General features: G+C 44.2%; 4 protein-coding genes across 5 annotated transcripts; 2 read left to right on the top strand and 2 right to left on the bottom strand.

Annotated features, from left to right (window-relative positions):
• The first annotated feature begins 12,220 nt into the window (after positions 1 to 12,220).
• TSPAN10 (tetraspanin 10) lies at positions 12,221 to 17,966 on the top strand. The gene is made up of 2 exons (XM_030206873.1): positions 12,221 to 12,777; positions 17,644 to 17,966. The coding sequence occupies exons 1-2, from the start codon at positions 12,221 to 12,223 to the stop codon at positions 17,948 to 17,950; spliced, it is 864 nt and encodes a 287-aa protein (XP_030062733.1). The 3' UTR covers positions 17,951 to 17,966.
• A 6,986-nt stretch (positions 17,967 to 24,952) lies between these two features.
• PDE6G (phosphodiesterase 6G) lies at positions 24,953 to 41,584 on the bottom strand. Of its 2 annotated transcripts, none has more exons than XM_030208562.1 (4): positions 41,498 to 41,584; positions 28,036 to 28,277; positions 26,294 to 26,334; positions 24,953 to 25,238 (listed from the first exon to the last, which is right to left on the bottom strand). In XM_030208562.1, the coding sequence occupies exons 2-4, from the start codon at positions 28,179 to 28,181 to the stop codon at positions 25,162 to 25,164; spliced, it is 264 nt and encodes an 87-aa protein (XP_030064422.1). In that variant the 5' UTR covers positions 28,182 to 28,277; positions 41,498 to 41,584; the 3' UTR covers positions 24,953 to 25,161. The 2 variants fall into 2 exon arrangements, with proteins under 2 accessions (XP_030064422.1, XP_030064421.1); XM_030208561.1 differs by lacking the exon at positions 41,498 to 41,584 and adding an exon at positions 40,850 to 40,933.
• Positions 40,725 to 44,394, bottom strand: OXLD1 (oxidoreductase like domain containing 1). Its single transcript, XM_030208560.1, has 2 exons — positions 44,301 to 44,394; positions 40,725 to 41,599 (listed from the first exon to the last, which is right to left on the bottom strand). Exons 1-2 carry the CDS (start codon positions 44,361 to 44,363, stop codon positions 41,138 to 41,140), a joined length of 525 nt encoding a protein of 174 aa, XP_030064420.1. The 5' UTR covers positions 44,364 to 44,394; the 3' UTR covers positions 40,725 to 41,137.
• A 170-nt stretch (positions 44,395 to 44,564) lies between these two features.
• On the top strand, positions 44,565 to 65,164 carry CCDC137 (coiled-coil domain containing 137). The gene is made up of 6 exons (XM_030208559.1): positions 44,565 to 44,632; positions 50,627 to 50,754; positions 53,209 to 53,425; positions 56,820 to 56,902; positions 61,136 to 61,215; positions 64,501 to 65,164. The coding sequence occupies exons 1-6, from the start codon at positions 44,571 to 44,573 to the stop codon at positions 64,708 to 64,710; spliced, it is 780 nt and encodes a 259-aa protein (XP_030064419.1). The 5' UTR covers positions 44,565 to 44,570; the 3' UTR covers positions 64,711 to 65,164.
• Positions 65,165 to 103,568: the final 38,404 nt, after the last annotated feature.

The following is a 103,568-nucleotide window of genomic DNA, read 5'->3' as shown; positions in this document are numbered from 1 at the left end:
GGACATCGGATTTTAAGGTGATCCAGGATCTTTACAGTAAGCAACTAGCCACCGGCATTCAGATAAGTGCAGATTGCTGGTAAAATGGAGAAATGCATAGACTGTGTTACTCAAAAAGGTGTGAGACCCTCATTCCTGCATACACAGGAAATAGGAGTAATAAAGTACTGGACTTAATACACAGTGACTTATGTGGACCGTTTAATATCCCATCATTGGGAAATAACAGATTTGTGCTAATATTCTTGGATGATTTCTCTAGATATTGTGTGGCCTATTTGCTGAAAGAGAAAAGTCAAGTCACAGACATGCTGAAGAAATACGTAGCCATGGTGAGCAATAAATTTGAAAGAAAACCAAAGGTTCTTCAGACCGACCAATGGTGGTGAGTTCACTTCACAAAGCATGCGCACATTTCTAGAACAAGAAGGCATTCAGCATATCACAACAGTAGCTTATACACCAGAACAAAATTCTGTTGCAGAGAGAAATTTAGGTCACTTGTGGAAATGACCAGATGTATGCTGTCAGATAGCAATCTCCCTAAAAGACTATGGGGGGAAGCCATTCTCACAGCAGTGTACCTACAAAACAGAATGCCACTAAAGGCGCTGAGCGCACACCACATGAGACATGGCATGGATAGGAAGCCAAACCTGTCACACATAAGAACATTTGGAAGTACAGCATATGCTCATGTACCAAAGCAAAGAAGGCATAAGCTGGATTCCCAACAGAAAGGGGCATTTTAGTTGGCTATGCTCCAGGACACAAAGGATATAGAATTTTGAATCTGAAAACTGGCATTGTTGGCATAAGACATGTTACATATTTTGATGAAAACAAAAGGGTTGATAAAGGCTGGATTATCCCAGATGAGCCTTATCATCCAGAATATGAAACTAGAACCATAATAGACATGCCAGTGTATATAAATGCCATACCAAGGCAGATGTCTGAAAGCAACTCACCTGTATCTAACGAGGTACAGGCAGAGGAAACAGACACAGAAAGGATCATTGAAGAAGACAGTACAGTTGGAGAAGGGGAATCAATTGGAGAAGAACTCTCAGATTTAGAGGATGCGGAAAGGTCAGACCAACCTGTTGTCAGACGCTCATCCAGGGAAAACAAAGGTGTTCCACCCCCAAGACTGTCTTACCTAACAAAGTCAGCAGAAGCTCAAGAGCCCTTAACATTGGGATGAGATTGAGAAAAATGCCAGCAGAAGAAGCTGCTGAATGGCATAAAGCTGCACAAGAGAAATTGGATGCATTGGATAAAAATAATACTTGGATTCTTACAAAATGTACCTCCTGGCAAGAAAGCTATAGGATGCAAATGGGTATTCAAGTTAAAAGGAATGCACAAGGAAAAGTGGAAAGGTATAAAGCCAGATTAGTCGCAAAGGGATATCTTCAAAATATGGAGAAGATTTTGATGAAGTGTTTGCACCTGTAGTGAAACACACGACCAATAAGAACACTTCTGAGCATTGCAGTCTCAAAAGGCATGCAAGTCAACCACGTTGATGTGAAAACAGCGTTCTTCATGGAGATATAACTGAAGACTTGTAATAGAACAGCCAAACAGGTTTCATAAATACAAACAAAGACGCTAGTGTGTAAATTAAACCAAGGTTCTTTATGGATTAAAGCAAAGTGCAAATGTTGGAATGATAAATTGCATGAAATATTGACAAATTTAGGATTTAAGCAAGGTGAAGCAGATAAATGCTTGTACACTAGGTGCACAAATGGACAATATGCATACATTTAGCTTTTGTTGATGATCTGCTCATTGCAAGCAAAAGTGAGCAAGAGAGTACAAGGACATTGTAAAGTGTTTTAACCTCATGTGAGATATAAAGAATGGGTTAATGTGTCATACTCTCTTGGTATAGAAATGAGAAACAAAATGATGGTTCTTCTCTTCTAAGCCAGAAGCAGAAATAAAGGAGCTATTGAAAGTTTAGGTAGCAAGATGCCCCAAGTTGTAAGCACTCCATGATCAATGATTTTCTGAAGGATGAAACAGTAAGAGAACCTTTACCAGATCACATCCAATATAGATCAGCCATAGGTAAGCTTTTATATCTAGCACCACATACTACTACTACTACTTAACATTTCTAGAGCGCTACTAGGGTTACGCATACAGGGCTGATATAGCAAATGCAGTAGGAATTTGAGCAGAAGGGTCAGCCTCACCTACCAAATCAGATTGGACTGCAGGTTAAAAGGATGGTAAGGTATTTAAAGGGTTACCATTGATTGTAAATTAAAGATTTCAGCCCAATAGTAATCCAAAACTAATATGTTACTGTGATTCAGATTGGGCAGGGGATCATTCTAATTTATAAATCCACAAGTGGATATGGGTTTATGTATGGAAATGTACAAATTTCATGGGCCCAGTCATAAACAAAGTATTGTGAGTTTGTCTTCTACAGAAGCTGAATAATGTGGCCGTATCGGAAGCGTGCAGAGAACTGATGTGGATTGAAAAACTTATGCTGGATTTGGTATAGCTGAACAGAGACCAATCCAGATAATGGAAGATAATCAGAGCTGCATCCGACTGGTCACAGAATGACAAGGTTCAGTCACGCACCAAGCACATCGCAACGAAATACCACAACGTGCGAGAGTTGGTGAAGAAGGGGTCATCAGTCTACACTATTGTCACACCAGTGAGATGACAGCTGACATCATGACCAAAACCGTTACCCAGAGAACATTTTGTGAATTTGCGTATAAAGCTTGGACTTTGTATGAATAAATAATTGCATGACAGTTATGCATGAGAAGGGGTTGTTGGAATGTAATTGTATTTTTACATGCATTGCCTGTCACCTATTATTTCTCTGTGATTACTCTGTGACCTCTGATGTGAATTACTTAGAGAGGTTCACACAGCTATGTAACTTCCTGTGGGGGATAGATGCAGCACATGAGCACATGGAGCACATGGAGCTCATGATCTCTCCTAACCTGAGAGGATCTATGGTGGTGTGAGCATCCATTACCATCTAGCACATGGAAGGAGCTGATAATACAAAATGTATAGTAATATGTATATATATAGCCTGTCTGATTATAATCTAACTACAAACTGTGAGTAAACAGATGTTTTGTTACTTCAACTTTAAGTGACTCAGCAGTGAATTATTCAGGGGTGAATGAGAGAGAGATGAAGAAAGAAATTAACATTTCTAAAGCTGAAGCTGTGTGTACTAAAATCTGCTAATTATTTACTACAAATAATCCAACAGGTTCAAATCCCACTGCTGCTCCTTGTGACCTTGGACAAGTCACTTAACCCTCCCGTTGCCTCAGGTACAAACTTAGATTGGGAGCCCTCCTGGGACAGAGAAATATCCAGAATACCTGACTCTAACTCACCTTCTACTACTGAAAAAGGTGTGAGTAAAATCTACATAAATAAATAAAATAAAGCTTTAAGGCCAACAGATGGTTTCATAATCCTTCAGTTAAGCTTCTGAGAATTTTCCTCCTTTATTATATCCCCTTATCCAGTATCCCTATTTGGTCATTGTATTGATGTCCTGGGCTGGAGGTCATGTACCAGGGCTTTTTCTGGGTCCATCAGTAAGTTTTATCACTTAACTAAAGGCCATCATTCCTTTCCCTAAAGGGCTGTGAATGCAATCTCTGTAACAGAAAAAAGGAGTGAGGTGGTAAAAGATGAGGAAACCACGTTTGTAAATACAAGTCTTTATTGCTTATGAATACCACACATACACACATACAAAATGGAATAAAACCTTGCATTTTTTTAATAGAAAAGGGAGCTGACTGTGCACACAAAACATATAGAAGTTTAATTTTGGGAAAACAGCCTGGAATGTAGTTCCAACACTTGTCTTCGGACTCCAGAGCCAAAGCAGCAGGAGTGTTCAGCTCTACCCCCTTCCTTCTAAGCACCTTGTAAGGTAGAGAAATGAAGAAGGTGAGCTTGGATTAGAGAAGAAAACAGCCATTCTGTTCTCTAATTCAACCCCTCTTCTCCTGTTGCTACCCTAACTCCTGTTTTACAGACAGGGCCAGCATGAGGGTTCATCACAGAAACTTGCAAGGAGGCCCCAAAGCTTGCAAGCAAGCTGTGATGCCTTCAGTTTGGGGCAGATGTGGAGGCCCTTCTGGCATGGGGGCCCAGGGCAAGTGCTTACAAGGATCAGGATGGGAGGAGGTGATCCTGACCTGGATGATTGGTATTTCTGCTCATAAGTTTCAAACTTGTGCTAGCTAGTTCAATCCCTTTTTTGTGAGTGATACCAAGGACTTAATTTCTGGTAGAACAACCTGGAATAGTGTTGCACCATCTTTTTCTGCAAGCCCTGAGGAGGCTGTACAGAGCTGGCAGTCTAAATCAGTTTTAGCTGCCCTTCAAAACAGAGCAGAACTGGTGGTATAAATCAATTTCTGCTCCGTTTGTGGAAATGAAGCTGAACTGCCTATGGGAATAGATCATTTTTAGTTTCATAGCTCTCAGAGGAAGCAGAGCAGGAAGCGTGGGAGCCTGCTTATCTTTAGATGGAATTGTCCACAAAGTCATTTTTTATTATTTTTTACGTGCTTTTCTAACCCACTTAATTCTAGGTGGGCTAAAATATTTTAAATAGAGAAAAAAAGAAAACATCTAAATTTTCCCATGATTTTCCCAAACAGTTGAGAAAGCCAGAAGGAAGAATGAGCAAGTTGGAAGAGTCAAGGAGTAGATGCCTGTCAGGCCCACTGCATCTTTTGCCTTTGGTGATCAGAGTGGGATAGAGGAACATGAGTGAAGGAACCAAAGGGAAGGAAAAAAGAATGGGAAGTGAGGGGGTTTAGCAAATGAGTGAGTGAGGGGGTCGAAGGGGCGACCATGAGTTGTGTGGGGGGGGGGGGGGGGGAGGCGGCAGGAGAGTGAAGGGATTGAAGAGGTGACTATGGGTTATGTGGGAGAGAGGAGGGAGTGACAGGATATGAGGGGGCAGGAGAGTGAAGGGATTGAAGGAGTGGCTATAGGTTAGGGAAAGTGAGGGGATCAGAAGGAAATAAGAATGGGTGCAGTGGAGAATGGAAGGGTGGAGGAATTAGTGATCATCATGGGAGCTTGGGATAGAGCACCTGGATCACATAGCAAAGAAAAGGGGCCTGATTTGCTGTACCCTCCTCTTCTTCCTGCTTCGTGCTCAGTCTCCACCAATGTTCAGCTCCCAGCCATCCTTCACCCACATGTCCCTGAGAATAAGGAGAAGGATGTGTGTGAAGAGTTTGCATGTGTAAGACAGTGTGTATGTGGACTTTTATGGAGAATAGCAGCTCATGCCTGGCCCTGGTCTACTTTAGGTTTCCTTTTACAAAGCCATGCTAGCGGCTGCCCATGTGGTAATGCTGACACAGCCCATTCAAAGTGGTTGGGCTGTGTCGGCATTGCTGCATGGCTTTGTAAAAAGGGGGAGGGTTAGTTAGTTATTCATTTATTTAAAATATTTATAAACCACACTATCTTACAATTCTAGGCAGTATACAATAGGTATGAACCTAACCTCTTCATACAGCTCATACCCACCCCCTTCTTATCTTATCTTGGGGGACTTATTACCTGCCTAATCCCTTAATAAGGTTCAAAGCGGGGTAACAAAAAAAATGTAACCATCGCTAAAATGAAGAGAAAAACCCATTACAAAAATTTAGGAAATAATTATGATTTCACCAACTTTCAAAGCCAACAATAACATATAGAAGAGCAGATCTCATTAGGCAAGTCATTCTAGAGTTTCGTTGATAAATACAAGTAGAGGAGTGTGGTAGCCGTGTTAGTCCACTCTTAAGGTTATCAATAGAAATCAAACAAAATAAAACATGGAAAAGAAAATAAGTTGATACCTTTTTTATTGGACATAACTTAATACATTTCTTGATTAGCTTTCGAAGGTTGCCGATCTGACAAAGAAGGGCAACCTTCGAAAGCTAATCAAGAAATGTATTAAGTTATGTCCAATAAAAAAGGTATCATCTTATTTTCTTTTCCATGTTTTATTTTGTTTGATTTCTGTTGATAAATACAAAAATACATAAATGAATTTGTTACTAATAATTTATATTTAACCTTTTTAACAGAGGGGAATCCCCAAAGCAGATAATTACACTTGTGGCTTTCTATTAATAAACCCAACAAATTAATCAACGGAGCCAATCTATTGGGACAATGGCCTTCTAAGATTTGGAAAATCAGACACACCACCTTAAAATGTATTCGGGACTGCACTGGGAGCCAGTGCATTTCTCTAAGGGAGTCTTTTATCGAGGTGCACTAGCGTTTTTAGCTTGCGCTAAAATTCAGCTGGCGCTAAACGCTGAGGCACCCCTAGGAATATAATGGGTGACTCAGCATTTAGAACCAGCTAATTTTTTAGAGCATCTTAGTAAAAGACCTCCTAAACAGAGGACAGATGTGGTCAAACTTCGACTTACAATAGATCAACCTTACAGCCATATTCTGAATACATTGGATCCTATGTACTCATTTAGCAGAAATATGTAAATAAAGAGAATTGCAATAGTCAATTACTGATAAAATTGACTGCTGGACAATGATTTTATAATGATCAGGGTAAACCTTAGGTTCAGGGCACAGTGGGAAATGCTTTGGATCACTCTTCCGGCCAAGGCACGAAGTTTACTGTTGAATTTTTGAGTCTTCCCCGGTACCCCATGGGCCCGGTCAATAAGTAGAGTGACTGTTGATGGCGGTATGGATGGTACAATACCCACTGATAGACGGGGCATGCAGTATATAATGAGAGACACCATTGCATCTGATACTGACCTCTGAGAGAACCGAATAACAAATTCAGTTGACCTTGTAATGGAGCAAAGGGGGGGGGGAAGGGTAGAGGGAGGGACGGGTAGGGTAGGGTGGTAGGGAAGGGCACACCCCAGGGTTAACATAGTTAAATAACTCACACAAATCGAAGCCGAATAAAAGAGTTTATTCTGGAATAATTTAGCCAGATGACTGTCAATTGCTGTTCTTGTTATATTTGCAATACTGGGATGCGATAAGACATAGGGAATACCAAGGTACCCAGAAGGGAAAGGAAGGGGAGAAAATACAAATATCATATTGTAACTTGATATGTTGACTAAGCCTGCTGGTTGACAATTTCTTGTATATATTTTTCTCGACAAAGAACTGTTTATTTGTCTGTCACAACTAATAAAAATGATTTAAACAAACAAAAAAAATGATCAGGGTAAAAACATGAACGCACTAGGCATAATTGCTTAAGTTTGAAAAAAAGCTTTCCAGACCAAATTGTTAACCTTAGGCTCCATCATCAATGAAGAGTCCAAAATCATTACCCCTGTTCCACAATTCCCCCTTCTGTTTGTCTAAAAATCAAGCCCTGAACATATATCCAAGCCAGCCCAGTGGCTCCTACTGTCATGCGGCTGGACTAGATTTGCTAGGGATTATTAAAAGAAGGATGTAAAATAAGACCAAAAATATTATAATGCCTTTGAATCATTCTATGGTGCGACCGCATCTTGAATATTGTGCTCGATTCTGGTCGCCATATCTCAAAAAAGATATAGCGGAATTAGAAAAGAGTCAAAGAAGAGCAACCAAAATGACAGAGGGGATGGAACTGCTCCAGTATGAGGGAAAGGCTAAAGAGGTTAGGGCTCTTCAGCTTGGAAAAGAGATGGCTGAGGTTGGGATATGATTGAGGTCTACAAAATCCTGAGTGGACTGGAATGGGTAGAGGTGAAACGGCTTTTCTCCCATTCAACAAGTACAAAGACTAGGGGGCACTCAATTTAATTGCATGGAAATACTTTTAAAACAAATAGGAAATATTTTGTCATTCAAAGAATAGTTAAGCTCTGGAGCTCATTGCCAGAGGATGCGGTAACGGCAGTTAGTGTATCTGGGTTTAAAAAAGGTTTGGATAAGTTCCTGGAGGAAAAGTCCATAGCCTGTTATTGAGATGGTCACGGGGGAAGCCACTGCTTGCCCTGGGATTGGTAGCGTGGAATGGTGCTACTAATTGTGTTTCAGCCAAGTACTTGTGACCTGGATTGGCTACTGCTGGAAGCAGGATACTGGACTGGATAGACCATCGGTCCGACCCAGTATTGTTGTTCTTATATTCTTATGATCTCTGAGACTTGCTCCTGGTTCTTTGGTTGAGGATACTGTGCAAGTAGCATTCAGGGCATCCAAAGGGATGGAGTCTGAGCCCTGATTCAAGAGTAAACCCTACCACCCAGACTCAGGAGCGCATATCCTAGGTTCTGGAGTCACACCATGTGACTCCCTGCTGAAGACTGTGTCTACAATGGCTGGACTAAACAGGAAGTGGTGGTGGTGGTGATGATGGTGGTGGGGGAGATCTAAGGTAGCTGTGAATGAGAGCTTATTATAGCCCTAATACAGATTGGTTCCAATTGCATACTGGAAGCCCAAAGAAGCAGCAATAACGTGTGTCTGTCAAGAATAAAGACCGTGTTCTTGCATGTGAATGACAGAGCAGTAGAAAAAGGATGGAGAGATAGGTACCTGAACGTAACTCACTTTGAGCTACTCCAGAAAAAGGTGTGAGCAAAATCCAAACAAAGAAATAAAGACGGAAGGAAGGAAGGAAGGAAGGAAGGAAGGAAGGAAGGAAGGAAAGAAAGAAAGAAAGAAAGAAAGAAAGAAAGAAAGAAAGAAAGAAAGAAAGAAGGAAGGAAGGAAGGAAGGAAAGAAAGAAAGAAAGAAAGAAAGAAGGAAAGGAAGGAAAGAAAGAAAGAAAGAAAGAAAGAAAGAAAGAAAGAAAGAAAGGAAGGAAGGAAGGAAGGAAAGAAAGAAAGAAAGAAAGAAAGAAAGAAAGAAAGAAAGAAAGAAAGAAGGAAGGAAGGAAGGAAAGAAAGAAAGAAAGAAAGAAAGAAAGAAGGAAGGAAGAAAGAAGGAAGGAAAGAAAGAAAGAAAGAAAGAAAGAAAGAAAGAAAGAAAGAAAGAAAGAAAGAAAGAAAGAAAGAAAGCACTTCAGCCTTTCTATCAAAGTGTAAGGCATGTTTCAGTCCGCTTGCAAACTGCAAGCATAGGATCATAATGTCTGAGGTAAAAGCCGAAATCCTGGCTGTTCCTGGGCATTTCTAGTAAAGCCAAAACGGTCCGTTACTAAGTAGAGTATGAATCTGTTTCAGTGGAATGTGATGGTCCACAGAAAGGAATTCGAGAGCTCACATGACAACATTATGACTGGGAGAAACTCAGGGCAAGAATGAGCTTTTTATCTGTGGGTTTGTCGAGAGTAAGAGGAAGGGGTTTATTCAGTTTTCCTGGAATAAATTGTAATAGCTAAAATGGTCGATACATAAAGAAAATGCGAACTAATCGGTGTCTTTCTTCTCCGGAGATGGAACCGGATGAGGCCAGGTCTCTGCTGCCCAAGGTATAAACTCCAGACAGACTGGGACAGGCAGGAGATTTTAGGAAGTCTTTTCCCTTTCAAGAAATGTTTTCATTTCGTTTATTTACTTCCGTTATTTGTTGCTCTTCTCTTTGACTTTATTAGATGACTGACTTGTTTGTTTATTTATTTATTTATTGCATTTGTATCCCACATTTTCCCACCTATTTGCAGGCTCAATGTGGCTTACAGAGATCTGTTATGGCATCGCTATTCCAGGATATCAGATGCAATTGGTGATGCAAAGAGATTAAGGATAGGAAAGAAGATCTAAGAAAATAGATATAGAAAAATGACTTTCAGAACTGGGGTGGATTGGTGAGGTGGGATAGTTAAGCTACGGGTCCATTTGGCTCTAATGATTCCTTAAAGACTCTTTAAAAACAGCCGGAACTGGGAGTTAGGGACGGATGGGGTAAATAATTTACCTTTTCTTCTGAATCTATGCTTATGTTTATTCACGTCTTTTTTTTATACAGTGTAATAGGGCTGTGGTAGAAGGAAATGTTGAAGTCGAATCTGTAAACTGCTGCACTTCTTGATTTTCATTTTAGGATGTGTTCTGAGAATTCCAAACGAGAGTTATCCTGGAAAGGGAAGCCTACTTAGAAGGCAGCTAAATTCACTGCAGTCGGGGGTGGCTTTTAGATCAAGATTATGACCCCAGACCCCTGCTGGTTGGGACCGAGGCCGGGGGCTGTAGGGGGCCATAGGATCCCTGAACTCCAGGATGTAATTTGCACACTCTAGTGATCTAATGTCACTATTTTTTTTTTTAATTGCAAGTCATAAATGGCTTGAAGACACATCTCTTCAACAAAGCCTACAAAATGAACCCTTAACGACACAAATCACCACCCAACTCATTCAAGTATCAAAATGCAACTCCCGATCTAACACCTACTTCTCTAATTCCTCATATATCTTCTGCTTATACTAATTGTATACAAGATCCTGTCATGACTATGTCATAACTACACTCTGTAAGCCACATTGAGCCTGCAAATAGGTGGGATAATGTGGGATACAAATGCCCCACTCTACATGGTAAACCTAGTGGACCTACCGCCCAGAAACGCCAAGAGATCAGCCCGCAAATTCCTCAATTTGAACTTCCCCAGCTGTAAAGGACTCAAATATAAGCAGGCATATGCCACTACCTTCTCATACAGAAGTACACAGCTATGGAACGCACTACCCACAGCCCTGAAAACCATAGACAATCTAACTAACTTTCGCAAATCCTTGAAGACACATCTCTTCAACAAAGCCTACAAAATGAACCCTTAACGACACAAATCACCACCCAACTCATTCAAGTATCAAAATGCAACTCCTACACCACCCTATCTAACACCTACTTCTTTAATTCCTCATATATCTTCTGAATACTACCGATTGTATCTTAGATCCTGTCATGACTATGTCATAACAACACTCTGTAAGCCACATTGAGCCTGCAAATAGGTGGGATAATGTGGGATACAAATGCCCCACTCTACATGGTAAACCTAGTGGACCTACCGCCCAGAAACGCCAAAAGATCAGCCCGCAAATTCCTCAATTTGAACTTCCCCAGCTGTAAAGGACTCAAATATAAGCAGGCATATGCCACTACCTTCTCATACAGAAGTACACAGCTATGGAACGCACTACCCACAGCCCTGAAAACCATAGACAATCTAACTAACTTTCGCAAATCCTTGAAGACACATCTCTTCAACAAAGCCTACAAAATGAACCCTTAACGACACAAATCACCACCCAACTCATTCAAGTATCAAAATGCAACTCCTACACCACCCTATCTAACACCTACTTCTCTAATTCCTCATATATCTTCTGCTTATACTAATTGTATACAAGATCCTGTCATGACTATGTCATAACTACACTCTGTAAGCCACATTGAGCCTGCAAATAGGTGGGATAATGTGGGATACAAATGCCCCACTCTACATGGTAAACCTAGTGGACCTACCGCCCAGAAACGCCAAAAGATCAGCCCGCAAATTCCTCAATTTGAACTTCCCCAGCTGTAAAGGACTCAAATATAAGCAGGCATACGCCACTACCTTCTCATACAGAAGTACACAGCTATGGAACGCACTACCCACAGCCCTGAAAACCATAGACAATCTAACTAACTTTCGCAAATCCTTGAAGACACATCTCTTCAACAAAGCCTACAAAATGAACCCTTAACGACACAAATCACCACCCAACTCATTCAAGTATCAAAATGCAACTCCTACACCACCCTATCTAACACCTACTTCTCTAATTCCTCGTATATCTTCTGCTTATACTAATTGTATACAAGATCCTGTCATGACTATGTCATAACTACACTCTGTAAGCCACATTGAGCCTGCAAATAGGTGGGATAATGTGGGGTACAAATGTAATTAATAATAATAATAATAATAATAATAATAATAATAAATAGCGTTTCATCTGTCAATTACTAGCTCCGAACTTGAATGAGTTAGAAAATGAGTTTAGACTATCCTGCAGTTTCAAAGTTGTGCAGACAGAGGAAACGTGAGAAATCTCTTGCCGATTCCTCGCTTCTTTTTTCTTCATAAATAATTCTCAGCTGTGACTTTTGCTCCTTGTGTTTTTTTGTATGATCAGGGCGCTACTAGAGTGGAAGAGCTGGGACTTTTCAGTTCGGGGTCCAAGGTTTCACCTGGAGATTCAGGCCAAAGCCCCCGGGCTGCTCTCTTGCCTCGGGCCTGCGGTGCTGAAATGGACAGCGCCTCCATTGGCAAAGCAACCAAAGCGCGGAAGACACAGAAACGGAACCTTTCAACTAATCACCAAAACTATCGTCGGATTGTCGGTTTAAACTGCTGCATTAAGTATGTCTTATTCTTTTCTAATTTCTTGTTCACTGTCATGGGACTCTTGCTCTTAGGCGTTGGGGTTTGGGGTCTCATAGACAAGGAATCTCTGATCTCTGAGAAGATAGGTCACCTGGGCACTGATCCAATGCTGATCTTTGTACTTATCGGTCTTACAACTGGCACTGTGGCCTTTTCAGGCTGTATCGGGGCTCTCAGAGGAAATGCTTGCCTCCTGAAATTTTTCGCAATATCAGTTATTACCCTTATGATCCTAGAGGTTATAACCGGAATAATATTGTATACCATGAAAAATCAGATTAAGGATTTTCTAGAAGACACTCTTCTGGTGGCTGTCAAATTGTATCAGGAGGACGCCGATCTGAGGTTTATTATAGATGAAATCCAGCAGGGTGCAGAATGTTGTGGAGTAAAGTCGTATGAAGACTGGAAAATAAATTTGTAAGTACAACCCCCCCCCCCTTTTTTTTCATTCTAACATCATGGCAAAGCAGGGAAATGCCCTTTAACAGTTTGGATTTTAGTGGAATGTTTGACCTTAATGTTGTCTTAGGTGCAGCAAAGTCTTCTGTGTTCAGATTTACAGAAAAGGAAGCATTCGTAATTTGCATTGAACTTTTATACTTCAGGTTTTGTAATTATAGAAGCTTTAAAAGTACATATGTTGATCCTGGCAAAATGATGTTCCTGGGTCCTTTATCATTATTTCTAACTTACAAAAACCCATAAGGGGACCCAAATTGCCAACTGCACCTTAATTTTTCTGTTGCAAAATTATCGGATTGCCAAGGTAGATTAAACTCAGGACTGCAGAAAAATTATGTCAGCAAATTCTAGTGTACCCTGGCTATGTTATGATGATACCTGAAAACTGAATTTGCCATTCTTAATGACATTTTATTAGAATCCTGTCCTCTTCTTGTTACACAAAATGTCTGTCTGTCTTTGACCTTGTTTTAACTCCTAAACCAGGCTTAGTGCTATCAGGAAATGTATCCTTCTCCAGTGTTACTGATCTCACTGTTGATTACAACAGGTTTGGGGTTCACTGTGCATGGTCCAGAGGAGGTACCAGAACTGAAAAAGACAGTGAGCAAAAGAGTAGCCCAATCCACAGCAAGGATAGAGCTACAGAGGGGTTAGAAGCCGAAGCCACTCCCTCATCTGTGGAAACCCAATGCCATTACACTTGATTTTTGTTTTTTTTTACTATATTACCTTTAAAGGCATACCCTGGTTAGTGTTACATGCCAACATATAAGGGTATCTTATGTTTATGATTATTGGTATTTGATGAATTGCCTTTCTTCAGCGACATAACAAGGTGATGTACAAAACAATTGCCAGGATAATTTGAGTGAAAAGAGCATCATATATGACAGGATAGGATAGGGAAAGAAGGCAGGTAGAGAGAAAGATTAAGATTGTGTAGTCAGTGGATCCTCTGATGGCTATCTGGGGCATGGTGAACTGAGCAGGCCTTTTCAAATAAGTGAGTTTTGAGAAGGACTCTAAATTTAGGATAGGATCACTCCTGTCAAATCATGGAAAAGAGGGAATTCTAGAGTGAGTGGGCAAGCCAGAACTGGGCTTGTTTCAGAGGTGGGAGGCAGAGATGCTTGTCATTTAGGGAGTACAGTAACCTTGGGAGGGGGGGATAAGGGATGATCAGGGAGAATAAGTAGGGAGGGGGGGTATCTGAACAGAGTACTTTGTGCATGAGAGTCAGAATCTTCTATTGGATGCAATAAGGGCTAGTGAGCTAATGATGCTGAATAAGAAGGGAAGTGACGTGATCAAATCTGGAGGCTCAGGCAAAAATGTGAATGGCGGTATTTTGAATGATTTGACAATGTTATAGGCAGTGTTGCAGTAGGCCAGAGTACACAGTGTTACAATAGTCCAAGCATGACAAGATGAAAGCCTAAAGATGAGTCATTTGTGATGGGTCATCTAAATAAGGTCTGAAAGATTTAAACTGGCACAGTGAGCAAAAGGTTGCCTTTTGCTAGTGCTGAGATTTGTGGGATGAATGAAATTTCTTGATTGATAATTACCCTTAGATACTTGAAATGAGTTACCAGAGGAATTTGGGCATTGTGAAGTTGAGGGGATTGGGGTGGAGAGGTAGAAGAACCAGTAATCCAGCATGCAATGGTCTTAGACGGATTCAGAATGAGATGATTTTCAGCAAGCCAGGAGGCTACAGAAGACAATGCTTTTATTCAAGATGTGTAAGTCTGGGTTGATCAGGTCCGTCTCATGTAGTAGGAGAATATCATCTGCATAGTACAAAGCATAAATACCTAAATCTTGAATCAGATTTGTGAGGGAACTGAGAAAGTGTTGTTTTTGGTCGTGAGCCCTTGGACCTAGGCCAAGGCCTAGGGCAGACTGAGCTCATGCTAGTACACAGGCAAAAGGCAAAGAAGCCCAGCATGCTCAGGGAGACCAGAGAGCACCACCAGAAAGGAAAGATAGAACACTCATATGGGCCGCAAGACCGAACAGAAACCCACACGTAACAGAAGCCAAACATATGGGCCGCAGTGCCGAACTGGAACCCAAACAAACAAGAAGGAAGGGGAAAAGGAACAGAGCAAAGTCCCAGAAGGGAATACTAATTAGGCCGCACACACTGCACAAAACACAGTCACCAATGAAAGGTCACAAGACCAAACACACAGGTACTCACAGTAACAACAGCCAGTAAAGGTTAAAGGGAAACCACACAAAGAGGCAGCTCAGGACTGTGCCACACAGCTAAAACAGAAGAGCAGCCCAAACAGGATTCAAGCAACAGATACAGCAAGTAAAAGGTAAAAGGGAAAAAACACAGAGAGGCAGCTCAGGGCTGTGCCACACAGCTCAAACGGAAGAGCAGCACAAACAGAATTCAAACAACAGATACAGCAAGTAAAGGGAAAACGGGAAACCACACAGCTCACAGCTGAGCTACAGCACAAGCTGTCACAAAGAGCAAATACAGAAAGCAAAGGGTTAAAAACTAACCACACAGAGAGAGAACTCACTACCACAGCACAGACAATGGATAATCACAAGGTAAGCTCACAGCTGAGGGAATTAACGCTAGAGAACCCTGTGCAAGCAGAGGTAGGTTTAAATAGGGTCTAACATCTGACATCATCTGCCTGAGACATCAACCCAATCCCTGACATAGCCAATCAGGACTGAGACCCTTCGCTACCATGCTTGCCCCAGTAGGATCATAACAGAAAGATGTTGAATAACAGTGGGGCAAGCACAGATCCTTGGGGAACACCGCAGGGCAATGGGCACCTATTGGAGGAAACGTAAGCATAGAAGATGTCAAATGTGTGAGCCTTGAGAAAGAAGTGAACTATGAGTAAACTACACCCATAATCCCCAGGTTTCTTAGTCTTCAAAGAAGAAAGTCAGGGTTGACAAGGTCAAAAGCAGCAGTTAGCTATAGGGAGACTAGACTGGCAATATTTCCAATATCTAGCTTGGTGTGGAGGTCACTCAGAAGGCCAGTAAGAATGGTTTTGCAGCTATGACTTGGATGAAATCTAGATTGCAGCAGGTGAAAAATATTGCTAGCATCAATATGATTTAAAAAGTTGTCTAAAGATAACTTGTTCTGTGATCTTAGAAGCAAAACATAAGTTAGATGTAGGGCAGTAGTTGGATGCAAGTTCTGAGTTCAGAATTGGTTTCTGGAGAACTGGTCTGACTACTGCATGTTTCCAAGTAGATGGAAATACCCCAGAAGAAAGATTGTTAGAGACCATGATTAGAAGAAAGGGTGTAAGACAATGCCTTGGAGTAGTAACCCATGAGGATGGGATGGGGTCAAGGGAGCAGGTGGTCGATCAGACAGAAGTCACAAGACTGTCCACACTTACACCGTAATGCCTCAGATTCATAAACCAAATGTTTGTCCAGTGGCAATCCTAGGTCAGCTGCCACCCGGGGCGGATCGCCGCTGCGCACCCCCCCCCCCCCCCGGGTGCAGCATGACCCCCCCCTCCCCGGCGCATCAAGCCCCCTCCCCCCCGGTACAATGACACCACCCAGGTGCATTCTTGGCTGCTGGAGGGTGCAGAGAGCAGCCTCGCGCCTGTCGGCTCCACTGGCTCCCTGCTCCCTCTGCCCCAGAACAGGAAGTAACCTATTCCGGGGCAGAGGAAGCAGGGAACCAGCGGAGCTGACAGGCGCGCGGCTGCTCTCTGCACCCTCCAGCAGCGTGCGCCCGGGGCACACCGCCCCCACCACCCCTCCCTTGCTACAACACTGTGTTTGTCATAATCTGGTGTAAGAATTGAAACACTAGCTTTAAGATAAACTTGTCAGTCAGTAGTCAGATCTGTCATTTGAGATATACATTGTTTACCAACCATTCCAATTCATTTCAATTATTAGTATGCATATCCTGCCTATCCAATAAAAAATATGTACAAATAAAGCAATACATTTTATTTTGTTACATTTGTACCCCACGCTTTCCCACTCATGGCAGGCTCAATGCGGCTTACATATTGTATACAGGTATTTGTACCTGGGGCAATGGAGGGTTAAGTGACTTGCCCAGAGTCACAAGGAGCTGCCTGTGCCTGAAGTGGGAATCAAACTCAGTTCCTCAGTTCCCTAGGACCAAAGTCCACCACCCTAACCACTAGGCCACTCCTCCACTGTTGCTACTATTTGAGATTCTACATGGAATGTTGCTATTCCACTAGCAACATTCCATGTAGAAGTCGGCCCTTGCAGATCACCAATGTGGCCGCACAGGCTTCTGCTTCTGTGAGTCTGACGTCCTGCACGTACGTGCAGGACGTCAGACTCAAAGAAACAGAAGCCTGCACAGCCTCCTTCTACATGGAATGTTGCTAGTGGAATAGCAACATTCCATGTAGAATCTCCAATAGTAACTATTTTATTTTTGTTACATTTGTACCCCTTACATATTGTATACAGGTACTTATTTGTACCTGGGGCAATGGAGGGTTAAGTGACTTGCCCAGAGTCACAAGGAGCTGCCTGTGCCTGAAGTGGGAATCAAACTCAGTTCCCCAGGACCAAAGTCCACCACCCTAACCACTAGGCCACTCCTCCACTAATAACAAAATGACAATACAAAGATACACCCTCCCCTTTGCTTGATATACATGAAACCGCAAGTTCTAGCTCTGTGGGTGCAGTGTGTGTGAGTAAACTCCTTTATTGTGTCCAGAGAAGACTATTTTGTACTGAGCTTAGCATTCACCATTGTTTTAAAAAGTTGGCTCCTCACTATGATGCTAATATTCTTGTGCAATGTTTTAGGTATTTCAATTGCACTTCCCTGGGGGTCCAGGCCTGTGGTGTTCCTTCCTCCTGTTGTATCGACCCTCTGGAAAATGGGACCATCCCAAATTCACAGTGTGGCTTTGGAACTCTCACCATGGACACGGTAGTAGCTCAGAACATCGTTTACCTCGATGGGTGTATGCCACAGATAATCAAATGGTTTCGCATGAGCATGGGGCTGGCTAGTTCTTCCATGGCAATTCTTCTGACTGCTGAATTAATTAGTCTTCTGTTTGCAACAAAACTTCTGAAAGACTTTGAACTGATTAAAACTTTGGGGTAAGAAGGTGAAAACTGATGTGCATTTTTAGATTTAATTACATAACATTCCAATCCAAGATCAAAGCAAGTTACAATTGGGTACGGATTGTGTAATCCTGTCCCTTGCCCCTGGGGAGGGGAAAACACTTCAGCTCTAGAGGCTGGAATAAGAGAGACAATCAGACTTAGGTATAGGCGCAACCAGTAAAAATCTTTATTGGTATCTCACTGAGCCAATACAAAATAATTGTTCTCTCTGGAGCAGGTTGTCACACAGAAAACCCAGGCGCAAAGACTTAATAACAAAACTGCTCAGCAAAAACTTTCTTAGCCATCACATATATACTGTTGTAAGTTTCGTTTCTCCTAAATCATGTGATTTCTCCTAAACTAACTTATGATCATATATGGATTTTCCTGTTTCCTTCCATCACACAATATAGTAATATACAAAAATGGCAATTTCCTCTATTCTATCATCCTCTCCTACTTGTGTTCACATGCACACTTTGTGGCAATTGGCTAATTCCTTATCAGTAAAGCGTGCTCACAGCGTGCAAAAACCATGTACCAAGCTAGTATGAAACACCTGCCAGCTTATAATTGAAAAATAAAAATGCCTATATTGCGACCCAAATCGGGAGATAGACGTTTATCTCACAAAAACGAATAAAGCGGTATAATCGAAAGCCACTAGCTTTTCAACTGCACTCCGTCGCGGATGCGGACAAAGTTGATGGGGCGTGTCGAAGGCGTGGTGAAGGCGGAACTGGGGCGTGGTTATCGGGCGATCAGAGATGGGCGCCTTTCGCCGATAATGGAAGAAAATATGCGTTTTTAGCGAGAATTTAGGGCACTTTTCCTGGACCCTGTTTTTCCACGAATAAGGCCCCAAAAAGTGCCCTAAATGACCAGATGACCACTGGAGGGAATCTGGGATGACCTCCCCTGACTCCCCCAGTGGTCACAAACCCCCTCCCACCACAAAATATGCTGTTTCACAACTTTTTATTTTCACCCTCAAATGTCATACCCACCTCCCTGGCAGCAGTATGCAGGTCACTGGAGCAGTTATTATGGGGTGCAGTGGACTTCAGGCAGGTGGACCCAGGCCCATCCCCCCCCACCTGTTACACTTGTGCTGGTAAATGGGAGCCCTCCAAACCGCCCCCCAAACCCACTGTACCCACATGTAGGTGCCCCCCTTCACCCCTTAGGGCTATAGTAATGGTGTAGACTTGTGGGCGGTGGGTTTTGAGGGGGATTTGGGGGGCTCAACACCTAAGGGAAGGGTGCTATGCACCTGGGAGCTCTTTTACCTTTTTTTTTTTGTTTTTGTAAAAGTGCCCCTAGGGTGCCCGGTTGGTGTCCTGGCATGTGAGGGGGACCAGTGCACTACGAATCCTGACCCCTCCCACGAACAAATGCCTTGGATTTATTCGTTTTTGAGCTGGGCGCTTTCATTTTCCATTATCACTGAAAAACAAAAACGCCCAGCTCACAAATTGTCGAATAAAACATGGACGTCTATTTTTTTCGAAAATACGGTTCGGTCCGCCCCTTCACGGACCCGTTCTCGGAGATAAACGCCCATGGAGATAGACGTTTTTGTTCAATTATGCCCCTCCTGGTGTCCTTCTTCTCTGAACACATATTTCCATTGGAACATCTTGGAGTCGCAGGGTCCTCAGTCTCTCATCACCACCAAGGTTTAATCACATTGTATCTGCCATATATGGGCTGCATAACCTCATTTCCTCCCAAGTGTCACCTTGACATGTAACATGTACTTTCCATTTACTGAGAAAGCACTGTAGCTTACATGCAGCTGCAGGAAGAAACTGAAAATATGCTGATAACAGCAAGGCTAGGAAAACCGAGGGCTAGCAGGGCCACATTACAGGCCTAGTATAGGAAGGAATATACAGATGTTATTTCCCTGCCCATGTGGGATTACAATCACTTCTGTAAGGAAGAGTGAAGTACCCTGTTTAAAGGTACAAGGAACATCGATGACAGGTGGGATTTGATCTCTAGCATCCCTAGTTCTAAGCCTGTTGCTCTAATCACTATTCTATTTCTACATTTTTAAGGGTGCTGTTTTCTTTCTACTTAAACCAGCTAACTCTCCCCATGTATATACAGAAATAAATAACTATTATTATTATTATTTGTATAGCACTACCAGACGCACACAGCGCTGAACACCTGATACAAATAACTGTGACTTTTTTCCAATAATGGTATGAATTATTTGTTTTGACATATCCTATTTGTGGAATAAAATATTTTACAAACTGCATGTTCTAATGGAAAAAGTGAATTCAAAATAACATCTTTGCAATGAGGGGAGGGGGATTGACAATTGAATGGTTTAAGGATTTACTTATGCAATACTCTGAGACAGCTGTAATCCATGTGTCTCAACCAGGGGATTAACATATACATAGTAACATAGTAGATGACGGCAGAAAAAGACCTGCACGGTCCATCCAGTCTGCCCAACAAGACAACTCATGCGTGCTACGTTTTGTGTATACCCTACTTTGATTTGTACCTGTGCTCTTCAGGGCACAGACCATATAAGTCTGCCCAGCACTATCCCCGCCTCCCAACCACCAGCCCCGCCTTTCACCACCGGCTCTGGCACAGACCCTATAAGTCTGCCCCACCACCGGCTCTGCCACAGACCGTATAAGTCTGCCCAGCACTATCCCCGCCTCCCAAGCACCTGCCCCTCCTCCTAACCACTGGCTCTGGCACAGACCGTATAAGTCTGCCCAGCCCTATCCCCGCCTCCCAACCACCAGCCCCGCCTCTCACCACCGGCTCTGGCACAGACCCTATAAGTCTGCCCCACCACCGGCTCTGCCACAGACCGTATAAGTCTGCCCAGCACTATCCCCGCCTCCCAAGCACCTGCCCCTCCTCCTAACCACTGGCTCTGGCACAGACCGTATAAGTCTGCCCAGCCCTATCTCCGCCTCCCAACCACCAGCCCCGCCTCCAGATCTTGACTAAGCTCCTGAGGATCCATTCCTTTGGCACAGGATTCCTTTATGCTTATCCCACGCATGTTTGAATTCCGTTACCGTATATTATGGCTGAACTAAAGAAGACAAGGATAAACATGAGGGAGGGGGGGAGAGAAACCAATGGATAGTTGCAAACAAAGGTTTCTGCATCCCAGTCTAAAAAAGGAGTTAGAGAAAGATGATGGTTAATAAAAAGTTAGGACTGGCACACTTCTTGAAGTTTTTTTCTTGTTTGTTTAAAATGCATAGTGCTACTTTTTGAAATTATGTAGCCGCACCTGTTAAAAATTCTAAAGTCCAATTAAACAACAACAACAAAAATCTGAGGAAATTGCTCTATATATAAAACACATGGACAGAGGAAAATAGATGTACGTTTTGCAGCTGTTGAGTTGGCCCTGTGTGGTCAGTGATCTACACTGGTCCCTAGTGTCTTCTGAGAATACCTCACCAGCCTTTATAATACAGAAAACTAGCCACAGTGCCAGTGCCGTAGTGAGGGCGGCGCCACCCGGGGCGGTTTCGCCGCTGCGCACTCCCCCCATGGGGTGCAGCACGGCTACACACCTCCCCTGGGTGCATCCCTCCCGAGTGCATTCTTACCAGTTGCGTGCGTAGGAAAGGAGCTGGGCGGAGGGCCGGTCCGCCCCGAGTGTACGTCGCTGGGAGCTGCGTCGGCTCAGTTGGTTCCCTGCTCTCTCTGCCCCGGAACAGAAGTAGTAACCTGTTCCGGGGCAGAGGGAGCAGGGAACCAGCGGAGCTGACACCCCCAGCTGCGTGCACCCGGGGCGGACCGCCCCTCCTGCCCCCCCTTCCTACGCCACTGTATAGTGCTAACCAAGGAGGCTAGATTGAGAACAGATGGCATTAGCCATCTAGCCCATCATGTGGGCAGAAGGGAGTAGGCGGAGCTTGCCAGCATTTTAGTTCACCAAAAACAATGGCAAACACTATTGAAAACAATAGCAAAAGATTATTAGAAATAACGGACCTGCCTATGCATGGTCCACCTGTAAAAAGTCTAAAGCTGTTCCAGTTGGATAGGCAGTGCCTTAAAAGGTGGAGGATAAAGGATATATATTTTTTTTTACTTATTTGACAGCTTTTTTTTAAATTGAAAGCTTCCCATATCTAGATATATATCATGAAATAAAATTGAATTTCACTAAAATAGCTTAAAACTTATTGTAGCTGGTAGAAATACCAGTTATAAACTCTGTATTTTGTACTAAGTTTTCTACACTGTTCTACACAATTCAGATGGCCAAATCTCAGTGAGGATATCCTGTTCCCTGACAGGTTCATCTAAACTGTTGTTGTAACCTGCCTTAGGAAGCTTGGTGTTATAAAGATGGAGCATATTGTAATTACAAGGAAGTAAAATTAAACTCTCCTTTCACTGGGGCACATGGAATCACATCTTCACCTCATCTGTTTTGTAGAAGTTTACATTTTAGAAACACAAATGGATTATTCTGGTTTGAGAATATTTCAGGGACAAGTGGTTTTATAAGTCAAAATAATAAACATAAAGATTTTGTTTCATGCAGACCTCTCGTTTGTTTAAACAAAAATGGGCTATAAGCCCCTAAAAGGGTCCATTAATTTTCCTATATTTTGTTCTTGTGATGACTTATACTTTGTCAAAACCGCAAAACTCTTATCTTTTCTATCTGGTTGATAATAAAAGGAGCTCATTGTGAACATTATCCACCTTAAAAGGTTGTTTTGTGGCTGTACATGAGGAATTGTGATATTGCATATAGAAGTGTATGTTTGTGTTCCTAGTCATGCATTCAAAGATTATAATCCTTTCAAGAAAGCCAGTTAATTGCTTAACTTATTAGTGGAATATAAGAACATAAGAGTAGCAATATTGGGTCAGACAAATGGAGTGGCCTAGTGGTTAGAGCACCTGTCTTGCAATCCAGAGGTGGCTGGTTCAAATCCCACTGCTGCTCCTTGTGATCTTGGGCAAGTCACTTAACCCTCCATTGCCTCAGGTACAAACTTAGATTGTGAGCCCTCCTGGGACAGAGAAATATCCAGAGTACCTGAATGTAACTCACCTTGAGCTACTACTGAAAAAGGGGTGAGCAGATTCTAAATAAATAAAGATTCTAGAATTCTAAAGAATAACAAGATTCCATGCAGAATTTCAAAGTGTAGCAACATTCCATGTAGAACCCCAAAGAGTAACAAGATTCTTTGGGATGTTGGGATGGAGGAGTGGCCTAGTGGTTAGAGCACCTGTCTTGCAATCCAGAGGTGGCCAGCTCAAATCCCACTGCTGCTCCTTGTGATCTTGGGCAAGTCACTTAACCCTCCATTGCCTCAGGTACAACCTTAGATTGTGAGCCCTCCAGGGATAGAGAAATACCCAGTATGCCTGAATGTAACTTACCTTGAGCTACTACCAAAAAAGGTGTGAGCAAAATCCAAGTAATAAAATAAATGGTCCATCTAATCCAAAACCCAAATTGTGGCAACATTCCACACCACAAATCCCAGGGCAAGCAGTTGCTTTCCCATGTCTGGCTCAAACCTTTTTTAAATCCTAACCGCTGTTACCACATCCTCCAACAAAGAATTCTAGAGTTTAACTATTTGTTGAGTGAAAAAATATTTCCTTCTATTTCTTTTGAAAGTATTTCTATGTAACTTCATTGAGTATCCCCTGGTCTTTGTACTTTGGAATGAGTAAAAAATCGATTTAATTCTATTCATTCTACACCACTCAGGATTTTGTAGACCTCAATCATATCTCCCTTCATCCATCTCTTTTCCAAGCTGAAGAGCCCTAACCTCTTTAGCCTTTCCTCATACGAGAGGAATTCCATCCCCTTTATCATTTTGTTCACTCCACTATATGTTTTTTGAGATACAGCAACCAGAACTGAACACATACTCAAGGTGCGGTCACACCATGGAGCGATACAGAGGCTTTATAGTATTTTCGGTCTTATTCACTATCCCTTTCTTAATAATTCCTAGCATCCTGAGCAGAAGATTTCAGTGTATTATCTACAATTACACCTAGATCTTTTTCTTCAGTTCTGACTCCTAAAGTGGACCCTAGCATCAGGTAACTATGATTCGGATTATTCTTTCCAATGTGCATCACCTTGCATTTGTCCACATTAAATTTCATCTGCCATTTGGATGCCGAGTCTTCCAATTTCCTAAGGTCTTTCTGCAATATTTCACAGTCCACACCACATATATTTTAACAATCTTGAATAATTTTGCGTCATCTGCAAATGTAGTCACCTCACTCGTCGTTCTGATTCCATATCACTTATAAATATGTCAAATAGCACCTGTCCCAGTACTGATACCTGCGGCACTCCAATGTTCACTCTCCTCCATTGAGAGAAATGACCATTTAACCCTACCCTCGGTTTCTGTCCCTGGTTGTGTAGTGATCACTCCTGCTCTTAGGCTGTGGGTTCAAAATGAGTAATGAGACTGTGTAATTGAGGATCAGTAATGAATATTTTGCACGGAATCATTGGCAATCTTGGTTTCTTCAAAAGATTTTAATGGAGGAAAGACTTTCAAGATTCTCAAGTATTGGAATTTCAAGAACTGCATAATATCATCTGGGCGGTAAGACCACACCACACAGGGAACTGTCATCAACTGCGTGATGTGAGGGATTATAGCGAGTGATTGGCGACCCTTTTAAATATTTGGACAAAATGGGAACTGGAAGTAATTTTGAGACATTTTTGAATTGGTTTACTCCACAAGGGGATTACTTTATGAGAATATTTGAACTTTGAGAGAGACACACAGATTCCAGCAAAAGACGTTTAAAGGATGTGATTTTATATATATTTATAATTTATGATTGTGGAAATTGAGATAGTTGTGGTATGTATGTGAATTCTGTTTATATAAATGTGTATGATATGTATAAGGTTTTTAAGATTTAATGAAAGCAAGAATTTAATGTTTTAGAGTCATCAAAATATGTTTTATTGGTATGCATATTCATTAGGGATATCCTGAAACCCTGACTGGATTGCAGCCCTCAAGAACCAGAGATTGAGACTCCTGTTTTAGATCATCTGCTTTTAAAAGACACAACCCAGGTGGGTTTAGTCATGTACAATCTACAAGTCACTGCAAAATAGTCAGCAACACATAGAAAAACAGCTGCATAAGGGCTGGGCATTGGGCTGCTCAACGACTCTTAGATTATGCCATACTGTGCCAGTTCATGGAGCTCCAAGTGGCTGAAGGCTTCCCATGGGCAGATCACTGTGATATCTGAAGGAAAAGGAGAGAATATTATTAAAAACTGTATAACTAGTAACTATTGTCATATACGCAAAGACCATTACCTACCTCAATGGCTTTGGGTCTACAAATTCTTTGACTGAGGGCTTAGGAAATCCATACAGGAAATGCACTTAATCACTCAAGAAAGGACAGGAAACTGTCAAGTAATGGGCTATGAGTGGACCTCACGTCTATCCACCCCAGGTGAAAAGCAGCTACAAGTGAACAACTGAAAAGCACAGAGGAACTGATACTCTTTAGCGGGAGGCTGGTCCTTTTAGATTAATACCAAGGGACTTATATCCATAAAGATTACAAATACTGAGCTACCCACACTAGTTTGAGACACAGTTTGATTATGTGCACTCTCCCAGCCCCAGCAGCTGTTCCCTCTCAAACAGTAAAATATGAACAAGAACAGTGAACCCCTATGGTTGGAAGACAATTAGATCAGAGCTTCCAAACCTCCCCTGGGGACCCCACAGCCAGTCTCGTTTTCAAGATATCCACAATGAATATGCATAAGTTTGCATACACTGGAGGTTCACTATATGAAATTGATCTCATGCATATTCATTGTGGGTATCCTGAAAACCTGACTGGCATGGTGTGTCATGAGGACTGAGCTGAGAATCCCTGGCTCAGCCAGTAGGAACTGTGCCACTCTACTTTGCTGCAGATCTTTCATCAGCTACTAATGCAGGGGTAGGCAACCATGGTCTTCGAGGGCCACAACCCAGTTGGGTTTTCCAGATTTGCAGAATGACAATGCATGACATCTGTTTGCATACAACGGAGGCGGTGCATGCAAATCGATCTCATGCATATTCATTGGGGAAATCCTGAAAAGCTGACTGGATTGCAACCCTCAAAAACCATGGTTGCCCAACCCTGGAATAGAGACTCTTAAAGCCATTAGGATTCGAGGTAACAACTGACATTACAAAACAATTTCAAAAGTATAAGGGTTTCTAGATGTTTTTTTACTTTGAAGTTGTTAGAATTTTTTAAAAACTATGAAACAATAAAAATTCTTATTATACCTGTCCCTAGGCCCTCCATTCCAGGAATGTCATCTCCAAACCTGCAGGAAGACAAGCAGTTACTTGTACATAAGAACATAAGCACCGCCATACTGGGAAAAGACCAAGGGTCCATCAAGCCCAGCATCCTGTCTCCAACAGTGGCCAATCCAGGCCTCAAGAACCCGGAAAAACCCAAAAACAAAACAAAAATTTAAATTACTAATGTTCAATGGACTTTTCCTTCAGGAATCTGTCCAAACCCCCTTTAAACTCAGCAAGGTCAACTGCTGTCACTATATTCTCTGGCAACGAGTTCCAGAGTCTAACTACGCACTGAATAAAGAAAACCTTTCTCCTATTTGTTTTAAGTCTACAAGCTTCATCTTATGTCCCCTGGTTCTATTATTGTTAGAAAGTGTAAACAAACGCTTCACATCTGTCCGCTCTACTCCACTCATTATCTTGTAGACTTCTATCATATCACCCTTCAGCCGCCTCTTCTCCAAGCTGAAGAGCCCTAATCTTCTCAGCCTTTCCTCATAGGAAAGTCCTCCCATCCCTTTTACCATTTTCGTAGCTTCTCTGCATCGTCTCCAATTCCTTTATAGCTTTTCTAACATAGTCTTCCCTGTGTCTTTGTCCTGAAAACAAACATTCCTTAGTGCCCTGCATAAGTTCACATGAACCTTTCTAACCATTGCAAACCTGGTGTAAGGATCTACTTAAGATGCATATAGACAATATACAGTATACAGGCATATCATGCTACTTACTGCATGTCATGTGCTAGTTGTTTTATATAAGTCTCTAGTGAGATTTTCTGAAGTTTATGCTCAATAGGATGAGAACAGATCATTGCTTAAAGTTGCAGACCCTTCCTTTGACTGTTCTATCCCTCCAAACAAGGAAGTCAAAAACCTGCATTTTCCTACTGCTTTTCAGTGTTACAATAGGGTAAACTTGAAGGACCACGGTGGACATTTTCCTCACATTTTGACTTGGCCAGTGCAGTTTAGCAAATGCTACAGGGTCTCAACTGATGGACAGAGAGACAGATGGCCTGACTCACTGCTGTATCATTTTTTGCACCAAATGTTAGGTAGAGCTGTATCGAATAACATATTTTACTATTCAGCCGAATGCGAATAATGAAAAATATTATTTGTCCAAATTTTGAGCTTTAAGATAACAAATAATAAAAGAAGCAATATGAAATCAGAGATCAAGTGTTTATTTCAATAGGATTTAGCACAGTACAGCCCTGGATTATTGATATTCGAATTTAAATCACTATTCGGCTGAATACAAATACTACTACTGCTTATCATTTCTATAGCGCTACTAGATGTATGCAGCGCTGTGTGTTTGGGGCACTATTTATTTTTTATTTATTTTTGTTACATTTGTACCCCGCGCTTTCCCACTCATGGCAGGCTCAATGCGGGACCAAATCAAATTGAATATTCGTTACAGCCCTATTAATAAGTACTAAATAATTCATCATTCTGATTGTTCTCCTCTAATCCTACATGTACTATCTCTTTAAAGAACGTTCAAAAACTGACTATCCCTCTGTAAAGTAGTTACTTGTGGATGATAGTACAGTACACATTGAATTCAAGGATAGAGGAGTTTGATTGCAGAGGGAGTTTGTACTTCCTTGCTTGCCCCCCCCCCCCCCACCCCCCCGAGCAGCCAAGCTGTCTGAAAAGTGAGCGTGTTTGTTCTAGCCTTCCCAACTCCTTGCATTTTACTCTTACCCTTGCACCCCCTTCTTTGGTGGCTTGCTCTTAAACTGTCTGGTCTGTCGTTGTTTGAATTTGGGGGGCCCTTTTCTTGGGGTGGCAGGTCCGCCAGTGACCCTGGTGGCAGGTTTGATTTCAGGCTTGATTGGCTCCAGATTCATGGCAAATCTGCAGTCACGTCCCTCAGTGGCTCGATTCTCTTGGAAGGTGAGTACAGACTTGAAGGATGCTGCCCAAGTCTTTCAAATCTTCACAACCTTGAGGAAGGAGGACAGAAAGACAATACTTAACCATACTAAAAAGAAAAAAAGAAAGTCAGACAAAAGATGAAAAGAAATTTTTATACTTCTTCAAGGGTGAGTGTGCTCTATCTTTCTTCTTCATACATATTCACGGTGTCTTCCAACACCCAAAATGCTTCATGAAAAAGCCTATGACGGATGTGCTGTATTGTTAGAAAAGGATTTTAAATTATCCTTTAATTGCCTGGTTTATTATCAGTTATGTCTTATGGGGGCAATTTTATAAGCCTGTTTTGCATGCAGAAAAGAATGGTATGCATAAAAAGAGGCGCTTATAAAATTGCCCAAGTTATATGTGGGTGAAAAAGAATGTGCATATTTACCTGGAATGAAGCTGAGGCATTCCTGGTGGTGCAGTTGTGACTCACACATGTATTTTACATAATATGCACAGTTGCTTACATCTGACCTGGGGATTTACTAGACAATCTTGGCAACACCCCCCCCCCCCCCCTCCCGATGAGCTCGTACTGAATAGGATCAGGAAGTGCTGTAATCTCCTTACTGCAAGGACACACCAAAGGCAATATTCCCTTATCTCTTGTTTGTCCTGTTTGTCTGTCCTAATTAGATTGTAAGCTCTGTCGAACAGGGACTGTCTCTTCATGTTCAAGTGTACAGCGCTGCATACGTCTAGTAGCGCTAAAGAAATGATAAGTTGTTGTAAGATGTAAGCCATCAGATGTAGCAACTGGTGCGTTCAACAATAATTTTGATGGGTTAACAACATCATTAAATCATCCACTTCCTAACATAAACCAATACTTAAAAAAATATTTCTCTAAAAATATATCCTTTACTGCACAGGTTCTGAAATAGCCAAGAGCCAGGGCGACAGCTCAAAGGTTTATTTAACTTCTGAAATAGTTAGATATCATAATCTTACGTTATACATATCTTTAAGTCTGTGTTATTCACCTATTGTTGCACTACAGTGTTTCTGTAAATATTCTTTTATGCTGCATTTAGGGCCTCTTTCCCTTCCGCTCTGAGTCTGTATTTCGCTCCTATTTGACAACGTCCCTGTTTTCTCTCACAGGCTACTACTACTACTACTACTACTACTATTTAGCATTTCTATAGCACTACAAGGCATACGCAGCGCTGCACAAACATAGAAGAAAGACAGTCCCTGCTCAAAGAGCTATGTAATAAAAGTGAGCCAAGTATAGGACAATCAAGCCATTGTGACATCACTGATGAGGTTGGCTCTTATTGGTGGCCTGAGGCATTATGACATCACAATATTAGCTCTGGTTACAAGAGACTATTACTACTACTATTTATCACTTCTATAGCGCTACAAGGTGTACGCAGCGCTGCACAAACATAGAAGAAAGACAGTCCCTGCTCAAAGAGCTTACAATCTAATAGACAAAAAATAAATAAAGTAAGCAAATCAAATCAATTAATGTGAACGGGAAGGAAGAGAGGAGGGTAGGTGGAGGCGAGTGGTTATGAGTCAAAAGCAATGTTAAAGAGGTGGGCTTTCAATCTAGATTTAAAGGTGGCCAAGGATGGGGCAAGACGTAGGGGCTCAGGAAGTTTATTCCAGGCGTAGGGTGCAGCGAGACAGAAGGCGCGAAGTCTGGAGTTGGCAGTAGTGGAGAAGGGAACAGATAAGAAGGATTTATCCATGGAGCGGAGTGCACGGGAAGGGGTGTAGGGAAGGACGAGTGTGGAGAGATACTGGGGAGCAGCAGAGTGAGTACATTTATAGGTTAGTAAGCTATTGCCTGTCTCTTCATAAATGTACTATATCCATCTAACCTAATTGATAACCAAGGGGATTTTAGTGGTATATAAGTCCTAATTTGAATTAAAGAAGGCCAGCATGAGAAACATGTCTTCAGCAGAAGATCTACAGCATCAGGTAGAACTGATGTGACACATCCATGTTACACCTACAGCAGGGAACAGTGGCTGTGTGGGATAAGAGCAGGATAACGTCTAAAGCTGGAAAGAAATTTATGCAGTTTTCACTTTTCATCCACCAGCCAAGGGGATATGATTTTGGAAACAGAGTTCAGTTCTGGCACATAGTGACAGTCATACAGCTCATGCTGCATTCCTTCTTCATTTTATTTATTAATTTATATTCTGCCCATACCTAGGTGGAGTACAGGTAAAACAATCAAAAAATCATCATAAAAATACATACAACAAATGTATACAAAACTAGACTAAAAAGGCATATTACTGCATAGCCAGAATCAATACTGCTCATTTTGCTTTAATCAGGAAAAGAAGAAATAAACGTCATCAAATACTTCTTAAACTACTTAAAATTCTCAGATACAAAACCTCTTCACAGTGCATCCTTTGCTGAAATATTTGCTACTAACCTTGTCACAGGAGCCACGATGGCTAGCTTCCTTTGTGCCTTTACAGTGACTGCTCTCTGCCTGATGTGCAGAAGGCATGTGATGGCTTACATTAAGGATTTGTTGGTACAGCTGAGCACAAGAGGATTTTTAAAAGCTTATCTGCAGCATGTGTTTATTTTTGTTATTTGTTGCATTTGTATCCCACATTTTCCCACCAATTTGCAGGCTCAATGTGGCTTACATTATGCCATAATAGCGATCGCCATTTCCGGATAGAAAATTACAAGTAGTATTGCATTAAGGCGTATAAATGGTAGAGTACAAAGTGGTGTTGCATTGAAGTTCCTGAATGATACAGTGAGTAATAAGATTATCAACTATAGAATGTTCATTTCCGGCATGAGAAATAAAGTGGTAGTGCGTGGTTGTGTACTTTTCGTTAGTAGCAACGTTCAGATTGTTCTTCTCTCTCAGTCAGTTACTCTGGATCTCAGGTAGGTGAGGACTTGGATGCCAGAGAAAGTAGAAGTAGCCTATCGTACCTTGTTCCCGTAACATCCCTGGCAGTTACATATTTATCTTACACAGAAACTACAGCCCCTTAATTCCACTGTAGGCCCAAAAGCACTCCAGGTTAGAAACAGACAATCACAAAAACACAGAACAATATGAAGGCGATAATTACATTGCATTCTGCCTAATGCTGCTCTGCATTGTACTCCTTCTATTCAGACATAATGAGATGAAGAACCAGATAGACTGAAGAAGACTTTCCAGGCAGAAGAATTTTGGGCACAGTATCACAGAAAAATATGTGCATTAATTAAACCTCCTTATGTTCACTGACGTAGTATCGGATGCTGGGTAGAGCAAACACAGTAAAGTGCTCTTCAGAAAGAACTTTAAAAGTCACATAATTTTTAAGCACTGTCACTCATCAACCAATTCTGAAATGCGAATTTACTGGAGGTTCCTCCTTCTATGCATCGATTAGTAATAAGAAATCACTTTTTGCATGTTCTCATGGCTTGAATCATTGTTTACTGCATACTTGCTATTTTAAAGTTAAGAGAGATCAAACTAGTAGCCTAAAGCCTCAGAAACCTCAATTTTCTGTCCAATTTCAGTGAATTCTTGCTGAAGCTTCTAACGGTGGACTTTACCACTTATATCCAGTCTATGAGTCTCTATAACCCTTGGTGTAGTCTTGCTATACCAGCTAATTTAAAACATCACTGAATCAGATGGTGATGACTCCAGTATTGTGGTTCTTTTGAGATTTGGTTCACTGACAGAGGTTAAAAATAGAATGAAAAGTGAAAAGGTGATACTTTTAACTAACTTGTTAGTCTCCCCAGAAGCTTAGCCGGTGGTGGGAGGCAGGGCGGGTGGTTGGGAGGCGGGGATAGTGCTGGGCAGACTTATACGGTCTGTGCCAGAGCCGGTGGTGGGAGGCAGGGCGGGTGGTTGGGAGGCGGGGATAATACTGGGCAGAATTATATGGTCTGTGCCCTGAAAAAGACAGATACAAATCAAGGTAAGGTATACACAAAAAATGGCACATGTGAGTTTATCTTGTTGGGCAGACTGGATTGACCGTGCAGGTCTTTTTCTGCCGTCATCTACTATGTTACACACACACACACACACACACACACACAAGGAGTAACACAGGCTTCATATACTGCAGCAGGACATGTTTATCCACTCCTACCCTAGCTGAGATAATATTTAATCACCTCTCTGACCTCATGTGCACCTTTCTTTAAATTAGTCACCTTATTATCTAACTCCTCTTACTCTCTTACCTATCTATATGTTCCATCTTTGCTTATACCCTTCACTATCAATTAAAATGTTCTAATATATATTGTGTTGACATTGTAAGTAGTAACTGTAACTACATTACCACTCGACCTCTATTTTGATTGATTTCTTTCTATGCCTGTACGCTTAATTTTATCATGTCAACCTATTCTCTATGTAACACCAATTGTAATTTCTACTCTGGAATAGCGAATGCCATAACGGGACTTTGTAAGCCACATTGAGCCTGCAAATAGGTGGGGAAATGTGGGATACAAATGCAACAAATAATAATAACTATGCCATACTTTGTATAGTTACTTGAATATTTTTACTGTTGTAATTTCCTATTGCTCATGTTTGATCTATTCTTATTGTACACCGCCTTGAGTGAATTCCTTCAAAAAGGCAATAAATAAATCTTAATCAAACATATAAACGGCAAGTGACCGTACTCACTTGCAAATGCGCAGTACAGACTTTCCTCTCTGTCCCGCCCTCGCGTCAAGATGACATCACATCAGAGGGCGGAACAGAGAGGAAAACGGAGTTGAATTGTCGGACGCCGCCGCTGCCGCCTGGAAAGGAACATCGTGCGAAACAACCTCCACCCTCCCCCCCATCCTCAACGCTGCTCCCACCCCCCTCCGTATCGGGCCCCCTGTACTGACCTGACAGACAGCGCCTCTCACCTCCGTGTGGAAGCGCTGCAGGCAGCAGCAGAGCGATCTGCTGCTGCCTGTAGCGCTTTCACACGGAGGTGAGAGATGCTGTCAGGTCAGTGCAGGGGGCCCGGCACAGAGGGGGGAGGGAGCGGCGGCGATGAGGGTAGCTGGACATGGGGGAGAGGCCATGGTTGCTGGACATGGGTGAGAGCAGGGCACAGAGGAGGGTTGCTGGACATGGGGGGATGGGGGGAGACCAAGGGAAAGAGGAGGGTCGCTGGATATGGGGGGGGAGGATCGGTGGACGGGGTGAAGCCAGGGGAGAGAGAAAGGCTGCAATAATCGCCCGTTTTTACGGGCTTAACAGCTAGTAAATAAATAAAATACCTTTTTATTGGACTAACAATACATTTTTGGCTAACCTTTGGAAACCAAAACCTCCTTCCTCAGATCAGGACAGTTCTAACCTCCACAGGCTACTCAAAAAATGTATTGTTAGTACAATGAAAAGGTATCACCTTATTTTCCTTTTCTCATTCTTATTTTCATTTGTTGAGCGTTAAAGTGGACCGACACAGCTACCACACTACTTTTCACAGATGCTGGGAATCACCGGGGTTAACATGACAGAGGAGTATTTCAGGCAGTCAGTGGGTCTTTAGTTCAAAAACCCTGCATCGTACTTTCAACCCAGTGCTCCTTCTCCCAGACCAAGTTAACCAATTTGCTCTCCTGGAAACCAACATGGCTTTTCCTCAACCCCTTAAAGGATCCTCACTCTATTCTCTTCTTTGCTACATCTTATGAACTCTCCAGAGTGTGTCCTCTGCATTTGTCCATCTCTCCACTGTTTCCTCACCCACACACTGCTGGAATCTCTGGTAATCCATGCAGTATGCCTGAGCCTCCAGCAAAATTATAGAAAACATTTCTGAAAGTGCTACAGTAGAGGAGTGTGGTAGCCGTGTTAGTCCACTCTTAAGGTTATCAATAGAAATCAAACAAAATAAAACATGGAAAAGAAAATAAGATGATACCTTTTTTATTGGACATAACTTAATACATTTCTTGATTAGCTTTCGAAGGTTGCCCTTCTTCGTCAGATCGGAAATAAGCAAATGTGCTAGCTGACAGTGTATATAAGTGAAAACATTCAAGCATTACTATGACAGTCTGACAGGGTGGGAGGATGGGGGTGGGTAGGAGGTATGCATGGGGACATCAAAGCATATCATTGATATTCTAACAGGATGGGTGTGGATAGGTGAGGGATCTCCATGCATACCTCCTACCCACCCCCATCCTCCCACCCTGTCAGACTGTCATAGTAATGCTTGAATGTTTTCACTTATATACACTGTCAGCTAGCACATTTGCTTATTTCCGATCTGACGAAGGGCAACCTTCGAAAGCTAATCAAGAAATGTATTATGTCCAATAATACATTTCTATTGATAACCTGAAAGTGCTACAGAAATAACAGTACAGTAAAATGCAAGGGGAACAATAACTTACTATGATATTGAGGCTTTTACTTGGCCATCCACAGAAATAGAGTGAAACCCTCAATCTGCTCTCAGCACCCTACTGTTTTTGATCCTGGGAGAGCCTAAGATTTATCTATCTTCTGTGTAATATGATTACAACTTACCCCCTTCCAGCACTTAATCCTGGAGACAGAGACAAATCATTACTGAGAATCTGAACACGTATATATTTGTGATGGGAGGTTTGAGTAAAGTCAGTATGCAGATTAAAGGGCTTAAGGTCACCTTTCTATTGCTCCATTGCAAATTGTTTCATGAGACCTGTCTTTTGTCCTTTTCTGGCCTCTAAGTTATGACCAATTATGACTACCCTACGCCTGGAATAAACTTCCTGAGCCCCTACGTCTTGCCCCATCCTTGGCCACCTTTAAATCTAGACTGAAAGCCCACCTCTTTAACATTGCTTTTGACTTGTAACCACTCGCCTCCACCTACCCTCCTCTCCTCCTTCCTGTACACATTACTTGATTTGAATTGCTTACTTTAATTTTTGTCTATTAGATTGTAAGCTCTTTGAGCAGGGACTGTCTTTCTTCTATGTTTGTGCAGCGCTGCTTCACTATTAAAACAAATCCCATCCCACTGAAACTGTGAAGAATCTTTTTTTTATTTTTTGAGATAAGGAGCTGTGCATGTCTTTTATTGTGTATATCAGTGATCCCCAAACTTGATCTTGGCTCATGACAGAGATTTGCATGCACTGGTGTATATCCATCAGCCCCTGTTATCAACGGCAACTTTCCATTATACGACACCTTTGATTAAAAAAAAGACCCCATATGTTTAAGAGTTGTGAACATCTCCAGCAGAGAGACCACCCATGCAGTATAGGCTGACACCAAGAGGCAGATGCAGCAACCAAACGTAAAAAAATCTAAATCGTTAAAGTCCCTAACGATTTTAAAATAACGAAAAATGCACCAAAAAAAAAGTCACACATGCTGAGATCGGTATTGAAACGTACAATGTATCAAAGAATCACAATACACATCGTTAATCGGCCCCCAAATCATGCGCAGAGCAGCCAAGCGTTATGTTAGCTGCTCTGCGCATGCCACAAACAGTCAAAACACAGTCAAATCACAAGCACATGGCTCCCAAATCAAAACAAAAATAAAAAAAAAAGGGTCGGGAGGGGGCAAGGGCGCTCATCAGGAGCGTCCTGTACGGACGGCCTTGCCCCCCCCCCCCCCCCCCCCCTAGCTGCTCCCCACTTTCCGCCGCTCCCCCCCCCCCGAAAAAGCAAAATTCTAGCAGCCCCTGCCCCCCTCCCTTCCTCACTACTCTCTCACCTCAGCTCCGCCTCCCGACATCCTCCGCCCTGTGCCCCGCCCCCTTTTGGGGTCGTCGCCGCCATTCCCCTCCTCCATCGGGCCCCCCTCCCTCTTACCGGGCCCGTGCAGCGCCTCTCTCCTCTGTCAGAAGGCGCTGCACGGGCAAGAAGAAAGCTGATGCCTGCCTTCGCCCAGCTTCTGTCGCGCGTCTCTCCTCCTCCTGGGCCCGCCCCTGTCTGACGTCGGTAACCTACATAGGTTACTGACGTCAGACAGGGGCGGGCGCAGCAGGAGAGAGACGCGCGACCGAAGCTGGGCGAAGGCAGGCATCAGCTTTCTTCTTGCCCGTGCAGCGCCTTCGGACAGAGGAGAGAGGCGCTGCACGGGCCCGGTAAGAGGGAGGGGGGCCCGATGGAGGAGGGGAATGGCGGCGGCGACCCCGAGGGGGCGGGGCACAGGGCGGAGGATGTCGGGAGGCGGAGCTGAGGTGAGACAGAGTAGTGAGGAAGGGAGGGGGGCAGGGGCTGCTAGAATTTTGCTTTTTCGGGGTGGGGGAGCGGCGGAAAGTGGGGAGCAGCGGGGGGGGGGGGGGGGGGGCAAGGCCGTCCGTACAGGACGCTCCTGATGAGCGCCCTTGCCCCCTCCCGATCCTTTTTTTATTTTTTTTTTTTTATGTGTTTTCTGACGTCCTTTGGACCAATCACAGCGCTTTTAGCTCTGCTAATGCGCTGGGATTGGCTCAAAGTTTGTTTATTTTTTCACTTAATGATTTTTCCTGGCACAGAGCTGTCCTAACGAGAGGTCCAGAGCTGTCCTAACGAGAGGTCCAGACCTCTCGTTAGATTTCCTGCCTTTTTCCTGCGTAAAGGCAATCGGAAAAGGTTAGTGCATGTCGTTTCAATGGGGTTTTCACACTAATTGCTCATCTCCATTCCGTTTTCGTTAGCTGCTGGCTTCCTCGGTAAAAGCCCTTTGATGCATGCAACGGATCAAATTTTCCTCGTTGGAGAGTCATTAAAGGCTCATTTAGCTTTAGTGCATCTGCCTCCAATTGTACTATCTCGGGGGTGGGGGGGGGGGAGAGGAGAATAGCCTTGCTATTCTATCATTTTTTTTTATTACCTTAGACCAGGTGTTCTCAACCCAGTCCCTAGGACCTACCTAGCCAGTCAGATTTTCAGGATACCCACAATGAATATTCATGAGAGTTTTGCATGCACTGCCTCCACTGCATGCAGATCTCTCTCATGAATATTCATTGTGGTGATTCCAGTTACACTATGTCAGATGTATATCCAGATGAAAAAGGGAATTCTTGCCTAATTACAGACCTGGTAAATGCAAACCAGCAGCTTCACAATCAGCATTGCATGTTTGTGCTGCAAAAGAGTCTGGACTGAGGAGTGGCCTAGTGGTTAGGGTGGTGGACTTTGGTCCTGAGTTCGATTCCCACTTCAGGCACAGGCAGCTCCTTGTGATTCTGGGCAAGTCACTTAACCCTCCATTGCCCCATGTAAGCCGCATTACAAATGTAACAAAAAAAAAATAGCTTCTTGCGATTAAACCAGTTTCAACACCATCATCCCAGTACAGCTTAAATGACTCTCACATCCCCTCCCTAATAGTAATTTCCCTTACCTAATCTTTGTACATTACTTTGTATCTGATATCATGGAATGATTACGTCATAACCAAACTCTGTAAGCCACGTTGAGCCTGCCAATAGGTGGGAAAATGTGGGATACAAATGCAATAAATAAATAAAGTAATAAAACTTCAACAAAGAGGGTTAATTAAATCCAGAAAATACTTTGAAGGTTTTAAGACCAGAATGTCTTTTTCCGCTGGAGATAAAATGTTATGTTACTGCAGTTCCATACGTTATTCTGCAACAAACACTACAGTGCTCACAATGAGCTTCAATACTGTGCACACCGGTATGTGGAAGAATGGCGATTCCGATTCTGCTCCTGGCTTAGCCAGGGACGAAATGCTTTGGAAATCCGGGGGAGGATTCTTGTCCTGTCTTTGGGCCTTTTACTAAGCCACATAATAGGCATATTAGCGTCTTTAACCTTAAAAGCAAACTCTCAATGGACTAGATTCAGTAAATGGAACCCAAACTCGGGTGCCCCAAAAAAATGCATGCTGAGCACTATTCTATACAGCATTCTGAGTTTGGCACCATTTATAGAACAGCGTACAGCACTGGGGTCTGTGGATTTACACCAACTGAACTACTACTACTAATTTCTATAGCACGTGTACTCTCTCTATCCCTAGAGGGCTTACAATCTAAGTTTTTGTACCTGAGGCAATGGAAGGTTAAGTGACTTTCCCAAGGTTATAAGCAGCTGCAGTGGGAATACAACCCAGACTGCAGGGAATCAAAGCCTACTGCACTAACCTTTAGGCTAATGCTCTACTGACATCTGGTAGAAATCTTTGTGTGTAAGTTAGATGCAGATTCCCTGAATTCTATAATACTCCACGCATCTTTAGCGAATGCCCACGCCCCCTTTCAGTTGAACATACATCTTTATAGAACAGTGCTTAGCAAGATGCATACACACAGAAATAATAATCAGTTTTGTGCCCAATTATTGTTAGTTATCGTCTCGTTACTCAATTAAATTGTGCAAGCAAATTTTGCACCATATATAGAATCCGGAGGAAAATGTGAAAGGCTGCCTATGTTGAGCTCCCAGAGCTTAGTATGAACTGCTTGATAACATTAATATCAAAGGTTGCTCTTAATAAGAATTTTCGATAGATCCACAGCCACTGGTTGGTTTGTGTTACTGCTTCTGGGTTTGGACCTATTACAAGGTAGAATAGATGTAAGGTTTCAGTCTTGTGGTCAGTGACACTAAGAGGCAGATGCAGCAACCAAACGTAAAAAAATCTAAATCGTTAAAGTCCCTAACGATTTTAAAATAACGAAACATGCACCAAAAAAAAAAGTCACACATGCTGAGATCGGTATTGAAACGTACAATGTATCAAAGAATCACAATACACATCGTTAATCGGCCCCCAAATCATGCGCAGAGCAGCCAAGCGTTATGTTAGCTGCTCTGCGCATGCCACAAACAGTCAAAACACAGTCAAATCACAAGCACATGGCTCCCAAATCCAAAGGACGTCAGAAAACACATAAAAAAAAGCCCAGTCTTCCATTCTCTAAACAAACAGATTCATCGCAAGCAGCAAAACAGCGGCTTCAAAATCCCGAGGCTTCTCCATTCACAGTGGCAGCATTGTTAAAAGCAGTTCTGAGATCCTCGCACCCCAGTCCCACAGAAGCACAAAACAGACAATTTAAACATTTTAGAGGAGGAAATACCTGCTTTGGGTTCTGGAGAGAAGGGGGTCTTCCTAAATTCACTGCCCAAGTCAAACTGCAAGAAGGCACGATCCGGCTCGTCCAGGTTCTAGCAGAGGAGGCGAAAGGTTGTTTCAGCTCTCCACAGCTCGACCCAGTAAACGGCCTTTCCTCCCCCCCCCCCCCCCCCCCCCAATGAGATTGAGAATGCAATGAGACTGAATGCATTTTAAATCCAAAAAGGCGGGCCCAGGAGGAGAGAGACGCTGCGCCCGCCCCTGTCTGACGTCAGTAACCTACGTAGGTTACCGACGTTAGACAGGGGCGGGCGCAGCAGGAGAAAGACGCGCGAGCGAAGGCAGGCATCATCAGCTTTCTTCTTGCCCGTGCAGCACCTTCGGACAGAGGAGAGAGGCGCTGCACGGGCCCGGTAAGAGGGAGGGGGGCCCGATGGAGGAGGGGAATGGCGGCGACGACCCCAAAAGGGGGCGGGGCACAGGACGAGGATGTCGGGAGGCAGAGCTGAGGTGAGAGAGTAGTGAGGAAGGGAGGGGGGCAGGGGCTACTAGAATTTTGCTTTTTTGGGATGGGGGGAGCGGCGGAAAGTGGGGAGCAGCGGGGGGGGGGGGGGGGGGCAAGGCCGTCCGTACAGGACGCTCCTGATGAGCGCCCTTGCCCCCTCCCGATCCTTTTTTTATTTTTATTTATTTATGTTTTTCTGATGTCCTTTGGACCAATCACAGCGCTTTTAGCTCTGCTAATGCGCTGGGATTGGCTCAAAGCTTGTTTATTTTTTCTCTTAATGATTTTTCCTGGCACAGAGCTGTCCTAACGAGTGGTCCAGACCTCTCGTTAGTTTTCCTGCCTTTTTCCTGCGTAAAGGCAATCGGAAAAGGTTAGTGCATGTCGTTTCAATAGGGTTTTCACACTAATTGCTCATCTCCATTCCGTTTTCGTTAGCTGCTACTGTCGTCGGAAAATAGGCTTAAGTGCATGGAAAGGATAGGAAATTCTTCCCTGAGGGCTCATTTAACGATGAAAAACGTTTAGTGCATCTACCTCTAAGAGTCAAATGTACTAAAGATTTTTTCCCTTCGTGTGGGGTTGGGGGCATGAAGAAACTTAATCCAAGTCAAGTATTGTTACTTAAGTCTGAGAAAACTGGATTGTAAAAACGTGACCATCTCTGGGAAAAAGTGAGTAAAGGAGCAGATCCAAAATGTGGAGAATGACCAGTTTTCCACATCATGGGTCCATAACAGTCTGCAAAAGTTATGTCTGAACTTCTGTAACTTTTTAAATATTTTTTCACAAAAAAGGATGGGGTTTGCTCTAACAGAACTCATTAAAACCTAATTTTTTGTTTCTGGCAAAACCTTTGCCACCTTTTCCCCAGAGATGGTCACAAATGTTCAAAAATACAGTAGCTTATTATTGCATTGCTCCTTTTATAAAACATCAATTCAAATGCCTTTAATTCCAAATCACTCACTGTAACTTCAATACTAGCAAAAAGGCAGAGAAAATAAATAAGTCTACACTCAAATAAATAACCAGTGAAGGTGAACCCTTAGTTCTCCTACCAGTGTTCTGGGAAACTTCAATTGATAACAAGAACCCCATCTCCCTTCAGTGCCCAGCAGCTGCTAAAGCCAAGAACATAAAAGAATCTGACCCAGGAAGAGGTGATGGGGTCTTTGTAAAGCTAGAATTTCAATGGGACTATTAACAAGATCAAAGGCCCCATATGGTGACAGAAAGCAGCTGGTCAGTACTTGAGAGAAGGACAGTTTTTATACTTTAGCATGTTTTCTCCATTGCTTCTTTTACACAATCTCAGTCCCCAGTGATTATCTTCAACTGTAGAACTATCAAGTATCACCAGATTTCATCCTGAGCTTTATCTCCATCTTTATAAATGTCTTGATGTTTTCATCTTGTATGTGCTCTTCCAGGGCTGCTAGTGCTTTCTCGCCCCCATCCTGATAATACTGCAACATATCTTCTGCATACTGGATCCATACACAGTTCTGGCATGCACTCATACAGCAATGAGTTGGGGGAGTAAGGGACGGGGGCGGCAAAGAGGCTGCTTCTGAAGGCATGACTGAATTTGAATGCTTGGCTTCAGAGTCTGACTCCTGTTCTAGCCCTTCATTTCTTTGCTGTGTTCCAGAATCTTCTGCACAGTCTGTGGTATTTTTTGAATTTGCGCAGAGGCTTCTACTTACACCGAAAACGTTACAATAGTAGTAGTTCGATATAGTCACAGAGGAAGGAAGTGGCATTCTCCATGGCGGTCTTCTCCAGGGATATAGCAGTCCCTGAGACACCTGTCAAAAATAGAAATATGTTCTTCAATGTATGAAGAGGTAATTAAGATCTTCAAAGTGGGTACAGGAAAAAGGGGTACGTTCACTGGAGCCAGCTCTGTGGGTGCTACATAGAACCCCCAACATTGAACAAATTATTTGACTATGTCCAGGGAGAATTTCTTTAGGGTTTAGCACCCCCAATCATTTTGAAAAGTTGGCTCCCGTGGATACACTAGTCATATACTGCCAACCATAGGAAGTGGAATGGGGTAGACCACAGGGGCCAGAGCTTTACCTACCAATTCTTTGCCCAACTCAACATTAGCAACCAGGGAGGTAGGGTGCAGAGACAGAGCATGGCTTGTTTGCCCCTCCCAAGCATGTGTTCCTTTCAAAAGTAAATTCTGCAAAATAAATCCAATCTACACGTGGTCAGTGAACTTGGCCATTTATTTTAGAATTGCATAAGGTATTTTGTTAACAAGGTGGGAGACTACCAGAGACATTTCTCTGCTTCAAGTTTCCCCAAAGCTATTAGTCTTAATGATTACATTTATAGGCTGAAACCCACAGATGAGGTAATGAATCAGTTCTATTCATGGACAGCAAAATACAAAGGGCAGGGGGTCTCTGAGTGACAGGCAGGATACAGATGGTTTTCAGAACAGAAAACATCTAATATATAATATTTTCTCAACTATAGATACAATACTAACATCTTATTTAACCTATACTTGCTGTTTTTGCACTTATGAGCTGGAGGAGAAAAACAATTTTCAATAGCAATGCTCAGCACCTTGTATTTTTAGGTTTGTTCTCTTTCTTCTAACCTGGGGCCACTCTTACAATCCCATTCACACACTAATTAGGCCTTTTCATGAGGACAATGGGAAAGCTGGGAGCCGAAAATCCCTCCACACTTCAAGAGAAGGCAATTGCTTAGAATTTGTAGTCTCTCATTCCCTAACCTGACTGACTTTAAACCATTTCTCTCCTTTGTGGGTGTGTTTTTAAATCTAAGTTGTTTCTGTTAACAGCTGGCAACCCATGACCAGGGGCGTAGCCGGACGTCACGGTAGGAGGGGGCCAGAGCCCGAGGATGGGGGCACATTTTGTGTGCCACTCCCACCCCCTTCACCTCCCCTCCTCACAAATACCTTTGTTGGCGGGGGTCCCCAACCCCCGCCAACCAAAGTCTTCTTCAGCACGGTCTCCGGCGCAGCTGCGTTTGCAGCCTGCCCCCTGCTCTTCTTTCTTCTTGCTCCTCCTGTGCACGCTGAGGAGAAGCAAGAAGAGCAGGGGGCAGGCAGCGAATGCGGCTGTGCAGGAGACTGCTGAGCATCAGTGTGCACAGGCGGAGCAAGAAAGAAGAGCAGCTCAGAGCTGGGGGCAGGCTGCGAATGCGGCTGCGCTGGAGACCACTGAGCGTCAGTGTGCACAAGAGGAGCAAGAAGCGCAGGGGGCAGGCAGCGAATGCGGCTGTGCAGGAGACTGTTGAGCATCAGTGTGCACAGGCGGAGCAAGAAAGAAGAGCAGCTCAGAGCTGGGGGCAGGCTGCGAATGCGGCTGCGCTGGAGACCACTGAGCGTCAGTGTGCACAAGAGGAGCAAGAAGCAAGAAGAGCAGGGGGCAGGCAGCGAATGCGGCTGCGCCAAAGACCACTGAGCATCAGTGCGCACAGGCGGAGCAAGAAGAAAGAAGCGCAGGGGCAGGCAGCGAACGCGGCTGCGCTGGAGACCACTGAGCGTCAGTGTGCACAAGAGGAGCAAGAAGCAAGAAGAGCAGGGGGCAGGCAGCGAATGCGGCTGCGCCAGAGACCACTGAGCATCAGTGCGCACAGGCGGAGCAAGAAGAAAGAAGCGCAGGGGCAGGCAGCGAACGCGGCTGCGCCAGAGACCACTGAGCATCAGTGCGCACAGGCGGAGCAAGAAGAAAGAAGCGCAGGGGGGGGCAGCGAACGCGGCTGCGCCAGAGACCACTGAGCATCAGTGCGCACAGGCGGAGCAAGAAGAAAGAAGCGCAGGGGGGGGGGGCAGCGAACGCGGCTGCGCCAGAGACCACTGAGCATCAGTGCGCACAGGCGGAGCAAGAAGAAAGAAGCGCAGGGGTGGGCAGCGAACGCGGCTGCGCCAGAGACCACTGAGCATCAGTGCGCACAGGCGGAGCAAGAAGAAAGAAGCGCAGGGGGGGGCAGCGAACGCGGCTGCGCCAGAGACCACTGAGCATCAGTGCGCACAGGCGGAGCAAGAAGAAAGAAGCGCAGGGGGGGGGGCAGCGAACGCGGCTGCGCCAGAGACCACTGAGCATCAGTGCGCACAGGCGGAGCAAGAAGAAAGAAGCGCAGGGGGGGGCAGCGAACGCGGCTGCGCCAGAGACCACTGAGCATCAGTGCGCACAGGCGGAGCAAGAAGAAAGAAGCGCAGGGGGGGGGGGCAGCGAATGCGGCTGCGCCAGAGACCACTGAGCATCAGTGCGCACAGGCGGAGCAAGAAGAAAGAAGCGCAGGGGCAGGCAGCGAATGCGGCTGCGCCAGAGACCAGTGCTGACGAAGGCTTCGGCTGGCGGGGGTTGGGGACTCCTGCCAGCCAAACCAGGGGCCCAGGCCCCCGTGGCCCCGCCCCTCCCCATAACTGTAATCATTGTGATCCATTCCAGACTTCAAACTGGACACTACAGACAACGACAAAGGAGCTGATGAAAGCCGCACTGAGGAACTTGCCAGGAGACCGAGGGATGCCGTTCCCGTACCCAGGAGCCCCCGCACGGTGCTCGCCATCCACATGCCCAGCAGGCAACATCAGGCCAGCTAGGAAGCGCGCACTTCCGGCGTCATGACGTCATCGCAGGACGAACCAATCATAGGCTTGGCTGGCGTCCTCTCTGTAAGGGGCGCGAGGATTCCCGGCCAATAGCTTGAAGGCACTGGGGCAGGTGGGCGGGCTGAGCTTAGGTCGGAGGTCGCGCGACGAACTTCCTTCCTGTAGTCGTTATGATGGCGGCGAAGGCGGAACGAGGGTGGAAGGTTCGTGAGGCTTTGCGGCAGCCACACAGGTACGTGGTAGTGTTAAGAGGGCTGTGCCCGATACAGACGGTCGGACTCTACCGCCCTGAGCACAGGAAACGCGGCTGAGAAATTATAGGAAGCCCCCATTGGAGCCCAATGCTGGGGGCGGATCCAGGCCCAGTTTCGCCGCTTTGCATGCAGGGAGTTGTAGTTCATCGAGGTTTTGAGGACTATAAATTTATGCAGCCAGCAGACACTGTGGTAAGAACCAGGAGTGGCCTAGTGGTTAGGGTGGTGGACTTTGGTCCTGAGGAACTGAGTTTGATTCCCACTTGCCATGAGTGGGAAAGCACAGGGTACAAATGTAACAAAAATAAAATAGATACTATTTGAGATTCTACATGGAATGTTGCTACTATTGGAGATTCTACATGGAATGTTAAGTACATAAGTACATAAGTAGTGCCATACTGGGAAAGACCAAAGGTCCATCTAGCCCAGCATCCTGTCACCGACAGTGGCCAATCCAGGTCAAGGGCACCTGGCACGCTCCCCAAACGTAAAAACATTCCAGACAAGTTATACCTAAAAATGAGGAATTTTTCCAGTCCATTTAATAGCGGTCTATGGACTTGTCCTTTAGGAATCTATCTAACCCCTTTTTAAACTCCGTCAAGCTAACCGCCCGTACCACGTTCTCCGGCAATGAATTCCAGAGTCTAATTACACGGGTGAAGAAAAATTTTCTCCGATTCGTTTTAAATTTACCACACTGTAGCTTCAACTCATGCCCTCTAGTCCTAGTATTTTTGGATAGCGTGAACAGTCGCTTCACATCCACCCGATCCATTCCACTCATTATTTTATACACTTCTATCATATCTCCCCTCAGCCGTCTCTTCTCCAAGCTGAAAAGCCCTAGCCTTCTCAGCCTCTCTTCATAGGAAAGTCGTCCCATCCCCACTATCATTTTCGTCGCCCTTCGCTGTACCTTTTCCAATTCTACTATACCTTTTTGAGATACGGAGACCAGTACTGAACACAATACTCCAGGTGCGGTCGCACCATGGAGCGATACAACGGCATTATAACATCCGCACACCTGGACTCCATACCCTTCTTAATAACACCCAACATTCTATTCGCTTTCCTAGCCGCAGCAGCACACTGAGCAGAAGGTTTCAGCGTATCATCGACGACGACACCCAGATCCCTTTCTTGATCCGTAACTCCTAACGCGGAACCTTGCAAGACGTAGCTATAATTCGGGTTCCTCTTACCCACATGCATCACTTTGCACTTGTCAACATTGAACTTCATCTGCCACTTGCACGCCCATTCTCCCAGTCTCACAAGGTCCTCCTGTAATCGTTCACATTCCTCCTGCGACTTGACGACCCTGAATAATTTTGTGTCATCGGCGAATTTAATTACCTCACTAGTTATTCCCATCTCTAGGTCATTTATAAATACATTAAAAAGCAACGGACCCAGCACAGACCCCTGCGGGACCCCACTAACTACCCTCCTCCACTGAGAATACTGGCCACGCAATCCTACTCTCTGCTTCCTATCTTTCAACCAGTTCTTAATCCATAATAATACCCTACCTCCGATTCCATGACTCTGCAATTTCTTCAGGAGTCTTTCGTGCGGCACTTTGTCAAACGCCTTCTGAAAATCCAGATATACAATATCAACCGGCTCCCCATTGTCCACATGTTTGCTTACCCCCTCAAAAAAATGCATTAGATTGGTGAGGCAAGACTTCCCTTCACTAAATCCGTGCTGACTTTGTCTCATCAGTCCATGTTTTTGTATATGCTCTGCAATTTTATTCTTAATAATAGCCTCCACCATCTTGCCCGGCACCGACGTCAGACTCACCGGTCTATAATTTCCCAGATCTCCTCTGGAACCTTTCTTAAAAATCGGAGTAACATTGGCTACCCTCCAGTCTTCCGGTATTACACTCGATTTTAGGGACAGATTGCATATTTCTAACAGTAGCTCCGCAAGTTCATTTTTTAGTTCTATTAATACTCTGGGATGAATACCATCAGGTCCCGGTGATTTACTACTCTTCAGCTTGCTGAACTGACCCATTACATCCTCCAAGGTTACAGAGAATTTGTTTAGTTTCTCCGACTCCCCCGCTTCAAATATTCTTTCCGGCACCGGTGTCCCCCCTAAATCCTCCTCGGTGAAGACCGAAGCAAAGAATTCATTTAATTTCTCCGCTACGGCTTTGTCCTCCTTGATCGCCCCTTTAACACCATTTTCGTCCAGCGGCCCAACCGACTCTTTGGCCGGTTTCCTGCTTTTAATGTATCTAAAAAAGTTTTTACTATGTATTTTTGCTTCCAACGCTAATTTCTTCTCAAAGTCCTTTTTTGCCCTCCTTATCTCCGCTTTGCATTTGGCTTGGCATTCCTTATGATCTATCCTGTTACTTTCCACTAGCAACATTCCATGTAGAAGGCTGCGCAGGCTTCTGTTTCTGTGAGCCTGACATCCTGCACATACGTGCAGGAAGTCAGACTCACAGAAGCAGAAGCCTGCGCGGCCACATTGGTGATCTACAAGGGCCGACTTCTACATGGAATGTTGCTAGTGGAATAGCAACATTCCATATAGAATCTATAGAAATCAAACAAAATAAAACATGGAAAAGAAAATAAGATGATACCTTTTTTATTGGACATAACTTAATACATTTCTTGATTAGCTTTCGAAGGTTGCCCTTCTTCGTCAGATCGGAAATAAGCAAATGTGCTAGCTGACAGTGTATATAAGTGAAAACATTCAAGCATTACTATGACAGTAAAATAGATACCATTGGAGATTCTACATGGAATGTTGCTATTCCACTAGCAACATTCCATGTAGAAGGCTGCGCAGGCTTCTGTTTCTGTGAGTCTGACGTCCTGCACGTACGTACATGCAGGACGTCAGACTCACAGAAGCAGAAGTCTGTGCGGCCACAATAGTGAGGGCCGACTTCTACATGGAATGTTGCTAGTGGAATTCCATGTAGAATCTCAAATAGTAGCAACAGTGGAGGAGTGGCCTAGTGGTTAGGGTGGTGGACTTTGGTCCTGGGGAACTGAGTTTGATTCCCACTTCAGGCACAGGCAGCTCCTTGTGACTCTGGGCAAGTCACTTAAGCCTCCATTGCCCCATGTAAGCCGCATTGAGCCTGCCATGAGTGGGAAAGCGTGGGGTACAAATGTAACAAAATAAAAAAAATAAACTTGGGCTGCTTAGCAGAGATCTGGGGAGAACTGTGGATAAAGTTACCCAGTTCCAGGCTGCAGATTTTGGACAGTCCTAGATTTGACCATCCCATCCTGGTGCATTATTGCAAACGGAAGAATTAGACACTACAAATCCAGGGACTGTCATTTTTTGTGTATGGTGTACAGTGCTACGTATGCCTTGTAGCGCTATAGAAATGACAAGTAGTAGTAGATGTAATTTCAAAACCAGGACTGTCCCAAAAATCTTCAACCTGAAACTGAGTAACTTGTCATTTCTGGAAATCGACACAGGATGACACCTCAGTAGGAGAACACTTTAGGGTTCCTAATCCTATCACATTTAAACCATAAAACTATACAGTTTTGTCACACTCTGATCACCTACCATCTCTCCCTATTTCTCACCCTTCCGCCCTTACGTTTCCACCTGAGACTGCCATTGGAATGCTTTTATGTTTCACTTATATATTACGATATTTGCCATCTTTTGCTCACTTCTGACCCTAAGAAGATATTGCCTTACTTACTTTCCAATTCCTATATCCTGCAGATACCTATACAGTTCAAAGTAGGTCACATAGAAGAAACTGGGAACATCCCAGGAAATGCAAATAATACTAGCAGGGAATTAACATAGTGTCATATCTACAAAAAAATAATTAATGATCAATCCAGTAGTCCCAAAATAAAAAGGTTTGAACTTCCTGTCTAAATGACAGATGATCCGTTAGGCATCGCTCCTGGAAGAGAATTCCATATCAAAACCACTCAATACATAAGTGAAGACTTGGCACGTTTAAGAGATTTAATACCTTTTGCAGTAAGAAAACTTAATTTCATCTGATTGCTAAAGCAGTTACGCAAATTGCCATGTGATACTGAGATGCAGGAGCTATCCCATAAAATATTTTAAAGACCATCATACAGATTTTAAATTTCACACCAGCCTCAACCGGGAGCCAATGCAATCGAACAAAGAGGGGAGTCATCCTATCAAACATTTTGGCATCAAAATAAGCTTAACTGCCGTGTTGTGAATAGTTTGTAGTTTCTTAAGCACAGCTTTTGCACAACATATATAAGCACTGTTACTATAATTCAGTCGGGACAACAGAAGTGCCTGACCTATCAAAGTGAACCTAGGCAGATCAAAATATTTCCTGATGGAATGCAATTTCTTCATTAAAAAAAAAAAAAAAAGATCTTTTAACCTAGATGTCTGTCTGATGTTCCATTGATGAGGTTATGTAATTGAACCCCCTAAAATACAAGTTGTGGATTCCAATGAGTAATGGTCCTCGTCTAACTGAAAGGATAAATTGGTCCAAGGATGATTGGCAGCAGCCACCAGTAGAAATTTGGTCTTTTCTCTATTTAGCTTGAGTTATGGTTGAGAGTCCATGTCTCAATGGTATCAGTATAACATGTTAGTTATAGAGTTATAGTTAGTTATAGAGGAATCCTGTGCAGAAGGAATGGATCCTCAGAAGCTTAGCTGAAATTGGGTGGCGGAGCAGTTGGGGGGAAGAGGGGGTGGTGGTTGGGAGGCGAGGATAGGGGAGGGCAGACTTATATGGTCTGTACCAGAGCCGGTGATGGGAGGCGGGACTGGTGGTTGGGAGGCGGGAAATACTGCTGGGCAGACTTATATGGTCTGTGCCCTGAAAAGGACAGGTACAAATTCAAGGTAAGGTATACACATATGAGTTTGTCTTGGGCAGACTGGATGGACCATGCAGGTCTTTTTCTGCCGTCATCTACTATGTTAGTTGATTTTAGTGCCCTTTTTCAAAGCACATAGACTGTGTGATTAAATGAGCCTCCACGTGTCTCAACTCAACCATAACTAACTGGAATCATTACGGTGATATCTGCATATATTAAAGACCTGAAACCTAGGGGCCTTTTTACTAAGGTGCACTAACAGTTAAGACGTCCATAAGAATATAATGGCTTTCTTATTTAGTGTACACTAATCATTAGCACATGCTAAATCCATTAGCACACCTTAGTAAGAGGACCTCTTAGCTTATCCAATTGAAAGCCGAGGGACTGCAGTAGAACATTATTAACATCAGAGAGAGGGGCGCATTCTGTGGAACTTCACAGTTGGATGATTCATTCTTTATTATGACCACCTGCTAGTTAGAAAACCATGAAACCAGGAGAAAACAGCAGCTGTTAAACCAATCTTACTGAGAATGTTCAACAATAGGTCATGATCTACCAGATCGAAAGCAGTGGAAAGATTGAACTGGAGAACTATCATTTGTCGTCCCTGGCTCAATAGCAATTTCCCAAAGGCCATAAGAGAGCATAGGACTGTGTTCCTTATGAAAACCTGACTGTGCTGTATGTAAAATATTAAACTTGTTCAGATATTTCTCTAGCTGAATTTTTACCCAACCCAAGCTAATCAAAAAAATGGATAAAGTTTGTCCAATAAAAAGGAATCATTTTATCTTTATGTTTTGTTTTGCATTATTTCTAAAAACCAAAAAATAACATACTTGCTCTGAAATACATGGAATGCGTACTCCAGCAGACTTTAGTGTTACAAATCACTGATGCAGTGTTTGGCCAGAAGAAAAGCAGGTGACCTTGGATTTGTTTCTTAAATACCACTTTCACGGTTGTAAAAAAAAAAAATCACGCTTGTAACCATTTTTTAAAATCTGATTATCTTCTACTGGCTGATTATCCTTAATTCTTGAATTATATAATAATATGGCTTTTCACAGAAGCTGACCCACAACATTGCTTTTAACATTAATTATCTAGCAAACAGAAAAAGAAGGTGAACTCTAAACCAAAAAACCTGGATGATCAGGAAATCCCTTTCAAAGTGCGAGAAATCATGAAGAGCAGGAAAGAAATGAAGGAACCAAAGAGAAAAAAGAAAAAAGCTGGTAGGTTATATTTCCTTTTTCTGGAAAAATTATGAGATTCTGTCAGGTGTGGAACACAGAGAGATGCTGAGTATCTTTGAAGAGTATTTCCTGTTATATAAGCAAATGCACTATTGTCTTCTAGTAAATCTAGCTCTTAAGCCTCTGGAGACAGGAAAACGTCTGTTGTATCTGAACTGTAACTCATCTTTTTTTTTAATTGTATGAAGTCTTTATTATCGATTAGAATAAATGATACAAAATGCAATGCGAAGGCTATGTATACATAAACATTATCCATAGCACCATCAAGAATGCCAGAAACTACTATTCCAACTTGCAATAAACAGCACATTATAACTTCATTATTTTGTGAACTTTTCAACATTCCCCTGAATCCCCAACTCCCCCCTCCCTACGTATTCCCCCCCCACACTGAAGCCAACCAGCATCCAAGGCCCCAACCTCCACCTCCAATTACACTATGCATGTCTGATAAAAGGTTCCCAAATCGTGTGCCACCTATGTGTCTGATTACGCCGCTCCGCTATGAGCCTCTCCATCTCACAAACATATCTTAGTTTAGAGAGCCATCTCGCTATTGGAGGAGTCTTAGACTGCTGCCAGCAAGAGGCAATTACAATCCTAGCCGCACCTGTTGCATACCGCGTCAATGTCCGCTGATCTTGTGAAAGGCTTGTCTCCTTAGCTGAAAACAGAAAAAAGGCTCAATTCCAAGGGATCGGGCACCCCAGCCACTTTTGCAACCTACTTTGGATTGATTTCCAAAAGGCCCGTATCCTTACACAGGCCCACCATATATGCCCCATGGTGCCTTTGACCCCACAACCCCTCCAACACAATCCTGACGATGCAGGGTATATACGCTGAAGATGCTCAGGTGTCAAGTACCACCTAAACAGTACCTTTATAGCATTTTCCTTAAAGGGTACATTAGTACTATCCGTTCTATCCTCTCCCACTCAGCTTTTGTCATCTCTAAGCCCAGCTCCCTCTGCCAACTCCCTCTGTGAAGTGTGTATCTTGGCATTTGCAGTCGAATGCAGCTATAGAGGCGAGAAATTAGACCCCGGGTCGTTGCTGGTCCTTCACATACTGCTTCCATAGGCAGCTTCTCCCTAGCGACCACCTCCCGAACTGCCCTTGTGGTGAGAAAATGGGATACCTGTTGATAAGCAAATTCGTCCCTCCCCACCACCGGGAATCGGGCCACAGCCTCATTAAAGGACAACAAGGAATCACCCTCAAACAACTGTCCCCATGTTCGTAAGCCCTCCCCATACCATCTAGTGAATGCTCCTTTGTCAGTCCCAGGGTAAAACATTGGGTTGTAGGCTAACATGAACTGGGGAGCCACATAAGCGTCCCAAGTGGTCTCGGGCCTACGAACTGTAACTCATCTTAAACTACCAATGAAAAGGCACAAGATAAATATACGAGAAATATCTGCAATGAGTCTCGGGGGTCCTTTTACTAAGCTGCGCTGAAAAATGGCCTGTGGCAGTGTAGGCGCGTGTTTTAGGCGTGCACAGAATCATTTTTCAGCGCACCTGCAAAAAAAACCGCCTTTTAAAATTTTTTTTGCTGAAAATGGATGTGCGGCAAAGTGAAAAGTGCCGTGCGTCAATTTTGGGTCTGAGACCTTACCGCCAGCCATTCACCTAGCGGTAAAGCCTCACGCAGTAACTGGGCGGTAATGACTTATGTGCGTCAAATGCTACTTGTCAAGCGTCCGAAAATAAAAATTATTTTTTACACGCGCGCCAAAAATGAAATTACCGCAAGAGCCACGCGGTAACTCCATTTTGGTGTGCGTTGGGTGCGTGTAGACGCTTACGCGGCTTAGTAAAAGGGCCCCTAAATTATTTGCAGGTATAGTTGCCCCGATCATTAAATAATTCACAATTCTCTATAATAGAGTGACCTAACTAACGGCTTCATCTCTTGAAGGCAGATTGAGATAATTTTTTCCTGTTATCCCGTCAATTTGTAGGTCTTGATTTCCGTAGGAGAAGCAGGAAAACAGAGTTACCAGTCCTAGAAGATAGAAAGAGGGAGGACTTAATTTAGCCTGAACCTAATGACCTGGTACAATTGAGCGTATCCTCATGCGTAGAAACTATTGAGTGACAAAAGCAGACCTTAATTTGAAGTAGGGCATTTTGCCTTGGTGAATGTACATTTCTAATTTCACTTGTTTAGTTTTATACAGTGTTTTGTTTTGATCTGTTCCCATTTCACTGAAATGTGATTTGTCTCAGGCTTATCTTTAGAAAGACAAATAATCCGGTCCAAAACCCAAAGGAAAACCAAGTAGCAGATAGGAAAGTCATCTAGGAAAGCTGAATCATGACAGCTAAATTATTAGTATTTGGCAGGAGTATTACCTAATATCTTTGTGACTCCAGTGCTGAATGCCCTCTTTTGTAAGTGGGGTTCTTTTGTTTTCTCAAGCGATCAGGAGCAAGCATGGTCCAGGATTCCAAAGCGATATCCCAGTTCCTAAATTTAAGAGGCAAAAGGGGGAATCTGTGGATGGGTACCTGAGTCGAATGGACAGAGCAACACAGCACGTGATGTTCCTTACCAAAAATCAATTAGAGCGGGAACCTGAAAAGGAACGAGTGATGGACAAGAATCTCCAGAAAACCAAATCCCAGAGAAAGAAAGAGTGAGTCTTAGATGTTTTTATTTCAAGACAATGCAAGACAGTTAAATATTCAAAAACCATTCAATACAATAATCATTTTGTCTGAAACATTTTAACATTTCAATCTGTCTCAACCCCCTCCCCTCCTCTCCCTCTCTTCCTAACCCTTCTAAGCAACTTATGAATTCAATATCTTGCTTTTTGTTACAGGAGTAAGAGTGTCCCAAAAGGGGGACCAGGTTTTGAGGCCAAGTTTTTAATTCCTTTTTTCTCTATAGCACATGCTTGAATCATTGCTGATCTCCAATGTGATATACTCGGCTGATCTGTTACCAACCACAATTGCAGAATGACACGTTTTGCCATTAAAACTGTTCTTTTCAGGAATGCCCTGAATCCTGCTGGAGCCGGCCTCTGTATCTCGAATAAATCAAACAGCTGCCTGGCGGTTGGTTGCCGTGTGCAATTCCACATTTGGGATACATGTCTGCTCAACTCAGTCCAGAAAGCGCTAATTGGAGCACAAACCCAATACATGTGCCCCAAATGGGCAGGAGAGTGCATGCATTTTGGACGCTCATCAGACTCTCGCATTGTAGCTTTAAACGCTCTGTGCGGTGATATGTGCAGACGCAGCAAAAATTTATATTGTAACTCCCACCAGGCGGCATTGTCTGTTAAAGTAGATATGGATTTAAGGCAAGACTGAAATGTTCCAGCTCTTTTTATGCATGTATTAAGTAATCGGGTTTATTAACTAGCTTTATGGAGAGGTTCACTCAAGACAGTGTACAGCCGACCTGAACATGCATACCTTGGTGGAAAGGAGAAACAGGGGAGACACGATACAGACATTCAAATATTTGAATGGTATTAATCCGCAAACTAACCCTTTCAAGAGACGGGAAGATGGTAGAACTAGAGGACATGAATTGAGGTTGAAGGGGGGGGGGGGGGCAGACTCAGGACTAATGTCAGGAAGTATTTTTTCATGGAAAGGGTGGTGGATACATAGAATGCTCTCCCGTGGGAGGTGGTGGGATGAAAACGGTAATGGAATTCAAACATGTGTGGGATAAACACAAAGGAATCCTGTTTAGAAGGAATGGATCCACGGAATTGTAGCGGAGATTGGGTGGCAACACCGGTAGTTGGGAAGCGAAACCAGTGCTGGGCAGAGTTCTACAGTCTCCGCTCTTATCGTAACTGATTAGATAAGGATGCTGCCAGTCAACATAGCATTGTGAAGTTTGCTGAGTAAGCTTGGGAAGCACTTATGTAAGGTGGTTGTAGGACTACTTTTAGGGGTTCACTTTGCTTTTTACCCCTATTAGTTTTTTTACCCCTGACGCAGCCTGAGGGCGAAACGTGGCCACGTCGGGTAACTTGTAATAAACCACTTCTTCTGTTACCCTCCTGTTCTATTTTTTTGTCTTTTTTGACCTGAGAGTAGCAAGGACAAATCAAACTCGGGTATAGGTATAAAATATCGAATACCATGTAAAATGAGTTTATCTTGTTGGGCAGACTGGATGGACCATACAGGTCTTTATCTGCCGTCATTTACTATGTTACAACTTGACATAAACAATTTCCATTGTGTTAACAGTGTAACAATAGTAAAATGACCAGATGATAAACATAAAATCCGTGAGGTAAACTTGGCAAGTTAAATCCTAGCAATAGTAATGATATGACACACAGTATAAGAATATCCATATTAAAAACAGCACAATATATAGCAGAAATATGATAAACTAGTAAAAAAGGCCCGTTTCTGACACAAATGAAACGGGCGCTAGCAAGGTTTTCCTCGGAGTGTGTATGTTTGGGAGAGTGTATGTGAGAGTGACTGTTTGAGAGTCAGAGTGAAAGTGTGAGTGTGTGAGAGAGTGAGTCTGGGTGTGAGTGTGTTTGTGAGAGAGTGTGTGTGTGAGAATGAGAGTGTGTGCAAGTGTGTATGTGAGACACAGTGTGAGAGAGAGAGTGTGTGTGTGGGCGAGAGAGAGAGTCTGGGTGTGAGTGTGTTTGTGAGAGAGTGTGTGTGTGAGAATGAGAGTGTGTGCAAGTGTGTATGTGAGACACAGTGTGAGAGAGAGTGTGTGTGTGTGTGTGGCAGAAATATGATAAATGTTGGCAGAATACAAATGATATACCATAAGGGCTTTGTTTATATATATGAAGATAAGTGTTTTGCTTTTTCTACCACTGGATACATTCTAATTCCTGGCTACTCTCATATAAATCAGAGCAATACTGAAGGGTTGTAGGTCATTGTGAGAGTGAATTTTCATCACTGTATGACTTGAACTTTTAATCCTTCGTAAGCACTTGGTTTGTTCTGGCTAGTTGGTTGCACGAGTACTTTTACCGAGGGAAAACTGATGATGGTTTATTGAAGCGAGTAATGAGCAGCATTTTCATTCAGATTTTAAGCTCCAGAGTTCTGGTGGGTTCCATGCACTGAAGGTTCTCCTCAATCTAAGTAGATTATTAACTTTTTTAACTGCTGGGGTAGGGGGGACATATGCAGTTAGCTCTGAGTCTGGGAATATGTCCCCTTCAGAGATCCTGTGCTCTTAATCTTTTCTGCTGCATGCTGCCATCCCACAGTGTTTTAAAGGGAGGAAATCTGGTGCAAGAGCTGGATTCCACATGTATATATTAAACTGGGGCTTCATTATGTGTAGGCATAATTTGGGTCCACCTGTGAAAATTTCAGGTTTGGGGAAAAAACACTTCCCCTTTCAACTCTCCAATCTTAAATCCCTACCTACCTCATGTACTTCGTACCCTCTGTCCACCGAAGGACTATGGCCAGACCAATATAATTCAACCTAACTCGTCTTCATGTGTGGAGGAGTGGCCTAGTGGTTAGGGTGATGGACTCTGGTCCTGGGGAACTGAGGAACTGAGTTTGATTCCCACTTCAGGCACAGGCAGCTCCTTGTGACTCTGAGCAAGTCACTTAACCCTCCATTACCCCAGGTACAAATAAGTACCTGTATATGTAAGCCGCATTGAGCCTGCCATGAGTGGGAAAGTGCGGGGTACAAATGTAACTAAAAAAAAAAAAAAATCCTCTCTTTGTAATTCTCCAACAATGACTCATGTAAACCCAATTGAATCTCCTAAGGCCGTTGCCTATCCTAGTACTTCTGCGAGACACCTCTTATCATCTCTTGCTGTATCTATCGATTTGTTTAACCCCATTCAACAATTTGTTATCCCCACTCGTTACCCTTGTAAGCCACATGGAAACCTACCAGTAGGTGGGAAAATGCGGGATACAGACGGAATAAATAAATACATTTAGTTCATTGTGCAAAGGGAGCAAAGAGTCACCAGCTCTTCATGTTTTGCTGCTCTTAGGAGTTTTATGTGCTCAGCCTTCAATTATTTTGTGTCATTTCAGCTTTGACAGAAAAAAGTTAGATAAATTCTTGAGGAAAAAGGAAGAGAAGAAGGAAATGAGGCTGGAAAAGGAGCTGTTTGAAGGTAAGCTTTACTTGGGCTGTGCCTGGGAATCTTAAATGGATCTAGTCGGGAGCAAGGGGCAAATAGCAGGATATTCCTTTTAAGCCTCCCTGGGTGGAGGGTTTCTGTATCCCAGGGGCCTTTAATAATAGAAAAGGCTTAACATGAATGTTAGTGTTTCTAGAAAACTTTTGCAAGGGAATAAGTATGATCAAATATCACTTCCTTGCTCTGTCTAGTACATAAGTACATAAGTAGTGCCATACTGGGAAAGACCAAAGGTCCATCTAGCCCAGCATCCTGTCACCGACAGTGGCCAATCCAGGTCAAGGGCACCTGGCACGCTCCCCAAACGTAAAAACATTCCAGACAAGTTATACCAAGTCCATTTAATAGCGGTCTATGGACTTGTCCTTTAGGAATCTATCTAACCCCTTTTTAAACTCCGTCAAGCTAACCGCCCGTACCACGTTCTCCGGCAATGAATTCCAGAGTCTAATTACACGTTGGGTGAAGAAAAATTTTCTCCGATTCGTTTTAAATTTACCACACTGTAGCTTCAACTCATGCCCTCTAGTCCTATTATTTTTGGATAGCGTGAACAGTCGCTTCACATCCACCCGATCCATTCCACTCATTATTTTATACACTTCTATCATATCTCCCCTCAGCCGTCTCTTCTCCAAGCTGAAAAGCCCTAGCCTTCTCAGCCTCTCTTCATAGGAAAGTCGTCCCATCCCCACTATCATTTTCGTCGCCCTTCGCTGTACCTTTTCCAATTCTACTATATCTTTTTTGAGATACGGAGACCAGTACTGAACACAATACTCCAGGTGCGGTCGCACCATGGAGCGATACAACGGCATTATAACATCCGCACACCTGGACTCCATACCCTTCCTAATAACACCCAACATTCTATTCGCTTTCCTAGCCGCAGCAGCACACTGAGCAGAAGGTTTCAGCGTATCATCGACGACGACACCCAGATCCCTTTCTTGATCCGTAACTCCTAACGCGGAACCTTGCAAGACGTAGCTATAATTCGGGTTCCTCTTACCCACATGCATCACTTTGCAATTGTCAACATTGAACTTCATCTGCCACTTGCACGCCCATTCTCCCAGTCTCGCAAGGTCCTCCTGTAATCGTTCACATTCCTCCTGCGACTTGATGACCCTGAATAATTTTGTGTCATCGGCGAATTTAATTACCTCACTAGTTATTCCCATCTCTAGGTCATTTATAAATACATTAAAAAGCAACGGACCCAGCACAGACCCCTGCGGGACCCCACTAACTACCCTCCTCCACTGAGAATACTGGCCACGCAATCCTACTCTCTGCTTCCTATCTTTCAACCAGTTCTTAATCCATAATAATACCCTACCTCCGATTCCATGACTCTGCAATTTCTTCAGGAGTCTTTCGTGCGGCACTTTGTCAAACGCCTTCTGAAAATCCAGATATACAATATCAACCGGCTCCCCATTGTCCACATGTTTGCTTACCCCCTCAAAAAAATGCATTAGATTGGTGAGGCAAGACTTCCCTTCACTAAATCCGTGCTGACTTTGTCTCATCAGTCCATGTTTTTGTATATGCTCTGCAATTTTATTCTTAATAATAGCCTCCACCATCTTGCCCGGCACCGACGTCAGACTCACCGGTCTATAATTTCCCGGATCTCCTCTGGAACCCTTCTTAAAAATCGGAGTAACATTGGCTACCCTCCAGTCTTCCGGTACTACACTCGATTTTAGGGACATTGTTCTAATGTTATTCACTTTGGATGCAGAACTTTGATTGTAAGTGAACCTGCCTCCTTTGTTTCTTTTCAGTCTGGAATTTGCAGGTCCTGAAGCAAATGAATAGGAGAGAGGTTGGGTGGGATGTGTGCACACAGCAGGGGGAAACAGGAACAGCTTCACATCATTTTATACATCATTTTATACATGAAAATTTCATCTTTTCAGTCAAGAGCAAACTGTGTACCATAGACGTAAACACATTTCCTTGTTGTCTTAGACTATTTCAGAGAAGCGGGTGTTGTGTCCATTGACCAGCAGGTGGAGATAGAGAGCTCAGAACTGTGGTGTGCTCTATAAGACCGGTACCCAGTTCCCACAATTCAGTATTTTCTATCTCCAGCAGGTCTGATGAAGGTGGGCTCCGCAGCTCCTGATTTTTTTTTTCCCCCAGTGGTGCTCCTGGTCCAGTTGATCATCTGGCTCCCAGTTGAACTTGAGGATTTCCTTGCCTCACGGGGTTTCATACCTAGGTCACTGTTCGTGCCCCCTATTCCTTTTCCCCCGTCTTCTGTTTCTGTCTGGTCTCCATCCCTTCCCTGTTGTGGGATTGGGGGGGGGGGGGGGTAAGAGGGAAGAGGCATTGCAGAGTGGATTTTTGCTCATCTGCCTTCGGGGCTGTGAGAGAGACTGGCCATAAGTGAAGCACTGATCGGGGAGGGGAGGGGCCTGGGGTAAGTGCCAGCAGCATGTGCACAACCTCCCCCCCCCCCCCCCAAAAAAAAAAAAAAAAAACAACAACAACAAAATTGCCTATTCGGTAGTTTGATTGTGGCTGCTTCTTGTTTGAGTCTCAACTGCTTAGTGGCTCCCTCCCAGTGCAGTGTGCTTTGTCCTTCCTTCCTCCCACACATTGGGCCTGTGGAGGTGCCTGCAGAGGTGGTGAAGCACTGTTCGTGCTGTGGGCCATGCCGCTCCCAAGTTCCCAGCCGCTGATTCTCGGTCTCCCTACGATCCCTTTCAGGAAACTGCGGGAACAGCAGCTATTTTGGATTCGTGGGAGAGTGTTGGCAGCAGAGCTCTCCATGCGATCCTCTCAGGAGGCAGAGTCTTTTGTTGCTGCGAGCTGTCAGGCTGAGCCTCAGAGATCCTATTTTTCACCCAAATTTGTTCTATTGATGGGTCAGATTTTTTTTTTTTAATTGAAGCAGAGTCAAGCTGCGTCCCTGCTGCTGCTTCTCTTCTCCCTCCTGATCCTAAGCAGGTTCAGGTGGAATCCCTGGAGTTTAGTGACACTCATTCTACATAGTAACATAGTAGATGACGGCAGATAAAGACCTGAATGGTCCATCCAGTCTGCCCAACAAGATAATCTCATTACATATGGTATGTGATATGTATACCTGGTCTTGATTTATCCTTGCCATTTTCAGGGCATAGACCGTAGAAGTCTGCCCAGCACTGTCCTTGTTCTAAAATTTCTGAAGTTAACGTCGAAGCCCCAACAGCTCCACTCCATCCCTTCCAAATCTATTCAGCCACGGTCTGCCCAGCGCTGACCTTGTTCTCCAGCTTCTGAAGCTGAATCTGTCAAAACACGGTCAGAGCACAGACCATAGAACTCTGCCCAGTAATGGCTTTGTTTCTTGGATCCATTCCTTCTAAACAGGATTCCTTTATGTTTATCCCTCGCTTTTTTTGAATTTCGTTACTGTTTTCATCTCCACCACCTCTCGCAGGAGGGCATTCCAGGTATCTACCACCCTCTCCGTGAAAAAATACTTCCTGACATTATTCCTGAGTCTGCCCCCTTTCAACCTCAATTCATGTCCTCTCGTTCTAGCGCCTTCCCATCTCTGGAAAAGGTTTATTTGCGGATTAATTCCTTTCAAATATTTGAATGTCTACCATATATCATCCCTGTTTCTCCTTTCCTCCAGAATAGACATGTTCGGGTCAGTAAGTCTCTCCTACATCCTGCAGCGCAGTTTCAATACCAATTTTGTCACTTTTCTCTGAACCACTTCAAGTTTTTTTTTTACATCCTTAGTAACATATGGTCTCCAAAACTGAACACACTACTCTAAATGGGTCCTCACCTTTCTTCTACTGGTTATACCTCTCTCTGTGTTGCTGAGTTCCTTTTTTCAGGACTGGTTTCTCTTCGGATGCCTCCAGGATTTGTGAATTATGTTGGATGTGGTGGCATGCTGGGAGAGGATGTCAGATATGTTCTCGCATCTACCTTCTTGTGTGCTACTGCTGGTTACTGGCAAATACTGAATTGCGGGAGCTGGGTACAGGTCTAGAGCACACCACAATTCTGAGTTCTCTATCTCCACCTGCTGGATGATGGACACAACTCCTGCTTCTCTGAAATAGTCTTAAGGACTAAAGGAAAGAAAATTATCAGGCAAGATGTCATTTCTCCTTCTTTCTAGTTAAAAACGAAACAAACCTTGTGACCTGCTGTTTTTATGATTGTGCAACATATATTGTCTTTCAGATCAGGTGAAATTTGGAGAGGTTGCAATGCAACCACCGTCTCTCACAGCCAAACCCAGAAAGAGTGCTGTGAAAGGAAAGGTAATAATGCTCGGATATCAAAAAGCCACCAAGCTTTCAGTCTAATGGCAACTGTCCCACTGCCTTCCCCAACACACACATATCTCTTGTTAATCTGAGAGTTCCTGCTACCAAGCCCTAAACCTGTCCCTGTCATTATCGCCCAAATTCTATAAACTTGTGTGGTCATGTTCATGTGCAGGTATCGAATAATGGCAGTTATGCCCATAACTTAATTGTTAAATTAGTCAGTAATTGGTACTATTTACTAGGTGGTAATTGGCAGTATTTCGCAGTTACAGTGTAACACTTTCTTTAGCCTGCAGCTGCTGGGGGGGCTTTGGATGTGCGGGGGGGGGGGGGGATTGATGGGTCAGGGGCGTCCTCAGCACATGTGCGAGCATTTTCACTAGCCTTTGTCATGGCGTAAGTGCTCGTCGCTAAATTTAGGTGCTAAAATGTGGACGCACTAGGGTTCTGTAAGGATGATACGCACGTAATTGCCGATATAGAATTTGTGCTTAGCGGAAGCGTTTTAACGCTCGAGGCGACCTTTTATAAAATGACCCCCTAACCCCCGGATTCAATAGAGGTCACCCAGAGGTGGGCGCGGATCCCAGATGTGTGCGTAAACTGATCAGTCAAGTGTTAACAATCAGTTGTTGGCGTTAACAAGCACTTAATTGGCAGAAATCAGGAGTTAAGCATGCATCTGACCTAACCCTGTTATATTACATGGGCACCTATATTTCATCACGCGCAGCTGAAAAGGAGGTGTGGCCATGGGTGGGTTGAGGCGTTCCCAGAAATTAGCTTGGTTTGACTGCAGCAGGGGGAGGCCAGTGGCAATGGTGCAACTCAGGCAGCAACGTCTGCTGTCTTGGACTAGAGTCACCCTTTTGCACTATGATGCTGAGGGCATGATGGTGTTGGACATGGAGGCAGGGGGAGGGGGGAGGACACAGCTCGAAACATAGCGCTGAGAGAAGGCTGGGAGCAGGGGGTGAGTGAGGTAGAGCATCTGCCACTGCTGCAAGTGCTGACATGGAATGTTGCTACTATTTGAGATCCTGTTGCTACTATTTGAGATTCTACGTGGAATGTTGCCAGTGGAGGAGTGGCCTAGTGGTTAGTACAGTGGAACATGGAATGTTGCTACTATTTGAGATTCTACATAGAATGTTGCTAGTGGAGGATGGGATTCTACATGGATTGTTGCTACTATTTGAGATTCTACATGGAATGTTGCTACTATTTGAGATTCTGTTGCTACTGTTTGAGATTCTACGTGGAATGTTGCTATTATTTGAGATTCTGTTGCTACTATTTGAGATTCTACATGGAATGTTGCTAGTGGAGGAGTTGTGTAGTGGTTAGTGCAGTGGAACATGGAATGTTGCTACTGTTTGAGATTCTACATAGAATGTTGCTAGTGGAGGATGAGATTCTACATGGATTGTTGCTACTATTTGAGATTCTACATGGAATGTTGCTAGTGGAGGATGAGATTCTACATGGATTGTTGCTAGTGGAGGAGTAGCCTAGTGGTTAGTGCAGTGGAACATGGAATGTTGCTACTATTTGAGATTCTACTTAGAATGTTGCTAGTGGAGGATGAGATTCTACATGGATTGTTGCTAGTGGAGGAGTAGCCTAGTGGTTAGTGCAGTGGAACATGGAATGTTGCTAGTATTTGAGATTCTATATAGAATGTTGCTAGTGGAGGATGAGATTCTACATGGATTGTTGCTACTATTTGAGATTCTATGTGGAATGTTGCTATTATTTGAGATTCTGTTGCTACTATTTGAGATTCTACATGGAATGTTGCTAGTGGAGGAGTAGCCTAGTGGTTAGTGCAGTGGAACATGGAATGTTGCTACTGTTTGAGATTCTACATAGAATGTTGCTAGTGGAGGATGAGATTCTACATGGATTGTTGCTACTATTTGAGATTCTACATGGAATGTTGCTAGTGGAGGATGAGATTCTACATGGATTGTTGCTAGTGGAGGAGTAGCCTAGTGGTTAGTGCAGTGGAACATGGAATGTTGCTACTATTTGAGATTCTACTTAGAATGTTGCTAGTGGAGGATGAGATTCTACATGGATTGTTGCTAGTGGAGGAGTAGCCTAGTGGTTAGTGCAGTGGAACATAGAATGTTGCTACTATTTGAGATCCTGTTGCTACTATTTGAGATTCTACATGGAATGTTGCTAGTGGAGGAGTAGCCTAGTGGTTAGTGCAGTGGAACATGGAATGTTGCTAGTATTTGAGATTCTATATAGAATGTTGCTAGTGGAGGATGAGATTCTACATGGATTGTTGCTACTATTTGAGATTCTACGTGGAATGTTGCTATTATTTGAGATTCTGTTGCTACTATTTGCGATTCTACATGGAATGTTGCTAGTGGAGGAGTAGCCTAGTGGTTAGTGCAGTGGAACATGGAATGTTGCTACTTTTTGAGATTCTACATAGAATGTTGCTAGTGGAGGATGAGATTCTACATGGATTGTTGCTACTATTTGAGATTCTATGTGGAATGTTGCTATTATTTGAGATTCTGTTGCTACTATTTGAGATTCTACATGGAATGTTGCTACTATTGAGATTCTACGTGGAATGTTGCTAGTGGAGGAGTGGCCTAGTGGTTAGTGCAGCAGACTTTGATCACTTAACCCTCCATTGCCCCAGGTACAAATAAGTACCTGTATATAATATGTTAACCACTTTGATTGTAACCACAGAAAGGCGGTATATCAAGTCCCTTCCCCTTTCCTTTATTACCTGGAGAACAGGGAATTTCGAGGGAAGGGCTCAACTTTGTGTCCCTTTCTGTGTCTGTTGAATCATGGTAGCACCCTAATTATTATTGTAAAGGACTTTCAGGACCTAGTTTTCATGAAAAGCTTAATAAAAATATTGATTCTGGCCTGTGGAAGATGATGTATTCTGTCAGCAAGCTGTTCGCTGTTTGGGGAGGCTATGTGGTCAAACCAGGTTGGTGCATTTGGGGTGGTTATGTGAAGGATTGAATCCTGCTTGAAGGGGCATTTTGAGGGGAGGAGTGTGAGTGAAAAGAGTGGTTACCACCTCTGTGTAACGGAGGAGGATCCTGGGTGGGGAGGTTTGGGGAATGCTTATGGAACAGTGGATACAGGTATGATGTGAGATAGGGGTGTGGAGGAGAGCTTTCAGGGACTGAAAAGGGGTTTCCTCCTGTTCTACTGCTTAAGGGTTTATTTGTTTGTCTTATGCTACGATAGTGAATTAATATTTTTGTTCTGTTCTATTTTCTGAAGCCTGGGGAGAAAGAGCTTCTTCTGAAATCCCTGTTAGACCAAAAGAGCCCCTTGCATGTGACGAAGCCACCCACGGTGTCCTTGGCACGACAGAGGATGATGGCGGAAGAGAGAGATCGGGTAATTCAGGCCTATAGAGACTTAAAGAAGCAGAGACATCAAACTTTGCCCCAGGCAGGTCACAGGACTGAGCTGAGCAATATGGACTAACACTCAGGAAAGTGACACAAGGTTCGGTGAATACGTATTTCACTGAAACTTCTTGTATGTTGCGCTGGGTGAGAACTGCCTGCCCACCTCCATGATCTGAAGAAATCAAATGGAGGTGGAGATTTCTGTGAAATAAATGCTCATGGATTGATATATTGCCTTTCTGTGGTACAACCAAACGGTTTACATTTATTATATACAGGATTTCCGCCAGACTCCTTGATCTGTGCAGTGAATAGTTAAACTGCTGAGGGGGGAGAGGGATCCCCCAGTTTTCCTAAGCTCATTTTTTTTTTCTTCTGAGATCTGGCCAGGATTGTTAATGTATGCAAAGCTTCTCATGATGTGCGCTAGTGAATGAAAGTGTGCGTGAACGTGGCTTCCACTGCACTTGCACACTTTCGGATCGCTGTTTCTCTGCAATTGGAATCAAATTAAAAGAGCTTCCAAATTCTGTGTGCACTCTTTTGTGAGTTTAAAAGGTATACTTTTGTAATTTGCATTGGAAATAACAAAAACATTTTTTTTCCAATAAAAATTTAATGTTAAAAAAATAAAAGAGCTTACAAAATATATTCTGTATAATTTGGCTATATAAAAGAAGTCAAACAACCCTCCATTGTAATGCAACACAGCCAGGAATTTACCGAAAGCTGTTTTATAATAAGAAAACAGATTAATGGGCCGGCTTCTGTGGTGTACATTGCCTGGCAGGTTACACGGTCCTGGCTGGGCCTGTCAGCCAAAGGTTGTGCGTATGTTCAGTAAACACGACTGACTTGTTGGAGGAAGAGAGACTGATATTCCTGTAGAAGGAGCTGAAGCTGTGATCAGCGGTTCTTTGGGCCTTAATTTTTGTTTTATTTCAAAATCAGAGATTCGGACCTTCCGCTCCTAGTTCTTTCTGCAAACAAAACTGGGTTGGTCTGAAAAGTTGCAGGTGCATGACCTGAGCCTTATTCCGTGCACCGAAATTAGAATATTTTGTGAAGGAGCAAGCTTTTGTTGCCTGTTGTAAGATTTCTGTTGACTTCACGGTGCTCTCTGGGACTGGCTGGGAGTGTCTTATATTTCATGATTTCCGCTGTTTCTGTTTGTACATATTTCATGCAACAGTCGAGGCTCCAGTGCAGCGTGACAAGTAGCCAATGGCAACCATACACTCTTGTTTAATCAACAATTTTCAGGTAGAGGTGGCCTCAATTTCTGCTGCTTTGATTTACTGCGAAGTTTGTCACTTTTTTTTTCAGACTTTGCTGTTGCATTCTACAGATATTGGGTCACATTTGCCTTGTTAGTTCTGAGGGAAGCTTTCTATTGTGCTATTGCACCAATTAAAAAAAAAAGTGTGAGGCCATCAGCTAGTGCGATTACAAAGATCCTTTCACATCTCAGCTCTGGAAACACATGGTATAACATTTTTATTGGTCATAAAGAACCTGCAACAATTTTCTTCAGATGTAGGTATAATACTAGCATTCTTACACTGTAGTAACTCGATCAAGCGGCAGGTATTGGAAGAGCCTGTTTTGGGCTTTGTGATTTTCTCAAAAAAATGTACAATAAATTGCATAATTGATGACATGTTTTCATGCAAAAGAAAATATTTGTGCAACACAAGAGCAGTTGGCTCACCTCTCTGATGCCTCTTAGCTTCATTCTTTTAATCCGCCCAAGGCCTCTAAAAGTTAACTTGCACTTTTGCAGAAAGGATTTCTTTTTTTTAATTGTGGAAGATTTTCTCACACTTTTATAATTTAGTGATTGCAGAAGAGAGGGCAAATGTCCAATCAATCAAGAAGCAAGGAAAAAAGTGATTGGCCCAGGCAGAAATAGGTGAGCCACAACTGTGTTAAAATGGAACCCGACATGGCTTGTGTTTTGTCGGGAGGGGGGGGGGGGGGGTCTATAGTGCATATAAAACATATACAAATCAACTTTAATTTGCCTTATAAAATGAATCATCAAATAGTGGGAGAGTTAGACAAAAATAAAGCAAAGCAGAAAATGTTCTCTTAATACACACTTAAAATATAAATAGTAAAAGAAAGCAGTTGTTCACAGCTTAACCCTTAACACAGGGTCAATAACAGGAATAAATGATTTCCGTATAAATAAGTGTCAGCACCTCTGTAAAGTAAGTCTCTATTTACCAAGTCATATCCACGGCAGGATAGACTCAAAAGAGAGCCAAAATATAGGTGCTAGGACGATGCTCACTAAGTCTGCATTCCATAGTGTCCCACAGATCAATCCAGAGACTTATGTCCCTCTGCCAGCAGGTGGAGACAGAACTTCTGAGGTGCAGCCACCTAAACACCAGTATTGTATTCTCTCTAGCAGGTGGAGGGTCATATTCTGCAGCTCTGCATTAACCCATTAGTGCCCAGTGTTCCCATATTTGTTCCCACATATGGGTTAATAGGCTCCTGGCCAGTCCCCCGGGCAAAATTGAGCACTTCTTGGTGTTGAGGTCTCACTGCGTGGTGAGAAGGGTACACCTGGTGGTGAAAGGGATCTATACATCGTGCGTTTCCTAACGCAAGCATCAGCTGTACTTCGGGATTTGAGACTCGCCACACGGCAACTCCGCCGAGCGAGACTCCTGATGCAGGCCTAACGGCCGAAACACAACGGTTGTGTCGAGTCTTTTCTCATCAATAAACAAGCATTTTTAAGATTCATCTCTCCAGGTTTTGTTTGTCCGTGGTCAAACATCCCACTCTCTTCTATACTCGGGACTAATGGAAAGAAAATGATCAGGTAAGACCTAATTTTACCTTCTGTAACAGCAATGTAGTAGATCTCTCAGTACAGCTACATTCGCTCAGTCCAAATTATATTCACGTGAAATGACCACAATCTTTTTGATGAAACACGTTAACATGTATCTGCCGTGAGGATGTTAGCTGGAATAATCTTTATATGGACTGCAGGACCAGCTGAAGGTAAGTTGTCATTATTTTTCTTTTTTACGACTTTTACAGGAAAAAAACCCCAAAGGAATAGGGTATCGGATGGTACTTCCAACACAAGACCAAGACACATGAAGTTCAGTGTATAGAGAATCTCTAAAACTTGACATGGCCCTCTGTTCTGCTTTGTTTTGTCAAGATGTTGATTAATTTTCTTTGGCAAATTGATGTTGATTTTTTTATATGCTTTATCTGTGTTTTCTTTGCAGTATAGACCACTGATGCAGGCACAGTTGTGAAACATAGGCTGTGTTGGGTCCCATCTTAATCAAGTCGCTGTGGTTCACCAGCTTCGGTCTGGGTCTGTCTCCTTTTTCTTTGCTTCTTACACTGTTCTTAAGTAGAGGAGTGTGGTAGCCGTGTTAGTCCACTCTTAAGGTTATCAATAGAAATCAAACAAAATAAAACATGGAAAAGAAAATAAGATGATACCTTTTTTATTGGACATAACTTAATACATTTCTTGATTAGCTTTCGAAGGTCGCCCTTCTTCCTCAGATTGGAAATAAGCAAATGTGCTAGCTGACAGTGTATATAAGTGAAAACATTTAAGCATTACTATGACAGTCTGACAGGGTGGGAGGAGGGGGGTGGGTAGGAAGTATGTATGGGGACATCAAAGCATATCATTGATATTCTAACAGGATGGGTGTGGATAGGTGAGGGGTGGGGTGATCAACAGAGACATACAGCTTTATGGTTTTTAATGGGCTAGGAACCCCAGATCTTTGTTAAGTCCTTTCTGTTGGGTGTTAAAATATTCAATCATTCTGACTTCAAAGGTCTTACGTTCTTGTATGGTTTTAAAGTTACCTTTCAGTATTCTCACTGTGAAATCACTGGTACAGTGTCCTGGTTCTGTGAAGTGCTGTCCCACTGTTCTTGTAATTGAGTTATTATACCAGCAGGTGGCAGTCTGTGCATAGTAGCTGGCAGCTGATTACCAAGTCTGATTATAACCCGGTGGAGGAAACAGTTCACGGATTGAAAAAGGGAGCCTTCTGGTGCTATCATGGTGACATTTTAAGGATTTGGTGATCTGTTTTCTTTTTCACTTTAAGTACCAAAAGCCTTGTTACAGTAACTAAGCCTTTACAGTTAGGGATAGGGATGAAAAAAAAAAGAACATTATAGGTATCCCCCAAACTGTCCTGACCCCCACGACTGCCCAGGGAATTGCCTGCTGGAGTGGGTCAAAGCGAAGCTTGTTTTATCCTATCTGTAAGTCACACAAAAATGGTATATGAGATGGTGATAGGTTACCGTACTTTCTGATGCATATTTCATAAAAACAAAAGAATAGCCATACTGGGTCAGACCAATGGCCCATCTAGCCCAGTATCCTGTTTCCAACAGTGGCCAGTCCAGGTCACAAGTACCTGGCAGAAACCCAAAGAGTAGCAACATTCCATGCTACTAATCCCAGGGAAAGCAGTGACTTCCCCATGTTTATCTCACAATAGCAGGCTATGGACCTTTCCTCCAGGACCTTGTCCAAACCTTTTTTTTAAACCCAGATATGCTAACCACTGTTACCACATCGTCCAGCAACGAGTTCCAGAGCTTAACTATTTGTTGAGTGAAAAAATATTTCCTCCTATTTGTTTTAAAAGTATTTCCATGTAATTTAATTTAGTGTCTCCTGGTCTGTGTACTTTTTGAAAGAGTGAAAAATCGATTCCCTTTTACCCATTCTACACCACTCTGGATTTTGTAGACCTCAATCATATCCCCCCTCAGCCATCTCTTTTCCAAGCTGAAGAGCCCTAACCTTTTTAGCCTTTGCTCATATAAGAGGAGTTCCATCCACTTTATCACTTTGGTCCAGGGGCGTGCAGCAGGCATGCGCTGAAAACTGAACATGCGCAGGTGCCAGTATCGTGGAGAGTAGCGTTTTCGTTACCATCAAGGGGGAAGTCTTCAGCTGGTAGAGCTTGGGATCTCCACCAGCTACCGCTAAACGTGTGCTACTGTTGGGTGGGCCTGAGCCCTAAGCGGATGGGCCCTGGCCCACCCAGGCCCACCTGTGGCTACGCCACTGCTTTGGTCGTTCTTCTTTGACCCTTTTCTAATTCCGCTATATCTTTTTTGAGATATGGCGACCAGAATTGAATGCAGTACTCAAGGTGAGGTCGCACCATGGAGCAATAGAAGCATTATACAATTTTTGGTCTTATTTTGCATCTCTTTCCTAATAATTCCTAGCATCCAGGGTGCGTCCTCTCTAAACCTTTCTATCCTATTGCCTATAACTTACAATTGTTGTTGCATTCTGATTTCATAATTTTATGCTGGTAGTTTCTTTTTTAAACTGTGTTTTTTTTTTTTGTTACATTTGTACCCCGCGCTTTCCCACTCATGGCAGGCTCAATGCGGCTTACATGGGGCAATGGAGAGTTAAGTGACTTGCCCAGAGTCACAAGGAGCTGCCTGTGCTGGGAATCGAACTCAGTTCCTCAGTTCCCCAGGACCAAAGTCCACCACCCTAACCACTAGGCCACTCCTCCACTGTTGCTACTATTTGAGATTCTATTCCACTAGCAACATTCCATGTAGAAGTCGGCCCTTGCAGATCACCAATGTGGCCGCGCAGGCTTCTGCTTCTGTGAGTCTGACGTCCTGCACATACGTGCAGGACGTCAGACTCACAGAAACAGAAGCCTGTGCAGCCTTCTACATGGAATGTTGCTAGTGGAATAGCAACATTCCATGTAGAATCTCCAATAGTAGCAACATTCCATGTAGAATCTCCAATAGTATCTATTTTATTTTTGTTACATTTGTACCCCGCGCTTTCCCACTCATGGCAGGCTCAATGCGGCTTACATGGGGCAATGGAGGGTTAAGTGACTTGCCCAGATTCACAAGGAGCTGCCTGTGCCTGAAGTGGGAATCGAACTCAGTTCCTCAGTTCCCCAGGACCAAAGTCCACCACCCTAACCACTAGGCCACTCCTTCACTCTCAGATGTGTTGTACATCTGTGCCAGTGATTTCATATTTTTATGCTGCAATTGTCTTAAAGGTGCTCTCTAGAACTGTGTTTTGTACCTGTGCCAAGTGACTTAATCCAATTAACTTGAAGAGCACAGGTACAAATCAAAGTAGGGTATACACAAAAAGTAGCACTTATGAGTTGTCTTGTTGGGCAGACTGGATGGATCATGCAGGTCTTTTTCTGCCGTCATCTACTATGTATGTTACACAACATTTGGTGACTCTGGTTCTGGTATCTGTCTTAAAGTTGTGATACAGACGTTCAAATATTTGAAAGGTATTAATCCGCATACGAACCTTTTCCGGAGACGGGAAGGTGGTAGAACTAGAGGACATGAATTGAGGTTGAAGGGGGGCAGACTCAGGAGTAATGTCAGGAAGTATTTTCTCAAGGAGAGGGTGGTGGATACGTGGAATGCCCTCCTGCGGGAGGTGGTGGAGATGAAAACGGTAACGGAATTCAAACATGCGTGGGATAAACACAAAGGAATCCTGTTTAGAAGGAATGGATCCATGGAATCTTAGCGGACATTGGGTGGCGACGCCGGTACTTGGAGAATAAAACCGGTGCAGGGCGGACTTCTACGGTCTGTGCCCTGAGAAAGGCAGGGACAAATCAAACTCGGATATACATCTAAAGTATTACATACCATGGAAAATGAGTTTTATCTTGTTGGGCAGACTGGATGGACCGTACAGGTCTTTATCTGCTGTCATTTACTATGTTTATATGTTACTCTTTGGGGTTCTACATGGAATGTTGCTACTAATTGGGATTCCGGAATCTTGTAACTCTTGAGGATTCCAGAATCTTCAGAACTTAGTACAAGAACAGTGCTGGGCAGACTTCTACGGTCTGTGCCCTGAGAATGGCAAGGACAAATCAAACTTGGATGTAAAGTATCACTTACCATGTAAAATGAGTTTTATCTTGTTGGGCAGACTGGATGGACCGTTCAGGTCTTTATCTGCCGTCATTTACTATGTTATTCTTTGGGGTTCTACATGGAATGTTGCTACTAATTGGGATTCCGGAATCTTGTAACTCTTTAGGATTTCAGAATCTTCAGAACTTAGTACAAGAACAGTGCTGGGCAGGCTTCTACTGTCTGTGCCCTGAGAATGGCAAGGACAAATCAAACTCAGGTATAAAGTATCACATACCATGTAAATGAGTTTATCTTGTTGGGCAGACTGGATGGACCGTACAGGTCTTTATCTGCTGTCATTTACTATGTTACTATGTTACTCTTTGGGGTTCTACATTTAACGTTGCTACTAATTGGGATTCCGGAATCTTGTAACTCTTTAGGATTCCAGAATCTTCAGAACTTAGTACAAGGACAGTGCTGGGCAGACTTCTACGGTCTGTGCCCTGAGAATGGCAAGGACAAATCAAACTTGGATGTAAAGTATCACTTACCATGTAAAATGAGTTTATCTTGTTGGGCAGACTGGATGGACCGCTCAGGTCTTTATCTGCCGTCATTTACTATGTTACTATGCTGCACACTGGGCAGAAGATTTCAGTGTATTGTCTACAGTGACACCTAGATCTTTTGCTTAAGTGCAGACTCCTAAGGTGGACCCCAGCATCAGGTAACTATGATTCAGATGATTCTTCCCAATGTGCATCACTTTGAATTTGTCCACATTAAATTTCATCTGCCATTTGGATGCCCAGTCAATATAAAGATTCAGAAGTGGCCTTGGAGATGGGGAAGGGGGAGCTCTGCATTTTAAATCTGCTCTCTGTTTCTGCTGCTTTATTTGCAGAATAAAGCTTTGGAGGAGGTTGGATGGGCAGGGTGGTGAGAAGAGAGGTTTTTGTGTCCAGCTTTCTCTCCCACCCCTTTCTTGGCTTTAGATGAGATGAATGAAATGCTGGTGCTTGCCAACCCAGGTCAGCGTCTCCTGGTCCTGCTTGGGGTTTGTTTTGTACCAGGAACAGAGCTCCGCACAGCTTGGCTAGTGCCTCCCAGAAAAGAGAAAGGGCTGGAAGAGCTTCTTTGTGCCAGACCACCTGGGGGGTGAAGGGAAGCCGGCCTGAAACACATTCCATGCCACCTTGTTTACCAGGGTATTTCCAGGAATCGTACAACATTTCTTCCTTTTCCTCTTAAATTCTGGCAGGTTTTAATTTTAGCACTGGCACAGCCTGACACAGACTCCTATAAAGAATGCAAGAAAAAAAGTGGCTTACTGGAACACTTTTTATTGATGTTTTGGAGGTGCTGCTTTGCCTCCCCAGCCTCCGCCTCTTGATGATTTTAAGTGAAGAAATACAGTTTTTCTGAGCTCAGGCGAGAGCTCCACCCTAGCACAAATTTGTGCTTGGAGTTTCTGGACCATGGGCTGCTACATCTGTAGCTTTAGGCCAGAATTGGTGGGTGATTTATTTTCTCTGCTGAAGTTAGTTCCCCCTAAACCATAATCCTACAAGCAGAGGAGTAACATAGTAAGCGACCTGAATGGTCCATCCAGTCTGCCCGAAAGTCACATTCATTATCATTATCTAGGATTCTTTGGGCCATGGGTGAAGGGAGTGAGAGTCCCTGGAACAAAGGAGCCAGCTGTGCTAAGAGATGAGAAAGCGGCAACATGGCTTCCTGCAGCCCTTTTAATCTCTCCTGGTGCTCAAGAATATGCACAGTTCTCAGGGTCTCATCTGCCACCCCTTTTATGTCTCACTGTGCTTCAGGCCCAGATGCACAAAACTTTAACGACCCTTTAACGAAGAAATTTTCAACCGTAGCATGCATTAAAGGCCATTTTCCGAGGATGCTAGCAGCTAACAAAAACGGAATGCAAACGAGTCACTTCCAATTGAAATGTGAACAATTCGCAATGTATTAACCATACCGACGATTGCAACGAATCATTTACTGTGATATATTTAACGTGAAGTCAGACCTGTCGTTAAGGCCTGAGCTGTCATACAGACACTGCTCCCCGCTTCTCCCTGCAGCATAAAAATCCAAGCTGGCATGTTTGAAAATTAAAAAAAAAAAAAAACACACAAATACGTGGCTCCCCGCTTCCCCCTGCATAAAATTGAAAAAAAAAACCCCAAAAGCAAAAAAGGATCGGGAGGGGGCAAAGGCGCTTGTCAGGAGCGTCCTGTATGTATGCCCTTGCCCCCCACCGAGGTCGACGCTGCTCCCCGCTTCCCCCTGTATTAAATAAAAAAAAAATCAAAACAAAACTCAAAACTGTAGCAGCCACGGCCCCCCTCCCTTCCTCTCTCTCTATTTGTCTTTCTCCCACAGCTCCGCCTCCTGCCATCCTCCGCCCCCGTGCTCTGCCCCCCTGAGGTCGTCGCCGCCGCCGCTCACCCCTCCACCTTACCGGGCCCGCGCAGCGCCTCTCACCTCTGTGTGAAGGCGCTGCAGGGGCAAGAACAGCTGATTGGTGATCAGTGATGCCTCCTCCGACGTCCCTCCGTTCTTCCTGGGCCCACCCTCCTCTTAAGAACAAGGGTCATTTAAAGCTTAGATATCACTACATCAAAGCAGATTATACCAAACCTTTAGTCGAGGTTGAACTGAGGCATTGTTTTAAGAGGAAAATTGGAATATGGGCGTCCCAAATGCTCCAGAAGCTGATGCTAAATTGGCTCCCCTCCTCCCACTGCTGATATAACCTATGTGGCCCCCTCAATCGCTGTACCTCATGTGAGCCAAAGGACTGGGGAGGGGGGGGGGGGGCTATACAGCTGATTCCTAGAAACGCAAGACTACAAGTCCCTGCATGCAATGGGGTAAACACAGGACTGTTGGGAGTCTCTGACCCCAGTTGCCAATACTAGACTGAATGGCCTTGCAGTTACAGACCTCCAGCTTCTTTCTTTCAACAGGAAAACTGGAAAATAAATTCTCTAGGGAAGGCTTCTGTTTATAAACTGTAAATGCAGGAGTTTATTTTCCAGATATTTACTAAAAACAGTGTGTGCTGGTCTTTTCATGCCACAGCTGCTATTGCTGGAGACCTTTTCCGAGATAATCAAATATGTTTTTGGGTTACTGAGGAGTCCTCAGTCCAGGAAAGGGATCTAGGTGATGATACGTTGAAACTTTCTGCTCCATGGTGTGACCGCACCTCGAATATTGTGTTCAATTCTGGTCACCGCATCTCAAAAAAGACATAGTGGAATTAGAAAGGTACAGAGAAGGGCAACGAAAATGATAAAGTGGATAGGACGACTTTCCTATGAGGAAAGGCTAAAGCGGCTAGGGCTCTTCAGCTTGGAGGAAAAGGCGGCTGAGAGGAGACATGATAGAGGTCTATAAAATAATGAGTGGAGTGGAACGGTAGACGTGAATCTCTTGTTTACTCTTTCCAAAAATACTAGGACTAGGGGGCATGTGATGAAGCTACAAAGTAGTAAATTTAAAACCAAAATGCAGAAAATATTTCATCACTGTCAGGGCACAGACCGTAGTCCGCCCAGTACTATTCCTGTACTAAAGGTTTATCTCTCTTCTTTTCTGGATCTATTGGTTCTTTAACATAATCCGCTGTGCCTCTGTTCAGTTTCTTGATCTTGAATTGGCTCTAAATGATTCCAGTTTTTCCTGTATTTCTGCATGCTGTCTTTCAAATTCTTTTTCTTCAGGTGATAATTTCTTAAGATCTGCTATTTTCACATCTAAACTGTTTTGAATCTCCTCGTGGCAGTACGTGTTTTTTTGAATACTTAGCACCATCGGGTCTAAAAAGCATTTATAAAAAGTCTTTATCATTCCCATTATCGCCTTCTCTTTCCGGATCAGGAGACTCCCACCTTCTTTACTTCCCTTCAGTAGTGGGTGTTAAATACAAGAAGCCTATAGACTTAACAGCCTGATAAGGAAATGACAAGATCTGGTCGTCTTGCTCTATTTCATTGAGAAAATGCCAGCATACCTGAGTTTTCATAAGCATTTGAAGGCTTATTTATTTCAAAAGTATTTCTGTTTTTCGTTTCTTATTGTAACCCATTTTGAACTATTGAGGTGGTAGTTGGAGGGATATAAGACCCATATCACATCACATTGAGGTAAAGAAAACCTGAGAGAAGGACAGCAACCTCCCTGCACCCACTAACAGAAAAGCTGAGTAGGGGGTTCAAATGGTTAGGGTGGTGGACTTTGGTCCTGAGGAACTGAGTTCGATTCCCACTTCAGGCACAGGCAGCTCCTTGTTACTCTGGGCAAGTCACTTAACCCTCCATTGCCCCAGGTACAAATAAGTACCTGTATATATAGTAACATAGTAACATAATAGATGACGGCAGAAAAAGACCTGCACGGTCCATCCAGTCTGCCCAACAAGACAAACTCATATGTGCTACTTTTTGTGTATACCCTACTTTGATTTGTACCTGTCCTCTTCAGGACACAGACCTTATAAGTCTGGCCAGCACTATCCCCGCCTCCCAACCACCAGCCCCGCCTCCCACCACCAGCTCTGGCACAGACCGTATAAGTCTGCCCAGCACTATCCCCGCCTCCCAACCACCAGCCCCGCCTCCCACCACCAGCTCTGACTCAGACCGTATAAGTCTGCCCAGCTCTATCTCCACCTCCCAACCACCAATCCCACTTCCCACCACCGGCTCTGCCACCTAAACTCGGCTAAGCTCCCAAGAATACATTCCTTCTGAACAGGATAATATGTAAGCCATATTGAACCTGCTATGAGTGGGAAAGCGCTGGGTACAAATGTAACAAAAACAAAAAAATGTTTGCAGGGAGGCTGCAGAGAACCTTTGGCCCAGGATTATCCCACCAAACCACCGTCACTGTTTGACCAGTAAGTAGGGTTGCCAACTGGCTCCCAGATTCACTCAACGGGGTTTACGGACTTGTAGTCTTGCTTTTTTTACGGAATGAGAACTATGAGTCCCTGCATGCAATGGGGTAAAACCTGGACTTGCTCAATCCTGTCCAGCAAATCTGGAGCCACTTGGCAACCCTAGTAGAAGTAATTTTGTGCAGATGGGCAGTTGCAGCAGGAGTAGTTTCTCCCTGCAGGGGAACCTTTTGGCATAACTAACCTATCCAGTTACAAAGCCTGAAGTGCTGCATTCAGATGGACTGTACTTGTGTTTGTTTGCTTATTTGGAAGGTGGCTTATTATTAACTCTGTGTACAGAGGTTCCCATAGAGACTGGCAGCGAGCTGTTTGTGGTTTCAGCACCGCTCCGAGGGGTTAACGCAGAATGTGCTGAAAAGCAGATGGGAATGCAAAGGAGATTGGCTGGAATGGTGAAACCCTGTACCAAGGTGATCCAGATTAAAGAAACAAAACTCTGAATGGTGTTTTTTTTTTTTTTTTGAGAGATGCTGAAAGCTGGGGCACAGCTGGTTCCAGAAACCAGGCTGAAGCCAGCCAGGACTGAGGAATCTGTAATATATTCCAGCTCATAAACAGTTTGCTCTCAGTTACTCAAATCTAAGCATTCCCTCCCACCCCTTTCCTCTAAATTACTGCCTTCAGACCCTAAATATAAAAGCCCAACTCATTCAGAACACTTGCTTAGGGTTTAGATCATGGTTAATTTTAAAATCTGTTTTCCGGTTCGTGTTTCTTAGCTCCCAAATTAAGATTTCTGTCTTTTTTTGTAGACTGAGGTAAAATCTAAGTTGGAGAACAGAGTTGAGGGTTGTGCCAGTCTCGGAATAGCCTCTGTGCAGTAAGTCCCTGGAGTAACTCTCTTAGATTGTAAGCTCTTTGAGCAGGGACCGTCCCTCTATGTTAAATTGTACAGCGCTGCGTAACCCTAGTAGCGCTTTAGAAATGTTAAGTAGTAGTAGTAGTATTACATATAGCAGTGATTTAACCAGAGCTGAGATTGTGATGTCATAATGCCTCATTCCACCAATGCCTAAGAGCCAACCTCATCAGTGATGTCACAATGGCTCGACTGTCCTATACTTGGCCCACTTCCCCCCTTAGTGTGAAGAGTTTCAGTCTCTGGTATCCAGAGCTGAGATTGTGATGTCATAATGCCTCATTCCACCAATGCCTAAGAGCCAACCTCATCAGTGATGTCACAATGGCTCGACTGTCCTATATTTGTCTCACTCTTATCTATTAGATTGTAAGCTCCTTTGAGCAGGGACTGTCCTTCTTTGTTAAATTGTACAGCGCTGCGTAACCCTAGTAGCGCTCTAGAAATGTTAAGTAGTAGTAGTAGTAACTCTTTCATACTGCTCAAGAACATTGACAGTCTTTGCTCATACAAGATCAGGAACTCATGTAGTGGCAGAGCTGGGGAGGGGGGGGGGGGTGGTGAGGGCAGTATTGGAATAGCAGAAGGTACTGCAGGACAGTACTAAGGTGCATTTGCACAGTTGTGTCTTTGGTATTTCAGTCCTGTAAATAGCAAAATGTGCTGCAGGACAGCAGTGAGGTGCAGTGGCAGAGCTGGGTGTGGGGTCAGTGCTGGAATAGGAGGGGGTGCTGTGGGGTAGGAGTGAGGTGCAGTGGCAGAGCTATGTGTGAGGGTCTCGGTGCTGGAATAGCAGAGGTTAGGCCCAGGGCCGCTGAGAGGGGGGCAGGAGGGGGACAAAATTCCACAGGCCCGGGCCTCAAAGGGGGGGGGCCTGGCACTGCAGTTCCACCCGCCTGCCCTCGGCTCCGTCTACCGTCTGCCACCGGTCTGGGCCCCCTCCATTCAAATCACAGCGCCTCACCACCTCGCTCTGTGTTAAAGCGCAGCAGCGGCAGTCTGCAGATCGCCTCCCTTCGGGCCTTCCCTCCCTGTGTTCCGCCCTCATCTGACGTAACTTGCGCGAGGGTGGGAGGGAGGGAAGGCCCGAAGAGAGGCAATCTGCAGACTGCCGCTGCTGCGCTTCTTTCACATGGAGTGAGGTCGAGGTGAGGCACCATGATTTGAATTCAGGGGGCCCGGCCTGGTGGTGGACAGGGGAGTGGCGGCAACGATGACCTCGGGGGGGGGGGGGGGCGGTGGGGGGGGCGGTGGGGGGGGCCTTGCCCTGGGCCCAGCCCAGTCTCTCAGTGGCCCTGGTTAGGCCTGTTCAGCTTGGAAAAGAGACAGCTGAGGAGAGATTTGATTTGAGGTCTACACAATCCCGAGTGGTATAGAACGAGTAGAAGTGAATTGATTTTTTTTTACTCTTTCAAAAAGTACAAAGACTAGGGGACACATAATGAAGTTACATGGAAATACTTTAAAAATAAATAGGAGGAAATATTTTTTCACTCATCGAATAGTTAAGCTCTGGAACTCATTACCAGAGGATGTGGTAACAGTGGTTAGCGTATCTGGGTTTAAAAAAAAAGGTTTGGACAAGTTCCTGGAGGAAAAGTCCATAGTTTGCTGTTGAAATAGACATAGGGAAGCCACTGTTTGCCCTGGGATTGGTAGCATAGAATGTTGCTACTAATTGGGTTTCTGCCAGGTACTTGTTATCTGCCTTGGCCACTGCTTGGAAGCAGGATACTGGACTAGATGGACCATTGATCTTGACCCAGTATGGCTATTCTTATGGGGTGCTGCAGGACAAGAGTGAGGTGCAGTGGCAGAGCAGTGTTTGGGTGGGGGTCAGTACTGGAACAGCAGTGGGTGATCCAGGGCAGGAGTGAGGTGCTTTGACAACATCAGAGACAGGATATGAGTTCCATTTTCAGCCCCTATTGCTGCTACCTGTAGAGTTGGACCATGGCCGTGCCGATACGGTAAGCGGGGTAAGCACCGCAGGGGGCGCCGACCTCTGGAGGTCCGTGCCGTCGAGGCCTTTAAATCTTTTACCTCTGGTCGCAGCAGCGTCAGTGAAAGCACTGCCGACGTCTCCCTTCCCTTTGCGCTCGTTGGTTCCCTCAGTGTCCCGCCTTCTGATGTCAGAAGAAGGCGGGACACTGAGGGAACCAACGAGCGCGAAGGGAAGGGAGACGTCGGCAGCGCTTTCATTGATGCTGCTGCGACTGTAGGTAAAAGATTTAAAGGCCCCAGGGCGCGGAGCTGAGGTAAGGGAAGGGAAGGGCAGAGAGGCATGGATGGGAGGGAGAGGACAAATTGCTGGAAATGGAGGGGAGGGGAGAGAGGAGGATTGCTGGCTATGGATGGAGGAGGGAAGGGCAGAGAGGGACAAGGATGGACATGGATGGGAGGGCAGGACCCAGGGAGAGAGGAGAAATTGCTGGAAATGGATATAGAGCAAGAAATGAAGAAGAAAGGAGGAAAGTAAAGAAATAAATGGAAAGGAAGCCCTGGAAACGGACAGATAGATAGCAGCAGAATCAGATACTGGGCCAGCATGATCGGAAAAAGAAAGTCACCAGACAACAAAGGTAGAAAAAAAATCATTTTATTTTCATTTTAGCGTTTGGAATATGTCCACTTTTGAGAATTTACATCTGCTATCTTATTTTGCAATGTATAGCAATTTGTTTCTAAGAATATTGCTGACAATTCCTTTCAGTGTGGCAAGTGGTGAGCGATCATTTTCACGGTTAAAAATCATAAAAAATTATTTGTGATCTATTTGTTGAGCAATCCCACAAAGATGCACTCCATCTTTCAGCTCCTATTTCTTTTGCATCTTGTGCCACACGGGGGGGGGGGGGGGGGCGCCAACTGATAGTCTGCAGGGGGGCGCCAGAGACCCTAGGCACGGCCCTGAGTTGGACCCTCCTTTCACTCCTTAGTGGACTTGTGTGGCAGTAAATTTAGGAAAGTTTATAGTCTATTGGAACTCGCTAAACCACTGTAGCTGTTAGAGCGCTGTACAGTCTACAAAAGAAATTCAGAGGAAACAAAACTCAATTTAAAATAACAAGGATATACACTCCCACAGAAAAGAGAGAGAAGATAGGACAACAAGGACAGGAAAATTTAGGCAATGTCAACGATCCCAGCCACCTCATGCTGGGGAGTCCAAGGGGTCTGTTTCTCCAAACGTTTGTCTGAAAAGCCAGTTCTTCTAGCTTCAAAACTCTTGAGAGGTCACTCCGGCGGGAGAGGGGCAGATTATTCAAAACGTAGGGGGGAAGGAAAAAGAAAGCACAGTGTCTACTGGTTTCTAGGTGGGGCTTAGTAGGACCAGTTGATGGTCGTTAATTGAGCGAAGGACCCTGGCGGGTGAATAGGGGATGGTAAGACAAGAGAGGTGGTCAGGAATGCCAACTCTGAAGGTTTTAAAAGTCAGTAATTCTTTTTTATAAGTGATTCGGTGTTCAACAGGTTACCAGTAATGAAGTTTCAGTAGTGGGGTTGTGTGATCTGTACAACGGGCTAAAAGAGAAGTACACAGGTCATGGACCTTTGTCTCTTGTGCCATGTAGTAACACTTCACTCCCTGTGGAGGCAGCATTGCTATCTTTAGAAATGTAAGTTCTGAGACAGGAGCTTGCAGGGTCCTCACCTGCCCAGGTATTGCATGGAGGGGTGCAGAACCCCCCTCCCTTTTTATACACTGGACAAGGTTTGATTTTACTTACTTGCGCTGAGAAGCAGTGTAGTCTAGAGATGAGCTCCTGGATCACTGAGTCCTGTGTAGTTTCCTAAATCCACTGAATTTAACTGCCCTGCACTTCTCTGTGTTTTTCTGTCCTTCTGGTGTGAGGAAGTGCTGTTGTTTCCTCCCCTCATGGGATGGGACACCACTGTAAGCACTGAATTTTCCCAGACTCTGCTATTTTTCTTATATTGGTCTGTACTTTCTGATGATAACCTCCTGCTCAAACCAGTAACATTGTCTCTGCTTGTGATTGCCACCTCTAATTAGGGAGGTCCTAAAGGGTGAGCAAGTAGAGTGACTTCTGGGCACTATGCCAGGGGTAGTGCATCCTGCCCCTTGGAGCCAGTCTGTGAGCTCACAAAATGGAAAGGGGGGCACCAAAAGCCGCCTTGGTCTGGGGCCCTATTTTGTCCAGCAACTGTTCTGGGACAGGACCAGGAGTATGAGATGCTCTGAGTGTAAGTGCCACATGGGATCAAACCAAAGCTTTGTCTGGCCCATGGTCCTGCTGACAAGAGTGGCCAATCCAGATCACAACTACCTGGCAGAATCCCAGAGTGTAACAAGATTTTTATTTTAATTTGTTGCATTTGTATCCCACGTTTTCCCACCTCTTTGCAGGCTCAATGTGGCTTACAATACATCATGAGTAACAGAAATCTATGAAAAAGTATACATTTAGTGATAACTGAAGGATTTTGGGTAGCATGATAATGATAAAACATGATAGCATATTAACAAACAAACATATTAAGAAGTATTTAAGAAATATATGAGTTGTATAAGAAAGTATACATTTAGTAGTAGTTACAGGATCTTGGGTATCATGGTAGTGTTCCATACAGAATCCCAAAGAGAAGCAAGATTCTGGAATCCCAGAGTGTAACAAGATTCCATACAGAATCCCAAAGAGAAGCAAGATTCTGGAATCCCAGAGTGTAACAAGATTCCATACAGAATCCCAAAGAGAAGCAGGATCCCTTGCTACTGAAGCCAGGGATAAGCAGTAGCTTTTCCCATTTCACCAACTTATCCATTGGCAGTAGCTGCAACACAGCAGTGGTGGTGGCTGTGACTCAGGGACAGTATCCCTCTCTGGCCCCTGTCCATAGTACCCAGCATCCCCTCGCTCCAGCATCCTTCTTTCTCTTTCTGCCACTCCCTGCCCAGCATGCCAGCATCACCCCAATTTATTTGCCATCTTTCCACAGAGCCCAGCATCCTTGCTGTCCCAACACATCACTTTCTCTCCATCCCACTACCCGCTCAATACCTTCCCCCTCTCTATCACCACCCTACCAGTGGCGTAGGAAGGGGGGGCGGTGGGGCGGTCCGCCCCAGGTGCACGCCGCTGGGGGGTGTTGGCGCCTCGCTGGTTCCTTGCTCTCTCTGCCCCAGAACAGGTTACTTCCTGTTCCGGGCCTGAGCGAGCAAGGAACCAGCGAGGCGCCGACACCCCCCCAGTGGCGTGCTCTCGGCAGATTGGCCCTCCCACCCGCCCCTCACCGCTTTCCAGGTATGTTCTCGCGGGCAGGCGGGGGGGGGGGTGTTGCGCTACGGAGGGGGGAGGGTGCGTCGCGCTGCACCCGGGGGGGGGTGCGCAGCGGCAACCCGCCCCGGGTGTCAGCTGCCCTCGCGACGCCACTGCACCCTACTGCCTGTTCACCATCTTCTCTGTCTCTTCCCAGCCCCTCCATAGCCTCTTTTTCATCACTCATCACCTGTCCAGTAAACTATTTCTCAAAATCCCCCTCCAGCATTAGTTTCCCTTTTAGGTGACCGCATAGGTCACACAAAGGAAGGACCACAGGACCCTTCCCAGGATCTAAGTACTGTGTTCAGGGTTACCGAGGAATGCATGTTGCAGGGAACTCAAAATGTCCTGCTCACAACCCCTCCACCACCTCCCTCTTCCCTGCTTACAGGTCTTCACATATCACACTGGTGAGAGGGTCTGTGCCCTTCTCTCTGTGTTCCTTACACTTTCAGGCTTGAGCGTAACTTCTGTGTGTGAGAAGCTTAAGGCCCTGGTATATTTTGCTTCAAAATGGGTTTGAGAAGGGAAGTGGTGGAAAGATTGAATCCTCTTTGTCCCCATAAGACGAGAGGTGTGGTAGCCGTGTTAGTCCACTCTTAAAGGTTATCAATAGAAATCAAACAAAATAAATCATGGAAAAGAAAATTATTTCTTTCCCATAAGACATAAGCATCGCCACACTGGGACAGACCAAAGGTCCATCTAGCCCAGCACCCTGTTTCCGACAGTGGCCAATCCAGGTCACAATCACCCGACAAGATCCACGGAGCAAAGCATTTTGTACTGCTTGTCCCAGGAATAATGGATTTTTCCCTACGTCCATTTAATGACATTCTATGGCCTTTTCCTTCAGGAAGCTGTCCAAACCTTTCTTAAACTCTGCTAAGCTAACCGCCAAAAAACCTGAGCTGTGTTGTCTCTTGACTCTCTTTTTTTATTTCCCCCCTTTCTCTCCTCTCCTACTGCAGACACATGGGAAGGTGATGACTTTATGAGTCACTTAGAATAAATAATTATAGCTCTATCCTTTATCTGTTTCCAATCTTTGGCATTCTTTCCTTTCTCTTTTTGTTTCCAGAGGTAGCACAATGTTTGGTAAGCAGGCCCTGCCCTGTAGGGAGTTTGCAGGAGGTTTTTTTCTGCCAGAAAGAGGAAAGCCTGGTCCATATTCCAGACCCTACTGATGTCATTCAGCCACCTCCAGGCCTTCTCCCTGAGATAATGCTGTTTGAAGTAATCAGGACACAGGTTACACCCTGCGATATTGTACAGCTCATTTTCACCCATCCTTTCAAAGCAGACCAACTATTATTTACTCACTTGTGTTCAGTCAATATATTCCAACAATGGCTTAAAGTACGTAAGTATTGCCATACTGGGAAAGACCAAAGGTCCATCGAGCCCAGCATCCTGTTTCCAACAGTGACCAATCCAGGTCACAAATACCTGGCAAGGTCCCAAAAAAGTACAAAACATTTTATATTGCTTATCCCAGAAATAGTGGATTTTCCCAAGTCCATTTAATAATGGTCTATGGACTTTTCCTTTAGGAAGCCGTCCAAACCTTGTTTAAACTCCACTAAGCTAACCGCCTTTACCACATTCTCCAACAACGAATTCCAGAGTTTAATTACACATTGAGTGAAGAAATATTTTCTCCAATTCGTTTTAAATTTACTACATTGTAGCTTCATCGCATGCCCCCTAGTCCTAGTATTTTTGGAAAGCGTGAACAGACGCTTCACATCTACCCTTTCAACTCCACTCATTATTTTATACACCTTTATCATATCTCCCCTCAGCCGCCTTTTCTCCAAGCTGAAGAGCCCTAGCTGCTTTAGCCTTTCCTCATAGGGAAGTCGTCCCATCCCATTTATCATTTTCGTCGCACTTCTCTGTACCTTTCTAATTCCACTATATCTTTTTTGAGAAGCATGAAATGGAAGGGATAAAAGAGACCCTCTATAAATTAGGACCAATGTTTACATTTACTTTACACATTGTATTCTTTTGCTTGAATACAAATTACATTCAGATAATGTCTTTCTAGCATGTTAAGAGAAACAAATGCACAAGATGGGAAAGCCACACTTTCTATATCTGTATATCAGATGTACCAATTAGAAAAACTATTCCATCTCAGAAATGGCAGATTCTGTATCCTTGCACCTGTCCTCTGAGCCCTTCAGTCCTAGAGGTCAAAGGCTCTGTATCCCTGTGTCCATCCCTTGAACTCTCCAGTCCTAGAGGTCAAAGGCTCTGTATCCCTGTGTCCATCCCCTGAGCCCTCCAGTCCTAGAGGTCAAAGGCTCTGTAGCCCTGGGTCCATCCCCTGAACCCTCCAATCCTAGAGGTGATGGGCTCTGTATCCCTGTGTCCATCCCCTGATCCGTCCAGTCCTAGCGGTCAAAGGCTCTGTAGCCCTGTGTCCATCCCCTGAACCCTCCAGTCCTCGAGGTGACGGGCTCTGTATCCCTGTGTCCATCCCCTGAGCCCTCCAGTCCTAGAGGTGACAAGCTCTGTATCTCTGTATCTGTCCCCTGAGTAATCAGGAAACCAGAAGCCTTGGAAGTCCCTTTGCCCATCCCCTCATCTCTGTCTCAATTCCTAGCCCTAACCAATTCACTTTTTTCTTGTAAATATATTGGCCTTAAAGGCTTCAGCCCATTACAGCCAACTAAAGGCTTTTATTTTTCATCACAGTGCAAGCTTTTTTATGGGCATAAACCAATAAGCCAGAACTGCAGGTGGTGGGCTGCTAGAGGACAACCCTTCAGATCCTTTTCTGCTTTCTTATTAAACCGACACAAAGGCAGATGGCAGGAAATGATGCGGAATTGCAACCCATGGCAGGACCCACTTTCATTTTTTTTTTTTCCTAAAGAGTCCTTCCTTTCTTCTTCCCACTGTTTGGGAAGATACACCCATGCAATCTACACACATTCCCTTTCTGTATTTTGCAAATGTAGACCTACAGCACAGGTGCATAAGCTTGCACCAGGAGGGCCAGTTCTGCTCGGTGTAGTCTCTTTGCCTTCTGGGGAAGTTTGCCAACCTGCTGACTGGAAGCCCCCTGGGGCTCTGTGTTTAATCGGTCCATTGCTTCTGGGAATAATGTCTCATTAAGTAAATGAGGACTGGAGCAGTGGTTCACTGGAGACAGAGTCATTAGAAACCTGTTTCAGAATAAACAAACAGGCAGAGAATGAGAGAGAGAGAGAGAGAGAGAGAGATTTGGCCCTTCTACCTGAGGTATTCATGTACATTCTTCACCTAGTTTAGGGGACAGAGATCCATGGTGTTTTTTTGAATCCATTATCCATTATTAAAAAAGGTCTGGACAAATTCCTGGAGGAAAAGTCCATAGTCTGCTATTGAGACAGACATGGGAAGCAACTGCTTGCCCTGGGCAGCCAAGAGACCTCGGTTTACAATTTTTAGCAGTACACGAGATACAATCATGACACGACACAAGGTATTTAATATGGCATAACTCGGCCGCAGCTTTATTTAGATACAAATATCTTACACATGGGTATACCCAAGCCGCTCCAGCCTCTGGCTCAAATCCACCTCAGTCCGCCATCATAGCAGGACTGACCAATCGTAACCTGAGCTCCCCGCCGCCCAGCAAGGGAGCTCCACCGTAATCACAGCTGCCACAGCTGCCTAGCTTACACCATCAGGCTTGGGTACCCCGCCAAAGCTGCGACAGGATACAACATGTACAGTAACACATAACAATTTGGGGAGGGAGGGGTGGGTGCACCTGGAGCCCGGACGCGAAAGAGGTCGTCCGGGCTCCTCCCTGGGGTTTTAAACCCCGCTTCCTCTCCTCCCTCTCCCAGCGGGGTGCCCATTTGTGGCGGGAACGAGCCCACCTCGCTTCCGCATTGGCACCCCACTGGCACGAACACGCCTGTCCCCTCGGTGCACGGCGCCATGTTATCTACGGCTCAGTGCACCTAAGGGGCACTGTGCCTCTCTTTTCTGCATGGAATCTTGTAACTCTCTAGGATTCCAGAATCTTGCTATTCTTTGGGGTTCTACATGGAATGTTGCTACTCTTTGAGATTCTGCATGGAATCTTGTCACTCGTTAGGGTTTCAGAATCTTGCTGTTCTTGGGGGTTCTACATGGAATGTTGCTACTATTTGAGATTCTGCATGGAATCTTGTCACTCTTTAGGGTTCCAGAATCTTGCTGTTCTTTGGGGTTCTACATGGAATGTTGCCACGATTTGGGTTTCTGCCAGGTGCTTGTGACCTAGCTTGGCCACTCTTTGGAAAACAGGATACTGGGCTAGGTGGACCATTGGTCTGACCCAGTATGGCTACTCTTATGTTCTTAAATTTAAGAGTGTGATGGCAGATAACGAACGGAAGGTCCATGTAGTTTCTGTCCAATTGATTTCCTGGAGCAATACCCCTTTATCATTTTCACTTCCTTTTATATCTAAGGATCCTATGTGCATATCCCAGCCCTTCCTAAATTGCGCTGTTGGGTTTGCATTCACCACTTCCCAGGGGAGGCCCTTCTGTGCATCCACTGCCCTACCAGGAAGAAATATCTCCTTGTGTAACTCATGGTTGTAAACCCGCTGGGGACAGTGGACTACCAACTGTACCTGAACTTCAAATGGAAGGCCTGAGTTGGACTATGTGTTCTGGAGCTTCCTTTCCCCTGAAAAAAAAGGTTTGTCCCTTGTGCATTTACCAATTTCAACTTCATTAATTTAGAACAAACGACCAGCATATTGAAAACAAATAGTAAAAGGTATTTTTCATGCCACGCATAATTAAGCTGCAGAATCTGTTGCCAGAGGACGCAGTGAAGGCAGCCAACATAGTGGGGTTGAAAAGAGGATTGGACAAGTTCCTGGAGGAAAAGTCCAAAAAAGAGCTATTTCTTGTCCTTGGGATGGAGGTATGAGAAATGGATGCACTTTTTGGGATCCACTGGGTACTGATGACCATTAGGAGAAAGGATGCTGGGCTTGGTGGACCTTGGTCTGAATCATCTTGGGACTTCTCATGTTCTTATTCATAGGTCACACTTTACACCAAAAGCGTGTAAGATGTGGAATAATTAATAACAAATGTATATGAATAATAATCAAATCAACAAATGATCCTAGCACATATGTAACCTTTTAAGGTGGTTGAATGTCTCTGTCATCATCCCCCCTCTCTCCTTTCCTCAGGTGTCCAGAATCAGGACCTTGATGCCAGGTCATGGGGTTTAGGTAGAAACAAGGGACAGACCAATAAATAGCAGGTGAGACCTTTTTTATTGGACCAACCCAATTCATCTGTTGATGTGGTGAATTAGTGCAGTAAAAAGCTGCCCCCTACAACTTATTGGTTGGTGTCATTCTCTACCTGCGAATGGACTGTCACGGCTTCCATAATACCTGCCCTGTTCATCCCCTTCCCATCATACTAGGCTGTCTAATTGGTGCTCTGTTCTTTGCTAGCTTTAAATCCTTTGAATTATAAGGAATGCACACAGGAACAGGTACCATTTCACAGAGAGAGGGGGATGGGATGGGTCTACCATTCCTGGGATTAGTGGGACATAGCCTCCAGAGCTTAAACACTCAGGGCTAGACTGGCCATTAGTGAAAGATGCCAAGGAACAAGCCTAATTTATAACACTGGAAGCAAGGCCAGCTCCAGAAAGAGGTTGTGGCATCCTGAGACAACATTTGCTTATTTCGGATCTGATGGAGAAGGGTTACCATCGAAAGCTAATCAAAAAATGTACTAAGTTAGTCCAATAAAAAAGGTATCATCTTATTTTCTCTTCTCTGTTTTATTTTATTTCTACTGGTTATTTAATGATCTAATAAACAGAAAAAAAATAGAAAAATGTGATAACTTTAAATGGCAGCACATCCCTATACAGTGGAGGAGTGGCCTGGTGGTTAGGGTGGTGGACTTTGGTCCTGAGGAACTGAGTTCGATTCCCACTTCAGGCACAGGCAGCTCCTTGTGACTCTGGGCAAGTCACTTAACCCTCCATTGCCCCATGTAAGCCACATTGAGCCTGCCATGAGTGGGAAAGTGCAGGGTACAAATGTAACAAAAATAAAATAGATACTATTGGAGATTCTACATGGAATGTTGCTATTCCACTAGCAGCATCCCATGTAGAAGGCTGCGCAGGCTTCTGTTTCTGTGAGTCTGACGTGCAGGACGTCAGACTCACAGAAGCAGAAGCCTGCGCGGCCACACTGGTGATCTGCAAGGGCCGACTTCTAGTGGAATAGCAACATTCCCTGTAGAATCTCAAATAGTAGCAACAGTGGAGGAGTGGCCTAGTGGTTAAGGTGGTGAACTTTGGTCCTGAGGAACTGAGTTCAATTTCCACTTCAGGCACAGGCAGCTCCTTGTGACTCTGGGCAAGTCACTTAACCCTCCATTGCCCCAAGTAAGCCGCATTGAGCCTGCCATGAGTGGGAAAGCGCAGGGTACAAATGTAACAAAAATAAAATAGATAAATATACAGGACCACATGATCTCTGTGGACAAAGTGTGATTTGCAGGAGCTGATCCCCTCTAGACACAGATATTATCTCTGCAAAAAAGAAAAAAAAAACCCTGATCTTGTGTGAGAAATAATTACACAATTCCCTCCTCCATGGAGTACAGCATTTATCAAAATGTAAGATTTGTCATCTTGGCTGCTTTTGGAAGAGGGAAGGCATTGTGAAAGCCCCTGGATCAGCCTGTGCTCTGAGTGGAGATCTGAGCATCTCAGGTGCTGGTGGCTGGACGTGGGCCTAGTATTTACTGTAAATATTTTCCTGGAGATGTTTGCTTTAAGGGTGCAGCTCAGCAGCTCAGGTTCCAAGGGAATTAAAAGCCAAAAAGAGATAGGGCAAGAGACAGAAACACAAAAGGAGAGGATGTGGAAGTAATAAGAGATAGGAGAGAGCAAGTGTCAAAAATGTAAGCAAAGCTGAAATATCAGCTCATCAGGCAAGAGGCAGCTTCTGGAGAGCAGGTCTAATGATGATTTGAGGGGTTGGGGGAGGGGGTGATGACAGCCCTAGCCAGCTGGGATGTCCTGTTCTGACACTGAACAAAAAAACCTTGGAAAAGGGAAAAATCTGGCAGGCACAAACTGCACATTTAATATCCATTTTATCAAAGAAGCAAACCTCTGAGTCCATAGAAAAATTGTAATTCCTTTCTGTGTATAAGCCAGTTCGTGGGTTGTGCGGTGTAAGGACAAGACATTTACTACTGTTGTGACTTATAGTAAGGTCAAAACACACAATGCTGAGTGTCTTTTGTACACGGGTTCTACAGTATATCAAGTATCCAGTCAGTGTTAGATAAGAGGGGTGGGCAGCTGGGAAATGATTATGTCGCGTTGGTTCCCATGTCGGTTACAGGAATGTTCATTCTGGGATGAATGTTGTCACGAATGCGCCTTCTTTTTAAGATAGTTGTGAACCATCACACGAGCACGCAGTATCAGGAAAAGAATGCAGTTTTTTTTTAAATAGAGTGCACACACTTATCAGAAAACGGAAACAACATGTTAGCGAACAAAACTGGAGGAAAACACACACAGCGGGGGCGACATGAAGGATGATGCAGAACAAAAACGTCCAATGGACTAAACCAGTTCACATCGTGAAACTGTTCAGTCTGTAGCTTGTCCACTGTTAGGTTACTGTAATGGTTTGCAAATAGGGATTACCGGTAACATGCTGAAGGCGCTACAAGTAGTTCAGAACACTATAGCCCGAGTGATTAAAGGAGGTTTTCGTTATGATCATGTTACTCCAAGTTTGAAATCACTGCATTGGCTCCCTGTAAAATTTTCGCATTGAATCTAAAAATTTTATTGCTAGTTTTCAAAATATTGAATGGTAATATTTCACCAACTCTTAGTGCCAACTCTAAGATGTTATCAACCTACTCGCTCTCCGAGATCATCTCAGAAACAGCTACTTGACGTGCCTTCATTTCATCAGGTTTATTTAGAAGAATGCAGATCATCTATTTTCTCCATCAAAGGTCTGAAATCGTGGAATGCTTTGCCCGTTGAACTTCGGTTCAATACAAAATATGGACCAGTTAAAAAAAGCATTGAAAACTCATTTATTTCTTCAGGCTTTTGCTTCCTCTGATGTATAAATTATTTTAATACCATGTAAATTTTCATCTGCTGTATGTTTGAACTGTAGAGTTTTTTTGTATAGTTTGTTGTGTAAAGAAATAATTTTTATTGTATTGTTTTGTTTTCTAATATTTTGTATACGATTTGTACCCCGCTTAGACTTTTAAAGATACAGCAGGTTATAAATAAAGTTTTCTTCTTCTTATTATTATCAGAAGCTTTATTCACAGTAAAAAGGACTCAGCACGAATCATGTTTCGGACGCAAAGGCCTACTTTAGGAGAGCCTAGACAATACAGAAAATATATACATAAAAAACATCACAAAAACACAAAACCATGTACAAAAAATAAGTGCAAATTAATAGTGACAGTTAACGAAAGTCATACATGTGTGCAAAACAAACATAATGACCTATGGTACATGAACGTAATATATGTCTAATGCAAGTTAACAACATAAGATTTGGATATAAATATTAATATAATGCATAAATAAAAAAACAAACAAAAATAAGATAACAGACAATAAAAATCGTAATAATGTGAATCAAAACCTTAAGGGTAGTGACAATTGTGACAAAAAAAATCCACATGCATGAAAATTAATACACATATACATGAACCAATATCAAACAAAAATGAGCAGAAAACAATGCATATATTTCCCCAGGTTGTTGCGAACAAACAGCCTGTTTCCTGAAATGCCACCTAATATTTTCTGTGCAGTAATATGAGAGAAAATGTGCTTTTAATGAGTGAATTGAGCAGGCCTGAGGCAAAAGCTGCAGACAGGGAATTACCTACTTACCTGAATGAAATCTGACTCCTCAAATTCAAATGAAAGGCCTGAGCTAAATCCAAATAAACATTAAAGAAATAAAAATATCCCCAAGGATCCTCACAGGGTGACTGTTCTGGAGCTTCCTTTCCTCTGAAATTAATACAGAGCTAATGACCAGCAGATTGAAAACACCTGAGTGTCTTCAGAGTCCAGCTGGCTAATAATTGTTACAGAGTTTTCCTCCAGGAACTTGCCCAATCTTCTTTTGAATCCCACTACGGTGGTTGTCTTTACCGCATTCTCTGGCAACAGATTCTGCAGCTTGATTAATTATGTGCTGTATGAAAAATACCTTCTCACAGGTAATTTGGGAGTCTCATGTTTGCAAAGTTGATGCTAACACTGTTCTTTCTTCTAAGACTAGTAAAAAAGGTCTGTTTCTGACACAAATGAAACGGGCGCAAGCAAGGTTTTCCTCGGAGTGTGTATGTTTGAGAGAGTGTGTGTGAGAGTGACTGTGTGACAGAGAGTGAATGTGCGAGTGTGTGTGTGTGTGTGTGTGACAGAGAGAGAGTGAGACTGGGTGCAAGTGTGTCTGTGAGCGAGAGAGTGTGTGTGTGAGAATGAGAGTGTGTGCCATGGGCCCCCGGCCCCTCCCTCCCTCCCAGTTCCAGGGCCGTTCCCTCCTTCCCTCCGAGTTTCAGGGTCTCCCTCCCTGTATGGTATAGCCAGTATTCCAGTAAGGCTGCCCTGCCCCCTCCCTGCTTGCAGCTCTCTCTCTCTCCGGGGGCCCGGACTCGCTCCTCCCCCCTTTGTTCCCAGGGCCCGGTGCTGCGGGCGAGCTGGCGGGGCAGAGTACAGTAGAGCGGCAGCCCTCCCCCTGGCCCTCTCTTCCCTCCAGCTCCACTACCTTCTTGTAGTTCTTGCCCAACCACAGGCGCACGTTGTCGAACTGCGAGACAGTGTCGGAGGCCTCGTAAAATTTCTCATTCGTGCCGCCATCCTTCTTCCACACCGCCATCTTCCGAGCGCCGCCGCAGGCTCAGAGCGCTGACATCATACTGGTGGGCAGTGCTGTCCGGCCGTCTCGGGTCATTCTCCGAGTCACGCTGTGTCTCTCCGGCAACCTCAGTGCTCCAGCCACTCACATACTCCCCTTGTCCGCTTCCCTCCGTCCTTCGCTCTGCTATCTCCTCACCGGCCGGTTTCTCCTTCAGTGCTCAGTGCTGATAGCTTCGCAGCTCCTCCCCTCTTCCCTCTGCTAGCCAATCTGGTGTCTCCTTTTCAGTGACATCAGCCAGGGCTTCGGAGCCTACCAGAAAGTCACGGACACAGGCAGCAAGATTAGAACGTTGGAGGTGAGAATTATTATATAGGATGAGATCTCAAGCTATCAGAGTCTCTCGTGAAAATATCTGAGTGGTCATCACTAGACAGCCAGCTCTGGAATATCTGAAAAGGAGCTGCAATATTTTCTGAGGGACCTCAGTGAGCAGCAAACTGGGAAAACCATAAGAACATAAGTATTGCCATACTGGGGCAGATCAAAGGTCCATCAACAGTAGCTAATCCAGGTCACAAGAATAGCAAAACAGACTTTATGCTGCTTATTCTAGAATATGCAATGCATTTTCCCAAGTCCATCTTAATAATAATAATAAAACTTTATTTATAACCCACTAAATCTGTAAAAGTCTAAGCAGGGAACAAATCACATACAAAATATAAAAACAAAAAAACATAACAATAAAAACAATTTCATCACATAATGGCTTATGGAGGTTGGAGGGGAGCAGACTCAGGAGTAATGTCAGGAAGTATTTTTTCACGGAAAGGGTGGTAGATACGTGGAATGCCCTCCTGCAGGAGGTGGTGGAGATGAAAACGGTAATGGAATTCAATCATGCGTGGGATAAACACAAAGGAATCCTGTGCAGAAGGAATGAATGTACGGAATCTTAGCGGCGATTGGGTGGTGACACCAGTAATTGGAGATTAAAACCAATGCTGGGTGGACTTCTACGGTCTGCGCCCTGATCGTGGCTCAATCAGTGGCGTAGCCAGAAGGCAATTTTTGGGTGGGCCAACAGGTTGGATGGGTGGGCACTAGAGTTGCCAACGTTTTTGAAAAACAAAAAAACAGTAAACGTGATGCACCCATGCTCTGACCCTACCCCACTCCCCATAACTTCAATGAGGGTTGCAGTGCAGGCTTCAGTGGCTGCAGGCCAATTGAGAGCTAAGGGAAGTACAATAGACTGCACTATTCAGCCCCACTGAGCCATGGTCCTCCAACACATATATGGTATTGAAGCCAAACACATTCTGCATCCAGAGAACCTCCTGGCCCTCCACCAACAATGGATACAGAGCACAGCAAGGACAATTCTCCATAAAACTCATCATATAAAGAAATTTTGTTTTCTAGTGTAATCTCAATTACAGACATATTATAAATTAACTTTAAAAAAATCTATAAAACAAAAGTCACTCAGAACCTAGAGCAAATCTACCATGCCAACACTAACTTCCAAAAACAAAGATCCTACCTATGAAAAAGAAGTGCCTTAAATATTATAGTAGGGCCCTAAAATACAAATACATTTATCAGGAAAGCTGAACAAGCCAAATTACTACAGAATGCTACGTGAAAACTTCATGCTAACAGAATACTTCAGTCACACACACAAGACACAAATGCCAAATACAGAATAAGTGACCACAAACTCTAGAAATATAAATTAAACGGAAACCCCAAGAAACTAGACCTTGCATGTAGTACAACACCAGAGAAACAAGAAAGAAAGGCATTTGCTCCTGTGCAAAATATAAAGATGGCACATGCCAGGGATGGTGTTAGGGGATGCAACTAGGGCAATTGTGTTTGGTTCCTTGGCCAGAGAAAGCCTGCATGCTGGAAGCTGAAGGCGCAGCCTGGTAATGGACTTTGGGGTCCTTTCCTAGATTTCTGTCCTGGACCCCAGCCATGTTTACCATCAACTTTGGCAAGATGTACATTCCAAATCCAACATATTATATTCACAACATTGAAAATAAAATATTTTTTATACCTTTTTGTTGTCTGGTCATTTTTTCTCAAATCATATTGGTCCCAGTCTCTGGTTTCTGCTTCCCTCTGTCTTCTCTTAACTCACTTGCCAGGGTCTCCTATTTGACATTTCTTCTTTCTTCATGTCCATCATCCATCTCCCATCTCTGTTTTCCTATATTTCCTTGTTCAGTATCTCCCCTGTGTTCATATCCCCTCATCCATCATCATTCCTCTGTGCACCTATGCACCCCATGCCCAGCATATCCCTTCTGCGTTCCTAATCTCTCCCTTGTCTGGTATCTCTCCCCCCCCCCCCCCCCCGTGTCCATATACCCCCCTCTCCAGTGTCCAGCATTTTATCTCTATTCCATATCCCCATTCCCCCCCCCCCTTGGTCAGGCATTACCCCTCTGTGCCCATGTGCCATCCCCATACAGCATCTCACATTTGTGTCCCTGTCCCCATGCTCCCACCTAATGCCCATCATTTCCCTTCTGTATCTGTATACTTCCCTATGTCCCCTTTCTCCCTCCTCCACACCAATGTGTCCCTCTCCTCTCTGATCCCACCCCCCAACCAGCTTCTCTTCCTCTCTTTCCTTCCCTTATGCATCTGGCTCTTTCTCCCTGCATCTCTCTCCCTTCCCTCTGCATATCATCATCTGCATATCCAGCACCTCTCCTTCAGCCCCCCCCCCCCCCACACACGTCCAGCCCCCCTACATGTTCAGCACCTCTTTCCCTTTCATCCAGCCCCCATACAAGTCCAGCATCTCTCCCCTTCACTTCAACCCTCTGCATATCCAGCACCTCTCCCCTTCCTTCCAACCTCCCCTCTGCAAATTCCAAAACCTCTCCCCTTCCTTCCAACCTCCCCTCTGCAAATCCCAAAACCTCTTTCCTTCCTTCCAACCTCCCCTCTGCATATCCCAAAACCTCTCTCCCTTCCCTCCAACCCTCTGCCCCTGGCAAGTCCAGCACCCTTCTGTTCCCTCCCCTCCCCTCCCTGCCTCCCCTTACTTCTGGGCCAGCACGCAGCACCCCACTGACTTCCTCACCCTCTCCTACCCCTGCCGCAGCGCTTCATTTAATGTTGTTGGTGCTGCAGTTACAATTTCCCACCCCCGCGGCGGCGCTTTACACTTTACCTGACAGCAACGCTACAGATGCAGCGCTGACGTCCGACGTCCTGCTCCGGGGCCTTCCGTGTCCTGCCTCCATAACAGGAAGTTACATCAGCGTGGAAGGCCCCGGAGCAGGACGTCGGATGTCAGCGCTGCATCTGTAGCGTTGCTGTCAGGTAAAGTGTAAAGCGCCGCCGCGGGGGGGGGGTGGGAAATTGTAACAGCAGCACCAACAACATTAAATGAAGCGCTGCGGCAGGGGTGGGAGACGGTCACGGTAAGCATCTGCTTCTGGGCGGGCCTGAGGCTAAACTGGGTGGGCCTGGGCCCATCCAGGCCCACCCGTAGCTACGCCCCTGCATAGATATGGATGGACTGGAGTGTAACTTTTAAGGGGCTTCGGCGTTACCTTCAGAACTTTTAGTACAAGAACAGTGCTGGGCAGACTTCTACGGTCTGTGCCCTGAGAAAGGCAAGGACAAATCAAACTCGGGTATAAAGTATCACATACCATGTAAAATGAGTTTATCTTGTTGGACAGACTGGATTGATAACCTCAAGAAAGAATAATTTATGTCTTTTCATTTAGCAGTTTCTTTCCTTTCCTCCCTCAGAGTAATAAGACAGAAGGTCCGAGTACACAGAGCCAATCTTAACATGACGCAATGCACCTGTGTACCCACGCCCTAGCTGCAAGGGAGCTGCAAATAGTCAGGGAGTCCTGGTGACCAGAAGAGAACTTTTGTGCCGAAGCTGGGCTGCCTGCTGGGAAGGGAGGCACTGGACTCAGGCTTAAAGCCCACAAGTTTGCCAGAAGAGTCCTCTTTGTCCCAAGGACAGGAATGGGAGCAGCTGGGAGAGAGGACACTTGAAAGAGATTGCAGTGCTACTGACAATTTACAGCAAGTGATTTATAAGTACATAAGTAATGCCATACTGGGAAAAGACCAAGGCTCCATCGAGCCCAGCATCTTGTCCACGACAGCGGCCAATCCAGGCCAAGGGCACCTGGCAAGCTTCCCAAACGTACAAACATTCTATACATGTTATTCCTGGGATTTTGGATTTTTCCAAGTCCGTTTAGTAGCAGTTTATGGACTTGTCCTTTAGGAAACCATCTAACTCCTTTTTAAACTCTGCCAAGCTAACTGCCTTCACTACGTTCTCCGGCAACGAATTCCAGAGTTTAATTATGCATTGGGTGAAGAAAACTTTTCTCCGATTTGTTTTAAATTTACTACACTGTAGTTTCATCGCATGCCCCCTAGTCCTAGTATTTTTGGAAAGCGTGAACAGACGCTTCACATCCACCTGTTCCACTCCACTCATTATTTTATATACCCCTATCATGTCTCCCCTCAGCCGTCTCTTCTCCAAGCTGAAAAGCCCTAGCCTCCTTAGTCTTTCTTCATAGGGAAGTCGTCCCAACCCCGCTATCATTTTAGTCGCCCTATGCTTCAGCCCTACAAACATCTAGAAGTGACTCTGGAATCTGGGGCAAGAGGGGAGGTTGCTACATCTCCTGCTCTTCTCTTTAACGCCTTGATCACCCACAGAAACTCTCAGTGTTGGCTCTGCTGCAAAACCAATGTGGAGGTGGCGGGTCGCAGTGCACGACAGCCAGGGATAACAGGGCGCCGTGCCACCTTGCCCTGCACCCACCCCCTTGGGTCTGTTACATTAGTATTTTCCGATGATATTTCTTCATCTAGAAGGATCTTCGCTTTCTCCACACAGGGATTTACAGTACAGACGTAAGGAAAACTTCTGATGGGGGCAGACTCAAGAAAAATGTCAGGAGGTTTTTTTTTCACGGAGAGAGTGGTGGATGCTTGGAATGCTCTCCCGCGGGAGGCGGTGGAGATGAAACAGTAACAGAATTCAAAAATGCGTGGGATAAACATAAAGGAATCCTGTTTAGAAGGAATGGATCCTCAGAAGCTTAGCGAAGATTGGGTGGCAGAGCCGGTGGTGGGAGGCGGGGCTAGTGGTTGGGAGGCGGGGCTAGTGCTGAGCAGACTTCTACGGTCTGCCAGAGCCGGTGGTGGGAGGCGGGGCTGGTGGTTGGGAGGCGGGGATAGTGCTGGGCAGACTTCTACGGTCTATGCCCTGAAAATGGCAGATGCAAATCAAGGTCAGGTATACACATAAAGTAGCACATATGAGTTTATCTTGTTGGGCAGACTGGATGGACCGTGCAGGTCTTTTTCTGCCGTCATCCACTATGTTAGTATGTTACTTCTTCATACAGATACTGATTCTTTAGCCCCAACATCATCCTTCACCAGTGTTATCAGCACTTTAAGTTGTAGGGGAAGGGGTTTAGGAATATAAATTGCTGCTTTGGTGTTGCAGCTCAGGGATTGGCCGATCCGACATCCTTAGGCACAGGTGCTGTGCAAGGAATCTTATCAGAAAGATGGAGTACATCCGTTTGATGTCGGCAATGACCTGCTTAATAATGGTCTGCAGGAGATGTTCAAGAACCTTTTCCTTGGCCACAACTGACCACAGCTAATGGGATTGCCTGGGGCAAGTTATACTTAACTATCTTAGGCTGCTGGTGGGACTATCTGAGCTTGGGTAGGGCTAATTCATCAAGTGATGGCTTGGTGCAAATGGGTTCACGTCACCTGGGTTGGACACACCTTGCTGCATGTCGGGAATGTCCTAGGAACAGCATCTAGCGCATTGGTAAGTCTTGATTCTGGTGGCGGACTGCATCGATTGTAGCTTTTAAGAGCTCACAGTTTGGCTCAGGTATCCTGTTTTGGCTGTTTTGTGTTAAACATGTCTTTTCAATAGAACTGTTGCCAAGTTGGTCCCATTTAATTAACAAAGTGTATGTGCTATTTATTAATTTGGGTTCAGAGTGCAAAAAAGGGTGGAGTCAGGGTGTCACTGTTGCCTGTGTTAGATATAAACAGGATGGAGTCTTTCCAGAGGGTGGCTACTAAAATGGTCAGTGGTCTTCATTATAAAAGCATATGGGGGACAGTTTTAAAGATCTCAATATGTTTACTTTGGAAGAAAGAGGGGAGGGGGAGATATGATAGAGACATTCTGGGCGTAGTTGACAGGACGAGCTATAAAATAAAAAAAATTTTAAAAAAAACCTCTGTAGCATAAATGCCCAGGAGACAAGTCTCTTTCAGTTGAAAGGAATCTCTGTAGAGAGGGGGCATAGGATGAAGGTGAAAAGGGACAGACTCAGAAGTAACTTGAGGAAATACTTCTTCACAGACAGGGTGGTGAATTTGTGGAACAGCCTCCTGGTGGAGATGAAAACTGTATCTGAATTCAAGAAAGCTTGGGAAAAGTACATAGGATCGCTACAAGAGAGGAAGAGATAGTAGATGGAATGGATGGCAGACTGGATTGGCCATATGGTCTTTATCTGTCTTGGGGGTCCTTTTACTAACGGGTTGGTGTATGGCAACAGGAGCACGGCAGTAGATCCCCCCCCCCTCCCCAGCAAGTGCTATTTCTGGTGTTACAAAAATATTTTTTATTTTTGTAGCCTCGCAGCTCTTAAGTGCTTCCTCCCCCCCCCCCCCCCCCCCGAAATGGCTGTGCAGCAAGCAGTTCCCATACCACATGGCCATTTCTTTTCCAGAAAAAAAAGACAGCCTTTTACCCACTGTGGTAAAAGGAGGCCTCCATCAAAAACACGTGCGGAGTGGCCTAGTGGTTAGAGCACCAGTCTTGCAATCCAGAGGTGGCCAGTTCAAATCCCACTGCTGCTCCTTGAGATCTTATGCAAGTCACTTAACCCTCCATTGCCTCAGGTACAAACTTAGATTGTGAGCCCTCCTGGGACAGAGAAATATCCAGAGTACCTGAATGTAACTCACCTTGAGCTACTACTGAAAAAGGTGTGAGCAAAATCTAAATAAATAAATAAATATTCCATGTAGAACCCGAAAGAATAGCAAGATTCTGGAATCCTAAAGAGTGACAAGATTCCATGCAGAATCTCAGAGTAGCAACATTCCATGTAGAACCCTAAAGAATAACAAATGGAGGAGTGGCCTAGTGGTTAGAGCACTGGTCTTGCAATCCAGAGGTGGCCAGTTCAAACCTCACTGCTGCTCCTTCTGATCTTGGGCAAGTCACTTAACCCTCCATTGCCTCAGGTACAAACTTAGATTGTGAGCCCTCCTGGGACAGAGAAATATCCAGAGTACCTGAATGTAACTCACCTTGAGCTACTACTGAAAAATGTGTGAGCAAAATCTAAATAAATAAAGATTCTAGAATTCTAAAGAACAACAAGATTCCATGTAGAACCCCAAAGAGTAACAAGATTCTTTGGGGTGGAGGAGAGTGACCTAGTGGTTAGAGCACCAGTCTTGCAATCCAGAGGTGGCCAGTTCAAATCACTTAACCCTCCATTGCCTCAGGTACAAACTTAGATTGTGAGCCTTCCTGGGATAGAGAAATACCCAGAGTATCTGAATGTAACTCACCTACTGAGCTACTACTGAAAAATGTGTGAGCAAAATCTAAATAATAGTACAGGCCACCTTTTACCCCAGCTTAGTGAAAGGACCCCTTAGTTTTTCTATGGCATTGAATTTCTAGAGAGAACGCCAGCAGCAGCAGCAGCCAGCAAAGTGCTGATCACCACCGGTTGAATATTGGGACCAACAACACAAAAATGCACATTCTAATTCACCCACAAACTCCTGCCCAGCTCTTGGATATAACAATTCCAACCCATCAGCACAGATGGTTTCCAGTAGAGAGTTGCACGGGGACAGAAATCTTACCCATCCCCGCTAGAATCTCACCCATCCCCACTGGAATCTTACCCATCCCCACCCATCCCCGCAAAAATTTAATCTATCCCAACCCGTCCCCGCAAGAATTTAACCCATCCCCACCCATCCCCGCAAGAATTTAATGGTACATAAAAGAAAATTCTGGTCAGCTCCCTCAGTCTCTCCCTGGATTTGAGCCACATCACTGTAGGCAAGGAAGGAATGGAAGCTGAAACTTAGAACACTCTGGTGTGCACATGTAAGATTTGTCTCTGATTTCTGGCACTGTGTGCTGAGAGGTCACCACATGCACGCGCCAGTAGGTCAGGTGACATCCGATGCTCTTGCCTGTGTCAGAGCTCAGGTCTGCGCATCAGCCCGGGAGCAAAGAGGATTAATTCTAACATAGTGACAGCAAATAAAGACCTGAACGGTCCATCCAGTCTGCCCAATAGTCACACTCATTATCAATTCATGATTAAATCAACGAGTGTGATATTATATACTTTCTTTCGTGGTTCTGGAACATAGACCATAGAAGTCTATCTGGCCCTATACTTATGTTCCAACTGCTGGAGTTCTCGTTGAAGCCCACTCCAGTCTATTCGTCTTCTCATTTGTGGGATACAGACCGTAAAAATCTGTCCAGCACTGTCCTTATGTTCCAGCCACTGAAGTTGCTGTCTAAGCCCTTTCTAGTTACAGCAGTGTCTCCTCTTTTTCCTAAGTTGCTCATCTTCCTGCCTTTATTGCTTGTCTTGTTGGAACTTCGAAGCACCTTTGGAACTTTCTGCAGTAACAGGTTAACAATGAGATTTGCTGTTACTAACTCTGATTCATTTGAGATTCAAACATTGAGTAATAGTACACACTGCTCATGAATTAAGTCTTAGCACAGCTTTTCAAAGGTTCAGGTCTTAGACACCCAACTCTTTTATCAGGGAGGTGGCCTTAAGCACAGTGTGATTAATTCTGTGTAAAGGGGTTACTCATGAAGGTTACCCAGGTTTCAATGAATTACCTCTAATAGACTGATTAAGACCTGCCACCGTGAACTATGACCTAGTGTTTAGACTGAAGAAACAGGGATGGGTGATCCATCGAGCTGGATGAACAACAAAATCCCACGAAAACAGTAAGACTCGAGTCTGTAATAAAGTTTACCAGTTTGACTCATTTGTCCCAGTCCCTGGAGTTACTGGTCCACTTCCCACTTCTGTTTTTCTAGGCTGAAGAACATCCTGGTGAAGACCATATCTAAATCACTTTAGCTAAGAACATAGTAGATGGCGGCAGATAAAGACCTTACGGTCCATCCAGTCTGCCCAACAAGATAAACTCATTTTACCATGGTATGTAATACTTTATATGTATATCCGAGTTTGATTTGTCCTTGCCTTTCTCAGGGCACAGACCATAGAAGTCTGCCCAGCACTGTTCTTGTACTAAAAGTTCTAAAGATTCTGGAATCCTAAAGAGTTACAAGATTCTGAAATCCCAATTAGTAGCTCATTCCATGTATTATTATTAGCATTTGTATAGCGCTACCAGATGCACGCAGCGCTGAACACCTGACACAAAGAGACAGTAGAACCCCAAAGAGTAACATAGTAAATGACGGCAGATAAAGACCTGAACGGTCCATCCAGTCTGCCCAACAAGATAAACTCATTTTACATGGTATGTGATACTTTATACCTGAGTTTGATTTGTCCTTGCCATTCTCAGCACACAGACGGTAGAAGTCCGCCCTGTACTGGTTTTATTCTCCAAATACCAGTGTTGCCACCCAATGTCCGCTAAGTAACCTCATCTCTTTCTTTACTGGGATAGACCTTCCCCCAAACACACCATTTCAGGTCCCACTTTCAATTCTTCCCTTCCAACAATCATCACTTCAGTTTTAGAGGCATTTAAAACTAAACCATTCTCAGTCATCCAGTACTTTACATTTCACACAAGAATTAAGTTGCAAATTCATCCCTGCCCCTCAAGAAGCTATATAGGAAACAACGCAGGAGCTGTTAACCCTTAATAGAAAAAGGGGCCACAGAAAGCTGGCATGAATGTGGGATTATCATGTTTCCCTCTGAAATCAAAGTGGAGGATCTGGCAAAAATCTCAAGGAACAACTAAAGAATCAAACGTTCAGATCAAACCACCCCCTTCAATATCATATCACCCCGGTTTCTCCTTTCCTCCAAGGTATACACGTTTAGGTCGGCAAAGTCTCTCCTCGTACAGTTTGCAATGCAACTCCCATACCATTTTCGTAGCTTTTCTTTGCACCGCTTCGATTCTTTTTACATCTTTAGCCAGATACGGCCTCCAAAACTGAACACAATACTCCAAGTGAGGCCTCACCAACGCTGTAGAGGGGCATCAACACCTCCTTTCTTCTGCTGGTTATACCCCTCTCTATGCAGGTGGTGTTGCTTCAGTTCATACATTAGAGAAAGTCCGAGGGGTTCCCTGTGGATCCACCGAGTGAGGTGATTGTGGTGAGTCTGCAGGACTATATAATTCCTGACTGATCACTGCTTGTGGAGAGAGGTGACCAAAATGTGTTGAGTTAGATTATAACTGTTTTGTTTCTAACCATCTTCTACTTCTGTTAGAGATTAAGGGGTCCTTTTACTAAGGTGCACTGAAAAATGGGCTGCTCTAGTGTAGGCACGTTTTTGCTGTGCGCAGATCCATTTTCAGCGCGCCTGTAAAAAAAAAAAAGGCCTTTTAAAATTTTTTGCCGATAACGGCCGTACGGCAAAATAAAAATTGGTGCGCGTCCATTTTGGGTCCGAGACCTTACCGGCAGCCATTGACTTAGCAGTAGGGTCTCACGCGTTAACCGTGCAGTAATAGTCTACACACGTAGAATGACGATTACTGTCCGGTTTCTGCCATGCACCACCAGAAAATAAAAATTATTTTCCGGCGCGCATATTGGACGCACATCAAAAATGAAATTACCGCAAGGGCCACACAGTAGCCAGGCGGTAACTCCAAATTGACGTGCGTCAGACACGTG

The sequence above is a fragment of the Microcaecilia unicolor genome, chromosome 6, assembly GCF_901765095.1.
Source record: "Microcaecilia unicolor chromosome 6, aMicUni1.1, whole genome shotgun sequence".
Taxonomy (NCBI): Eukaryota; Metazoa; Chordata; class Amphibia; order Gymnophiona; family Siphonopidae; genus Microcaecilia; species Microcaecilia unicolor.
This window is presented reverse-complemented; position numbering and strand designations above follow the sequence as displayed.

Bases quoted from the DNA above. Each gene is read 5' to 3' on its own strand.
- OXLD1 (XM_030208560.1), bottom strand. From the start codon at position 44,363: ATGTGGATGGCGAGCACCGTGCGGGGGCTCCTGGGTACGGGAACGGCA. The intron at 41,600-44,300 runs GCAAGTTCCTCA...TATTTTTGACAG, and splicing joins CGGCATCCCTCGGTCTCCTG to GTGTCTCAGGGACTGCTATA.
- TSPAN10 (XM_030206873.1), top strand. From the start codon at position 12,221: ATGGACAGCGCCTCCATTGGCAAAGCAACCAAAGCGCGGAAGACACAG. The intron at 12,778-17,643 runs GTAAGTACAACC...GCAATGTTTTAG, and splicing joins GAAGACTGGAAAATAAATTT to GTATTTCAATTGCACTTCCC.
- CCDC137 (XM_030208559.1), top strand. From the start codon at position 44,571: ATGATGGCGGCGAAGGCGGAACGAGGGTGGAAGGTTCGTGAGGCTTTG. The intron at 44,633-50,626 runs GTACGTGGTAGT...TTAATTATCTAG, and splicing joins GCTTTGCGGCAGCCACACAG to CAAACAGAAAAAGAAGGTGA. The intron at 50,755-53,208 runs GTAGGTTATATT...TGTTTTCTCAAG, and splicing joins GAGAAAAAAGAAAAAAGCTG to CGATCAGGAGCAAGCATGGT.
- PDE6G (XM_030208562.1), bottom strand. From the start codon at position 28,181: ATGAATCTGGAGCCAATCAAGCCTGAAATCAAACCTGCCACCAGGGTC. The intron at 26,335-28,035 runs GTAAGAGTAAAA...GTCTTCCTGCAG, and splicing joins CCAAAGAAGGGGGTGCAAGG to GTTTGGAGATGACATTCCTG. The intron at 25,239-26,293 runs GTATAATAAGAA...CTTTTCCTTCAG, and splicing joins AATGGAGGGCCTAGGGACAG to ATATCACAGTGATCTGCCCA.